This window comes from Colletotrichum spaethianum (assembly GCF_022836535.1).
Source record: "Colletotrichum spaethianum MAFF 239500 DNA, contig14, whole genome shotgun sequence".
NCBI lineage: Eukaryota > Fungi > Ascomycota > Sordariomycetes > Glomerellales > Glomerellaceae > Colletotrichum > Colletotrichum spaethianum.
This window is the reverse complement of record NW_026054784.1, coordinates 42,928-182,494: the sequence shown is the minus strand read 5'-3', so window position 1 is coordinate 182,494 and position 139,567 is coordinate 42,928. Positions and strand designations below refer to the sequence as shown.

At 45.3% G+C, this 139,567-nt stretch overlaps 32 protein-coding genes across 32 annotated transcripts; 12 read left to right on the top strand and 20 right to left on the bottom strand.

The window, feature by feature from the left end:
- Nucleotides 1-33,615: 33,615 nt before the first annotated feature.
- ColSpa_06062 (cytochrome P450 monooxygenase aclL) lies at nt 33,616-35,312 on the top strand (the record flags this gene model as incomplete). The annotated part of the gene is made up of 3 exons (XM_049272274.1): nt 33,616-33,696; nt 33,781-35,078; nt 35,153-35,312. 3 exons carry the CDS (start codon nt 33,616-33,618, stop codon nt 35,310-35,312), a joined length of 1,539 nt encoding a protein of 512 aa, XP_049128231.1.
- Nucleotides 35,313-36,854: 1,542 nt separating this feature from the next.
- On the bottom strand, nt 36,855-37,307 carry ColSpa_06061 (uncharacterized protein; the record flags this gene model as incomplete). The annotated part of the gene is made up of 3 exons (XM_049272273.1): nt 36,855-36,998; nt 37,058-37,196; nt 37,255-37,307. The coding sequence occupies 3 exons, from the start codon at nt 37,305-37,307 to the stop codon at nt 36,855-36,857; spliced, it is 336 nt and encodes a 111-aa protein (XP_049128230.1).
- A 1,349-nt stretch (nt 37,308-38,656) lies between these two features.
- ColSpa_06060 (uncharacterized protein) lies at nt 38,657-39,504 on the top strand (the record flags this gene model as incomplete). Its single annotated transcript, XM_049272272.1, has 2 exons — nt 38,657-38,821; nt 38,869-39,504. The coding sequence occupies 2 exons, from the start codon at nt 38,657-38,659 to the stop codon at nt 39,502-39,504; spliced, it is 801 nt and encodes a 266-aa protein (XP_049128229.1).
- Nucleotides 39,505-40,335: 831 nt separating this feature from the next.
- On the bottom strand, nt 40,336-41,144 carry ColSpa_06059 (uncharacterized protein; the record flags this gene model as incomplete). Its single annotated transcript, XM_049272271.1, has 3 exons — nt 40,336-40,437; nt 40,597-40,932; nt 40,983-41,144. 3 exons carry the CDS (start codon nt 41,142-41,144, stop codon nt 40,336-40,338), a joined length of 600 nt encoding a protein of 199 aa, XP_049128228.1.
- Nucleotides 41,145-42,036: 892 nt separating this feature from the next.
- On the bottom strand, nt 42,037-42,300 carry ColSpa_06058 (uncharacterized protein; the record flags this gene model as incomplete). The annotated part of the gene is made up of 1 exon (XM_049272270.1): nt 42,037-42,300. One exon carries the CDS (start codon nt 42,298-42,300, stop codon nt 42,037-42,039), a length of 264 nt encoding a protein of 87 aa, XP_049128227.1.
- A 5,047-nt stretch (nt 42,301-47,347) lies between these two features.
- ColSpa_06057 (quinone oxidoreductase PIG3) lies at nt 47,348-48,027 on the bottom strand (the record flags this gene model as incomplete). Its single annotated transcript, XM_049272269.1, has 2 exons — nt 47,348-47,896; nt 47,953-48,027. 2 exons carry the CDS (start codon nt 48,025-48,027, stop codon nt 47,348-47,350), a joined length of 624 nt encoding a protein of 207 aa, XP_049128226.1.
- A 743-nt stretch (nt 48,028-48,770) lies between these two features.
- Nucleotides 48,771-49,910, top strand: ColSpa_06056 (ketoreductase azaE; the record flags this gene model as incomplete). Its single annotated transcript, XM_049272268.1, has 3 exons — nt 48,771-48,792; nt 48,857-49,086; nt 49,140-49,910. The coding sequence occupies 3 exons, from the start codon at nt 48,771-48,773 to the stop codon at nt 49,908-49,910; spliced, it is 1,023 nt and encodes a 340-aa protein (XP_049128225.1).
- Nucleotides 49,911-49,959: 49 nt separating this feature from the next.
- On the bottom strand, nt 49,960-51,273 carry ColSpa_06055 (uncharacterized protein; the record flags this gene model as incomplete). Its single annotated transcript, XM_049272267.1, has 1 exon — nt 49,960-51,273. One exon carries the CDS (start codon nt 51,271-51,273, stop codon nt 49,960-49,962), a length of 1,314 nt encoding a protein of 437 aa, XP_049128224.1.
- A 919-nt stretch (nt 51,274-52,192) lies between these two features.
- ColSpa_06054 (NADPH dehydrogenase afvA) lies at nt 52,193-53,768 on the bottom strand (the record flags this gene model as incomplete). Its single annotated transcript, XM_049272266.1, has 6 exons — nt 52,193-52,705; nt 52,759-52,789; nt 52,844-52,916; nt 52,978-53,410; nt 53,468-53,542; nt 53,586-53,768. The coding sequence occupies 6 exons, from the start codon at nt 53,766-53,768 to the stop codon at nt 52,193-52,195; spliced, it is 1,308 nt and encodes a 435-aa protein (XP_049128223.1).
- Nucleotides 53,769-54,401: 633 nt separating this feature from the next.
- ColSpa_06053 (uncharacterized protein) lies at nt 54,402-55,973 on the bottom strand (the record flags this gene model as incomplete). Its single annotated transcript, XM_049272265.1, has 1 exon — nt 54,402-55,973. One exon carries the CDS (start codon nt 55,971-55,973, stop codon nt 54,402-54,404), a length of 1,572 nt encoding a protein of 523 aa, XP_049128222.1.
- A 1,391-nt stretch (nt 55,974-57,364) lies between these two features.
- On the top strand, nt 57,365-58,223 carry ColSpa_06052 (uncharacterized protein; the record flags this gene model as incomplete). The annotated part of the gene is given in 3 exon segments (XM_049272264.1): nt 57,365-57,417; nt 57,428-57,714; nt 57,853-58,223. Coding segments are annotated over 3 exon segments (711 nt in total).
- Nucleotides 58,224-64,105: 5,882 nt separating this feature from the next.
- ColSpa_06051 (aromatic peroxygenase) lies at nt 64,106-65,527 on the bottom strand (the record flags this gene model as incomplete). Its single annotated transcript, XM_049272263.1, has 3 exons — nt 64,106-64,663; nt 64,720-64,965; nt 65,018-65,527. 3 exons carry the CDS (start codon nt 65,525-65,527, stop codon nt 64,106-64,108), a joined length of 1,314 nt encoding a protein of 437 aa, XP_049128220.1.
- Nucleotides 65,528-75,744: 10,217 nt separating this feature from the next.
- Nucleotides 75,745-76,453, top strand: ColSpa_06050 (putative AIM2 family protein; the record flags this gene model as incomplete). Its single annotated transcript, XM_049272262.1, has 2 exons — nt 75,745-76,041; nt 76,136-76,453. The coding sequence occupies 2 exons, from the start codon at nt 75,745-75,747 to the stop codon at nt 76,451-76,453; spliced, it is 615 nt and encodes a 204-aa protein (XP_049128219.1).
- A 4,227-nt stretch (nt 76,454-80,680) lies between these two features.
- ColSpa_06049 (uncharacterized protein) lies at nt 80,681-81,118 on the bottom strand (the record flags this gene model as incomplete). Its single annotated transcript, XM_049272261.1, has 1 exon — nt 80,681-81,118. The coding sequence occupies one exon, from the start codon at nt 81,116-81,118 to the stop codon at nt 80,681-80,683; it is 438 nt and encodes a 145-aa protein (XP_049128218.1).
- Nucleotides 81,119-81,303: 185 nt separating this feature from the next.
- On the bottom strand, nt 81,304-82,603 carry ColSpa_06048 (uncharacterized protein; the record flags this gene model as incomplete). Its single annotated transcript, XM_049272260.1, has 2 exons — nt 81,304-81,984; nt 82,139-82,603. 2 exons carry the CDS (start codon nt 82,601-82,603, stop codon nt 81,304-81,306), a joined length of 1,146 nt encoding a protein of 381 aa, XP_049128217.1.
- Nucleotides 82,604-83,297: 694 nt separating this feature from the next.
- On the bottom strand, nt 83,298-85,475 carry ColSpa_06047 (putative glucan endo-1,3-beta-glucosidase eglC; the record flags this gene model as incomplete). Its single annotated transcript, XM_049272259.1, has 1 exon — nt 83,298-85,475. One exon carries the CDS (start codon nt 85,473-85,475, stop codon nt 83,298-83,300), a length of 2,178 nt encoding a protein of 725 aa, XP_049128216.1.
- A 7,115-nt stretch (nt 85,476-92,590) lies between these two features.
- On the bottom strand, nt 92,591-93,901 carry ColSpa_06046 (lactose permease; the record flags this gene model as incomplete). Its single annotated transcript, XM_049272258.1, has 4 exons — nt 92,591-92,725; nt 92,827-92,963; nt 93,027-93,742; nt 93,801-93,901. The coding sequence occupies 4 exons, from the start codon at nt 93,899-93,901 to the stop codon at nt 92,591-92,593; spliced, it is 1,089 nt and encodes a 362-aa protein (XP_049128215.1).
- A 349-nt stretch (nt 93,902-94,250) lies between these two features.
- ColSpa_06045 (uncharacterized protein) lies at nt 94,251-94,544 on the bottom strand (the record flags this gene model as incomplete). The annotated part of the gene is made up of 1 exon (XM_049272257.1): nt 94,251-94,544. The coding sequence occupies one exon, from the start codon at nt 94,542-94,544 to the stop codon at nt 94,251-94,253; it is 294 nt and encodes a 97-aa protein (XP_049128214.1).
- A 5,258-nt stretch (nt 94,545-99,802) lies between these two features.
- On the bottom strand, nt 99,803-100,942 carry ColSpa_06044 (ribosome-interacting GTPase 1; the record flags this gene model as incomplete). The annotated part of the gene is made up of 1 exon (XM_049272256.1): nt 99,803-100,942. The coding sequence occupies one exon, from the start codon at nt 100,940-100,942 to the stop codon at nt 99,803-99,805; it is 1,140 nt and encodes a 379-aa protein (XP_049128213.1).
- Nucleotides 100,943-106,469: 5,527 nt separating this feature from the next.
- Nucleotides 106,470-107,092, top strand: ColSpa_06043 (uncharacterized protein; the record flags this gene model as incomplete). The annotated part of the gene is made up of 2 exons (XM_049272255.1): nt 106,470-106,489; nt 106,576-107,092. The coding sequence occupies 2 exons, from the start codon at nt 106,470-106,472 to the stop codon at nt 107,090-107,092; spliced, it is 537 nt and encodes a 178-aa protein (XP_049128212.1).
- A 1,433-nt stretch (nt 107,093-108,525) lies between these two features.
- ColSpa_06042 (uncharacterized protein) lies at nt 108,526-109,648 on the top strand (the record flags this gene model as incomplete). Its single annotated transcript, XM_049272254.1, has 4 exons — nt 108,526-108,859; nt 109,114-109,187; nt 109,248-109,449; nt 109,602-109,648. The coding sequence occupies 4 exons, from the start codon at nt 108,526-108,528 to the stop codon at nt 109,646-109,648; spliced, it is 657 nt and encodes a 218-aa protein (XP_049128211.1).
- Nucleotides 109,649-110,296: 648 nt separating this feature from the next.
- Nucleotides 110,297-111,142, top strand: ColSpa_06041 (uncharacterized protein; the record flags this gene model as incomplete). The annotated part of the gene is given in 3 exon segments (XM_049272253.1): nt 110,297-110,417; nt 110,596-110,914; nt 110,929-111,142. The coding sequence occupies 3 exon segments, from the start codon at nt 110,297-110,299 to the stop codon at nt 111,140-111,142; spliced, it is 654 nt and encodes a 217-aa protein (XP_049128210.1).
- Nucleotides 111,143-111,481: 339 nt separating this feature from the next.
- Nucleotides 111,482-113,158, bottom strand: ColSpa_06040 (uncharacterized protein; the record flags this gene model as incomplete). Its single annotated transcript, XM_049272252.1, has 1 exon — nt 111,482-113,158. The coding sequence occupies one exon, from the start codon at nt 113,156-113,158 to the stop codon at nt 111,482-111,484; it is 1,677 nt and encodes a 558-aa protein (XP_049128209.1).
- A 2,532-nt stretch (nt 113,159-115,690) lies between these two features.
- ColSpa_06039 (uncharacterized protein) lies at nt 115,691-117,207 on the top strand (the record flags this gene model as incomplete). The annotated part of the gene is made up of 2 exons (XM_049272251.1): nt 115,691-116,721; nt 116,790-117,207. The coding sequence occupies 2 exons, from the start codon at nt 115,691-115,693 to the stop codon at nt 117,205-117,207; spliced, it is 1,449 nt and encodes a 482-aa protein (XP_049128208.1).
- Nucleotides 117,208-117,540: 333 nt separating this feature from the next.
- On the bottom strand, nt 117,541-118,533 carry ColSpa_06038 (putative carboxymethylenebutenolidase; the record flags this gene model as incomplete). The annotated part of the gene is made up of 1 exon (XM_049272250.1): nt 117,541-118,533. The coding sequence occupies one exon, from the start codon at nt 118,531-118,533 to the stop codon at nt 117,541-117,543; it is 993 nt and encodes a 330-aa protein (XP_049128207.1).
- Nucleotides 118,534-119,857: 1,324 nt separating this feature from the next.
- ColSpa_06037 (serine/threonine-protein kinase ark1) lies at nt 119,858-121,156 on the bottom strand (the record flags this gene model as incomplete). The annotated part of the gene is made up of 5 exons (XM_049272249.1): nt 119,858-120,015; nt 120,078-120,703; nt 120,758-120,853; nt 120,908-120,947; nt 121,006-121,156. The coding sequence occupies 5 exons, from the start codon at nt 121,154-121,156 to the stop codon at nt 119,858-119,860; spliced, it is 1,071 nt and encodes a 356-aa protein (XP_049128206.1).
- Nucleotides 121,157-122,299: 1,143 nt separating this feature from the next.
- Nucleotides 122,300-124,711, top strand: ColSpa_06036 (ubiquitin thioesterase OTU1; the record flags this gene model as incomplete). Its single annotated transcript, XM_049272248.1, has 3 exons — nt 122,300-122,347; nt 122,406-123,495; nt 123,546-124,711. The coding sequence occupies 3 exons, from the start codon at nt 122,300-122,302 to the stop codon at nt 124,709-124,711; spliced, it is 2,304 nt and encodes a 767-aa protein (XP_049128205.1).
- Nucleotides 124,712-125,478: 767 nt separating this feature from the next.
- ColSpa_06035 (uncharacterized protein) lies at nt 125,479-126,341 on the bottom strand (the record flags this gene model as incomplete). The annotated part of the gene is made up of 3 exons (XM_049272247.1): nt 125,479-125,709; nt 125,794-126,122; nt 126,203-126,341. 3 exons carry the CDS (start codon nt 126,339-126,341, stop codon nt 125,479-125,481), a joined length of 699 nt encoding a protein of 232 aa, XP_049128204.1.
- A 2,239-nt stretch (nt 126,342-128,580) lies between these two features.
- Nucleotides 128,581-129,583, top strand: ColSpa_06034 (uncharacterized protein; the record flags this gene model as incomplete). The annotated part of the gene is made up of 3 exons (XM_049272246.1): nt 128,581-128,965; nt 129,003-129,255; nt 129,409-129,583. The coding sequence occupies 3 exons, from the start codon at nt 128,581-128,583 to the stop codon at nt 129,581-129,583; spliced, it is 813 nt and encodes a 270-aa protein (XP_049128203.1).
- Nucleotides 129,584-130,328: 745 nt separating this feature from the next.
- On the top strand, nt 130,329-130,625 carry ColSpa_06033 (uncharacterized protein; the record flags this gene model as incomplete). The annotated part of the gene is made up of 1 exon (XM_049272245.1): nt 130,329-130,625. One exon carries the CDS (start codon nt 130,329-130,331, stop codon nt 130,623-130,625), a length of 297 nt encoding a protein of 98 aa, XP_049128202.1.
- A 1,629-nt stretch (nt 130,626-132,254) lies between these two features.
- On the bottom strand, nt 132,255-132,446 carry ColSpa_06032 (uncharacterized protein; the record flags this gene model as incomplete). Its single annotated transcript, XM_049272244.1, has 1 exon — nt 132,255-132,446. One exon carries the CDS (start codon nt 132,444-132,446, stop codon nt 132,255-132,257), a length of 192 nt encoding a protein of 63 aa, XP_049128201.1.
- Nucleotides 132,447-134,667: 2,221 nt separating this feature from the next.
- ColSpa_06031 (uncharacterized protein) lies at nt 134,668-136,431 on the bottom strand (the record flags this gene model as incomplete). Its single annotated transcript, XM_049272243.1, has 2 exons — nt 134,668-135,563; nt 135,618-136,431. 2 exons carry the CDS (start codon nt 136,429-136,431, stop codon nt 134,668-134,670), a joined length of 1,710 nt encoding a protein of 569 aa, XP_049128200.1.
- Between the last annotated feature and the right edge of the window lie 3,136 nt (nt 136,432-139,567).

Genomic DNA, 139,567 nt, shown 5'->3' with positions numbered 1-139,567 from the left:
AAAAGTAAAGGCTAAAAAGAAGCCTATAATAAGTACTTAAAAGCTAATTAAGCTTTTTACTATATAATTTTCTAAAAACATAATTATAGTAGTATCCTTATAAATAAGACTTTCTCTTACTAATCTATTTAAGAGAAAGAACTTTAACACCTTTAAAAAGGTAATATTTATATAAGTAGAATAAAAGTCAAGATATAAAAGTTATTATAGAGATTCTAATACTTTTACCTTTTCCTTATTAGCTATAATTCCTTATTCCTTAAAATAACCTTCTAGCCTTAATTAAGTTAAAAGTATACTCCTTAAGAAGTCTACTTTTAAAAACATTAAAGTTATAACTAATCCTATTATAAATAAACTTTTAAAAATAGTAATAGCCCTTATACTTACTATAAAAGCTAGTCTTAAAGCCTAGACTATCTTTAACAGTTAACCTATAGTTACATATAGTTATAACGTCTCTATATCTAGTCTTTTATAACTATATATACTACTAGTTTAATAACTATTCTCCTTTAATAAGCTAGGTTTTGTTCTAGGCTATCCTAATTAGTATTAGTATAATGTATATAACTAAAGAAGGTATTAGATATACCTATAACTTAAAAAAAATAAAGAAGCTAACCTAATTATATTAAACCATAATGTTTATAAGTATAAGGTACTTTAAGAATTAAACGTTAAAGTAAATAAAGTTCTTAATATTATTATCTAAGAAGCCTATAAAAACTACTAGCTTAACTAAGTTATTATCCTTACTTATATAATAAATAATACCTTATTCCTAAAAGCTATAAAAGTAATAAAACATATAATTAACTAGGGTATTAAATATCCCTTTTAACCTAAGATATAGTATTACCTATTACTATATACTTAAGACGCCTAGGTAAATCTTATTAAATATATCTTAGTATCCCTTAAAATATATACTAAAGTCTTTTTAACTTAAAAAGTAAAAGTAAATATAATTACTAGGTTATTAGATATAATACTATAACCTATTTTATATTACCTTAATTAGATAAGGCCTTATTTAGTACACTAAGGCTTTATTTTAAAAAATATATATTAAAAAGGAAGTACTTCTAGTACTAGCTCTTAGCTTAAGGAAATAAACATTAATGCTTATACCTAGACTCCTTAGCTAACATAACCTACCGGTCTAGTACACCTTAATTAGGCTTATTAGACTCTTAAAAGTTCAAGGTCCTCTTTTATTTAAACTATACTAGTAGATAAATATATTAGCTTTATATATAACCTAGGATATACTTATAAAGCTACTAAGAAGAGTTTTATCCTAGATTAGCTAAAAATAATAGACTAAGCTATATCTATTTAAGCTATTACTAAGAAATTTAAAAAGAATATTACTATTCCCTTTAAAGTTACACTTTAAGTCTAGCCTTAGCTTAACCAGAATATAATAGTAATAATATACTAGATACTAAATAGTAATAAGTATTTAGATATTTACCTAGAGGCTTCTTCTAACCTAATTAGAGAGGTAAAACCATATAAAAAATTAGAAGCCTATAAAGTAATTAATAGATATAACAGAGATATCTTAAATCTTATAAACAGAACTACTAAGGTTAGACTTATTAAGACGCTTAACTTAACTACTATTAAGTCTATTATTCTACACTTTATAATACCTTACTTTGTAATTAACATTAGAGTTAATAGTCTTTGCTTTAATTAGAATAATTTAATTAAAGGTATTATTAATAATAGTTTATAAATTAATATTATCTTAAGATTATATATAAATAAATATACTATTAAGCTTATAACTATATTACTTAAGATAAACGCTTTCAATTCTAATTTAAAGTATATATCCTTTAATAAAGTAGCTATTATACCTATTTAGGTTAAAGGCTATTATTTCTTAACTAGTATATTTATTACTAATAATAAAAGAATAAACAAACTACTTCTTTTAGAATTACTTTTTAGGTTCTATATATAGATAAACTATATCTATAGCCTTAATATAATTATGCTAATACTAATAATAAGGTAAACTTAGCTTTATATCTTAGTTATATTCTTAAAGTTTAGTAATTCTAAGAAATTCCTAGACTATTTACTAGACTAGGACAACTATATAAGAGCTCTTAAGGGCTATTTCCCTAATTAAACTAAGCTACATTAAGACCAGGAAAACTAGAGTCTAGTAATAATACTAGGACTATTACTAAAAAGCTTGAAATTCCTAGATATAAGTTATAAGAAGATAATAAAAAAGTAATCTAATTATTTAAAAAGAAGTCAGATTATCTAGTAAAAGTAGTATTAACTATACTTTTTGCTTTAGCTATAAAAGACGTTTATAAGACTATAGTAAAGGTTAAAAGGTATAATAATAAAAGATATTTTTATTATATTAAAAAGCCTAATCTATTTTATATTAATATAGATTATCTTAATTAGGCCTATTGCCTTAAGGTCTACTTTAACTAGTTATTAGTAACTATTAAAAAAATAAAAGCAAAAAGAATTAGAAAGTAAATAGTTAAGTAGTTTAATATAATTAACAAAAAGAAAACGCTGTTTCCCTTAGAGTAACTATATAGCTATACAGTAAAGCTAACAAAGTATTATTCCTAGTCTAATTAGACTAAGCAGAATATAAAAGTATTTACTATATATAAGAAAAAAGATAAAAAGATATATTTAGTTAATAACTAACTATTAAATAGATTAACCCCTAATAGTAATCCTCTTTAGAAAGTTAAGAACCTAGCTAAAGCTAAAAAAACAATATAACCTAATAAGAGACTATTTTAAGGCCTAATTAAGCCTAAGTATTTAAGTATTAAGCTATATTTATACCTTAAGCTAAACAGATTAGTAGCTATTATAAATATACTAGGTTATCTCTTACCTTATAAAAAGAACCTATTTCTCTAAGTCCTTCTAAACTATAAAAATGCTTTTACTTAGGACTTCTCTAAAAATAGTATACTTAACTTAAAAGTTACTCTCTTATAAGTAATTAGGACTATGCCTTATAAAGCCTAGTAAAAAAAAGGAATTCTAATACCTAAAGCACTTAAATTACAAGCTATAAACATTATTTAAGTATAAATTAATAAAAAGATCCTAAAAGAGAGTTATAAAGTAATATAAAACCTTTAGTTTCTTATAAAGAAATAAGATAATTCTTTATGCTTAATTAACTTAGCTACTTAAATAAATAAGGTTATAATTTGTAATACCTTTACTCCTTTAAAAGTAAAGAATTTCTTAAAAGACTTTAATATATACTAAATTCTTTTACTCCTAGACTTCTTCTTTAAATATAACTAAGTCCTTTTAGCTAAAGAAAGTAAAGATTTAATAACGTTTACTACACCCCTTAGACTTTTATATATATACACCTTACTACAAGGTAGTACTAATTCTATAGTATAGTTTATAAGAGTTATTACTTAGATACTTTATAACCTTATACTATATTATTACTAGGCTTTTTTTAATAATATTGTTATTAAAAGGCCTATAACTATATATAATAATAAAAAGCTCTTTGATTAGGCTAGCATTTAATACTATATCTATAAACATATTTACTATGTTAACATAGTGCTCTTCAATGTTAAGTTAACAGGCTATACAATAGTTAACAAGAAATCATAATAGCTTTAAAGAATAGCTATTATTATTAGCTATATCTATAGTTCTAAAGGTTACTACTCTAATTAAGTAAACATTATTAAGATTAAGGAATAAAAAGAATACAAAAATATTAGTAACGTTAAGTTATTTATAGGGATAACTAGGTTCTATAGATTATAGGTTAATAGATACTTAGAAATCACTTTACTTTTCTAAAAACTCCTTAAAAAGAACACTATATTTACCTAAGGGCTTAATTAAGTTAACGCTATAAATACCCTTAAGTCTAAACTAATAACTTTATCTATAATTATTTTATTATCTTATAGCCTAGAAGCTAGGTTAATAGTTATTAGTATAGATATAAGCCTATAAAATTAAAGTATAGTACTAAGTTAAATAATTAGTACTTAAAGGGCTATAGCAAGGTATGAAAGTAGTATTTAGAGAGGTACTAAGTTAAAATATAACTTTAAGAAACTAAAATTAAGAGTAGTTTTAATAACATTAAAGAAGCTCTGAAACTATATTTATAGTATTAGATTTTTATTAGAAACTAATATATAGGTCCTAGTTACTTAGCTTAACAGAAGGTCTTATAATCTTCTTAGTGTCTTAATTACTAGGTAAATTACTTAGATACATTTTTTTAACTTTAATGTTAAGTATATACTAAGAACAAAGAATATAACGTACCTGTATAGTGAGCGACGTAACAGAGTGAGCGACGCACTTCCTTATTGTATAGAAAACCCTTAGTTTTTAACTATTTTTTAAAAATCCATTTTAGCCTTAAAAGTAGAGGGTCTTTTTTATTAGTACCTGATAAGAGTTATATTATAGAAAATAAAACTATAGAAAATCTATCTCTACTTATTATACTAGATTATATAAGCTAGCTTATCGAGCTTTAAGATAAGAGATCTAAGTATAAGGCTCTATATATAATTTCTATAATATTATTTTCTATAATATAACTCTTATTGGTTACTAATAAAAAAGACTCTCTACTTTTTAAGCTAAAAATGGATTTTTAAAAAATAGTTAAAAACTAGGGGTTTTCTATGCGATAAGGAAGTGCATCGCTCACTCTGTTGCGTCGCTCACTATACAGGTACGTTAATAGTAGATATATTATTATAAAAAGCACTAGGGTTATCTAATATTAAAGAATGTAAAAGCCCTAATTAGGTTAAAGATTTCATTAATACTAACCTCTACTTTATTTAACTATATGAATCATTTAGAGGATCTAAATCTAGTATTTTAAAGACCTTTTACTTATATTAACTTCTTAAAGTATAGCTTTACCCTGATTAGTACTAAACTAACTAAATAAAACAAATTATCTTTTATTTAAAGATACTATTACACTTAAATAAAATATTATTATATACTTTTAAGAAGTTTAAAATAAAAGCCTAGTATTATTTTACTTAAGATAACTATTTATATTATTAACTAATAAAGAGATACCTAATCCCTAGACGCCTTATTAATAACCTAAAGATTTAAAAGAACCTAATCAAGAATACACACATTAAATCAGGACACTAGGAACGTAATACAACATTCTATTAGCTTTCTATATCCTATATCTAGAAAGATATATACTAGAGGGTATAAGCCTAGCTTATATTATACCCAGCCTATTAGAAGGCTTAATTAACCTGGATAAATAACTAGTATATTAGTATAGTCCTAAAAGAATTACTGTTTATAAAGATATCTATTAATATCTAGTGGATTAGTTCCTAAGCACTAATTAAAGGACGTTATAATATAACAAGTTAGCTTAAAGCAAGGAGAGTAAGGACTGTTACCTCTGATCAGGTTGTTAACTTTATCTAGAAAGACTTTTTCTACTATCATAATATCTATAAAGAGATAATTGTTAATGGTAAACTAGAAAACAAAAGGACTATAAACTACCTGAATAAAAAGTATAGTATTAGAAAAAGGGTTATATTAGTATATAACTTAAAAGTAAACAAGGTTAATAAATAAGGCTACAAACCTATTATATATATTATCTTAACCTAGTTAAACAAAAGAAAAAGAGATTAAGAAAAGATTATACCTACTATACTATTTATAGACTAAACAACAGTCTATACACTAATAAGCTATATATTTTTCTTCTTAACTATAGGATACAAAGTAATCATACCTATTAAAGAATTTACCTTAACTTAAAGAGTATTAGACTAAAAATAAGTTTATAACTTTAATTAGGAACTTATTACTAGGATATACTTCTTTAAATAACTTGAAATAAATAAGAAGACTATAGCTAAGAATATAGCTCTTATAAGACAGAAATCTATAGATTACTATAATATATACTATTAATATATAATATAGTTAAAAAAGCTTTAGCCTAGTAATTTAGTTCTTATCTTTAACAAAAAACATATAATTAATAAATTAAAAGCTAAAAAACTTATATATTATTAGTAAGGCCTTTTATAAGTCTACTTTATATCTAAGAACTTAGTATTATATTACCTAGAGACGCTTACTAGTAACCTTATTATAAAGGCTATATATGTTAAGAAACGTCTTAAGAGGTATATTAAGAATAATACTAGTTTCTAGGAATTAGAGGATTCTATATAGACTAAAGCTAAGCTTAAAGACAAAATAACCCTCTTCTTCCTAGCCTAGGACTACTAAAATAAACTTTAAGAAATAGATATAGCTCTTAGCCTTAATTAAAACAAAGATATTATATAAATATAATTAAGGCTTTAATAGTTATACCTTAAAAAAAAAAACAACATACTCTATAAAGAACTATAATATTAAAAGTTATTGTTTAGACTTGTAATTAATATTTAACCTAAGGACTTAGTAAAGAATATACAATATACTAACATAATACAACAAGCCTAATTAGGCTTACTATTATATCCTTTCATTTTTTATTATTATTATCTACATTATACTATTATTTTTATAATATTTTATATATATTTCTTTTTATAAAAAAGTTTATTAATTTAGAACCCTTATTATATTTATTAATAAACTTAGAGATAAGGTTATTTAGGAAAAGAAACGCCTAATTAGACCTAGAAATATCCTAGAATTACTTTAAATCCTAAGCCTAAACTACTAAGTTATTAGATAACCTTATATTCTTAGTCTAAATCCTTATTATTACCCTTTATCTTCTAGTTAATATTATCTTATACCTAAATAAAGCTATCTAAGATACTAGGTAACTTTCTCTTCTTCTTAGAAAGCCTCTTATACTAATCCTTAATAAGTTTTATAAGGTTAAACTAAAAGAACTATATAGAATTAATAGAAGAGATATTATTAAGAATACTTAAGGGGATACTGTTACTACTAGCTCTTTACTCTTTAGTGCTTTTTACTTAACTTATATATCTAAACTCTTAGTAAAAGTCTTTATTTTAATAGTAGTATTAGACTTAAGTCTTATAGTAAGGGTAATTAGAGTATATATTATTAAATTTATTAGGAAGAAAGATATATTCCTAGAAGAGGACAAAACAAGCAACTTGATTAGGCCTAGCCTAGATAGCCTACTAACCTTTTTTATAGTATTTATAAGAGATAGTATTATAACTACTAAGGCTATAGATAGCTAAGGCGACACTAGCCTATATATAACTAGTAAGCTTCTAAGCTAAGGATCTAAAAGTACTTTAATAACTAGTATAAATAAAAACGTAACGCTTAAATAAGCTAGTCTTAGTATAATCTTAAAGGACTTAAAGGATATTACCTCTTATAATAGTTTACTAAAAGGCTTAAGTAACTTTTTTATAAGTTTAATTATTTTAAATTTTATTAATAAACTAGATTTTATAGTAAAGACTATTAATTAAAGACTTAAGTTTTTATTATACTAAGAAAGTTATAATTTGTCTAATTAGAGCTATAAACCTTTAATAGAAAGTAAGAGATAACTTATTAAAGTATTAATAAGAGTTATAGCTAAGTAATTATTTTTAGTAAAAGGGTTATAAGTAAAGAACTATATGTTTTAAGTAGCTTTAGGTTTATGCTTAGGAGGTATAATGATATTTAATTAGGGCTATAGTAAGAAAATTAAGTTGATTTATTAAGTAGTTTTAAGTTATAGAAAAGATAAAGCTTAAGAAGTAATATGAAGTTATATAAAGAAAGAGAAGAAGTAATTTAAAGGAAGATTCTTAGCCTCTTTTTTTTATTCTATTAACTATAGCTTATTTCTTCTAATTTATTAATTAAAGAGAAAGAACTAAGAGAAAAGAAGTAATTTATTATTATAAATAAAAAACAGTTATTTACTTTTATAAATATTAAGTAGATAAACAATTATCTTTTTTACCTTCTTATATTTACCTTTTTTACTTTTTCTTTTTAATAACTTTAAATTACTTCTTTTTTTATAATAAGGTTAAGATTTATTAGAAATAAAGCTATAAAATAAGCCTAAGAAACCTATTAATAATAACTTTTACTTTTTTTTCTTTTATTACTACTATTAACTTTAGTTATATAATTTTAAGCTAACTAATAATTAATAATATATTATTCTTTTTTTCTTTTTATTTTCTTATTTTAATTAGACTTATCTATATATATCTATAACTTATTATATTTTTCTTTTAAGCTATTAATATTATCTAAAACGCTTTTACTATCTTAAATAGAACTAATAATATATAGGTTTTAAAGTACTATTAAACTCTCTTTAAGAAATACTATATTTAGAATCTTAGTAATAATTTCTCTAATTTAACTAAATAAACTATAAATACTATTAAGATACTATAGAAATCATAGTATATATATTCTAAAGACCTTAAGCTACTTAAAGGGTTTATAGACCTAGCTACTAAAAACCTTATTACTTTACTAAGACCTCTTAACTGTTTTAGTTTATCTAATTAAAGTAATAAACCTGCTCTTATATAGATTCTAAGTAATAATATATCTACTATAAGTATAATATATAATTACTAAAATAAAGGCTTTTTATAAGATAGTTCTTAAAGAAAATAGATAAATAATAAGTTAAAAACTTACTTCTTTAATATCTATAATATAGTTAAATATTTAGTTAAGTAGTCTTAAATAGCCTTTAATAATATTTAAAGTCTTATAGTATTTATTACTTAAGATACTAAGGTTAATTGCTTTGTTGTTAATAGCTCTCCTTAGAGCTATATGTTACGACCTAACAAGTATAACATAACCAGGGTTACCCTATAGGCGCCTAGCAGTTACAAGACAACGTTATATACAGGATAGCACAGGAACACGTTAATCCCCCTCTTAGAACAGAAGAACTAAGGAAAGTCACGTGAAGATAAGAAGAACTAACAACAGATAAGTAGTCTATAACCCAGGACTAATATGCTAAAGATTAGTCCTTATTAAGGACTAACTTCAAGAGATTAGTCCTAATAGGGTAACAATAGGATATAAGAATAATCGTTCTAACTAGACTAGATACCTTCAATAGCTCTTTAGTAATTAACTTTATAATTCACTCTCTTATAAATAACTCTTAGATTATCTTTCTATTATAAAGCTATAAAGCTATTTACGCTTAGATATACTTAACTAATTACTAGACACTAATAGACTAGTAAGATTACTAACAAGACTTACTTTACTATTACTAAGTATTAACTTTAGCTACCTATTAGTAGAAAATACTATTATTAGATATCTAACTATAATACTTTAATTACTTCTATTTAGTAAATTAACCTTAATACTTATTAAAATAATAAATATATTATCTAAGAATACCTTTATATTATTTAACTTAGGTTTAAAGAGAAAGACTCCTGTTACGCTAAAGAACCTAGATAATAAGATAAAGGACACTAAGAACTCTAATAATAAGTTAAGCTTTACTAAAAAGGTCTATACTAACCTATAATTATATATTTAAAAAGATGATACTAATATTACTTAAATATAAAATATATTTAACAAAGCTATAGCTAAACTAGAAGCTAAAATTATTAAAGCTAATACGCTTACTATAAAAGTTAAAACTTTATAAAAAGCTACTAATATTATCTTAACCCTATTAAAAGAATAGGAGAAACTTAAACTTAACTCCTCTATTACTTATAATAAGACTTCTAGAACATTAAAAGGATTCCTAATTCAGATCAGAACCTATTAGATATTCTATATAAGTAACTTCTAGATAGAAACAAAGAAAATTATCTATATAAGTATCTTCTTTAAAAGGCAAGTCTTCTCTTAGTTTAAGCCTTACCTAGAAGACTACTTAGATAATAAAACACTAAAACACTATAACCTAGAAACTTAGTAAATCTTTAGAAGCTTTATAAAATTTAAGTATACCTTAAAATCTTTGTTCTAGGATCTAGATAAAAAGTAATAAGCTAAATAAGATTTATTAAACCTTAAATAAACTAAGTTAACTATTAATTATACTATAAAATTCCAAAGAATCTGTGTATAACTTAACTATACTAATAATACTAAGATATTTATGTTTTACTAAGGACTTAAAAAAGATATAAAAGATAAGCTATCTAAGCTTAATTAACCTAATAACTTCCTATAATATATAAAAATTATAGTTAAAATTAATACTAGGCTATATAAATAGTAAAAAGAAAAAAAAGAAGTATATTACCCTTAACTAAATACTAGTAAAAAGTATATACTATAAAGACCTAAAAACTTATAGCTTAACTTATACTAGTAAAACAACTAATAACATAATAAGCTAAGTACCTCTTATAAGTAATATAATAGACCTATAAATATTAGTACTATAACCAGGAAGCCTTACTAGAACTACTAGGATCTAAAGGACTTTAAATACTATAACTATAAGAAACCTAGCTATATAACTAAAGACCAGAAGTAGCCTAAATGTCTTTAAAACTAACTTATACTTAAAGGCACTAAGAAAGCTAATATAATAAAAAAAGAAACTCTTTATAAATAAAGAAACTAAATTACTTACTTTAATAATAACTATTTAGTTTATTAAGAATAAAAAGAATAAGTAAAATAATACCTATAATAACCTAAACCTAGAACTATAGTAATCTCTTAATAAACTTAGAAAAAAAGCTACCTAGAACAAACTATAGTTTAGTAACTAAAGTAATAAAACTAATAACTAATTACTAAGCTTATTTAAGCTAAAAAAGCTATATAAAGCAAAAAAGATAACCCTTATATACTTAACACCTTAAAAGTTATTAAAGAATAACTTTAATTATATATATAAGCCTAAAAAAACTTCCAGAAGTAATAGGTACTTAAAAAAGACTTTAAGAATACTCTTAAAAAGAAAAGGAGCATTAAACCTAGAAAGCCTACTAAGATAATAGCTATAGGGTAGAAGTAACTATAATAACTTAGATTTTCTTCTCTAAGACTTAGGTTCAAAAAACCTATACCCTAGAAGTTAATTAAAGTACTTAGTAAAAAAATAAGCTCTAAAGAAGAACATAAAGAATCACTTAATAAGTTTAAACCCTTAAATAAGCTTAAAAAAAAAGCTACTAAATAACTTATAGATCTTAAAAGATTAAGCTAAACCTTTATATAATTAATATTTTATAAAAATATTAAAAAAAAAAACTAAAATAATTATATTTATACTATTCTTAGAAAAAAAAGAATTCTTTAATAAATTAAATACTAGATAAAAAGTCTTTTATAAAAGGAAAACATAGCTTTATAAGGCTAACTAAAGCCTAACTTATTATAACTTAAATAAACTAATAGTTATATAAGTAAATATTAACTTTAGTAATAACCTAATAATTAAAAAAGCTTAGCTTACTAAAAAGAACTACCTTAAATATTAACAGTAAGAATAACAGGGGGTTATTTATAAATAGTTATAAGGAAAAGTAGAGAAGAATAAAGGTAGACAGAAAAGGTATCTATATATTAACCGTTAAGGTTTTATTATATTATTTTTTTTTTATATAAAACTGTCTAAGTAGAAGGGATATCTCTTAGTTATATAGAAAGTCCCTTAGATACGTATAGTATCTAAGTGTATATCTAAGCGTATATCTAAGCGCCAAGAGGTACTTATAGTTTCTCGTATATATATATATATGCCCATATATGCCCATAGATAAGCATAAGCGCCGGCATATATAATGCTTAGAAGTATATGCGTTTATATACAGTAGACTATATTAGTTTACAATAGTTTATATTAGTATAGTTATATATAGTAATATATACTTTTATAGGTTATTTCTCAAGAAGAATCTAGAAAAAATAACTATATATTTATAGGACTTTTAGTTATAGAGTTATAAAGAGATTTATATATAAGAATTATAAGAATTTTACTTCTTAATTCTTAGTTTCCTCCTTAAGTTATATCTAAGTTATAAATATAACTTATTTTATATAAAAACTTATAAAAACCTTATATAAGGAAAATTATAAGAAAATTAGTTATAGTTATAGTTATAGTTAAAAACCTTTAAAGGAAAAAAAAAAATTTATAAAGAAAAAACCTTAGTATTTAAGCTATATTACTTTCTTTTTAGAAAGTATTTCTTTATTATCTATAGTTTCTTTAAGTAAAAACCCCTTTTTATTAAGATTTATAGTCTCTATAAAGTATTTAAATACTTCTTTATTAACAGATTTAGTAAATATATCTGATATATTATTCTTTATATAGATATAGTATAAAGAGACTTGATTATTATAGACAGCTTGTTTAGAAAAGTAATATTTTATATCTATATATTTAGATTTCTTATGAAGCTCTGGGTTTTCTGTTATACGTTGTACTACCTCATTATCTATTAAAATAATAGGCTTATTTAACGTTATATTTAACCCTAAGTTATTATATATATAAAAAAAAGAATTATATAGGTATATAGATTCCTTTATAGCTTCACATAAAGCCATATATTCAGCTTCACAAGTAGATAAAGCAATAGTCTTTTATTTTATACTATTCCAGCTTATTATATTATAGTACTTTAAAGTACTTATATATCCAGTAGTAAACATTCTATCGTCTAAGTCTCTAGCCTAATTAGAGTCTGAAAATATAACTAACTATAAATTAATATTATAGTTTTATATTAATCCTAGATTAAGATATTTATTTATATATCCCTATATTCTATTAAGCGTAATAAAATACTCTTTAAATAGGTTACTTATATAATAAGCATATATATTAACTGGATATATTATATCTAGCTTAGTCTTAAGACTTAAGAAGAGTAAAGATCTTATCTCTTATTAATATTAAGTTATTTCTTCTTTTGTTACTTACCTTGTATTTTTCCTAAGCTTAATAGCAGGATTTATAGGCGTATTATAAGAATAAGTATCCTTTTTATTATACTTTTCTAGTATTTTATTTATATATTTAGTTTAATAAATATATAAGATCTTATTTACTTTATCTATACACATTTCGTTCCCTAAAAACATATATAGAATTCCTAAGTCTTGTATCTATAAATCTTTATTTATATTATTATAGAAATATTCTATATCTTTATTTATAAAAGCTACTATTATTATATTGTTTATATAATAGGCTATTATAGCTCTTATATTATTATTATTAGCTATAATGATACCTTTATTATAAGGGGATTCTTTAAAGCCTAGTTTTATAATTATAGATCTTAACTACTTATATTAGAGTCTAAGGCTCTGTTTTAGACTATATAAGGCCTTTTTAAGCTTATAATATAAAGCTTTTTCTGTTATATTATCTATATATTCTAGGGTATTTATTTTATAGTTATAAGAGAAACCTGTAGGTAATTTTACTTATATTTCTTTATCTATATTAGTATAGCAAAAGGCATTAGAGATATTAAATTGCCTAAAAAACTAGCCTAGCTTTATTCCTATTATAAATATAGCTCTATAATTCTTAGGTTTATAGATAATACTAAAGGTTTCTAGATAATTAATACTTATATATTAATTAAAACCTTATACTACCTACCTAGCTTTATATTTTAACGGGTTATTATTTATATCCGTTTTTAATTTATATACTTATCTTTCTCCTAAGGGCTTAATTCCTTTAAGTAAAAGAAGTATTATCTAAGTATATATATTATATAAGTTATTAACCTTTAAAACTATTACTTAAATCTATTTATCTCTAGAAGTAGAGATTATAGCCTTTTTATAGGTAATAAGGTCTTTATCTATTGTTATAGTAAGAATATATATAGCTTTATTAAACCTATTTATCTTATTATTTTGATTATTTATAGTGGAAAGTATTAGTTTAATTATAGGGTAGTCTTTTATAGTATATAAAGCGCTTTTTTAGTCTGCTACCTATTTATAGTCTTTAAGCTTATTATTATCCTACTTAGGAATTTCTACTATTATCTTAGATTTATTATTATTATTATAATTATTACAATTATAATTATTATAATTATTACAGTTATAATTATTACAATTATTATTATTTGTTATATTATTATTATTTATTAGCTTTATATTTATACCTCTAGGATTTAAGTCTTTTCTTCTACTTTTATAGTTACATAGAAATATCTTATTATTACTACTATTTTCTTTATTATTTATATTTATATTATTATTATTAATAGTAAGAGGTATAAACTGATTTTCTAGAATAACTATATCTCTAGTCTAAAAGGAAGTTTTCTTTTAAAAATCATATACTTTATATATATTATTTTTATAGTTAAGTACTATCGCTTTTATAGCTTTATTATCTAGCTTCTTTATCTTAAGATCCTTATTCTTATAGTAATATATAGATCTAAAAGTTACTATATTATTAATATTAAGCTTTATATTATTACTTATTTTATAAAAGGTCTTATAGTTAAGAGCTTTATAAGGAGTTATATTATATAGATCTACTACTATTAAAGTAGCTTCTCCCTATAGATATAAAAGTAAATTTACCTGTAAAAGCATAGCTCTTATTTTATTAGTTATAGTCCTTATTACTCTTTCTACTATACCGTTAAGCTTATAAGTATAAGGTACTTTTATATTATGATTTATCCCTTTAATTATATAGGTATAGTTTATAATATTATTATTAAATTCTAGACCACTATCTATATTAAAGTCTTTTATCTTATTCTTATTTATATTATTCTTATTTATATATTCTAGAACAGTAGTATTAACTTCTTTTACTTCTTTAATTCTAAGTAGTTTTATAGATATAAGTCTAGATTTTTTTTCTAAGAAGATAATAAACCATTAATATTTATTATAAGTAAAAGGTGTTATAGGTCTATAGAGATCAGAAGAGACTTTTTCTATATATTTATAAACCTTATTATAGTTATTAGAATACTTATTAACTTTAGTAGTAAAGTTTACTTTTATACAAGTATTACAAGTATAGTCTTTTTCTATTATATTATTAGTTATATTTATATTATCTTTAAGTTATATTAAGACTTTTCTACTTATATATCCTAGTCTATTATACTACTTTTTATAGTTATTAATCTCTTTATTATATATAACCTTCTTATATTTATAAGGTTTTCTTCTTATATTTATAGTATTTATATATTCTTTATAGTTATTAAGATCCTTTTTATTTAAAACCTTTATATTTAGGTAATATAAACTGTCTTTTATTTCTCTTTTATAAAGGGTTCTTTTATTATTTATATTTATTAAAGATACTTTTATATCCTAGAAAAGGGAGGCTATCTTAAGTCTTTTTAGTCTGTTTTAACTTAGAAGATTAATACTTATTTTAGGTATATAATAATAGTCTTTAAGGATATATATATTATTATTATTAAAAAAAGAAATTACTATATCTTTTTATAAAGAGATTTTCTTTCTTCTTGTATCTTCTTAGTTAATATGCCTGTTTATATAGGTAGTCTTTATAAATAAAGATTTATTACTTATAATATTAATAGTAGTAGTAGTATCTAGGTAGAACGTAATATATTTATTATTCTTAGTTATATATATAGGTTTATTTATATTACCTATTTTATTATTAGTTATAGTTGTTATAGAAGAGGTTATATAACTTACATCTTTAAAATCTAAGTTTATTTTACTCTCTTCTTTTTATTAAGGGTTATTTATAACTATATTGTTTATAACTATAATATACGTATTTTCTGCGTCTGATTTATCTGATTCTTTTGAATCTTTTTCCTTTATTATAGCTTTTTTAGCTATTAAGGCCTTTTAGGCCCTATAGAGCTTATTTCTCTTTATATTAGTCCTTTGTTACTTTAAGATGTCTTCCTTAGTATTATTCTTATTTTTCTAGCCTTTAAGGGCCTTAATAGGATATAGGAAGTTATAGTCTTTAACTATATGGTTTTTTAACTTATAGTATATATAATAAACACCCTTTATCTTTTTCTAAGGCTTTTTAATTCCTTTTCTAAAAGTAGAAGTAGTATATAATACTATAAAAGAACCTTTTTTTTTTGCTTTATTTATAAGATTTATAAAAAGGGATTTTATAGTATAGGAATTTATATTTTTTCTAAGGGCTTAGGTTATATTAGTTATAAAACCTTTATAACTATTATTTAGACTATTTAATACTTAAGCTATAATAACTTGTTTTATTAAAGCTATATCTTTAGAAAATAGGTTATTTGTAAGCTCTTTTACTTTATTAAGGTATTTTTTTATAGATTTAAAGGATTCTAAGGAGGTATTAAAGAACTCTTTATAAGTAAGATATTTGTTAGTAAAACTAGTAGGTTTATATAGATCCTTTAGTTTCTTCTAGGCCTTATATTTTGTTATAGAGTCTTTTATAACCCTTAAAAGGGAATCTTTATAAAATAGCTTTATAAAAGCTAATACTTTTGTATTACTTTTTTGTTAAGAAGGTGTAATTAAAGGGGTTATAAGACTAGAGTTAATATCTTTACTAATAAGTAAAGCCTTAAATCTAGTTACTTAAATATTATGGTTAAGGCTACTAAAAAGGCATAGTATATAGATTTTTTCTATAGTATTGATTTGGTTTGAATTTGATTGGAATATAAGGATTTTAGTTGATTTTGGTTAATTAGTAAGAGATATTAGTATTCTGATAGTATTGTTGAATTTGTTTTAAAAAATAGGCTTTAAAAGTGGTTAGGTTATTATTAATAGTATAATGTTATGTGGTTACCTTAGGTTAAAGATATATATAGGCCTTTAATTAAAGAAGCTTTTACTAAACTATAAAGTAGTTAGTCTAGTGGTTTAGTTATCCTTTAGATTAACTAATTGAATTAGTAACTTAATTAGAGCTCTTAGGTTTAATTTTAGCTTAAGGTATATAGTCTTTGTTAGATATAGACTAGAAATAACCTTTAACTAGTAGGGTAGGATTATGATTTGCTTAGAGCTGTAGTGGCGTAAAATATAGCGATAGGTGTAGTGTTTACCTGGTAAGCTGGTCCTTTTATTCTGCTGAATATGGACTGCTAGGTGTAAGGTGTAGCTGCTTTAGAGCTATATTCCTTAAAATTCCTTTAGCTAATGTAGTATGTTTTTTAGTAAGGTTAAATTTTTGTTGTATAAAATAGAGGTATAAGTATAAGGTAAAGGTATAAGAGTTGTTTTTTTTACTGAGCTAGGCTTATAACTAGTAAGAATAATAGAAGGTTATTTATAAATAGTTATAAGGAAAAGTAGAGAAGAATAAAGGTAGATAGAAAAGGTATTTATATATTAACTGTTAAGGTTTTGTTATATTATTTTTTTTTTATATAAAACTGTCTAAGTAGAGGGGATATTTCTTAGTTATATAGAAAGTCTTTTAGATATGTATAGTATCTAAGTGTATATCTAAGCGTATATCTAAGTGCTAAGAGGTACTTATAGTTTCTTATATATATATATATATACCTATATATACCTATAGATAAGTATAAGCGCTAGTATATGTAATACTTAGAAGTATATACGTTTATATATAGTAGACTGTATTAGTTTATAGTAGTTTATATTAGTATAGTTATATATAGTAATATATACTTTTATAGGTTATTTTTCAAGAAGAATCTAGAAAAAATAACTATATATTTATAAGACTTTTAGTTATAGAGTTATAAAGAGATTTATATATAAGAATTATAAGAATTTTACTTCTTAATTCTTAGTTTAACCATAGTATAAAAAAAATAAAAATAATTAAGAAGTCTAGTTTTATAGAATAAATAATACTAGAATTAACAAAAAACCAGTAATATTTATCTTAGAGGAACCTATATTCAGAGACTATAAATACCTTAACTAAAAACATATATACTATACTAAAGTATTCTAGGCTAATTACATCTATAACAAATACTAGTTCTACCTCTAGGACAAAAAACTTAATAACTTCTTCTCTTAATAAAGAAAGCAGTAGCTAATCTTTATGATTTACCTCTACTACTAACTTAGTATATAAATAGTTAAGGAATTTAAAATAAGCTAATTATACATATAACTTAGCTTAGAATACTTAGTTTTATATTATAATAAACTAATTAAATACTAGTCTAAATATATATATAATAAATATATAATGTATTATATGGGTAAGGTAAAGGCCTAGAGAACTTAGATTAGGGAATAAATACCCCTTAAAGTAAAACTAGTGAATATAAAAGGGAAATTAAACCACTAATATTACTTAAAAAACTAGGGACATTAACTATACTAGGACAGTAGATAGTAATATTAAGGAAGTCCTTATATTTAGCTATAATAATAGATAACTTATACCTTGTTTTAAGTATCTATATTAAAGGATAGTTTACTTAGGTTATTATTAATAGTAGAGTATAAGTAAACTTGATATTACTTAGACTAGTGAATTAATGAGGAATCTTATAGAGATTCAAGGATGAATCCTATACCTTGTAAAATATAGAAGAAGAAATAGTTAAGTATAGTGGAGGTATTATTAATAGAGAAACTGTATAACTCTTTATAGTTACCTATGACCGTTAAGAACACCTAGTCTTTAATATAGCATAAATTAAAGACATAAATATTATCCTTAGAATCCTATAGCTATAATAATATAACCTAAGTATAGATTAAAGAATAGGCTAACTTTAATAAAGAAATTTAACTATAAGATAATATTATAAGCTATAACCTTTAAGTAAATTAAAGTAATATAAATATATTATATATATTAAAAGAATTAAACCTATAAAAAATAAATAATTTAAATAGTTTATTAATAATTAATAGGAAAAGGAATGTCTCTCCTTGATCCTAGAATAATACTATAAGTACACTAAACGTTTTACTAAGGAATTAGAAACCAGCTTACTTAAATATAGCTTATATAATTATAAGATTCTACTTAAAGAAAAAGTATACCTAAAGTTCTATAAAATCTATAGACTTAACAAAATAAAATATAAAGTATTTAATAAATACCTTAAAGAAAACCTATATAAAGGTTATATCTAACTATTAATATCTTTTATAGAATACCTAATATTATTTATACTAAAGAAGAATAGTAAACTATAACTCTATATAAATTACTAATAACTTAATAACATTATAATTAAGAACTATTATTTATTACTTCTTATCTTAGAACTACAAAACCAGCTATACTACACTAAATAGTTCATAGCTATTAACCTTAAAAGAGTCTATAACCTAATCAGAATAAAGAAAAGTAAGGAATAGAAGATGTGTTTCTGTACTAAGAAAAGTAACTTTAAGTATCTAGTTATACCTTTTAGACTTACTAATACACCTATTACCTTTTAAACAATAATTAACTATATCCTAAGAGAATTTCTAGATATAATCATTATTATTTACCTAGAAAATATACTTATTTACTCTTATACCCCTAAGAAACATAAAAAGCATATTTATACTATACTCTAATAACTATAGGAAGCTAAACTACTAATTAAACCTAAAAAGAGCATATTCTATAGTTAATAAATTAACTTCTTAAGATTTACTATTATACTAAAAGAGATCTGAATAAAAAACAGAAAATTTTTAGCTATTAAGGACTAGCTTTAACTTTAAAATATTAAGGATATTTAATCCTTTTTAGGATTTATTAACTTTTATTAATAATTCCTTAAAAGATATTCTAATAAAATTAACCCTTTTATTAAGCTTACTAGAAAAAATATACCCTTTAAATAGATTAAAGAATAAAAAAAAGCCTTTAAAAAAGTCAAGTAATAAGTTTATTTTAAACCAGTTCTAATTATTCTAGACCTAAGAAAACCTTTTAAACTAAAAACTAATACTTTAAATTATACTATTAATAAACAACTTAGTTAATATAATAATAATAAAAAGCTATACCTTTATACTTTCTTTTTTTAAAAGCTTAGTAAAACTAAGCTTAATTACTAAATCTATAATAAAAAACTTATAGTAATTATTAAAGCTTTCTAAAAATAAAAACCTTAGTTATCTAGAACTAAATATAAAGTTAAGGTCTATATTAACTATAAGAACTTTACTTACTTTATTACCTTTAAAGTCCTTAATAAATAACAGATCAGATAATCTAAATTCTTGTTAGAATTTAACTTTAGAATTATTTATATTAAAGGATTAAAGAATAAAAGAGCTAATGCCTTAAGCTAAAGACTAGACTATAAAACCCTAGTACTAAAAGAAACTTAAGTTATCCTTAAAAAGAACAAAAATAATAACCTTATTTTAATATAAAAACTTATTATAATTAGTATTTATATTAATGCTAGTATAACTAGTAGAATAATACCTAAACAAATCATAGAGATTTATAGTACTAAGGCTTATAAACACTAAAAAGTTACTAAGACATTTAAACAAATTTAATAATATTATAATATATAAGTTACTTAAATAAAAATAGCTTTAGTAATTAAAGATTATAATATATATAAGAAAAGCAAAAGTAGTCTATATAAACCATATAAATAATTATAACTACTACTAGTACTACTAAAAGCCTAGTACTTAATCTCCTTAGACTTTATTATTAAACTCTTTAAGTTAAAAGAACTACTTATAAAAACCTACTATAATAGTATATTAGTTATTATTAATTAACTTATAAAATATATATACTTTATCTTATACTTAGAATCAAATATAATAAAAGACCTAGTATATATGTTTTTAAAGTATATTATTAGTAATTATAAATTACTTAAAGAAATTATATCTAATAAAAACAAACTATTTATATTTAAGTTTTAGAAATCCTTGATTCTATAACTAGGAGCTAATTATAAGCTATTAACTGCTTTTTACCTATAAACTAATAAATAAACTAAATAAATTAACTAAATACTAAAATAATATCTATAATATTATGTTAACTATAACTAAGATAATTAGGTATTACTATTACTAATGGCCTAATTTACTATAATAGTACTATAAGAGAAAGTACCTTGAACTCCTTATTTTACTTGAATTATAGATTTAAGCCTATAGTATATAAAGAACCTTAATAAGGCCTTTAAGTACTAAAGGCTATAGTAAGTTATAATAAATTACAAGAAATCTAAGAAAATACTACTAAAGATCTTAAATTTATTAAAGCATAAATAAAAAAATATACTAATATATTAAGGATTAAAGGATTAACCTTTAAAAAAAAATAATATATATCTTTTATAATATAATATTAGAATAAAATAATTAAGTAATAAATTAAACTATAAAAAACTTAGACCTTTTAAAATTATTTAGAAAATCTTAAATATTAACTTTAAACTTAACTTATTAAATATAATAAAGATCTATTTAGTTTTTTATATTACTTTACTTAAACTAGTACTATAAAAATTAAATACTAACAACTATATTATTATAGAACTAAATAAACCAAAATATAAAATCAAATAAATTATTAATAAACAAAAAAAAGATAAAGAAATATAATATCTTATTAAATAAAAAGAATATAAATATAAAGATAACTTGTAAGAACTAATCAAGAACCTCTAGTACTCTTAATAGCTACTCTAAGACTATTACAACTCACAGATACTTTAAAACCAGACGCCTACACTAATAGCCCTAAGTCTAAGAACTCATTACCAAGCCCATACAAAGACTAATCCACATTATTAGGCACTTATATAAACTATAACTCCTTTACTATTCCCTGTTTATAAGTATCTAATACTAACTTAAAGGCATTAAACTTATTAATTTCTTATATACTACAACAAAAAGTTTCAGCTTAACGTTTATAAATAAGTTTCTAAGTTTTTTAAATCCTAAATAAATAACTAGCTATAATAGCTATCAAAAACTATAATCAAATAAGCTCTTTATAAAGCCTTAAAAGCTCTTTACTTACTACCTCCTTTTTTTTATTCTACTTTTTTTATTAAGTATTTAATTTTTATATTATAAATAAAAGTTAAATAAATAAAAACTATACCTAAATAAAGGATACTTATAAATAAAAGCTACTAAAATACTATTATAAGGCTTCTTAGCCTTAATATAACTTTAATAACAAAAAAAACCTTTACTAAAATAATAAGTAGTTTTTATATAAAAACAATAAGTATAAAGTATATTAGTAATAACAAAATAAGCTTTAATAAACTCTAAAAGTATAAAGTACTTATAATCTTTTATCTTTATCTTCTAAGATTTCACTTTTAGTTTTAATTTTTCTATATAACTTAATATAATATTAGTATTATAAATAAATAAAGAAGCAAATTTAATAACTCCTTAACCTAAGAAAAATAATCTACTTATAAGGTCTTAAGGGCAAGACCTTTAAAGAAAAGACCTAATATTATAACCTAATAAGTATAACATAACTAGGGTTACCTTATAGGCACTTAGTAGTTATAAGATAAAGTTATATATAAGATAACACAAGAACACATTAATTCTCCTCTTAGAACAAAAGAACTAAAGGAAATCATATAAAGATAAGAAAAACTAATAACAAATAAGTAGTCTATAACCTAAGACTAATATACCAAGGATTAGTCCTCATTAAAAACCAACTTCAAGAAATCAGTCCCAACAAAGCAATAATAGGATATAAAAACAATTATTCTAACTAGACTAAATACCTTCCATAGCTCTTCAACAATCAACTTCATAATTCACTCTCTTATAAGTAACTCTTAGATTATCCTTCTATTATAAAGCTATAAAGCTATCTACGCCTAGACATACCTAACTAATCACTAAACACTAACAGACCAGCAAGATTACTAACAAGACTTACCTTACTATTACTAAGTATTAACCTTAGCTACCTATTAGCAGAAAACACCACTGTCAGATATCTAACTATAATACTATAACACCTTTACTATAATAGCTAGACCTAATTAGAAGGACCGGATTTAAAAGGTAAACTACTTAGCGTTTATTACCTATTACATTAATTATTTCACTACCTTTTTTATTAACTAAGTTACTAGATAATCTTTCTAGTATAATAGTATATAGAGAGATAGAGATATAACCTTTTAGTACGCTATTAATGTAGACTATCTCTATAAGTTTTATTAAAGCGTTAATACTACCCTTAACCTGATTAAGGTAATCTATATAAAAGCAGGTATTATAATTAGCCCTTAATAGCTTAATAAGTAAACTTATAGAATATATGTAGTAGAATTTATTAGATGCTATATCTAAGATAACGTTACTAATATTACAAAGAGTCTAACTTAGATAAAGGTTTAGAACAATAGTAAAGGCAACATTATTAACTATATTAACTATTTTTAGCGTTAATAAGTTACTAAAGAGTTTAATAAACTAAGAAACTATAGTAAAAATAACCTTTATAACAAGCTAAGGCTTATACTAAATAGTTATAACAAGAGACTTTAACAAGAAGTATCTAATAAGCTTAATCAAACTAAAGAAAATACACTAGAATTCTTTAATACTTTTCCTAGGACTTTTAAGCTTATTAAAAAGATATCTTTTTTAGTACCTTAAAATAATAATTTTACTAGTCTTTTTAGTTTAATATATTTCCCCTTAGATACTAGTACGCTACAAAACCAGCCAGGCTTTTCTACTACGCTAGCCCTAGAAGGTAACATAATAAGGTTATCTCCTAAGCCTAATTAGGCTTAGGATATAGACAATAAAAAAGAGGTTAGTAATACTAAGTCTAAGGCTACTATAAAGCCTACGCTTTTACGTTACCTTTTTAACCTTAAGTAATTATCTATTATAGCTTTTATTATATATATAAAGACTAAAGGATAGTAAAATACTTATAAGAAAGCCTTGTTTAATATATAAGAGTAGTACTATAAGCTAAGGGAGTATAAAGTTAAGTTTATTACTAACTATACTAAGAATAAATATGTTAATATATTTAAGAACCTTTATAAGATAATAGTAGTATAGTAATACCCTTAGTAACTATTTTTATAACCTATAATTACACTTAGATAAAAGAGTTATAAGTAATATAATTAGAGATAAGAGTAGAATACTAAGTTTAAGGAGAAGCATCTTAAGGCTAAGAGAAAAGTAGCTTATAATAAGGTAAATAGCTTAAAATACTTTTTTTACTACTACTAAGAGAATATTATAGGTCTAATTAGAGAAGATATAATAAGAAGAATTAGTTTTTGTTTTTATATATCGTTTACTTTTATACTTTTATACTTTTCTCTTTTTAATATATTATATAAAGAAGAAAACTAAAAGACAATTAGAAAAAGGTAAGGTTTTATGTTTTTCTTTTTCTTTTTATTAGCTTATAGATATAATTATAGGCCTAATTAGACATAATTAAGCAGAACCCTTCTAAGTATAAAAAGGGACTTTAGTTAAATACTATTATAGAAATTAGGATCTAGGTATAAAAGTAGAGAAATAAGCTTAATATCTTTAAACAAGCACTTAGATAAATATAAACAAATTTATTATTTTAATATTTAAATAAGATATATAATAAATAACTATTACTTTATTTCCTTAGGCTTAACTAGACCTCTAAGGTCTAAGAGAGTATTCTTCTCCTCTAGAGATTATAATATATATATATATACTACTTAATAATAAGGGTAAATCTGAACAGACTATAAGACGTAAAGGATACACTTTTCTGGTTTACTTATAGCCCTAATCAGGCCAAGGAGGACCTAAAAAAAGTAGTATTTTATGGTCTAGGCGTTAAGGTAGTCACTTAGGGTAATTAGTTACTCTAGGTATACTTGTAATGATACTGGGACCTTGGTGTTTAGTATAGTTTGTGTGTTAACTACCTACTTACTAGCTTCCTTTATCTTATACAGTTTTAATAACTAATAGATAAAACTTTATAAACTATAAATATACTAAGTAATAAAACAATTATTTATATAGTTAAGACTTAGAGACTATATAATACTTAATTATAAACACCTTAGACACTAGATAATCTTCTAGGCAAAATGTATCTAGGACTATTATATTAAGCATATAACGTATAAGTATAAACATTAGTTCTTTTTAAGAAGATATAGTATTAACGCTATCCTTAAAGTATATATAGATAACTAGTTAAAACTATAAGAACTTAAATAGGTAAATAAGTATAATATAATAATATTTACTTTTAGCCTAGAATACTTTATAAAATATATTAACTAGATTATTATATAATAAAAAGACTATAAAATAGATAAGTATAGAATTCATTATATTTTTTAGGTATAGGCCTAGAGGTATAAGAAGTAAGAACTTAAGAAATAAAAGAAAAATAAAGAATAACTTAGTTTATTTTACTTATAGTATAAAGACTACTAATAGTTAAAAAACAACAAATACTAACTATAAAGGTATTATAGAAGGCCTTTAAAGAAAAATCCTTTTACTTTACTATAATAAGTAGTAAAGAACACTTAAAACTTAAAATCTAGATTAATAGATAGTCCTTAGCTATAATAATTAACTCTAGTATATAAAAAAACTTTATATTACTATAATAAATAAACTAATAAAAAATACTATAAAAAAAAAGAAAGATAACTATTAGCTAAGAACTATTAAAAGAGATAAGGTTAAGTATAGTAAAGGTATTATTAATTTAGAAACTATATAACTCCTTATAGTTACTTATAACTATTAAAAATAACTTATCTTTAATATAATAAAGATAAAAGACTATAATATTATTCTAGGAATTTTATAGCTATAGAAGTATAATCTGTAAATAGATTAAAGAATAGGCTAACTTTAATAGAAAATAAACTTAGCTATAGGTTAATATTATATACTATAACCTTTAAGTAAACTAAAATAATATAAATATATTGTTATTATAAAGAAAATTAGACTTATAAAAGATAAGCGATTTAAGTCCTTTATTAATAAATAACAAGAAAAAGAACAACTTTCTTTAATTTTAAAAGAATATTATAAATATAAAAAACTATTTATTAAAGAATTAGAAATAGGTTTATTAGAATATAGTATCTATAATTGTAAGATTCCCTTTAAGGAAAAAGAACACCTGAAGTTCTATAAAATCTATAGACTTAATAAAATAGAATAGGAGGTACTTAACAAGTATCTTAAGGAGAACCTTTAAAAAGGTTATATTTAACTATTAATATCCTTAATAGAATATCTTATCTTATTTATACCTAAGAATAATAATAAACTATGACTTTGTGTTAATTACTAATAACTTAATAATATTATAATTAAGAACTACTATTTATTACCTCTTATATTTAAATTATAAAACTTATTATATAATACTAAATAGTTTATAGCTCTTAATCTTAAAGGAGCTTATAACTTAATTAGAATAAAGAAAGGTAAGGAATAAAAAACATGTTTTTATATTTATAAAAGTAACTATAAGTACCTAGTAATACCTTTTAGACTTATAAATATACCTATGACCTTTCAGACTATAATTAACTATATCCTTAAAGAATTTATAGATATATTTATTATAGTTTATTTAAATAATATTCTTATTTTCTGTTAAAATTTTAAGGACTATAAAAAGTATATTTATTAAGTTCTTTAGAAGTTATAAGAAACTAAGCTTTTAGTAAAACTAAAGAAAAGTATATTTTATAACTAATAAGTTAACTTCTTAGGATTTACTATTATACTTAGTAAAATTTAAATAAAAAATAAAAAGATTATAGTAATAAAAGATTAGCTATAACTATAAAATATTAAAAATATATAATCCTTTTTAGGATTTATTAACTTCTATTAATAATTCTTTAAAGGATACTTAGGAAAAATTAACCTACTTATTAAGCTTACTAAAGAAAATATATTCTTTAAATAGACTAAGAAATAAGAAAAAGTATTTAAGGAAATTAAGTAGTAAGTTCTATTTAAACTAGTCTTAACTATTCTAGATCTAAGAAAACTATTTAAACTTAAAATAGATGTCTTAGATTATATTATTAGTAGATAACTTAGATAATAAGATAATAAAGAAAGGTTATACTTTAATGTATTCTTTTCTTAAAAACTTAATAGACCTAAACTAAACTACTAAATCTATAACAAAGAACTTATAGTAATTATTAAAGCATTTAAGGAATAAAAGCCTTAGCTATTAAGAACAAAATATAAAGTTAAAGTTTATATAGATTATAAAACCTTAGCTTACTTTATTACCTTAAAAGTCCTTAATAAATAATAAGTTTATTAGTCTAAATTTCTTTTTAAATTCAACTTTTAAATTATTTATATTAAAGGAACTAAGAATAAAAGAATAGATACTTTAAGTAAAAGACTAGACTATAAAACCTTAGTATTAGAAGAAATACTTATTATCTTAAAGCAGAATAATAAAAGAGACCTTATACTAGCCTAAAAACTCTTAATAATTGATTAATATACTAATACCAGTATAACTAGAAAAATAACGCTTAAATAGATTAAAGAAATCTATAGCGCTAAAGTATATAGATACTAAGGTGTAATAAAAACCTTTAGGCGAATTTAATAACACTATAATAAACAAGTTACTTAAGTAGAAGTAGTTAAAGCAATTAAAGACTATAATATGTATAAAAAGAGCAAAAATAGTTCTTATAAGCTATATAGATAATTGTAACTACTATTAACGCTACTAAAAGCCTAGTACTTAATTTCTTTAGACTTTATTATTAAACTCCTTAAGTTAAAAGAACTACTTATAAAAACCTATTATAATAGTATATTAGTTATTATTAATTAACTTATAAAATATATATACTTTATTTTATATTTAGAGTTAAGTATAATAAAAGATTTAGTATATATATTTTTAAAATATATTATTAGTAACTATAAATTACTTAAGGAAATTATGTCTAATACAGATAAACTATTTATATTTAAGTTTTAAAAATCTCTGATTTTATAACTAAGAGCTAATTATAAGCTATTAACTACTTTTTACTTATAAATTAATAAACAAATAGAACAAATTAACTAAATACTTAAATAGTATTTATAATATTATATTAACTATAACTAAGATAATTAAGTACTACTATTATTAATAGCTTAATTTGTTTATAATAGTACTATAAAAGAAAGTATACTAAACTTCTTATTCTATTTAAATTACAGATTTAAGCTTATAGTATATAAAGAACTTTAGTAAAAACTATAAGTAATAAAGGCTATAGTAGACTACAATAAATTACAAGAAATCTAAGAAAATATTACTAAAGACCTTAAATTTGTTAAGGTATAAATAAAGAAGTATATTAATATATTAAGGGTTAAGGGACTAACTTTTAAAGAGAAAAATAACGTATATCTTTTATAATATAATATTAAAATAAAATAACTATATAATAAATTAGATTATAAAAAACTTAGACTTTTTAAAATTATATAGAAAGTCTTAAATATTAACTTTAAACTTAATTTACTAGATATAATAAAAATCTACTTAGTTTTTATATTACTTTACTTAAACTAGTATTATAAAGATTAAATATTAATAATTATATTATTATAGAACTAAATAAACTAAAGTATAAAGTTAAATAAATTATTAATAAGTAAAAGAAAAACAGAAAAATATAATATTTAATTAAATAAAAAAAAATAGATATAAGAATAATTTATAGGAACTAGTTAAGAACTTTTAGTACTTTTAACAGCTACTCTAGGACTATTATAACTTATAGATACTTTAGAACTAGACGCTTATACTAATAGCCTTAAATCTAAGAACTTATTACTAAGTCTATACAAGGACTAGTTTATGTTATTAAGAACCTATATAAACTATAACTCTTTTATTATTTTCTGTTTATAAGTATCTAATATTAACTTTAAAGTATTAGACTTATTAACTTCTTATATACTATAATAAAAAGGTTTAGCTTAATACTTATAAATAAGTTTTTAAGTTTTTTAAGTTCTAGATAAGTAGCTAGCTATAATAGCTATTAAAGACTATAGTTAAGTAAGCTTTTTATAAAGCCTTAAAAGCTTTTTATTTATTAGTTTTTTTTTTTTTTTACTCTTTTTACTAAGTATTTAGTTTTTATACTATAAGTAAGGTTAAATAAAAAGAACTATACTAAATTAAAGGATATATATAAGTAGAAGCTATTAAAACTTTATTATAAGGCTTTTTAGTTTTAATATAAGTTTAGTAATAAAAAGAACTTTTACTAAAATAATAAGTAGTTTTTATATAGAAATAATAAGTATAAAGTATATTAGTAATAATAAAATAAGCTTTAATAAACTCTAGAAATATAAAATACTTATAATCTTTTATTTTTATCTTTTAAGATTTTGCTTTTAATTTTGATTTTTTTATATAACTTAATATAATGTTAGTATTATAAATAAATAAAAAAATAAGTTTAATAACTTTTTAACTTAAGAGGGATAATTTACTTATAAGGTCTTAGGGGTAAGACCTTTAAAGAGGAAACCTAATGTTATAACCTAACAAACATAATATAACTAGGGTTACCTTATAGGCGCCTAGTAGTTATAAGACAAGGTTATATATAAAATAGTATAAGAATATATTAATCCTTTTCTTAGAATAGAAGAACTAAGGAAAATTATATGAAAATAAGAAGGATTAATAATAAATAAGTAGTCTATAACCTAGGACTAATATACTAAGGATTAGTCCTTATTAAGGACTAACTCTAAGAGATTAGTCTTAATAAGACAATAATAAGATATAAGGATATTTACTTTAATTAGACTAGATACCTTTTATAGCTCTTTAGTAATCAACTTCGTAATTCACTTTACTATAAGTAACTCTTAGATTATCCTTCTATTATAAAGCTATACAAGCTATTTATACCTTAAACAACTAACTGATCACTAGCTAGCTATAACCTAGCCAGATTACTAACAAGACTTACCTTACTGTTACTAAGTATTAACCTTAGCTATCTATTAGTAGACACTACCACTGTCGGATATCTGACCGTAACAAGATGTTAATATTATTTAGCTTATAGCTAAGTAGCTAAGACTCTTAGGACCTTAAGATATTAACTATAGTACTAGATAGTATATAAAGTACTAGTTCTCTTAAAAAAAGAATCTAATAGTATTAAGGTAACTTATTAATAGTAATATATAAGATTATTAACTTCTAAGCTAAAGGTATTAGTAAGTTAATATATAAGTTTACTTTTATTAAGGCTAAGAAAAAAAAGTATTATATAGTAGTAGAGATATTAAGTAAACGCTGGAGAACTAAAAAGACCTGATTACGTCTTAGAGGGTCACTTAATATTGCTGAAGTAGAGGTATTATAAGTAGAAAAGGGTAGTGTTAATACTAGAGGAGAGAATAACCCCTAGAAGGAGGGTCGTATAGAAGGTGCTGAACTACGCGTGCGATGATGTGGTAATTGTGGAAAGCCTGGATATAACGTATGAATATGTGAAGTAGTTTGGGATAGTGATGAGGAAGAGGGTGATAAGTAGTTTTAATTAATTTTGTATGTTGTGGCTGAATTGACTTATATAAAAGGTAGAAGAGTAAAGGAAAGGTAGCGACTTACTATGAGTAGCGACTCGTTATACAGATACGTTATCACTTTTCTAGACAAGCTATCTATAATAATTAAGTCTCTTTATACTATATCTATACAAAGAATAATATAGCAGATACATTTACTAAATCTGTTAATAAAGAAGTATTTAAATACTTTATAGAGACTATAAATCTTAATAAAAAGGGGTTTTTACCTAAAGGAACTATAGATAATAAAGAAATACTTTCTAAAAAAAAAGTAATATAGCTTAAATACTAAGGTTTTCCCTTTATAAATTCTTTTTCCTTTAAAGGTTTTTAACTATAACTATAACTATAACTATTTTTCTTATAACTTTCTTTATAAAAGGTTTTTATAAGTTTTTATATAAAGTAAGTTATATTTATAACTTAGATATAACTTAAAGAGAAAACTAAGAATTAAGAAGTAAAATTCTTATAATTCTTATATATAAATCTCTTTATAACTCTATAACTAAATGTCCTATAAATATATAGTTATTTTTTCTAGATTCTTCTTGAAAAACAACCTATAAAAGTATATATTACTATATATAACTATACTAATTCAAACTACTATAAACTAATGCAGTCTACTATATATAAACGTATATACTTCTAAGCATTATATATACCGGCGCTTATGCCTATCTATAGGTATATATAGGCATATATATACATATACAAGAAACATATAAGTACCTCTTAGCGCTTAGATATACGCTTAGATATACGCTTAGATACTATACGTATCTAAGGGACTTTCTATATAACTAAGAGATATTTCCTCTACTTAGACAGTGTTTAATAACAATGAAGCATAACGATACCTTAACGGTTAATATATATATATACCTTTTCTGTTTACCTTATTCTTCTCTACTTTTCCTTGTGACTATTATAAATAACCCTCTGTTATTCTTACTATAATAAGTAAAATTAAAGCTTCTTAGTATAAAAGACTTTTTAGTATAACCTCTTAAGTATCTTTAAGGATTTCTTACTTTATATAAAGTATAAGATTACTTAGTAGCTTAGCTATAAAACCTAAGTCTTATTTCTTTATTTTTACTAATTTATAATTATATAAAGTAATTATATAAATTACTAAGTAACTACTAATTAGTATTAAATAGAGATTTTTTTTAAAAGAACTTATTTATATAATTATATTTAGGTTAAAAGTTAAAGTAAACTAAAAAGATATTTTTTATAATTATTTTTTTAACTATAAGACTTAGCTTTTATATATAAGATATATAATCTTATATGTCCTTAAGTTAATTTAGTATAAATATACTTTTAATCCCCTTAATAGATAACCGAGAGCTAAATATCCAGTCTATGCCCTCTGCCATGATGTGTGTCCTTGAGTTGTGCGTGTCGTACAACCAGCTGGTGCTGTTATTCCAACAAGTACCCTATTTTAGTGCAGCTAAGCACCCGTTTGATGTTTTTAGCTCTCGGCGCGGCGTATTCAGAGCTTATCATTGAAGTTACTCACACTTTCACTCGAAATAATTCAGTAGAGTGCTTTAAGCGTTGATCTTGCATTCGGTTTCCAGGGTTCTGTTGATAGTGGCTCAATCAAGAGGTAACGCCGATGTAATCGTGACTGAAGGCGGTGCACCGCTCTTGGTGTTGGCTGCTTCGACCAGACATGGAAAGATTGCGCGACTGTCCCTCGAGAAAGATGCTATGGTTGACGCAAAGAATGCCACATAGACGATGCCACAGGCATGGGATCCCCAAAACGGGACGCCAAAACTCTTCGCAGAAGCCCCTAGAGACGCCTTGGTAGATGGGAACAACAATTTGGATAGCCCGGCCCCCCCTCTTTCTGCAGCTGCAGTAGGGCTAATACTCCATGTTAGGCCACCCTTAGTCATAGTGCATTTGCTATGGTATTCAAGCGTTGATCAGGGGATGTGCAAGCCAAGAGTTTAGAAGAAATTGCGATGGCTGATAGGAATGGACGCGTAGAGATGGGTTTGACTGCTTGGGTGCCCCCAATGTTACAAGTCGCTATACGGAAGCTGATAACATGGCAAGGATGGTTTGATAACGAAGACAGGGCACAGGTCGGAAACAAGACCTAGCCGAGAACAACAAAGCCGAAGTTGGGGCAATAATTGAACACGGGTTAATAAGGTGGCCCAGTTCGCATTGTTTCGGCAATGGTACGTCAAAGGCATTATCCTTGGAAAGTAGTATCGGATCTCACAATACTATTCTCACCTAGTTTAGCGCCGTCTTGTTTCCTCAAACAACTTTTTCGACTACTCTCACTACACTTAAACTGTCTTTGTAGCGGTACAGAGTACTCAACAAGATTCAATCAATGCGATCTGAGCGACAGATGTTTTGTCATTAACTTTATTCCTGACCAATGCGCCCCAGTACACGTAGGCCCTCCTCGGACGAGACAGTCTTCAAGCTTGGAACTAATCGCCGGTTAGACTAGCCAGTAGGGAAGTGTCGAACAAGGCACGTGGAGTGGATGTCTGGGGTTATTCATTCTCTGGGACGACTCAAGACCCTAGTGAGCTGCGTGGGTACTAGTTATCCGATGGCGTCGCAAAAACGACGCCGCAATCATGAGTGGATAACGGTTCCTTGCATACCACGAATGACAGTAAGTTGGTACCGACGGGCCGTGGAGGTCAAGTGGGTCATCCGGGTCGGGGATTACGAAACAAGCTTTTGGGTGGATTACACGGGGCCACTAGGAGAACGTCGGCAGTGGGATGCCGTAACCAACAAGCCGTTCTTTCCGGAATAGTGCACACAGAACGAGTGTGAAGTAGGCTGCAAGCCACGAGCAATTCGATCTTCTCTCTTCGCATTGCCCTGACAAAGGCGTTCGAAGATTACCTCGCCTCCGCCCACATTGATGCCTTGAATGGGGAGCCGCACTATGATGTACAAGTAGATAAAGAGCGCCGACATCTGCCACATTCCTCCGAGATTGACAATCTTTATACATCAAGCTGCTAGACGGTCGTTTGACGTCCATAATTGGCGACAATGACGGGGAACGCGCAATTCCTGTTCCCTACACTGCCTCATTTAACAGTCGGTGTAGTGTTGCAATCCATTGTAGCTCTGGTGCGTACTTTCTCCAGATTCTTTCTTCCATGCCGAGGTAAAACCAAGGTTATCTCTGGTTGAATTGCACGCCAACAATGCCAGGGTCATCTCTACATCTTGGGCCGCTGCTTATATAACATATATTTCCATCCGCTTTCCACGTACCCAGGACCCAAGCTGTGGGCGACAAGTCGCATACCATGGACTTATCACAGCATTGGAGGACACCTACCGGATGAGGTTTACCAACTCCATAAGCAATATGGCCCCATAGTCCGCATTGCGCCAGACGAGCTGTCGTACACCTCCGGAACTGCCTGGAAGGCCATATATGGGGCCAGGAACCCTGAATTCTCGAAATGTCTCGACGGCCGCGGTGTCGCCGGGCCCACCTCGCAGCTCAAGGGACCGAACATCAACATGGTTGTCTCAGAGCCTGTGCGACACGGGCGTCTCCGTCGTGCCATCGCCCCGGCATTCAGCGAACGAGCATTGCGTGGACAAGAAGAATTTATCCAGCATCACAGTGACAAGCTTATCGGCCAGCTTCGTCGCGCGGTGAGGAACAAGCCCGATGAACCGCAGAATCTGACGCGATGGTACAGCCTTGCAGCCTTCGATATCATCTCTGACCTAGCGTTTGGCAAACCAGCTGGATGCCTCGACTCGTTCGACCAGCCGTGGATACAGGTATTAGGCAACCGAACTCGCTCGCTGGTATGGATGCAACTGGCGATGCACTACCAGGTTGAGTGGCTGTTAGACGCCTTCAGTCCGAAGGGGACCATGGAGGCGCGGAGGAAACACCGCCTTCTTACAGAAAGGAAGGTTGAAGAGCGGATTGCCAACCCTAACGGGAAAGACAGAAGGGACTTCATGAGCTACATCATCGAAAACGAGTCTGAACGATTGACGAACGAGGAGCTGAACCAAATGGCTTCCTCATTCATTGTCGCGGGGAGCGGAACTTCGGCTACCGCCATGAGCGGCATATCGTACTTCATTGGTCGCGACCGTACAAGATATAACCGTCTGGTGCAAGAAATACGTACGGCATTCGCAACTGAGAAAGAAATCACTCTTGAATCGACTGCGCGCCTGCCATATCTCCGGGCCGTCATAGAGGAGACGTTGCGGCTTTACCCCCCGAGCCCGAGTACGTTCCCACGTTGGGTACCGTTCCGGGAGGGCGTCGAGCTTGATGGTTGTTGGGTCCCCCATGGTACGGCAGTCGGAGTGCATCCATACTCAGCGCACCGCATGGAGGACAACTTTCGAGATGCACTCGAATTCGTGCCTGAGCGCTGGCTAGACCAGACTGGAGGCACCAAGTATGCGAGCGATGACAAGGCCGCTATGAAGCCATTCTCATTCGGAACGAGAGACTGCGTTGGGAAGAAGTACGTGCTCCTCTTATGTTAATATCTCTAACTCACAAAACCGAACGTGTTACTGATGCTAGCGGTTTGGCTAGTCTTGCATACGCAGAGATTCGCATCATCATGACGAAACTACTGTGGAACGTTGATTTCGAGCTCGTTAACCCTTCTGAAGCGTGGATCGAGAAACAATCGACATTTTTGATGTGGGAGAAGGGGCCTCTGTACGTAAAGTTGCGGCCTAGAATCATGTAGGCTTCTGCCTCAAGACTGGCGATTCCGCAGTTGAGTGCCAAGCCGTGGGTATAAATAGGGGCCGAGAAAGTGACCTAAATAGCTTCTTTAATCTAAGAAGATACAAACACAAATACATCTCATTTTGTTTCTACAGTGCCGGGTCATAAGTCTGGGAACACCAAAAAGGGTAATCTAATCAACAGCTATATGAGGAGACACAGGACTTCTGGTGGTGCATTGTAAAGCGACGCCAAGTTAATGAGCCCTCTTTGTAACTGTTGATTGGGTTATCCTTTTGGTGTGTCCAGACTTATGACCCGGCGCTCTACGTGGAATATTGTCATACCTAAGTGAAACAGGACAGGTCCCTTGACCTGACACCAGCGCACGCACCCGAATGTGGCCGAAATACTTTGTACGGATAGAGCCATCGGAAAAAAAAGGTTCTCGGCCCAAACTGACGCACTGCACCGATTACGCTGCTCTCAAAGGGGATGAGATAAGAGATCAAACTCTATTATTATACATACTTTGGTAGTAAATGGGTTTAGGCACAAAGCAATCAGGAACGGAACCAGGCCCCTGGCACGTTCCGGCTAGGTACATCCCAGCACCGCCACACTGGGTCTATCGTGGAGAACTGGGGCACATCCAACCACAGGTCAACCCGAGTCGTTCGCGAAAGCAAGCTTGGGGTGACCTAGTCAGTCGACGTGCCTCTTGAGGCTTGACCACAACATCTACGATTCAGCATCACAGTGGTTGGCGTATGGCGATCACAACTCTTCTCAGACTGTTATTTGTTTGAACGATGATCTTATTAATCTAAGGGAAATCCCACGAGGCTCAGTACGACAACGGAGCGTGACCGAACAGTAAGGTCTTACGATAAGCCAGCCTGCTAGTGGCTACCTTCCGAAAAGAGCTTCAATCTCTATTACAATAGTGTTCCCGAGAAGCCTGTTTCTTGCGCGCATAGTGGCGTGTGCGGGGGCACGTCCTTAATTATGGCGCAATATCACCGTACTATGTCAGTTTGGGGAAGTGACGAAAGCTGCTCGCGTCATGGTCGAGTAAGCGGGAGGCGATGCGTCGTTACCCAGATAGCCAATTCAACCCACGTGTTAAAATGGTAAATCTAATTCTTTGTATGAAGCGCGTCATACGTATGGGTGATGTAGGGTATTGCATGTCGACACAAGTGATAGTTTAGATCGATGGATAATTGAGATGCTCTAAAGCCTCAAACATCTGCATTTACAGTACACGATACAATCCTATAGGTATAGAAAAAGAAGAAAATCCACCAGCGCTAACACTTACGTAGAAATAATAGAACCTAGTTGCTTCCACCAACTTCTGGAAAGCGACACCCAATCAAAGAAGCCTTCCCCTGCGTCAAGACACTACGATCGGATGACAGGCCAGGGATGATGAGTGGAGTCTTATGATGTATCACTAGCCTTATGGACAGGCATGCCTGACTAGCAAGAAGGGAGGGTCTTGATGTCGCAAGTGCCGCGCCCAGGGCTCCCGTCATTCCCACCGGCATCGGGACGCTTAGCATTTGCCACGGACTTCGTTGGGATCAGCCGTGCAATGGCCCTTACCGTCTGCGCATGGGAAGCCCGAGACGGCAACCTCGCGGCAGGCGGCTTCCCACTCGTTACCAGCGATTTGGTCAGTTTGACTGCTCTTAATGCACTAAAGCAAAAGGGGTTAGAATTGTGCGCCGAGCTCTCATTTGGCAGGAGTCCACTCACAAGTCCAGAGGCCGCATCGTATGCGCTTTTTCCCCATTTGTAGTTCTTGTTGGAGTAGGTCTCGCAAGCTGAAGTAGTCATGCGCGAGTTGTCACTTTCGCTGTTGCGGCATTTACAGCTGTCGTGAAGGTTGGCAAAACTAGAAGATTGCGTTAATTACCATTCAGAAGAAGGGGGCTCACAAGGATAAGACTCACGCAAAAGAGAAGAGAAGGAAAATGGCAGTGATCTTGGCGATGAAAAGCTGCATGTTGGCGGTGGCTGTTGCCTGAGTTCGCAGGAATGACTATGATGGCGTTGTCAAAGAATGGAAGGATATCGTATCAGTGATGGGGTCGAAACCGATAAAGGAATGTGGGCGAGCGTAAGTGAGGCTGGACAGACATTGAGAGCACGCGGTGGAACTAACTCAGGTTTATATTTACGGTGACTAACATTGACTTGCACCATACTCTTCCCTGCCCTTTCAACCGATGCGGTCATCATCTCCAGACCACTGGTCGAGATCATCTCCCGTTGCCAGGTACTCCTCGCTCCCTTTATCCGCCATAGAATCCACAATAGAGGTTGGTCGTACGCGTGACTATTAGATTGTAACCTCCGGGCGGTGCACTCGCTTGCATGGATCTTTTGTCTCAGCTGTCATCAGCCTTAATTTGAGCCCGCACGGGGAGCGTCCTGGGACTCTTTCATAGCCCCTGAGCCTCGACGCCTTGATATCACTTAGAAAAATCCATAACTAAGTAGAGAATATTTATTTGCGTCCTACAAGGGCATTGTGAGTCCTGAGGAGGGGAAACGGATTGTTGTGGCGGTGTGGTGCCAAAGTAAAAAGGTAGGGGTAGCAGAACAGCTCCTATCAGGTTATCTTGGCCGCGTTCCGAAAGTCAATTGGGCTAGATGCAGCTCGGCCGCGACCTGAATCATCCACGTCCTTAGTTGGGAACTTATTCTTCCAATCTGAAAACGGATAGACCACGACGATTGGCTTATTCGTGTTCGTCCCATCCATCTCCCACCCGGTAGCCATCTAAAGACTCCACATCAGGCCGGCGATCGGCGTCCTACCAGCATTGAGTCAGCGCATTGTCGTACTAGAGCTGGGCCTATCCCCGCTATCTCAGCGCAACGTGATAGATGTTGGGCTCCAGTCTCGCGGGGGAAAAACGGCATTGTTATGTCACCCTGGACAGCTGGCCCGGTCACTTGGATAGTTGTAAAAGGGGTTATGCTTGGAGCTCGAATGTGCTCATGCTGGCAACATTAGCATATGTGGGAGAGTAAACGACCTATCCACCACGGAGATTGATAGATTGCGGGCTCGTATCAAGACGCAATAGCTATCACGTGGTCATTGGTCAACTGACATCAAGGTTGGAAACGGGGAGCTTGTTCATCATTACTGTTTGATTCTCTTGTCTCCCTTCTTTTATAAATATGTACACCTCCCATTCGTAGTGTCAGATCGTTGTCTCCAAGGCTAGTCCGTTCGTCATTATTCTTCTTGCAAAACAGTATCTTCTTATAAGCAAGGGTCCCTCAATCTTGCTTCGATAAGTCGCTCTTCTATACTTTGCGCACTCATCTCAATCCGTCGAGATGCGCTTCTCTATACTTGCCGCCGCGGGCCTCATCGGCGCTGCCACCGCCGCTCCAACTTCTAGTCCACCGGCCCTCAACTGGGACGATGTAGTCGTCGTGCTTAACGATGGGTCCACTCAGATCATGAAAGCTGCCCAGTACGACGCTATCGAATCTCGCGCCGTTCTTCCTCCCCTTCCTGCTGACCATGGCACCAATCTTTCCGACAGCCCGAGAGTATCACTCGCCGTGATGATTGCAAGACATCTACCGAGGCTCAGATCCTTTCTGACGAGGAGTTCCTCGCCCCAGATGTCGCCATCTCACCCGTCGTGAGTTCTAATGGCGCCATTCCCGACATCTCCGTCGCCAACGGCTACCAAGTCTCGAATACGGTCACGGTATCAGTTGGTGTTGATCTTACGGTTATCGAGAAAGTTCTTAGTTACTCTCTGTCCGTCAGCTATGCTCAGAGTTGGACCACCACAGAGACCAACACCCTTCGTTTTACTATGGGGGCAGGCCAGTATGGGCTCGTTGTCTCCCAACCTAGCGTTCGGCGTGTCACTGGGAACATGCTTACCGGCTGCACCGACAAATGGGATTCGAAGCCTTTCACCTCCGACACCTATACCAGCCAGTCCTACGGCAACCTTGCCTGGGTCAAGGGTGTCATCCGCCTCTGCAACAGCACCACCTACCCGTTCCCTACTGCCTCGGCGAGGGTGAGCACAGATAAATGGCTCCACCCCATGGCAGCAAGACAAATCACTGAGCACTTGGAAGCCGAAGCTCGCGAGCTGTTCTGGCAACTTTATGAAGGAACGGTGGCCCGCCAACCCAATAGGGACGTCTGGAACGCATAGGGCTCTTAGGGTCTATTTTGAGACTATCTGGAACACATCACGAAATTATGTCAAACATGTACACACTTGCTTTGTTATACCATGTATGCGTCGCGATTTCAATCTTATTTTCTTTGTTTTTGTCTCTTATTTCTGGAGCAGGAAACTGGGGTTTAGGCACTAAACTTGGATGACGATACACCAAAGCGATTGGATATCGATGTAAATCTTACCATTGGCCTAAGCGGTCACTTATGATATTGGACTATCTATATACCACGGGCATGGCAAGCTTGCTTAATGACATTAGTTTCCAACAGACCAATTTTTCCGGGTGATTGAGGTTTATGCGGAAGGAGTAGGCCTGGATCACATGGCGTGAATTCTTGTCCATAACAACTCCTGTGCCAGAAAGATTCAATGCGGCTCAGAGAGATTGCGGTTGTATTCTTCCGGGCCGGACTGAGTGTAACGATGGAGAAAGTGACTAGGTGAATCCATTCAGTTCCAATGTTAATTGAAATAAAATAAAACTGACGCCATAGTCACCAAGTGGAGACTCTGACTGATGGTCCATTTGAAAGCTGCGTAGTGTCATTTGTTACATCAATATAGCGGTGTACCTGTAAAGTTAATTTTAGGTTGAAAAATGAAACAAGTCATGTCCTTATACCCACTCGGAATAGTAGTCATGGACCTGGCCTCTAATGTGAAAGAAACGTATTAGAGTTTGCCACATTGGAGCTGAATTCGTTTCGCTTTCAGGAACATTTCACTGAATTATAAGGCTGCATGATTACTATGCTTTTAGCTACTGCGGATATTACCATGCGTCACAATTACACTTGTTCTCTATTGCTTCTCTCGCTCAGCCTTCAGCTTCTGGTCCTCCTCCTCGTTCTTGGGGACCTTCACAAACGCCGGTACAGTGACAGCATTCAACTTGCGCAAAGCCTGCGGATAAGTTAGCAATGTTTATCTGGAATCGAAACCGCCTACCCAGAAAGGCCGCCACAGTGAAATTCGACAGAACACAGCAACACCCGCCTGGCTGAGTAGCCAAACGAGCGTCTGGGCTGCGCTAAGGAATGACACCTCAAGAGAACTGCGTACCTGTGAAAAAACTCCGTCGGGAAGATTATTGTTCCACTTGTCGTTGACCTTGACGATTTTGCCATCTTCTCCGACCTCGATTTGCACGACGCTTTCCATGGTCTGTTCCGTTTTGACGCCCTTGACGGTGTAGCTGTTCTTTAGCTCAAGTTCAATCGGGTTACCAGCTGACGTGACAGTATGCGATTGAATCTTGATAGGGTTGAATAGTGCTGGTAGCCCGTACCACTGAGCAGCGTACTTGTCGTACCCCTCGGCGACGGTGATGTTGTCCTGAAAGGTAGCGTTCTTGGACCACAGCGACAGGTGCTTCAAAGTCGGATTACCCTCAAAGAGCTGTGGGAAGCATTAGCACATTTCCTTGGATGAAATGGGGTCATCCATACATCGAGAACGCTGCCGACCAAAACCTTCTGCTGCTGTGACAGGGAGATGCCAGACTTCTGGTTGATGCTGTTGTTCTTGATTCCGATAGACTCAAAGCTGGGTGCGTTTGAATCGGCGGTGGCCTGAGCCTTGGCCGTCTCAGATGGAGTGCCTGAAGCCATGTTTCTCTGAACTTGTTTTGCAAATGACTTAGTTTCTGGGTGAGTAGCGATTTGCTTTGCAATGTGTTTGGCGGTTGAGTGCATGAAGGCGATGGTGGGAGTGAAGCGAAGATGCTCAAGATAGAAAAAGACTTGTGAGCTGTTTTGTTGTAATCAGTGACTATGTTGTGTCGTAAGTTTCACAGACATGTCGTGCGCATATTCGTCGCGTCACTAGGCTGACGTGACACTCGGCGATGATGAGCGCTGACGTCATGACTTGGACTTGGAGAAGTGTTGAATGCATCTTTCCCAAAGCACATTCCTACCTGAGAAAGGGGAATTTTACTCAAGGAGGACTAAGCCACACACTGCATTCAGCCAACCATCCGATTGGTGTTCCTGCCGCGTTGTTACTTCCATGTGTCCCGCCGTCTCTGCGCCGGTTGCAATTCCGTGCCTGAACGGCAGCTGGCTCCGGACCCGCTTGACATGGTCCTTCATCGAAATCACGGCACTTGCTGAAGTTTTCATTCACTCCTCATGCATGGAATCGAATAGAGATGTTCTTTGGCACAATGCTTCCACTGTTTTGTTTGTTACAACCAGAATAGTATGATAGGGGTCGAAAACGTAATTACATGCAACCTCTATGAACCATGTGCAGCCTATTGCGCGGCTAGTGTCGTAATATGTCCATTGTTCAAGTCGTTATATATATTCGGAGCGTTATATACGTCCAATGTCGTATGTACAAGAGAGAGAAAAACCCAAAAGGTATCCGAACTCATCTCCCTCGTTAATCAATGCGCACCGCGACACACGGGCGAGGGTGTCGGAGAAGCCCTGCTCCAACCCTGTCGTAATTGTTCATTACTGTCAAAATGATGTTATAAGCCGAAATGAGACGGGCTTATTTGAAGTCGCCATAGCCATTGCAGCGAGACAGAGGAATGGACTCTTGCTTCTTGGCGCAGACGGTGATTGCGCCAGCAACCCAGTCAACACTCTCGTAGGAGCCTTCCTCATAGGTATTGGCGATCCAGGTGCCAGTCTGCTTCATGCTTTCAACACATCCCTGGAAGGCATGGCCGTAGCGGCGGTTGGTCCAAGGAGTAGAAACTACGATGCCGGTCATGCCCTCCTCAATTATGCCACGAATCAAACACCCTTGCATGGTAGTCTAGGTGCGGCCAAGGCTGACTCCGAGGCTGCCGCTGAAACGTTCCTTGATCATCTTGAGGTCGAGGCCAGCGCTGACGGTTATGGTGTTGGCAACTGAATAGGACTTCGTGATTAACCGCATCAGCAGATAGTGGCCCTTGAGCACATTACAATGTAAGAGCAGACCGAAATGCATGGGCCAAGAACTGTCTTTGGCTGCAGGTTATCAAACTCTTTTGGTTACCGGAACGAAATTGTCAGTACCTGAGCTCAGAGATACTGCTTGGTTAACAGAGAATCTTGGCGCGACTCTCTCAAGATCACGCAATAATTTGAGAGTCGATGGATGGGTTTTTTTAGCGATGGTATTGCCGAGAGCTTTGCACTAGACAGGGATCACCAGTCGAGATGGTGCACCATCTTGCTGGCATTCCCCAAGATCCCGCAGTTTGAGTTTCAAATAGTTGGATCATCTCAGGTAATCATCCTCTTAGAAGTCGCCTCAGGCGTCAGATCCTTGGTGTCTCCGTCATGGCTGGCCGTTGTAAAGTCAGGTACCTGGAGGTTGTTGTGGTGTGATTCGCTACGCAGGAGGAAAGATCAACGACAATCAATCTAATCAATGTAGTATCGAGAAGTTCGTCTCCATGCCTCTGCTTAGCTGGGTACATATTGGTCTTCATGACTCAGCTCAATTGTGGATCTATTCGCAGCAAGCCGACAGAGGCTACTTTTGCTGGTGCGAGATTGCCCCTAAGATACTAGGTATGCACCGTAGCTCTTGTTGACACATAGATGAGCTTAATGAGCCGAGTTGAGGTTGAAACTCATGTAGTGCTTGCAGCACTCAGACGTAGCAAGAAGCTCATGTTGATTGGAGTAGCTCGAGGTGGTCGGACAGCACTCTGATTAGCTTTAGCTGAACTGCACTCACGCCGCGGTATATTCCAGCTTAGACAACAACAGAAACATTCTCAATATGGTCTTGAAGAGGTGGGAAACCTAGCCATTTGGAGCCTTGGTTACATAGTAGTCATTATCCCATCCTGGCTGTACACGGAGGCGGGTTGCCGATCCTGATTATCCCCTCCAACCAATCCAAACCAAGACCAAAATTGAGACAAAGATGACATGAACGGGAGCCACCATATGATTGAAAACGATTCGAAAAGCAGTGGGCCAGCTTTTTCGACCCATAAAGCATCATCAATGATGGGGCAGCTAATAGGTGTGGGAGCTGCCGCGTCATATTCTATGTTATTGGCACGCCATCAACTCTTCCGTGCATATCGGTCCCCAGGTTGCGATGGCACATCTATAACCTTTGTTCAAGCAAGGCCAATGGCATCTCACCGAAAAAAGGTTCCAAGGAAACATCCGATTTTCATTGATCTCACAAAGGATAAGATCAATGAAGCAGGAAGTATTACCCATGTCTTTTAAGGCTGTCGTCCTTGCCATCTCCCGAGGTATGTCCCTGATGTATCAGAGTTAGCTAACGCAAAAGCGAGAGGCAGGGCTTTTGTTACAGTCGGAAGATCTCCGCTTATGACTTCTGATACCATGATGTGCTGAAGAACAGCGTGGGGCCTTGTTGTCAAACCGATTGCCGACTAGTGTTAGAAATCCGGGACCTGAATGCTTTCTTCTTCAACCCGAGGTCTCTATGGGCAATCATCCAGCAGTGATCTCTAAGCCTGGCTCCAACATTCACCTCTCCAATAAATGCGAAAAACGTTACTCTTAACACAAGATAGTCGCGCGCTTTCATTTGATATGCGAGTACTTTCCCTCAGCAGCTCGAGGATTATTTTGAATTACCCGTGAATCGATTTGGAAAGCTACAGCACATTTTCAGATCAGGTTGCCGTTACCAAACCTAGATACAGTATGAAGCCTCACATTCGTTAATGCTGATCATATATATGTCCAATATTCTACCACAATATCGACTGGAGATGGTTTGATCAGCATATCGCTCACCGTGATTAATACCCAAAAGATACTGTATCATCATCCCACACACATCAGAATCTCAACAATTGCGCCACGAGAAGCTGAGATGACGTATTGGTCAAAAAATTCTTTTTCACTTCATGTGGACCGGGGGATCAACACAAGTCAGTTCAATAGCCTCGTAGATATTCTCCGGTACTTTTGTGACATCGCCGTGTCATTTCATCCACGTTAGAGAGCCTTGGCAGAGACATATAGCAAGTACATCATCGCCGCATTATCAAGCACAGACTTTGTGCTTGATAGATACTCACTACCCAAGTTAGACACAATTAGTACTATGAACTGAGTTTACCATAAACCTATCAATAAAGCCAGCAAGTGGTTTTTCCTTTCCTATTGTGAATAATTTGATCCCCTCAATGGATAACCGAGGGCCGGGATCCAGTCTGTGCTCTCTGCCATGGTGTGTGTCCTTGAGTCGTGCGTGTCGTACAACCAGCTGGTGCTGTTATTCCGACATACGCCCAGATTAAATGGCTGTGGACATGATATTTATAATTCGAAGTATGACCGTGTCAGAGGCTGGAGTCGTACAGAGTAACGAGGTCGACAATAGGCACAGGTAAGGGTAGGTGTTGACTGTTATTCCAATCTGCCTTTACCCCTAGGTCCACCGCAGCTACTCCTTATATGCCCCCCAGGCCCCCCCCTTTTAGCCAAGCCCAGTTCCCCTGGCTATAACACTAATCCAGCGGCATTATTCTATCGCCTTTCTTTAACATTAGTCTTAATAGCTAGCCTTTATCGTCAAAGTCTATGTTAAACGCTTAGCTAGAACCCTTTTATACTTCTTTAACTATATGCTAGTGCAGCCCTAGCTACCCCGCCAACGACCCCACTAGTGCCGCGCCGGTGCCCCCCCTCTGGGCGCCTGACAGACCGTCACACCGAGAACGTAGATATGCTCTTAATAAAGCCTAGTTAACATCAGTTTCACATTTATTGTGCTTGGAGATTGGGTCTTTTCTGCCACTACTCACAGAATCATCAAGTTAGCTGCGGTCATGTTTCTGTCTTGGAGCAATACTTTCCCGTATAGCCTTTCCACGTTAGAACTTTCCTTCACCTGTCGAACAGCAAGTGAAGAGCACTTTTGGTCAATTGACAGTCTTTCCGCGGAATTTTCAACTGTGTCATTGTTCTTATTGATCATTGTCTTTCTCCTCAAGGTGATGATCGTTGCCACGCCTTGAAAAGACCTGAAAACGCCACAACAGCCGCCTTTTCGCTGAGGCTCACCATTGCACTATGACCAAGAGCGTCATCGAGTTTCTAATGGTCAAACATCGTCCCAAATAGCGGGTTTCCTGTTGTGTGGGGTTGTCATTTCCATAGCAGACAACAGAGCACACTTTGTCAGGTTATGAGGGAGATCTACCATCCATCCAATCCATGATGCCACCGACAATAGTGACATTGACAAACGCTATGTTCCTCAATAGAAACGATAGATAGTGGCGTTTTCTTTTCATGTGTGTTATGGGCTATATGAAATGCTATAGAACGGCCAAGATCTCGCCTCAGCCGTAATGGGCGGACAAGCCAATAACAAACCCTGGTACATCGTCATCAGCGAACATGCGAGCGTCAGCTCCCAAGAATTATTGACAACACCTGACTGGGTGCACCACAGAGCTCGGGCGTATCGGTTATGCACAGTTCTCAGCGAACCAATCGCATTCAGGAATTCTTCCAACCATCCTTTCATCTCCTATCAATTAGCCATCATATGACCCCAAAAGCGCTCACGATGTGATTTTACGCTCGTTTCCTCAGCGCCGCAAACAGCGCAGCAACCCAGCTTGCAGGTTTTCCAGAAGTAATTCGCCAAACTCTCGTGGGATTGGCGGCAAAACTGTCTCCGCACGAACTAGATTTACTGGACGTTCAGAACCGATTAACGATGACATCAAGCCTGGTATCGGTCGGGCGAGAGTTGCTCAGCCACAGAACGAGACTCTTAAACTGACTGCATTATGCTGCTTTTGGACTAGGTGTTGCCTTCTTAGAACATACTAAAGAATGCGGGGGAAGTTATGTTGACGACCGACAATCTTGATTGAGCATTTCACTGATTCTTGTTGGTTTGTGCACATTGACCTTTCACCCTAAGGATCACACTTCGAGGAGCCATTTGCTGCTCATAGATATCATAATGGGCTTTGTAAAACACTCAATCTGCTCCATTCCCATTTGTGTACTAACATTCCAAGCTCCGGGCACTGGGCGAGAAAGCCGACAAGTTCGCATTGTATGCTACCAACGCTGCCGGTATGTATTAGTCAATACTAGCTTCATCTGAACTTCTTATGGAATATTTGTTGACATATACTCCAGCCACGAGCCGCGCCTCCTACGCCGATGGAGTCGACTGTGTCACGACCGACGGCATCCCTCGCCCCTCCAAAGGCCAGCGTGAGCCCCCACCGCGCGAGTCGAAGATGACCTGGAAAGAAACACTAGAAGCAGAGAAAGTTGCATAGGAGAAGGAAGGTTCTCTTGTCAAGTGAACAGTCAATGGCATTTCAGCCCTCAATAATCGCACTCATGCGGATATGCGGCCGACAATATTCGTGGTGACCAACTATATACCCACATTGACGTCTTAGGCACACTCAAGTTCAAATGAAAGAATGCATCATACCATAAGCATCAGGGCGATTTAGATGGATTTGTAATTGATGGTTTACATCGAAAGCGCTGTGCGCGTGGCTGCGTCCAAATCCTCCAATGGAAGCCCTAGAAGATCGTTATGGGGCTCAAAATCCGCATCACCACTGGGATAGAATACCCGAGAATACATCATTTTGAGAAATCCATTTTGATATCCCTGCTGTAATTCGTCAACCCCAGCCTTGTAACGTTCCTTCGTTGCTTCGTATTGGATCTTCCAGGATTCATCTGTCGTTTGCGTCGTTCTCTCGACACTGTCCAGAATGTCCCGCTGACTTACCTTGAAGCTAGACAATAGCAGTGTCTTGTTGTGCCACTGAGAGATGGTCCTAGACCTGTCATCTTCGCCTTCGGGTAGTATCTTCTGGCTAAGCAAAGAGGCCACTGCGCGGCCACACTGCCTGCACCCATGTGGAGATGTTGATGGCTTTTCTTCCATCATCGTATAGGGTGACGACACGGTTTTTCAAATCGAAGCCGAAGGCGATGGGACCGGCGGTCAGACTCCATTCATACCAGAATCCGTTCATGAGCGTAATCGAAATCAGTCCGGCTTTCTGTACTTCGGCGATGTTTTGCAGGACTTGATTCGTGATCGGTATATCCCTTTGAATCGCTTCATTATGAGCATAGATGCTGTAAGCATTAGGCATCACGTAAGACACGCCTGCTTTGGCAGCGGCATTGAGCAGTTTCGTGTGCGTGTCCGGTGTAGTGCTCAGAGAAAGTGTGATAATCAAGAACTCTTGCCCTCTAAGCGCTGATATGAGGGAGTCTTGGTCATTGTAGTCAACTGAGGCTTTGACAATGCCATTATGAAACACACTGTTCTTGCCAGCACGAGTAATGGCGGTAATAGTGTGCTTTCCGGTCTTGAGAAGTTCCTGTGCAATGGCGTTTCCCATGTGACCTCCTGCCTATTCAGAGGACGTTTATTCGATGGGTTCAGTGTCCAGCAGTCAAGAGAACTTACTCCAACAATGGCTACTTTCTTAATGTAGTTGGAGAACATATGACATGCGTCTTTTACTAAGACTGGTAGCGCCATGACGAAATCGATGAAGTATCTGATGATGGACAGAGAAATCTGAACCAAGATGTGCCGTAGGTTTGAAACTGATAATGGATCAAAATTTATCTGGAGCTGATCTTCATGCGGTATAAGAAAAAGCTTATGGATCTGCAGACCGGTCTATGTTTGTGGGATAAGCATTCTATTTAATCCAAGGCACACCTGCAGTCGCTCCATTCTGCGTCATTTCCCTAATTAATGCGATTCTGCATCTTGTTTCCAGAATGAGAAGTCGCCATAGTCAGCTTCGGACTTAGTGGATATAGACCTTAACGTCGTCCGAGTAGTTGGCGATTCGAAGTTGCCATCAAGATGCTTTACTGTGTCAGCGTCGTATTTCTCCATAACTCGACTTGAAAGAGATAGATAATAGTCAATACCATTACCCAAGATGGCTAGCGTTCCGGTCTGCATCAGCCAGCCCCACACATTGCTCGCACTCGAAGCCTAGAGTATCGAATGCAGGATTGCAGATGAGCAACCTATTCTTGGATCAATTAGTGGGGATTGGCATCCATCTGGACCTGAGAAATTGACTCCTGTTGTCACTCTCACTGAATTGCCCCCCAATCTTAAACCTGCAGGCCACGATGGCCATTCCATGAATATAAAGCTAGAGTAGATCCCTAACATGCCCAGGACATCTTTTCAGCCAGTTCATTCTGGGCTTATGACTCAGTCTCTTCTTCCCAACGCGTTATGCATCAACGTTTCCTATCATGACCAAAGTCCTTGTCACAGGTTCATTCACCCTGACCTAATTCAATCTTTGTCTGAGGAAGTTAACCCTTTATATCAATTAAAGGTGGGACAGGCTTTGTCGCCAGCCACGTCATTGATGTTCTTTTGAAGCGAGGGCATACCGTCATCACTACTGTCCGTTCACAGGAAAAGGCCAAGGCGGTCAAGGAAGCGTATCGGGATGTATCCCGCGGCAATCTCGACATAGTTATTATTCCCAACATTGCTTCAGAGGGTGCTTTTTTTAAATTGGAATGTTATGAGATTGAGGCGGTGATCCACTTGGCAAGCCCAGTAAGGTACGCCCTGGTGCATTTAGATATGATGTTGCTGATCAAGTCTCTCAGTTTCATTACAACGCTACGGATCCCAAGAAAGACCTTATTGACCCCGCGGTTCTTGGCACGACTGGTGTTCTCAAGGCCATCAGAGAGTTATGTCCCAACGTCCAGCGTGTCGTTGTCACATCTTCGTTCGCAGCCATTTTGAACCCAGGCCTTGCATCGACGGGAGCTGAGAAGACACATTCTGAGGAAGACTGGAGCCCGTTGACCCTTGAGGACGCATACTCAAACGGCTTGAATGCTTATGTCGTATCCAAGCTTCTCGCCGAGAGAGCCGCCTGGGATTTCATGGCCACCGAGAAACCCAGCTATACCTTGTCAACCATTAACCCGCCCATGATATATGGGCCCATCATACAGCCGGTCAAGTCGCTCTCTGCAGTCAACACTTCCAACCAACTGCTCGCAGAGGTCATACTCGGAAAGTATAAGAACGGTCTACCACCGACGGCGCTTCCACTCTGGGTCGATGTGCGCGACGTTGCGCTCGCCCACGTCAAGGCAATGGAAACCGAAAGTGCTGCGGGAAAGCGTTTTTTCACCACCGCTGGTTTCTACAGCAACTACGAGCTGGCCAAAAATGTTTGGGAACACTTCCCTCAGCTGCGCAAGAACCTGCCGGTACCCAGTGACTTTGGAGGGGCGCCGAACCCAGTACTGAAGTCGTTCGGCTTTGACACATCTCGAACGAAGGAGGTATTAGGCCTGGAATGGACACCGTATGAGAAGACCATTGTGGACTCAGTCAAGTCTCTGGACGGACTGCAAAAGTGAGCGAGACGAACTAGCAAGCGTTGAGCCGCGACCTGCGACGGAAAGTATTTCAGGCAGCAATTGCATAGCTCCCTGTCATGGCGTAAACCGTCCAATAGTCCAGATCCGACCTTCTGTCCATAGCGTCCATGATGTCTTTGGCGGCTTTCAGGCCTCCGGATTCCCACATGAACTTGAAGCATCGTCGAACCCATTCTTTGACGAGCAAATCTTCAGAAACCTGATTGACGAGATACATAGGCGCGAGTAAAGTACTGCAGTGAAGCTGCTGCACCGGCGAGAAGGGTATGGAGTTGGTGAAGTGAACCCCTGGTAGTATGAACTGGGGCACCGAGGCGCATATTGGGTTGACAGATTCGCGGACTTTCTTGGAAAAGTCATTTTCTTTCGACCTAAGTTGATCTGGAATATTACTCCGAACTATGTTGTATAGAATGAGACGTAGTGTGTGAATGGCGTTGGAGACCTGCGTGATGTAATGCTCTTGGTGTACGTCGTAAGAATTTCCCAGCACTCGCGCGTCCGTGCCTGTGTAAATCGTCTTTGGTTGCCAATCTGATGGTCGAGCCCTATTCAGGTACTCGAACTGTTCGTCCAGATGCTTTGCTTTTACGAGTAGAAGATATGTAGAAATTTCGCCCCGGTTGACGCCGGCTTTGAGATTCACGACCTGCCCTAGTAGGCCCAAGAAAGACCACTTGATGCTCTTGACGCGATATCCGATGTTCCGGCGGACCTTGGCGAGCTCTGGAGGCACCCTTCCACCGACTGTTGCACAACTCACAGTTACTGCCGTGACAAGGCGCGCCGCAACTTGACAGCCAGTGGTGCTGGACACAATGCTGCCCTCGCGAGCTCCAAGAAGCGACAAGCCTCCTCTTGCATGACTTAGCCAGGAATGCGACGATTGAGGGTTCCGATGGACCAGTTTTTCGTACATATCCAACAGAAGTACAGACTGTAGTGCTTCTTCAGCCAGGTCGGCATCCAAATCCTGCAGGGTGTGACCGAGCCGTTGGATTGCTGCAACGTAACTTGCATTAGCGAAACGGCTCAGCTGCAGACTACCTGTTTGAGCGGCCATGAATGCTAGACTGACAGCCTCGACACTTGCGGATACATGGTCGCATGGCTTTGCTTCCCTGTAGTAATAGGCGACCTCACTCATACTGCGGGTGAAGCCGTGGATGTATGTTGTGAAGAACGCATGTCGAGCACGTGTGTCCCAATTCAGCTCGAACACGGTCGGTGAAGCTTTATGAAATACACCATGTCCACGCCGGGCGAACACTTTCTGTTCCACGGCACGCGACTCGTCGCGGATCTGAATGGCACTGGGGTCACGGTATCCATGGCATAGCATTCTGGCCCGGAGGCATTGCCCACAAGAGTCCCGCTGCAAGTCGCACTAATTCCGCCGACCGCGTTAGCAAAATACGCACGTTAAAGCTCGGGTCATAAGTGACTATTTGGGTAATCATGGGCTTAGCATACTCTGAGCTTCCGCGTTCGGCAGGGTAGGCAGGCCTGCGAAAGCCGACCTCGATTGACCATCAGTCAGAATTCTTGATTGTGAAAATGAGAGATCAGAGACGACGGCGCGTCATGCAATGACCCGGCAGGAGGATGGTGTACAATTCAGTGATGGTAATACTTTTCAGTCCAAATGCATTCAGCTAAAATATAAGGAGAAACATGATGAATCGCATAATCATCGAAATCGAGTGTAGTAAGCTTTTCGACAAGTGAAGTTCGGTGCGTGTTCTGCGTTGCTATCCCACAGATTTAGGTACCTTGCCAAATCAGGTTAGTGTTCCGTCGTCTCAACTTTAATTTATGGAGATCTGTTCGCAGAGGTTAGATGCTTCTGGTTACACCAGGAAACCAAAACACCCGTCCCCAACTCCGAAATCTCGGTTTCGGTTTCATGGAGCTTAGCATGACTAGATACACGGGAGTTATGGTCGAAGCATGAAAAGCTTGAACTTAGGGCCTCACATATAATGGCAGCTTTTCCCTGGAGTGCCTGACTGTGAGTTTCCAGACAGGTCGCGCCGTGCTGCCAAAGTGCAATCATAATGCTATTAACGATTTGGAATACATAACGACCATGAAATAGTTATCTGTGCGAAATATGCATCCAGAAAAGCCTTCCAGGCGACAGTGCATAGTTATTCAACAACAATATCTATCTACGCTTCTACTTGAATTTTCGTTTATCATGCTGTACCATCGACATCAGGGCGGAAGACATCGTTCGTGACCTTGACCCCGTTACTACTTCAAGGCTTTCCAATCAACTCAGGAATCTCAGTAGCCGGTTTGCCGCTCTTCTTTCCTCTACCTCCGAAACCCCAGCGGATCTGGTTAGGCATGTTGATCTGCACACCGAGCTCATCTGCCCAGCTAAACACCAGACCAGGGTTCTTCTGGAAGCCCCGACCAACGAACACAGCGTCAAGTCCATCCTTTTCCAGCAGATCATTCGCGAGCTTTGCACTGTTGATGGAACCGACGGCGCCGACTGCCATCTTGCTGCCGACGGCCTGCTTCACTTTGATGGCGAAGGGGGCCTGGTAGGCTGGTCCGACGTGCGGGTGTTGCCGTTCATGGTTTCCTCCGGTGCTCACGTCCAAAAAGTCAACTCCTCGCTCGGCGAGCAAGGGAGCAAGCTTGACGGTATCGTCGCCAGTCCAGGATTCGGGGATGTCCTTCTGCTCCTCCAACCAGTCGGTAGCGCTGATGCGGAGGAAGAGAGGCATGTCCTTGGGAATGATTGCGCGCGTTTCCTCGACCTACACTTTGGATTAGTGGCTGAACGACTTTGGAACGGATTTACAAGACTTACAATCTCCAAGGTAAGTCTTACTCGGTTCTCCCTGAGAACATTCGTTGTCAGTTGCGCTCAGTGCTAATATTGGGCTCCAACTTACCAGCTTCCACCATACTTGTCAGTACGGGTGTTGCTAACAGGCGAGAGGAACTCGTGCAGGAGGTAGCCGTGTGCTGGTTTTGGATATCAGTTCCCAGTCAATTGCAGCAACCCGGCCTGAAACTCTTTACTCACCGTTGTGGATCTCAATTGCGTCAAATCCGGCCTTCAGGGCCCTGCGGACAGAGTCGGCGAAAGCCGCCTTGAACTCCTCAATGTCCTGGATCGACATCTCCTTGGGGCTGGCGTGATGCTCATTCCAGGCAATGGCGCTAGGAGCATGCACATCATCCGGCCAGCCATTGAGATCTTTGCCAGCGACGCTGCCGGAGCTCAGCCACGGCGCGACGGTGCTGGCTTTGCGGCCGGCGTGAGCGAGCTGGATCAGGATCTTCTGGTTTTGGCTGTGGGCGAACTCGACGACCTTACGCAGGGGCTCGATCTGGCTGTCCTTCCAGAGACCAACGTCCTCGGGCGTGATTCTACCGCGAGGCTGAACTGCCGTGGCCTCGACGGAGGCGATTCCTGGGCCGCGCTGGATGATGCCTCCCATGTGGGTGTGATGCCACTGAAAGGGCAGGGTTAGCTTAATTCCGACACTGGGTTACTGATGCGGTAGATTTACCATGGTGTAATGGCCATCCTCGGCAGAGTATTGACACAACGGGCTCAACAAAATGCGGTTTTGAAGGACCTTGAGCTTGTTAGCGCTTGTTAAGGATTAGCCGTTGGCTATGACTTACCAAGCCTCGCAGCTTGAGCGGGCGGAAGAGTTTAGGAACATCCTTCTGACCCTCTGGCAACAGCGCGGTGCCCGCGGGCGGATCCTGCTTAGGCGTGAAGTAAGGGATACCCGGGGTAGGTTCATTGACGAGGCCATCCGGGGTATCGGGCTTCTCTTGGACGTTGTGGTGTGTGGTCGACATTGCGGGTGTTTAGAAAATACAGGACCGTTTAAAACAAAGTATACTCAGCAAAAGGAAGTAGTTGTGTGTTAATATAGAATATGACAAGGTTTCTATGCAAATGTCAGCTTTTAATTATTATAGGACTTCAAAGTCTGTGTCGCTGAACACCCCGCGTCCTAAAAACGGGGAAACGCAACCAATTAATAATTGCGCAACATCGTCACTGATTGATCATCCAGAGTTCCAAAGAGCTTACAAGTTCGGTGTAGACGTCATTGTTTGCTCTATTTTAATCACTTATTGGCTAGTGATTGGGGAAGGGCTCCATCGACTTCCACGCCACCGCTCTGCAGCTAACTTTCAAACACTGAAGCTTCTCAAAAGAGTGGGACCGGCTACTATGGATCCAGACCCGGCGGTTCTACCAGACCCATATGGAAGCAATTGGACTCAACTAGGACGGAAGATAGATTCCGCTAAGCTCACGTCTGAGACACAGAAAACCCTTCTTTGGAATTGAGTACCGGTCAGTTTCAAGCTCCCTAGCCTACCCAAGAGAAGGAGGTCCCCTTGGATGCACATGACTCTCCGTCTAGAACGCGTAGCAGCATTAGCAATTACAACCAAGCTCACGCCCTCAACACCAGCGGTTCATACCGTACCAGACATCATGAAGCCTGTCCCACTCAGCGGCCTTGTCTTCCACTCCAACCCCTCGACCTCACCTTTGAACTCGGCAGCCTCTTCCACGAGGTCCCACGTCCCATTTGCCTCGTTCTTCTTTAGTGACCGGAAAATGATGGTCTCCCCAGCATCCTCAAAGATGAACTCCCGGCGGCACAACCGCCTCCACTGCTCCGCTGGTGTGCCCTCCTTTGCGTTTTCCGCCTCCAGCTCCCGATTCTTCTGTAGCATGGCTAGGAATGCCATGCTATCCCACAGCCCTTCTCTTCTGGGGTATGTCTCGAGGATGCGCGTCGAGTTTTGCCTCACGAGCGGATCGCGGCACATCATAGCCACGATGGTGAGCTGCCACGCGAGCCCAAACTCCATCGAAAAGACGTGCGCAGCCGACTTGAACTCCTTCTGCTGCTCGCGAAGGAGTGTCTCGACTACATCATTGATCTCGCGACAGTATGGCGTCATAGAGTTGACTGTTGCTTCGTCGGCGTACTTGGGAAAGAAGCTGTAAACGAACATGACAAGGTAGTGCATCCTCAGGTGTAGGATCTTCAGGTACTCCTTCCTGTCGATATTAATGTCGGACAGAGTTCTGTTGTACAATGGCTCGAAGGATTGCCGCCATTGCTGCAGATTTGCGACAGACTTTTCGCAGTACGCCCCTAGCTCCGGTTGGTTTTGCATGAATTCGAGGATTCTCTCAACACCTTGCTCGTCCCTGACATCATCGAACTTGAGATCGTCAATAACGCTGAGAAGCAGCGGGCCCAGCTTGGCGATCCGTCGCTGACAGGCCTTCCACCATGTATGTGCTTCTTCGGCGTCATGAAACGCCTCTGGCATGTCCTTTCGCCCTTCTCCAGGATCTGTATACCGCTGGATCTGCATGCTGTAGGTTTCGATAGTGTGCCCGCGGGCTTTGAGGCCTTTGATAAGTTCATAGGCGGGGGAACGGCTCGACTTGACAGGACCGCTGAGGACGGTGCGACTCTGCACGTCGAGATGGTTGTACATATCCAAGACTTCGGTGATGAGTTCCCTGGGGTCAGGGGCGAGATTCCAAATCCGTTGTTCCGAATCTTCGCTTGTCAAGAGCTCTTGCAGCAGCATAAAGCCAAACTTGACGTGCTGAAGTGCCGAGTGTCGATTGCCGCGCAGGGCCTCAAAGGCCACGAACAGAATTGACAGCAGCACTGCCTCTTGGATACTAGCAGTTTGGAAGTCAGCTTGGCCCTGGAGGCGCAGTGCCTGGCAGTAGTGCACGACGGCATTCTGGTAGTGTGGGCTTTGCAGCAAATTGGCAATGTTTGTAAAATTCCTTGCGACGACGTAGGGGCCTTGGGCAGAAAACGCTCTGCTTATGGCGCCGATGCCGATAGCGGCGTGTCGCAGCGCGGGATTATGGCGGGTAAGCTGGGGCATTGTCGTTGTCCAGAGCTTTGTCCGCGAGAAGGATGCACCGCCAAGCGAGACGCTGATTAGATCATTCCAGTCGTTGAAATAGACGCTCTGCATGTCATCAGCGAAGTCAAGCGTGTTCATGTCGGGTTCCCTGATTAGCACAGGAGGACTGCCTCGACGGCATGGGCTTTCAGGGTTCAGTCTCTCGATCTGCCTGGGGACCTTGCCTCTTGTCTTGCGTGGCTTTACGGTATAACCATCACACACACCGCGGGTCTTGAGGCAGTTCATGCAATGGGGCTTGGCCTCATCGCATTTGATGTGCCGTTTCCTAATGGGGCAGTGATTAGACGGCGTCAATGAGTTTAGTCTGAGCAACTCACTTGCCTACCGAGGATGAGCGACGTCTAATAGATACAACAACAAGCGGGGACACTTACAGGTGACACAACCTGTCCTCACCTTAGGGGTACTGGTGCGGGTATGTCGAGGACGATGGGCGATAGGGGCCTTGCCGGTGCCGTTCTCGCTTTCGAGAGAACCCGCCAAACTGGGAGCGACCCCTGGCGACGCGGCGGAGGCTGTCGATGTCGACGCCGTATCTGCAGGGAGAGTGGGATCCATTTTTTGATTGTGATGGGGGAGTGTCCGAGGGCAACTCAATTGAGGTGTAGGAGGCTTTCGGCCGGCCGATGCGCTCCGTGGACCGATGACTGTTAGGCTCGGGCGCGGACTCGACCCATGCAGCTGCGCGCCGCCGATGAATTTGACTCAGCGAAGGGCCCGTTTGGGCAATCCTGCAGGTCTGCAGTTTGTTCGTCTGGACTCGAGAGGGTCCGGCTGCGATCCGACAGCGGTCGAAAATGTGATTGGGGTCAGTATGTATTGAAATGCGCGGGTTGTTTCTTGACAAACCGCGCCGTGACGTCTCCAGGCCAGGCAAGTCGATGGATGAAGCAGCGCGTTTGTCATCAATTTGACAGAGGAACTGGTTGTCGCACCCCCAAGTCAATTGAGCAGTGATCACGCGGTGCTGCCGACGATCCTGGATTATGTGATGAGGTGGTCTTGGTGCATATGGAAATTGTGCAACCTCTTCTTTATGCACAACCCGCTTTATTGCAAAATGATTATCCTTGCATCGCTGGGCAATGTTCGGGTTGGGTCAGTCAGCCTAGGTACGTACCGGTGCCGTGCTCCGTTTGCCCTGCCACAATTCCATCGAATTGCGCCATGTGCATGTCTTGTCCACCTATCCATGTTAAGATTAGCGTTGGCTTTCTGACTGCATCCGTCGTAAACCGGGCCAGCGAGCGGGCGTTGCTCCCCGCCCCGACCTCTGCTCGAGTTTCACCAAGTACCTACGATGTATCTCACGAAGTCTATATAACTCTTGGATCCCCGCATCTCCATCATCAACACTTCTTTTCTTTCCACGCAACGACCATCTCGCAAGTCGAGACCTCCCGCTCTCAATCTTTGAATTGCCAACTACTGGCCCCTAGGTAACGGGGCCGCTACACTCTGCAACAATGCCGGGCGCAACTGCAACAGCAAACTGCGCCGCGCGCGAGGCCGCCACAATGTTCTTCCAGCCTCAGCAACAGGCTGCCGCATTGGGCGCAAGATAGTTCCAATCTCCCCGATGAGGCCAGCTTAATACGCGATCTCCAGTATCAACACCAACAGCAACCGCTACCGCAGTTGTCGTCGGCCGCTGGCCTCCCGGGTACGGATTTTGGGCTCTTCGGTCCAGAATCCGTCAACGATCCGAGCCTCGCTTTTCTTGATCCGTCACCTTGGGACACTCTGCCGTGGACGTCGGCTGCTTCTGCGACGCCTCACGTCAGTGCCAGTCCCCTCGACAACTCGATAGGCCAATGTAAGTTGACCTGCCTTGGGTTCTCTGCCCCGGATGAGTCAAAACTCTCGGTTGCTAACTATATATCTCTAGCATTCCCATTCATAGACACCTCACCTCCCACCCTCTTCGACACATTCCCTGACACCTTCCTCACAGCCCAGCTGGATCCCACCTTCGGGTCCAGCGATAGCTCCAACTCCAACAGCCCCAACCAGCCTCCGCCCCTGGACATGTCAGTGTACGCCGCTGTCTCTTCGGGGGCTCAGCCACTCCATCGCTCCTCGCCCAACTCGGACGGCCGTGAGTCTGAGGCCGCGACGCCCTATGCCGACAAAGTCCTCCGCCGGCAACGAAACACCATTGCCGCGCGCAAGTACAGACAAAAGAAGGTCGACCGCATCGACGAACTCGAGAACCTGCTAAAGGAGATGACGCGCGAGAGAGACGACTTACGCATACGCCTCGCTCGGCAGGAGGCCGAGACGGAGGCTCTCAAGAGCATCATGCGGACGGAGACTAAGAAATAGCCGGGGATTAGCTTGAGTCTGGGATCTATTCTGTTTTCCAGAAATAAGTGTGGAGGAGAAGGCGTTTGGTGCTGGTCAGACGATGTCGGTTCTAAAGAGGACTCATGGGCTCGCACTCTCGACTACGAGAGAGCTGTGTGCTTATCTTCTTCCGATGCTGTCATCATGTAGCAGTCTTTGAATGAAATGGTTACCAATCACCTCCACTTGCCTTGCATTCAATGTGACGATGGATTGCTTTGCTGAAATCACCTCGTTTGAAGGAAAGATGTCCTTGATTTCCATTTGACACGAACTACTATATACTGGTGTTTGTTGTGGTTCTATCACTGGGACACACATCACGAACATCATGGTTCATACTCGACAACATATGGCTCATCAAATACTCCATATCCATTCCCCGCCAGGTTAGCCCCAACTACGTGACAAAGGAATCCCGAGCGACGGAGTTGTTTGCTGTGATTTTTTCCGCCAGTATGATAAAACCCGCTGGCATGAGTCAATATGACTACAGATGGCTCATCCGGCCAGCATACACTGCATATAACTCCAGACGAATCTCAGCGTGGTGACAGAAACTCAATATCGAGTCTGTCACCAACAAGCCAGACTGTCCCACCATCGCTGTCCCTCGGAAGAGCGTGGAGAGAGGGGCATTGGCGCGTGCACGACTTCCGGGGCCCAAGTCAAGCGCTGGGATCATCCTAGCAAGAGTCTCTCTCGACAGGCATTTAATCCCTGCTAGCGCGGATGAATCATCGTGAGCCACTCTTGGCGTCCAATCTGGATCTGACCACCAACAGCCAAGCCAGCCAGTCGCTGATCGCTTTGCCCGTTTACAGCGGAGAGTCTGCGGACACTCTGTCCACCGACAGTCCGACAGCTCTGGGTTACCAAATGAGGGAGCGGAAAAGAGAGAGGACTCCGACATCCATCTTGTTGCATTTATCGAATTAAGCGATTTTCTCGCTCCAACTAAATCTTGCAAAAACGATTTACGGGGATTGAAAATTTGCATAACTAAGCATAATCTAGCACAACAGTGGCCGTATCTGGCTCGAAATAGTCCCCATCCCCCTCTAGATTACGACGCATGTCAATGATAGAGGATAGAGCCTATTCCAGCACCTCAGCCCCGAACTGCCCTCATTTCTTCCTCTTTTGTCACTTTGAAAGGCTTTATCCGGACATCACCACCACCTTAGTATGTCAAACTTTGTGTTTAAAGCTCCAAATTGGCTGCATTCAACCCCTGCGTATGACTTTTAGGTGACTTGGAGAAATGTGATACCGTGGAAGCAGATGGCTACTGGAATTGACAGACTGGCTCATTGTTGTCCCAAGCAACTGGCAATCAATACCGGAAAAGAAAGTGTCGCGTGGATGTTCTACCGGTATTCCTTTTGCATGCCAATCTCCTCGAAGCTGCCTGAGTAGTCTCTCGCAAACCGATTCTTCCTCCAGTCCTTCGGTGTACGACATCGACAAACTCTATAAAGATGTCGTTCAAGGAGGAGGACCACCATCCAACGGGCACAATGCTAGCTCCAGCAACCTGGGCAAAGAAGAGGACTGAGAGCTGGTAGATGTATCCAACGTCGATAGAATTGTCCTTCTTGACAAAGATTTGTTCGATGTAGAGGACAACACGAATGTCAAAGTCTGTGAGGAACTCGTGCTGATAGTGTTGTCGACAATTCTTATAGACGAGCTTGAAGTGGTTCCAGTGCTCGAAGACAAGGACACAGTTGTGGAAGCTGTGGAGTCATTACCACGACAGTTGACAGCACTCTTGCGGGGGCAAGGGATGCTGCAAGTAATCGTGGTCCTGGTCCTGGAGAAGACGGGGGCACTTGTGCCAAGTTGGCTGCAGCAGCACGTCGCATTAACCAATGCAACGTAGAGAACAAGCTCGGTGCCTCTGCATCTGTTTGCGCAAGTTTTGGACTCGTTGACGCCGAGAAAGGCAAATGCGTCGACAAAACCGGTGCTGAAAGTTGGAGATGGCTGCTTCGTCGCAAGTGCACGGTAGCTGTTTATGCGTGAAGCCCGTTTGTATCTCAGACTCTCGTTCTTCCCCGGCGAACAATGAGCAAGAAAAGCTGTCGCGGGAAATATTCTGGAAGCGCAACAGAGATGCCAGGTAAGGTGTGGCCGGAAAATTGGAGAGATGACGCCATGATGTGTTGTGGGGGTTGATACTCTTACATCGAAATCGGAAGGAAGATGGGCACCTATAAACCCAATCACCCAGGTGTCTCTGCTAGGGATTTATAGTAATTGGGACGGACGGCAGCACCCGTCCGATTGTGTAACGACCGACAACTAAAGCGTTCTGCCTCTACTTGGATTACCTGCGGCAATTTGCACCTCATTCCTTCCACAAGACTCAGCCTCGGCCAGAGGACTAATCTTGTAAGACAATCCTGCGGGAAGCCGGTGAGACAAAACGGCTGCGCCAGTTGTACAGCCATATCGCCCCTAGAAAAACATTGCATGAAATTTCACCAATTAAAGACGCAAGAAACACTTGCGTATAGGTTGACTCGGGGGGGTTTGAGGAATGTGGAAGGCTGATCTCGATGATTATGTCTGTTAGGAGGTCAGGACGCATTCTCTCTTTAGCGCCCCTTGCATGCACTGGCAAAGTGGGACTGGCAAAGGCTGATCGGCCTGGGACTCAGACACGTCGACATCAGCTCACTAGGCTGCTGCGGGATAACATTGATGGAATGACCGTGATCTAATCGTCTTGCATCTGACCATGTGCCTATACCCATCCTTAGTGCTAATAACAGAACCATTCTCTAGAAGAATCGGCGTCTGGCCACAGCTGGATAACTCCTGCCCCAGCCGGTGTTCTAAACTCCCATGAGCGAACCCAGATGGATTATGAGATGAAGGGTTTTGTTGAGATTATGGTGTACATTGCGCGGTCATTGATAGCACTTGAAAATATTTATCGAGATATTATCAGGAGGTTTAAGCAAGTGTACTAAACTAGATTGGATCGTAAACGTGAGTCCCCATGTTATCCGGCGCGTTGCACTGTATGGGTGTTGTACCAGCAACAAAGTGAGATCGATAGGAAAACACCGTTGCTCGCCACACCGCGTTCCGCTTTGAGACGATTTGTTGTCCCGATGAATTTCGACGCTGTGCTATCATGATCATAGTCCTCACGCCGGTTATTGAATCAACAATATTGTTGACGTTTCTAGCACACGCTCGCCGCAGCAACTCTGTTCAAGTTCGAAATGGCAATGTTTCAGCTGCGCAAAACACACAAGGGGGTACTGGTGCTGGCTTATACTGGGTATGACGACATCTCGGGTACGTAGGCATTGGGTTGTGGGCTCCTGACATGTTGGCCGTAGTACTGTTTTGCAAATTGCACACTTTCTGGTTGTTGAAGCATGTCGTGTGGGTAAAGTTCTTTGTTTTCGTTCTGGAATTATATGTCCCGTTTCACGTTAAGAAAAAGAGCTGTCTTAGGCTTTCCGACCGGAAGCTTCACGGAGAACGGTATCCACGGGTCGTAGCAGGATCTGGGACTTCCAACCCTCCGGCTGCCCGGGGTTATCGGTGGAAATGGGTCATTCAGAAGAGTCATAGTGTGTATCAATTGTTCCAAAAGAGTACGGTGACGTCGGACGAAAGTGTATGCTAAACTAATATAAAGGAATCAACCTTTAGTCTGCGAAGCTACCGCCCTTCTCCTCTCGCTTTCTTCCGTCGTGAGTCTATCCTGCATCTCTACCAGGCACTTCCGGCACTTGCGGCGCTGGAATCTTTGTATATCTGGCCAGTGACACTTGTGGTAGATTTCTTTTGCTTCCTGTTCGTCTGCGTTAGTAAATGGACCATTCCCTTCTGTCCCATCACCAATTGTTACTCACATCTGTCCATCTCTGGTCGGACGGCATCCATTTCGGTTGCCACACTTGCCATTCACTCCCTTTAGAGTCACCTGGAACAGGGAACATCTCGAGTGATATCAAGCACTTGCACAGACCGTCAAAATACGCGGTAGCGGGTACAGGTCTCGCCGTGCGCCACTGCTCATCTTCAGGTACCTCCTCCTCCGGTCTTGAAATAAATGCGTCATAAGCAGTTAGCTCGCCTGCGATGGACAAAGTCAAAAGACATGCGAAGATGGGGCCCACACAAAGCAAATCAAGTTGTCGACTCACCTGTCTTGGTATCAAGCAACCACCACATCCCTAGTGTGTCTCCTCCCAGCGGCTGGGACAATGGAATTATGCCTTCGGGGATTCTTTGCTCTGGCATCGGCCAGAGTCCGACGAGATTGGGATCCTCGAGCTGGTAATCGTCGTCGGGTTCATTAAGAACATTTCGAAAATAGATGACGGTTTTGGTGGATGGAAATATGGGCTTGTTGCTGGCAACGTATGGCAAATGCCGGATCAGGTCAATCATTCTGTCGTTGAAGCCGAGGCGGCGCAGCTTCTCAAGGGGGATAATGTCGACGCCCCACCCTCCTTCCGGGGGTATTCGATATGCTCAGTTCTGAACGATACCATCTTAGAAAGAAGCTCATAGTATTGCTTGATTCTTGCGACAATAGCATCGCGGTCGTAGATTGAACCAGAGTTCTGTTCCGGCGGTATGGTTGCTTCAGCCGACATATCCACGATCTTGATATGGGTTCGTTGTCGACACCGGAGTCCAGGGCAGTCACTGCGAATGAGAATTGCCAAATTTCCAGTTGATTAGGTAATGCCTAACCCCGCAGCACATGCAGATACCGGGCTGTTTGCTTGGACTTGGCGGCAGCTTCTGATTGTGCTTTTGATTTCGGAGGGCTTATTTCCTCTTGCATCAAGAACCCATTCAACTTGCCTGGGATAAGAGCGGCCCAGCTACAGCTACAGGGATGCCTGCGAACAAGCTCCGGGCCTCGACTTGCCGCTTGTTTTGCAAGCGATGCAAGGGTCGATCAATAGAATTCACGCAAGAGTGGCAAGTCGGATTGTTCCAAAGCCAATGAAGCACCGCACGAGATTTTACGTGGCTGTTGGCATTTCAGAATTGGACTTGATGATCTCATGAATGAAAGGCACACATTTACAAAGGGACCTCGATGTTATCTGGGTTGCTTGACCCAGGCGATTATCTTTTGTAGAAGTTGTAGGATGATATCTAGCTACAGCTGTAATGATGGATCTCGCAGCGTTTGACGCCTCAGCGGCCACCTCCAAAGCATAGATTAGAGATGCGGCCATCTCAATTCCATCACTTTCCGACGAGCTGCTGGCTTACGGCCATGATGAAGCAGCTGATGCTGCTCAGAGTGATGGTGTGCTCAAGTAGCGCCGGCTGCTAGGAGAACTGTGGCGGTCGAGTGGAGCGCGGTGTTGGCAATGTAAGGACAACGGGTAGTTGACGGCAAGTCAAGCAACCCAGCAGCAATCAGACAATATTTCTCGTCTGACATGAACAGACTCTGTAGGGCTGATACTTATATAGAGTCCGAAAAACAGGGCGAGGAGTGGACGGCGATATTATACGAAGAAAGGTGGTATTAATGGTACCGACATACTGTTGATACTGACAAAAGACTGACCTCAAATGCTTTTGGTTGCAGTTCTTGGGTAGGAAGGCTAGAGTGTGTGATATTGGCAAGGATTGTAAAACAAGCGACATTCTGCGCCGTAACATCAGGTGTATGCACATTCTAGAGGCAGTTTGTTTAACACACATTGTATTAATGTAGAATATAAGACTATGTCAACAATCATCACTCAAATGCAATTGATCATTACGCTATCATCCTTCCAATAACACGGATCATGCACACACCCAACCAACAAGTCGGCTTATATACTGTGATCGAAAAGTAGTACAATTATAGGTGTTTAGCATGCCGGGGTCACCGGAGCTGTCGAAAAGTAGGTCTTGTAGTAGACGTTATCCCCAACATTCTTTGCAACGCTGGGAGGGGTGTTGAGAGGGCCTCCCTTGTTGTTTGCGTTGGGGAAGAGGAGGCTGGGTGCGTTGGGTGAGAGAACACTGGTTGGGCAACCAAGCGCGGTGTTGCCGAGGTATGGGTCAAGCTTGGAGAGGGCCCATGCAGAGGCAGCAGCAACCTCCTCGGTGGTGCCGGCGACGAAGAGAGGAACAACGGAGTTGATCCCCTGGTATAAATCGCAGAGAAATGTTGTGGCATTGAGGTTACCAGTGCCAAGCTGAGCCACAGCGGGTACAACAATGTTGCGAGGATAGATCGCGACAAAAGCATCTAATAGAGTCTGCACTGCACCATAGGGCGTGGCGCGACGGTACCAGTTTGCCGGCCAAGTCTCAGGAACGTACTGAAAGTCGCCGGTATTGCCGTCGTACTTGGCTCCAATAATAGAAGAGATTGACTCGTAGTTAGCGACACCACCAAGTCCATATGTACCGTTGCTGAAGAACTAAGAAATAGACAATCAGTATTGGTTACAAGTCGAACGAAAGAATTGTCACGTACTTGTGGGTAGAATGCAAAAGCGCCAAGTGAAACAATCAACGGGAAGGGGAAGTAGTAGAGGTAAGGGTTGTTCTTTTGGGAGAACATGGAGAATTGCTGGTATTGAGTGCCCATGTTGGTCATGTCAAACTGCTTGGTTCCACTCTTCGCAACGATATCGACGTTCTGTTTAAAAAGGCGTGATGAAAGATGATGGTTGTCACCGCACCCGTTATAGAAGTCCTCACGGTTAGGGGAAATATCGGCCTAGTAGGGTTTGTTAGGTGATGTCTTGGCTCGTTGAAAAGTTCAAGCTAACCTCGACCGTGGAGTGTCTGTTCAAACCTCCAACGCCTCCTGGGCCAGACCCCAGATACACAGATTCTGTGGTAATGTTTCCATTACCAAGTATGGCGAAGACACCCAAGATTGTCGACAAATCGGGTCCCATGTTGAAGCCACGGGCAGTGGCTTCGATGACTTGGCCCAGGTTGACGTGGCCATTGCGAGGAAGGTAGCCATGGTTTGCAAGCAGGTTCAGACCCGGGCATGGTCCTCTGCTGTCGCCGGGGCCAGGAGCCTTGAACTCGTAACCAGGTTCCGGACGTTTGTCGTTAGGATTGAGAGCACCTTGGGCGACGGCTCCAAGAAGGCCGCTGATAGTGTTTGTGAGCGAACCAACAAGATTCGAGATGAGCTGAGGTTCTGGGTTTGCCTCCGGCTCTGGGCTGCGCTTGAGAAAGTTCTCAAGGTCCTCTTTCGTGGCCATAGATGGGAAGGCTGCCGCCGAAGCGGCGAACGAAGCCATAAGAGCTCCTTGGAATTTCATGTTGCTGGTACCGTAGATATCGATGAACGGTTGTGAGTAGTGTTCTGGAGTAGTTAATGAGAGTGATTGAAAGAAAGGTATCGGGCGGCTGTGTCAACATACATATATACCCCTACGGCTCCAACGAACAACAGTCTCGGTTAGCGACATCATAAGAACTGAATCCAATGGATCGAGATTACAACATCGGGAGCTTGCTAAGGCCAATGAGGTCAGTGGCATGCGTTTAGTGTCAACGAGTTCAACAGTAGGGCTCTGGTCATCCCCGACGACACCAGCAGTGACTTGGTGATGCGGAATGGTGCGATTCCGAGAGTAGCGGCCCTAGCCCGCGGGCATGGCGTCGTTATGGTGTCAATGCCACAGAGCTTACCCCGGACTTGAGCGGCTTTAACGACCGCTATCCCACGGACGCATCCCTGGGAAGGAAAAAAGGGCCTTACGATACTGAAATGCCTAGGTTGTTGACGTACAAGAATAAACAAAGTACTCAAAGTCTGACCGGAACGAACTCCGCTTTGAATCGCCTTTCCCCGAAGTGCCTTAACGTTCGACAACCGCATCGGGTGGCGCGTTCCCGTCGGCAACGCTATAAGCTAATGCTGCTTGGATGACGTCTGCTCTGCGTGAAAGTTAATTCTAAGCGGGTCTTTTTGCTGTAAGGGGTTGGCTCCCTAGATGCTTGATCTGAGCCTCGGCGATTAAAAATCTCACCAGAGCTAACACACGCATCATCTAAGCTCAATGTATTTGTCGAGCCTCTACATCGGGTAACGTTTCAACGGCTAAGGGATTAACTAGAGGGAGATCTACATCGGTGGTCCTTCACTAGCTGTTAGCACAGACCGCAACAGCAAAAAGCATTGAGTTTAACCACGCTGCAATGCAGATCTTTACTCACATTTTCACTAGCTGAACTCTCTCAACTACTTTCATGACCAATTCTGCTCTCGTCATTGGTGGACTAAGTTGGACCATGCGACAGACCTTTGATCACAGAATCCCCAGTCACGTTTTCCAATAAAAAGTTTCATCATCCCTTTGAGGACAACAAACCAAGCCGCCCTTGACTAGCGCGACCTATGCTGAACTTCGCCTCCATGGAGAGGTGTAGTAACGATGGCTCGATATCCATATTCGGCCTAAAAGATCCGAATAACTACGTAACTATTTACGTATCGTTACCTAACAGTCTACATTGTTGAGAACAGATAGGAGGCAACTGCCTGCGGTATGGAGGGGCTGAGACGCACGTCTTTACTCCGGAATACCTCACGCTTGTGAGCGAGTCGCTGTGAATGAAACTGGCCATGCGTACAGGTGATTTGTAGTTGTAAGTTTGCGCGGCAAGCTCTTTCGTCCAGTTTTATAACATTGAGCGGTGGATCAAGCCGCAGCTACCCTAGGCCACACGGGATGAGTTTGTGCATTGAAGAGGTTTGACGACGAAACATCAGCTGCTATGACGATCAACGGAGGTCTGTGGCCAACATTCGACAACATAAGCCCATGCAGCCTAGTCCAACGATTTACTTCGGCCCTTTTCTCTGTGCTTTCTGCGACTGACTTGATATTACATTTTAGGTGTGTCTTCTGCGCACGCACTTTGAACCGGCGCTTTATACGACGACTTTTGTCCGCAAAGATGCAAGGGATTTCGATGTTGCTCCAGTGCGGAAAGTCTAGCCGACTGGATCATATCACAAGACTTCACTCAAAATCCCCTCAGCTTCATCAAAACAGCACCTAGCGCATTCAAATGTAAGCGATGGAGTGGCCATCGATGTCAGCGTGGAATAGGTGTCCATTTGCAAACACCAAAGGTGTGAAGTTCGATTTCTACTTACGCGTGAAGGTTCAAGGACCGATATCTCGATTCAAACGCTCGGCTGCAACCCCATCCAAACAGTTTTACCCGCCATAGCGAAGTTAAGAAACCAATTCTAGTATCAAGATGTACCAAGGAAATCCATTCCACCCAATGTTGAGTCGATGTTTCCATCACTAACCAAGTAAAACTGCACCAACAGCTCCATTGTACGTCGTGTCTCAAAGAATAGTATTGTTCCAGTGGCTTTTGAGCTCCCCGTGTTAATCGGGGCTTTCTCAGATAGTAAATTTAACTAGCATTGGCCACAAACGGTTATCCTCAAGCCACATAAGCAGACAATCAAAAGTGGCTTTATAACGTTGGTTCCAGAGTGCAGCTAGCCATCGTTTCCAGCTTACCACGGCCCTTGCCATACGCATGCGCTTTGAGACATGTTCACATTTCCCCTTGCGTTGTCTGCACTCACTCGGCAGCACTATCGCTCAGCACCTGAATGTCTGGTTTTGCGTGATTCACCCTTCGCATTCCACGGCTTCTGAGTGGCTTGTTGACCAGACTACGCTCGGCTATGCCGCAATGCGAGACATGCGTGCTGATTTTCCGATTAAGGATAACCTATGATTGGTTTGAATTACGCAGATGATATCCTGTGCTGACAACCATCATACATGTAACCGCCAACTCGTTTGCAGCATAACGCTGATTTGGATTGCAAAGGGGTTGCTTGCTGAGCAACCTGATTTGAAAGGGATTTAATCAAGTTTAAGCATAGGAGATTTGCTTACGTACAACTGGCTATGCAAGCCCTAATGAAACTTCTCTGTCTGTGCCTCTCTTCTGATCACGCAGTTCCCACAGAAGTCATAGACTGGACAACCACCGTGAGGATGCGTGCTCGAGGCTTGAGAGAGATTTCTGTTGTTGCATCCTTTCTTATCTCAGCACCGCCCGAGACATGGCATTACAGCTGTGTCATAGAGCCGTCTCGATTTGAAGAGAAAATTGGACCAGCGCTGGCCATTTTGGCCCAAATCGAGCTGATCAATGGATTTGCTCAGTGACTACATCGCTTAGTGGAAGAAAGTCCCACTGCCTTGAGAGACATCCTGGAGAACGAGACCATTCCCCGAAGCCGCCTCTTTCAACGGCCTTCTCGAGATTCTAAAAGTCCTTGGCGTTACTTCCCACAAACCTAATAATCATTACATCTGCGAACGCCTCCATTCATGACAATATTACGATGACCAAAACTTAATTAATCATTTGCTATTTCCTCTATACTCAGCTTGTAACGCAGATAGATCGAACGAGCAAGCCCACGACCTGCCATTCCGTGGAATCTGCATTCAGAGGTTCTTCGGCTCCTCATTGTCTAGGCAAAAGGTTGAGCTGGGCAAGGCTTGCCGCTTTTGCTTACCTTCTATAATAACCTAGTTGAGGGCAGGGAAAGGCCAGGTGTCAACGGTGAATTCTAGACTGGTTGTTACGCAGCTGTTTTGTCTGTTTGTAAACACTTAAGGCAAAGAAGACAAAAACCCATCTAGTAAAGCTACGCTGGCTGGCAGGGTCTTTGCAGGGTCTGGCCTTCAGCCTAGGTCACGTAATGTTCTCGCTACCTCCATGGTCTCTACTAACTTTTCAAAAAAGCTCCCCAAGTAAATGTTTTTCGTTCTAGTTACTGTCGTAAGAATATCTTGTCTAAGAAGTGTAAAGAAACGATAAATTCCACGCTTTCACACTACAGCCAATCTCCTTCTAGATGCAGCCTATCACCTTCTTTTTGACGGCGCAAGATGTCAGCGCAAGTCCATGGTTCGTATTTAAATCCCGGTGGCGTATTAGTGTTCCTGAAAACTTGACCATTGCGTAGACTTTCAAGACATTTGGCGAACTGTTCTATTGCGTACTCCTCCGGGTCATGATGGCCGATCCATTTTCCTGGGCCGCTCTGTAACAGGATATTGGGATTCTTTATAACCTCGTCCCAGTTTGTTGTGTGGTGGGTTTGACGATGCAGAGTGCCCATGAGCTGAGCACAAGAGGTTCGTTCAAAGCTATATGTACGGTACCACATCAGCCTTATTGATACCCTCAAACCGGCTCATGAGTCGAGTGTGCGCGGAATGCTTTGGGCACCACCTCAAGGAAAGAAACAACAGCTCTAAGGCGCTTACCGGAGTGTGTTGTAAATATCAAGGGACTCTTTTAACGAGGCTTTTGAGTCAATTCCCAAGCGCACAGAGGCTGCGAACGTTATCGCGTCTTCCATGGCTTGCGTGGCTCCGTTGGCAGAGGTGGGCAAAAAAGGATGCGCGCTATCTCCACACTGAGCGATTCGACCTTTGGCAGAAACCCAGTTTGGTTCAGGGTCGCGAAATAAAAGAAGCCAGTCATTCACCGTTCCGTCTGGCGTATTCCGTATAAGGGACATTAGGTCTGGGGACCAGTCTGGATGATCCTTCAAAAGCTGCGCTGCAACAACCTGGCTATCGACAGTTGTACTCCAGGACTCAGTGGATGTATTCTCGTTTTCCTTCAAGAGATATTGGGTTACCACAATCCATCATCGATATTTATTCTGAGACTTACTGGATGGTGTACGGACCAACAGATCGTGTCCTTGTTCGCAAAAACGAGCCCATGCGATCCTGGCCCGTTGAACCACTTCAAATATGGCTTCCCTTCTCGAAGCGCGAACTGTTTCTTAAGATTAGGGTCTTTTTGAAAGACCAAAGCCGCAGGAACAGATGTGCGGTAGACAGCGGAACCACTGCTCACGGCATTTGGTTTCTTCCCAGAAGTGAGCCGCCATGAAGCCGAGTGAATCCCGTCGCACGCAGCCACAATGTCTGCTGATATGCGGTCGCCGTTCGAAAGTTCTACGCCTCCGCAGTCGTCATTCTCGAAGTAATTGACAATCTTCTGGTTGAAGTAAATCGGAATCTTCTGCCGTACCACTGCTTCCTCTAGCATACCCATAAGATCACGTCTCACCAAAGGTCGCCCTGTGGTTTCTTTGAGAGGGTTCGGTCCCAAGACTGACTGACCAGTGTGTCGATTGTAGTAGGCGTCACACTTGCATGACTGTTCCTGGTAGCGGGACCTTAGCTGGGGCCAATGCTCGAAGACCCGAGTCGCACTGTCGCCCACAACCACGAAATCTCCTGTTAATCACTTTAGACTAGACTCGCACCAAGTGGCTAATCGTTCAACTGAGAACATAAGCACGACTAAATATAGTGTTGGGACGTACCTGCAGACTCAACCTTTGAGCGTCTCTCTAGAATAACAGGAGAAACGCCGAGGCGCTTGCTTTCGAGAGCTAACAACATACCGGCCACTCCTGCTCCTATTATGAGAATATTGAGCTCGGTTGGTGGGCGCTGATCAAGTGGCTCTTGAATTTCCATGGTCAAAGCTGTCAGGAGTTGGTGTGAATTTGAAAAGATGCGTCTTCACCGATGTTTATCTAAAAGACAATCAAGCACACGTCTGTACATTTATACTAATGTCCTCACATTGAAGAGGGCCATATTAGCTTCTGTGTAATCATCCGTCCGTGCCGGCCAACCGCTCCAAATCACCAGCAGAAGAGCTCCGTGTAATGATTAAGCGGACACGGAACAACAACTTTCATCCGTGTGGGATAAAAGCAGGGATGATTTCGGAACATCATTTTACGCCAATTCCTCCGATGTTGTTGCGGGGCTAATAGGTAACATTGAACAGCCGATAGATCAGCTTGTATTGGTTGGCGCACTTTCGCATAGATGTTGCTGAACTGCATTGGAGAAACGCTGTGGAATAAATAGTTAGCAGAGTACGATGTTCATGCCGTCGTGCTCAATTTTTTTCTTTACTTCGCTTCCTCCAACGGTCGGTTGTAAACTTGCGCTGAAAAAGCCATTACTCTTGTATCCCAAATGACATCTGCATTTTCGCTATCTCTGCGCACTCCTGCGCCCAGCAGGTCGGACCCAGATTGGAAAGCAGTGAACGAACTATTGCAACTAAACCATGAGAAATACAACGTCTATTTCCAGGAGGTTCACCACAATTTGCTGCACGTATGTATTGTCTTGGTCAAGCAAAATCCACTCTCCGAGTCGACTCGGTTTCTCATTGCTTGCATAGAACCACTTGGCTCATCATGCCCTTACATTGTACTCTCTTGGGGGCACCGCCGAAACCATTATAGACAGTTTCGTCAAGCAAGAAGACTATCAAAAAGAAATAAGACCGGCGAATGTTGAGATCGTTAATGCACTGTCCGACTTTGCGACCTTACAGCGTCATCTCGGTGACCCAGACAAGTATGCCGATTACCTCGCGTATTTCACACGAGAAATGGAGAAGGAGGGATATGAGAAGTCTGTAAACCGCTTCCTGTTCTCTTCGGATAGCCGCGCCACAGAGATTTTCTCTAGAATGGTCACTGGTTTGTTTCCAGCTCCTCCTTTTGGCATTGCTTTCGGGGGCCGGCAATACTAATCCTTGAGGAAGGATTCATCCACCCCCTTATCCACACAGGATTCGGTATCGAATTTGATCTACCTATTCTCGTTCTCGAGGGCCTGGCCATGGCCTGCACGCAAAATGATGACGACGTTGCATCCATCATGCTTGAGATTGAGGAGTCCGCCTCCTGTCGACAAGATCACCTGTGTTTTGTAGAAACATTAGACCTCTGTGTTACTGACAAAGAGTTACTTGCTGCTCTAAAGATCAACCCTCTTCATATAATGGACAACCAGGGGCTCCTTGGTGGGCCTAGACAGAAGGTCATCGACTACGCCAGCCGCTATACCGTTTTGGAGCACGAAATCGAGTTGAGGTCTGCAGAACTCTGCAATGGAACATGTATGTGCATACCCAACGGATGAAGGATTAGTATATCGCTAACGCCGTTTTACATAGCTTATGTCCTGGCCGGCGCGCAACGACTCGGTAAAGAACCGAAAATGGACTTTTTCCTTTTGCATGCGACAAACTGCTCCATCCTGGTAGACTCTATCATTCATAAAGACTGGATCGGCCTGCAAGGCAAGGCTCGTCTTCTCTCCTGGTTCGGTCGCTACAGCATCATGTTATACATTGCAATGGGCTGTCCCAAGCTCGATTTGACTCCTATTCTTACTCACAGACCGCGAGAGGAACGTAGTGGATGGAAATATGTCATTGACCGCAGTCTGAACTACAAAGATGATGGTCATGGGTGCAAGATCATTCGCGCCCTCATCCATGCCCAACACGTTACCCGCCACTTTGGAGATCGGAAAGAATTTCGAATGAAAGAGATGTATTTCGAAAAGGTAGCTACAGCTGTTGTGGATAGCTGGCTTCCTAACGACAAAGTTTCTCGCGCAGGGCATGATCAACTCGAGGCATGGATTAGGTTCGCAGGGTTTGACGCAGCCTGGGACCACGTGCCAAATGTCAAACAGGATGTTGGGCAATTGTAGATTCCCCTAAATCGATTTATCAAGTTTTATCCATATCACAATCAAGATAGCTCAGTTCGGATTTAAAATAAGATCAATGAGCACCTTCAATTTGCTAGGTTGTAACAAACCTAAGTTGAAATTTGTAAGGTTATGGTCCGGAGACGCTTAAATTGAGGATGAACAGCCAATCAAATAAACTGCTAAGGCGGGGAAAGCTTTTTGAAACTCATGTCTCTCCATCTCTACCCGGACCAACCTTTACTTGCGCTTGCGCAGGTTTAAGTCAAGGTGCTAGAAAGTAGGCGTAACTAGATACCCCGAAACCTCCCAGAGGGCACTGGCCAATTACTCCGACGGCGCCGGGGGTGTGACAATTAATAGCGAAAGCCTACACAATGTGTCCGCACCAAAGTAGACCGAAGTGCTGCTACTAGATACGCCGTTGATGTAAACGAGTTTTTCCCGATGAAACAAACCTAGATAAAGAGATTAGAGCGAGTCCGCGATCGAAACGCCTTAAACCCTGGGACCTGTCGAATTGGGTTCTTGAGTAATCAGTCTTACTCACATACATATATAAAACACCACGGGGAAGCGTGTCATGGCCATACGCATACGCTGCATCTTCATCACAGTGCAGATTCGAAAAAATGTCGCAAAACATCCCGGCCAACGCGCCCTCCTGGGACGTGTTTAATCTCAGCGGCCTCGTCGCGGTCATCACCGGAGGTGGATCAGGTGAGAGTGACCCCAAGTGTTGGAAACCTACAAATTTTTAAACCTTGGCTCCAGGTTTGGGTTTGATGTTCGCCAAAGCACTAGAAGCAAATGGAGCCTCCAAAGTTTATATAATCGGTCGCAACTGGCAGAAACTAGAAGCTGCGGCAAAACAGGCAGTAAGAATATATGTCCCACTCAGTTCTGGCATAGCCCGCTCATACATACACCTTTCTAGAAGAATGGCAGGATCGTGGCCTTGCCCGGGGATGTCACCTCGAAGCAGTCTCTCAAGGAATGTGTCGACTACATAGCTTCAAGAGAAGGGTACATCAATCTTCTCGTTCTTTGTGCTGGTCGTCCCGGCCCGGGAATGGGCGATGATAAGTCCGGGCTGAAGACCTTGGAAGATCATCAGAGCTATTTGATGTCTCAGGATATGAGTGAATGGACCGACACGTATCACGTCAATGTCACTGCATCCTACTACACTGCTATTTCTTTTCTACTTCTTCTGGATGCTGGGAACAAGAAACGCAACTATCCATCCCAAAGTCAAGTCATCAGCATGTCAAGCGTTGGCGCATACTGTAGGGGATTGAACGGGTCCTTTGCGTACGCGGTTTCTAAGACTGGAATTCGGCAGCTCACGCAAAGCTTGGCAACTCACTTCGCGCCCTGGCAAATTCGCTTTAATGCCCTTGCGCTTGGCGGTAAGTTCATCTGACGGGATTTTTCCGTGTGCAGAGTTTTTCTAATGTGAAAAAAGGCTTCCGCTCTGAACTCACCGAACAGATGGCTCTTTTCAAAATGGACGACCCAAAAGCCGAGGACGATGGCTCTGTTCCAGTTACTCGGTCTACAGTCTTAAGATGTGGCCGAGAGGCTGAGGCGGCCGGGGTTATATTATACTTGGCTTCATTGGCGGGAGGATATACGAATGGGTCAGTCTTGTTATCGGATGGTGGTTGCGCCTCCGTGATGCCCAGCACTTATGGCTAAGGTGCAAATATGTGATGTCACCGCGACAATGACATTTAGTGATGGTTGTGCCAACGTAATATAGAAATCTTCGACTCCATTTGAATCATTCTGTGAGCGTAGAGACGGTACCTTCTCCGAGCTAGATCATCCTATGTTCCCTAAGACCCTAAGACACCGGCAAGAGGCTATAATTTTGCGTTAATGTTGAATGGATTCTCTCTTCTTGAGAGAACCCGTGTGTACGATCGTACCCGGGTTAAAAGTTAGGGTGAACCAAAGATGTATTTTCCGTGATTATCTTCCTAACTACAAGACTTGGCTTTCGTACACGAGATATATGATCTCGTACATCCCTGAGTCAGTGCGGCATGAATATACTTTGATCCCCTCAATGGATAACCGAGGGCCGAATATCCAGTCTGTGCCCTCTGCCATGGTGTGTGTCCTTGAGTCGTGCGTGTCGTACAACCAGCTGGTGCTGTTATTCCAACAGTTAACTTATTTAAACATTTTCGTTAATGTGAAAACAGATTGCAAAGAAAATTGGCGCACTCAGACAGCCGTAAAAAACGATATTTCAAAGTTTTTAAGGTTATACGACATCATTCCAATGCAAGAGTGCTAGGCCCGATCACAGTGTGGAGTATCATGTTGTATCATGCGTATAGTCCACGGCACATTTCTTTCTCGGATCGCCCTAAAATCATTCTTTTTTAAAGTTAAATTAGGTATGTAACGTCACTAAAGCTGTAGTCGGGCTATTGTTTTACTGCCGAGATGCCAGCAAGTTGTCGGAGGTCAGTAGACTCCGGGTCAACTCTGGGGCATCTAATTACCCCGACACGATGTAAACTGTCATGCACCAATCTTCTCTCCCAGAACATCCTTGCCCTAGCAGTTGATGTTTACTGATGAGACCAGGCCACACTTTCTACGAATACTTAAACTCGGCTTTCTTGTGCATCGCCAGACACGTACAGATGGCCATTGCCAAGTGCACAGGTACACAGCGGACGAAAAGATGTCATCTTATTCACTTGCTTGTTGCTCGATACCCCCTGTTGTCTCAAAGGGGTACAACGGGAAGGGAACTTACGAAACCATCGCAGGATTGAAGACATGTAAGCCTGCCACCCAAGGACACGATGGAGAAGCGGCCAACCTTGGACTTGAATATCAACTGACACTATGGCACAGACGTGACTGGCCCACCATCCGCAAGACTTGCAATTCTTGTTGTGATGGACATTTTTGGCTTTTTCCCTCAAACTATCCAAGGAGCTGACATTTTGGCTCTTGGAGACAAAAACAATTCCTATCGCGTTTTTGTCCCGGACTTTTTTGAGGGCAAAGCCGCCGATATTTCTTGGTATCCGCCAACCACTGAAAAGCATGGAGAGGCTTTGGCCAACTTCTTCAGCAATACTGGAAACCCTGCCAAAGCTGTTCATCGTGTCCCTGAAATCGTTGAGGGTATAAAGAAGAGTAGTAATTCCATCGAGAATTTGTTTGCTCTTGGGATGTGCTGGGGAGGCAAGGTATGTAGCTGATGCAGGGCCTTTCTTGTCACTTATGAAGTCCTAGGTAACTTTGAAACTTTTTCTCTCATGTTCTAATCAATCATCTCTACAGGTCATAACACTTTGCAGCGGCGAGAACTCTCCCTTTAAGGCCGTCGCCCAAGCGCACCCTGCTATGTTGGACCCGGAGGAAGCTAAATCGGTAACGGTACCGATGTGCGTCCTAGCGTCCAAGGATGAAGACTCTGCAGCGGTATCCGATTTCGAAGCCAATTTGAAAGTCCAAAAACACGTTCAGACTTTTGAGGACCAGATCCATGGATGGATGGCAGCACGAGCGGACCTGGAAGACCCGAAAGTGAGCGAGCGATATCGACAAGGCTACCAGACTGTTTTAGAATTCTTTGGTCGCCAGCTGTACGTATTGTAACTATGTATCACGGGTATTCTGAATAATAACAACGGGCTTTCAGAATTAGCCATGAGCAAGTAACAGAGCCCACATACTTGGTGGCCTTGTGGTCACTGAAGTCACCTGCGGCAGGGTCCAAATTGATGGAAATCGTCAACTCCATTCCAGAAAGAGCCAGAAAGAATGGCAAGAGGTACATCACTGAGGCTCGTGCAGGAAGTACCAGGGCGCCATTTCCAGGCCGCTCATCAAAGGCGCAAGGTCAGTCTTTTGGCCCCCAAAAAGAGTGCCAGACCCAAAGCGTTCACTTTTCTCTTTGCCGTATGATTTCACTTTTATTATCAATTACCAATGTCCAATTCTTCTCACTGTGAGCTTGTCTGACACAGGTCAATAGGGTTTAATTTCAACATGTTCCTAACATTCAAATCAGTAGCTGATGTGTCTTACTGGGCGTCACAAGATCCTCTTCACATAGAGTTGGTTGCGCTCATGAAAGATGAGACGTTGAAGGATGCCATCGTTACAGTATTTACAGATAAGGATGCCAAAACCCGTGCACCGAAGGATGTTGGTGATCCAATGTGGCAGGGCCAGTGGACATCCTAAATCAGAGCTTCAGATACGTTGGGTATCCAAAATGACAGAAAGCTGATGATCTGGAAAATAGACATGATGTCCAGATCGAGCTGTAGCTGCGTATTGCTGAACTCACCTCATCTCTCCAATTTGACGGGGTTTTGAAAGCGCAGAAAACCTCTAGTGGCCGATGCATAACAGAACTCCGGAAAGCAACACTCGGATAAACCCTTCATACTCTCAGCTCTGCTACATTTGAATCTCGACTTCTGGCCCAGCCCGTAACCAGTCTACGTCGAGAAAGGATCCTGGACTGGGTATCCATGGGACTGTAAATCCCTCTCCTAATAAACCTTCCATGAGGCCAGCACCATCGTAGGTGTCAGAGTCGGTGTCTAGGCTGTGTCTAGGCGCCCCTGGACGCGCTTTGAGCGGGGCCGCATGGGACTGCTGCTGTGGAGCCGAAATGGTGGACAAAAGCTGGAAGATGGCGTTGAGACTAAGCTTTCTCCATGAGCGCCCACGTAGCTCCTCGAGTGATCCTTGAGAGCATCGTCAATATGCACCTCTGATTGCAGTAAAGGATGTTGAACTTACTCATGAGAGCGCCAACAATGCCCCAAGATTGAGACGATTGGTGCAGGTAGCACATCAATAAGTCAACTGAGTCCAGCACAGTATGTTTTTCCCCAACAAGAACAGGACTAGGATTCATCAGTTCGAAAATCAGGATGCAGGTTGCCATCCAAGGTATTGGAAGCATGATTGGATCGGCCTTGCCATCTGGTGGCCATAGTCGATATGCAGCTGCAACCTTGAGTGCATGTGATAGGCAGAACTTCCATTTGACTTGCTGAGAGTCGCGGTTATGAAAACCCTCAGCGTTTCCGCCAAGTTCAATATTCAGGGGAGGAAAATAGGACATGGCCCCAAGTCTGTGCACTGTTGTATTAGCGAGTTTTTAGTTGTGGGAACTCCCACGAATAACGAGAATGGTGAAATCGAAAACCACTCCGGATTGGGAACCCACATGTTAATCATATTCAAGACCTCCAAGCGCTTGCAATGCTCTTCTCCAGCTCTTTCATTCTCATGAATGCAAGGAGAGAAGAACCAGGAAGGTAGGGCTGCAAAAAGTGATGCCCACTTCTGCCGAATCCGAACTAGAACCGAATCTAGATTGCACCGAGGATTCTCATCACACAATCGTCGAACAGCGATCATGTCCCGCGCCAGGGCTATCACATAAATAAGAACAGCCTGTATCTTCGACTCGGGTGAGGTGCTGTCCTGTAGTGAGCTCCAAATTGCCTCCAAATTATCTTCTAAGGAAACTCTCTTGTGCGTTGGTGAGATCATTCTGGTGGTATGTGTGATGACCGTAATGGGTAGACAGGTAGCTATGCTCAACTGCTCAATGTTGGAGGGCACATTTGATATCAAGCTTGAAAATGTGTCCAAGGTGAATATTCCCCACCACAAGCACCGATGCTCTTCTTTCTCAAGTTCGTCAGCTTGAGTGTGTACGTGTACTGTCGCCTTTGCGTTGTCCAGCTGATGCAGGCGGCACATGTACGCCGCTCTTACTGCTTTGGAACACTGATCGGCAGCTGTCCGTGAAGGAAGATGGGTGAAGTCGTGATATGCCAGGAGATAGGCTGCTTTGACCTCGGCTATGGAGGCTATGTGATTGTCCCCGGTGACAAGATCAAGCTCCAACCTAGCTTTAGTTGCAAAGTATCGTCCTAGAAGCAAACGGCTACCGTTGGCAAGGCCAAGTATCTCAGGCGACTGCGTGAAACGGGCAGAGAGAGAGAATAAAGCGTAGAGAAGGAACCTCGGCAATTGCCCGGCGTTGTAATCGGAGTACAATATCTCTTTGCAGAGTGCTGGAACCGGCAACGTTACATGAGTAAAGTAAAGTGAGAGACTAGTGAGATTTGATGAGCTGGTTTTCAAAGCAGGCACGTAGCCAAGAAATGTACTCACAGGTGAGACTCCATGGCCGGAGTAGTCGATATTTCGAGTGAGGTGGAGGTGAGGTGAGGTAGAGCAGGAGTGTGGCTTTGGTCGGATTCCGTCTCCAGACACCTCTTGCTAAAATTTTCAGTCCATCTGAGGGCATTCGAAACCGGCTGACATTCAGCAGTGTCAGTAATTAACCCGCCCTCTGCAACAGACAGGCCGGGAAAATATTCAGAAGTGGCCCTATCCTCAGTCTCAGATAGTGTATCTTGTCGACCATCACTTGTAGAACCATTCGATAGAGCGCCTTCGACAGCTGTCTTGGGGGCTAGAAGCCCTTCAATTAGGTCTGTAGCCGGTAAGCATCAAATCGCGAACTTGGACCTCGTGTGAAGCCAACGAATATTGTACCTAAACGGCGCTGAACCTCAAGGGTCTTAGCTTGTCTCGACCCTTGACGGGGCCCAGGTTTTCTCCGGGGACGGGAGTAAGAACACTCCCAGCCATGACCGATGCAAGCGGCACATACAGGCTTTCCCGTGTCGCCTAGCAATCGAAGATTCAGTTTGCTGTCATGAAAGCTAATATGGAGCATGAGATTACACACATTTTGTCTTTCGTCTGTTATTGCCACATGTCAATCGGTGTCAACGCAGTGCGAAGAAAATTCGTCGATGGCTCACCTTTTGCACATATCGCATGAACCCATTCTGGCGGTCGTGTTCCTACCGCCGGGTTGTGGAGACGCACGATCGCCATCAACCATACTGCCTTAATTCAGATAGTGCACTGAAAGACTATACAGGGTATTGAGTTCATAAGAGGGGGGGCGGAAGCGAAAGACCGGAAATCATTTGGTAACTGTTGCTGCAGGATCTGTAAAACCTGAGAACGAGATGCTCAGGTGTTCAGTCATTTGCCACTTACATCTCTCGGGATTCGGATGCCGCGGATCGCGTGAAAGCCTCGAAATGAAACCAAACTGGCCGGACACCCTCTTCATCCCGAGTTACCCGAAGTAGCGGGGTTCCGTCTCACACTAACTCCCTCGGCAACACGGGTATTATCATCTCCGTTCTTCTCCGTCATACTGCCGCTTCATTCGTTAACTACTAATAACTTCGTTTGAGAAATACAGCACAGCTCTCTGGGCTAATGTCGAATACATACTCCGTACCTGGGACAAATTTCGCCATCCAAGTAGGCGAAATCCGATGGCACGTGCGTTTGGAACTTAGCAAAAGGCCAGCCAGCAAACGAGGGAAATTTCCTAGAGACATAGACCAAAATAGTAACAATAAGGATTTCTTGTCAGTTGACGTACTTTGCCATCATTCACCCTGTTTTCTCGCCTCACCCTAAGCAAGCCATTTCTGCCCTGGCTTACGAGATTCACAGGCTTCCACAGCTACTTCCGCGCGCACTGCGCACAAGGTGAACCCCAAATTATACTCCCTCGCGGACCAAATTAAGTCAACCACGATTGGGCCCCAAAGTGCAAATCCCGATCCGCATGACCTTCGCAGACTGCACCTCGGGCCCGTGACTCCTCGAAATGCTCCAATCCTTCTATGCCTCCACGGACGATAGCTCTGCTTTGAACACGCAACAAAACCCCGTTACCGACATCCGACACACCTCACCGCGCTCACAGTCTGGTTCGGCTTCCGCAACCTCCAGAGCACAGTAATATCCACCCTCCTAGACATCATCAGCTGTCTTTCCCTCTCCCAAAACATCGCCGGATCCCTCACAACCGCAACCGTCTCTAACCTCCATGTCTTGGGCCCCAATCCGGGCCTCGACACCCCCTGGTCCACCCTCCGCAGCAACATGCTCGAGTTCAACCGCCTCTGCGGCCCTGTGACCGGCCCCGCACACACATCTCATATGCGCGTTAAGCCCGATTCCTCTCCGCTCGGACCCGAAAGTCCACCTCCCCGGCCAGGTCGTGACATTGTCGTCCTTCCGGGCCCACCGCCAACCCTGGAGCCATGGACCTGGCGCCGCTATCCTCCGAGCGGACCGCTTCTTGCGCGCAGACCCGGGAATCGGGAGCGTGAGGTTCATCAGCTGGGGATTGACGGGCCCCCGCCTGTGCCCCGGGCTGTGGTTCGCGCAAGAGGCGATCTGCGTCATGGTCAAGGCCGTGCTGCACGAGTATGAGCTTAGTGTGATGTAGTCAGCTCATGGGACTTCCAACTTCCTCATTGATACATAGGAAATAGTCATAGACCTCAAGCGGTGAGATACCCAATATGAAAGGTCACTGCATCACAAGACAGCAGGCAACCAATGGTCATAACGCCCATCATCCCACAACCTCACCCCTCACAAACCTCATAGACAAAGACCGCGCTCCTCCCCTCCTCCGGCGCAAAGTACAACCTCACCCGGCCCCCGACAAGCGCAACGTCCATGGGGTTCTTCGTCATCAACACCCCGCTTCCTCCCTCCCCGCGTTCGCCGCTCCTCGCCCCCGTTCTCTCCATAAACGGTACCTCCCAGATAGGCACCATCCCCTCCGCATCCACAATCGCCAGTCCGCCAACCTCGACTCCGGCCGCTAAAGTCGCGATCCCGGAACACAGCATCAGCGACCGCCCATCGACGCGGCCTAGCGACTTGCAGTCCTGGTAATCGATCCAGTAGGACGGGTTGACAATCTCCTTCTCGGGCGCATCGAACGCCTCGCTCCCGGCATCACCGCCCTCCGTAGCGCCGCCAAGTCGAACCTGCTCGTTTCCCCTCGCACGAACTTCAGGCCCTGCCCCCTTGCCTAAAATCCACCGCCTCGCCATCCTCCCGCCCCAATTCAGCGTCGTCAACGTCCCCGTCTCAACATCATGCACGATGCCGCCCTGGTGGTCGCTCACGCGGAATACCTTCTCCACCGTCAGCTCGACGGGGTCGATCCTGACCACCGTCCCCGTCGTGTTCGGCCTGTACTGCGAGAGCGTGGCCCAGATGTGCCGGCCATCGTAATCGAGCCCGCCGTTATGGTACTAGGAACTCGTCAGCTTCCCATTTTGTCCTCGAACAGATCCTGCATCAAAACAGGTGCGGTGAGCCGCAAAGACCGGGATAAAAACTCGCCTCCAGGTCCCCCTCCTTCGAAACAACCCAATCCCCAAGCCGCCTCCCCGTCCCATCAAACACCACAAGATGCGCAAACCCCGCCCCGGCACTCCGGTCCGTCCCGTCAACCCACTTCCCGCCGGGAAACTTCTCCGTAGGGACGGTATACTCCCCCGCCGACACCCAGAACCTCTCCTCCTCATCGCCCGCACCGCCCGACCCCCCCGCCAACCTCACAATCCCCTCGGGCTCCCACAAATCCCCCTTCAACTCAACCCTCTTGACAAACCTCAACCAACTCCCGCTCCCCGGTCCTCCGCCGCCGCTGATGCCAGACCGCGTAAGCCCCATCAGCTGCCTCACAATCTCCTCCCCGTCACGCGCGGGGCCAGGCGGCGGAAGTGGCACCGGCGCCAACGGGATCGCCGGATCGGGCCTCGTGATGTTCCGCTTGCCTTCTGCCATAGCCGCCCTGTTTCCGGCAACGAATGTGCCGAGGGAAAAGATGAATGCGGTAGCGACGACCTGGGTCGGCGCGAGTCTCATCTCCCGTAACTGTTCCCGCGTGGCGTGGACGAGAGAGCAAGCGGTGTTCTGGAGTGGAGAGTTCAATCGTCCCGTCCGTGCATCCAAACACTCGGTTCTTGTAGTGGCAGTTCCGTGGAAAAGGAGCGTGTTTTTGGCTGCTGGTCAAGATGGAATGTAGTTGCGAGAAGTGAAGCGTCCGGAGACGTCGGAAGGGCCAATGTCGTTGGCTCCTCCCCGCCCCGGCCCGCATCGTCCGTGTCCCCACACGCATTACGCACGCCGAGCGTCCAGCCACCTGCACCACATGCATCGGACGGGGTTGCACAGATTCTTTTGGCAGAACCGATGCTTTTTACTTCATGCAGAATTGGCAGCGCGCCACAAGTCTCAACGGTCCCAAATGCACATCTCCGTGCCGGATCTAGGTGTCAGGTAACTATTCTATTGATCTTGTTCGGTCAAATACTAACGACACTGTGGAATCACCCGCCTGAGCCATTACCGACGTTATATACGGTATCAAACATCATAAACATGATGCCGGCGGCAATCAGACCAGGCATGCTTTGAGTCCTCAACTCCAAGATTACTCCGTCATGTACACTGCTGCAAGTGGCCAAAGTTGCCAAGCAGCAGACGAGAGGCCGGTCTGCCGTCATCCCTCGTCCATCCGTAAGAAAGGAAAACAATTCATCAACACGACGTCGCTGCTTTAGATGGTCTTGCCACCACAGTCCGGAATTTTGACGCCGGACTTGACATTGCGGTCAACGTCCATCAGGCCCCACTGATCCTCCCATTCTTTGCCCTTCTCGTTGAACTTGATCTTCCATGGCTCGTCGAAGGCCGAGAACCAGAAGTAATTTGTGCCGTTGGCCAGGGCGGGGCACACCCACCCTTCTAGTAAGGTGTTTAGCTCGTCGATACCAGCAACCGAGGCGTTGGGACAGTCGGTGACCGCGGTGGTACCGCAATTCGTGCCGCCCTTGGTAGGCCAGCCGACCTCGGCAATGATGTTCTTCTTCTTGTCGGTCTTGAAGAAGCTGCCGGCTTGATTCTCCCAGAAAGCATACGTCCACATGGCCGCGTCCTTGGCGTTGGTTCCGGAGAAGAAGGGGTGGATGTTGGCCATGATGTAGTCGCTCTTCGCTGCGAGCGAAGGCGTCCAATCGTCGCCGAGATCAGATGTGGCGACCGGCAAGCTCATCCCCTTACTGGTCAAATTCGTCCGCACCTCAGCAAGTAGGGTCCCCAGTGCTGCCTCAGTCATCTCCTCTCGAAACAAGATCTCGTTGGCAACGATGACGCCCTCAAAATACTTGTCGCCATACTCGTCGAGAATGTCCCACATCTGCTCAAGTTGTCGCGCGTTTGTCGTCTTATTACCGTCCTGCCAAACACCCATCCAGATCTTAACCGTGTCCTCCATTTTCAGTTGCTTAATTGAGTGGATAAGCATCTGAGTCTGGTTGCAGTCCGTTCCGTACAGACGAATCGTATTGGTGAGCTGGCTGAGCACCGCGACATCGCGCGTGACGTTGTTCTGCGACGGCGGGTCGTGAAGGCAATCGGGATACTGAGTGTTGAGAGGCGTGTAGTCCATTCCGGGAAACACCTTGTGAAGTTCCTTGTTGTTCATGAGTGCCTTGATCTCTGAGCTGTTGATGTCCAGGTCGCCGTTTGAGTTCTTGTCGTCGTTCGCTGATTGACCTTGTTGGCTTGAGCTGCCGTCACGGCTATTCCTCGTAACTAAGCCACCCACAGTACCACCAACGATGGCACCAGCAATGATGAGGACGACGCCAATAATGATGCAGATCTTCCACTTCCTTCGTCCCTTGTTTTGGCTTCTGATCCATTCAGACTTTTCTTGGCCTCCAAGATCGATGGCACTACCGTTTTGGTAGCCCGTGTTTGGGTCTTTAGGGTCGTAGTATCCACTGACATCTCGGTTTGCCATGAGGCCGGCAGCGGCACCTCCTGCCGCCGCTGCGCCAGCCTTGCTTCTACCTGTACGATCGCTGTTGGAGAGGCTGAGCATCGAGTTTCGCCCGCTCCTGCTCTTCCCATATTCCAAACCGTCATCGCCGTCGTCTGCAATGGAGTTGGGGTCTACAACACCGAGGTGGCCGGGGTGTCTCTGGTAGTACGGGTTATCGTTGTAATAGTCGTTGTAGCCGTAGGGGCTTGGGGCCGGCGATAGCCTGGCCGGAGACGCGGCCGCACCTCCGAGGGCGGTCAAACTCGAGTGAGAGTCGCGGTCCGGGAGACTGTTTTGGTATGGGCGCGGAGCGTCGGTCATTTCATAGGCGTCCCCCCGTGGTTGGCTGTACGCCTGTGGCGGAGCGTTGGGCTGCGGCAACTGTCCTCGTGCTTGAGGTGGCACCTGGCCGACGTTTCTCATAGCCTCGACCCCGCTCTCTCTCGCGTTGCGCTCAGCGACCGTATAGGCGATGCCGGCCATGCCTCCCGATGCCGTGTCACTGAAGTTGTCTGCGCCGGGGGTGATGTTGGGATTGAGATTGCTCTGTTGCGGAGCGTAGGGGTCGGAACCCCATTCACGGTGAGGCGGGACCTGCGGACTGGGTTCAATGGGTGAAACAGCCTGGTGAGCGCCGTAGCCAGCAGCAGCAGCACCTCCGACAGCTCCCACAGCAGCTGGTGGTGGGCCCTGGCGGTTGTTCCTCCGCTCGGCTCTCATGCGACTGAAGTTTGGGTCATCGGGATACGGTTGCAATCGCACGTCCTGTTCGGGGTAGTAGGCTTGAGGCGAGCCATTATGGTACTGATGGTCCTGATAATGTTCAGGAGGGTTGGGTGTATGCGACCGATAAGAATGGTCCAGAGGCTCACGCTCGGCGTTGCCGTCGTCGAAGTCGTATCGAGGCATGTTTCGGGTAGTAGGTGGGATCAAAGTGAACGTTTCGCAACCCTCGTGGGTTGAATAGTTGACTGACCGACAGCCAACAAGGCCTTCTCCGGCTGAGGGTGAGCGAAGATCGTGAAGAAGACGAGAAACGTTGAAGAGACCAAAGTCGAACCGGGATGATGGGCGGCTATTGCGAGCGTCGAGAAAAGGAATGCGGATTCAATATCAGATGTCTCGGAGCGACGGCTGTTTAATTGTGAGCGCGTTGTTCTAACATGCAGACGCTTTGTGTTCATATCCATTCGGACATTCCAGCGACTGCAGGCATGCAACGAGTGGGAGATCAGATGGAACAGAGGAAAGGTGCGGAAGCAAAGGCAAAAAAACAAATTCACTGACCTCCGTGCACAGCAGGTCGCCCAGTAACTTCAAGTACAAGGGCGACAGGCAGACGACAAAAGCTAGGTGCTTCCGACTAGTACGAGTCTCGGGGAGTCTGACTGCGGTGGAGCGCCAGGTCGCGAGATCGTATGTGTCTGCTCGTGTAGGTGAATGAACGACGTGCAGCCGAGGCGAGTGGGCGTGCAGCAGTCGCCAATGTGAAGGTGACGCACTCTTTCGGGCGCAGCAAGATGCTGTCTTGGAGCCCCTATTGCAATGAAGCGTTGCGAAAGCGGTTCGGAGGCCAGAGAGGAGAGGGAGAAAGTCGTACGAAGCCGGTTCAGCCAGGTATGGAGGTGGTGGTGAGCAAGACGGGCGCAAGCCACCAAGTGAGCCTAGGCGCGAAATAGGCGGACTGAGTATTTTGGGGTGTTTCGCCCGCAGCAGCGCCTGGTCCCCAAGTTCGTATTTTGATCTCCCGTGCGGCTCCCTCGTCTGGTTTGTTGCGCTCGCTCGTATTCCGACCCTTTTCTATTGGCGTCGAGGCGAGACCTTGGGTAGTGTTCGCCCGCGGGGTACGGAGTGGGAGCCCAGTGATCGTCGTTTGATCAAGTGCCCTGTGGGGTTCTGCTGTGAGAGAGGGCTTGAGAGGGAAGTCGGGGCAGGTCAGTTTGGGGAAAGGGACCTCGTGGAGACAAGAAATCGAAAAGCGAGGAATCCTCGAAAACAAGAGAAGAGGGAATTGGAATTGGGAGGTGTGGTGGTGTGATGTGGTGAGGTAAGGTTGGACGTTGGAGGGTGGCTTGGATCTTGGTTCTATGGGGGTTGGCTTGGCCTTTGGGGTCGATGAAAAGCGACCGTTTCTTGGATATGCTGCTAGGGGGCTGTACTGGTTCTTGGGCTGCTTGCTGCTTGGTTGCTGCTCGGGTTCGTCGGTCGATCGCAGACGGGAGTAGAGTTGGAACCAACAGATGCGGCGGACAGAACGGGGACACGAGTCGCAAAGGCAAATGCAACCTCCGGACACGATGCGGCAGAGAGGGGACACGCAGCGAAAGCAGCCAGATGCGGATTTGGAAGCAGCAAGCAGGAGAGCCGCCGAGGAGGGCACCGAGAATCAGGAACAGCGGCGCTAGCAGAGAGGCGAAGTACGGGCGTGTATGAGACAAATTGGAGGGACCCGGGGACACGGAGGCAAGCACTGGACGGCAAGGCAAGCAAGCATAATGTGGGCGGGAAAGCAGGAAAGCAGGAAGGGAGACCGTTGTTTCCCATCCCATCCCATCCCTTCCACCCTTCCTCTCGGTGGCAGGTGCGGTTGCAGTTGCGGTCGGTTACTGCCCGTTCAGGCACATGGCGGAGGAGCAGCGCAGGTGCGGACGGGGGTTGCCGCCTCTTTCTTTTCCCATCCGGTTCTGCTTTGTCTGTTCCGTGGCCAAAAAAATGTCAACAGAAGCCACCAGCACTAACGTGTACGTAGCGTGTTCCACTACCGCTGAGTGGTATCCGTACTGCCGGGGAAACGCCCAATGGCATGAGGCGCGAAGCACCATCGGCCAATCTTTGGCTTCCCAATTCCACTCTCACCCCGTTCTCCGTTGCCACTGCCGCCCTCCAAATACGAAGGAAAGAAGGCGGGTGCCGCAGTGACCACCAGACAACAATGACCACGACACCGGTATCCTGGAACGACAACAGTCCAGCCTTGTACCTCCACACGGGAATCTGGGGGAGGAGGTACCTTGCCGTGCGTGCCTTCCTTGGCTGACCACATGCCATGGGTGCCCTGGTCCCGCCGTTCCTGCCCTGTGCTGGTCTGCCGAGTGCCGTCCTTCGGAGTGGGCCAACGCTTCTTCTCGACCTTTAAAAATACACTAACCGACAGAGAGAGAGAGAGAAAGAGCGAGTCGTGGTGGACCTGCAGTTGGGGACCGCAGGGGAGGAACTTTCGGAGGAAAAAAGAGGCACGGAGAATGGCGACCGGGGAGGGAGAAGCATAACCTCCAAGGGTAAAAAGCAAGGCAGGAAGGATGATGGGGCAAGGCCCCATGCCAAGCAGGATTCATCCTTCTGCAGACGTCAGTCGCTTTCTTTCGCTCGCATGCCAAGATAGCTGGCGACCGACTTCCACCGAACCGTTGAAGGTCAGTGAGGTGTCATTCGGTGAACGGGTGGGTGAGCGAGCAAGACACTGTGTGCGTTGGAGGAAGCGGCTGTGCAGAGACAATTGGGTAGATCCCCGAAAAGAAGGCTTTCGACCTTCTCTGGGGGGGGGCACATTGTTGTACACTACTATGCATTGTTTCTCGTCCGGTGTTTGTCCGTGTTTGCATGCATTTCCAACGCCTTCTCCCTTGTGGACCGCACTCCACGTTGGGAATTCGTCGAGACGCGAGACCCCGTCTCTGTGAGACGACCCATCGTGAGTGAGACTTTGGCCGAGTGAGTGAGTGAGTGAGTGAGTGAGTGTGGCAGGCAATGGTTCCCGGCTCATTGTTTCTTTGGTGGGCTGACTACCCTGTCGTGGTTGCAATGTTCCATTACCTTTTGTCGCCCCCGCCTCCCCTGGACGTCTTGCTGGGCCGGCCCTGTGACCGATGGCGCCTGCCCCCGTTGCCCGTGTGTTTTTCTGGTGGGTCCCCTGGGCCGGCCGTGGTTGGCTGAGCGACGGAAGCGCCTGCCCCTCCCGGGCCTCTTCTTTTTAAGTGTAACTGCGCCGCAATTCGCACGAAACCAGCCATTTTCAGACCTCGTCCCCCAGCTCCAGTTGCGGTGCGCCTTTTGTCATTCGCTGCCATTGTCTCTTCCCCCCCTTGCTGGCCCCGTCCCCTGACGATCCCGCACCCACAGCCAGCCTGGGAATGTCGACACATCTCGAATCCCATTGCTCCGTCATCACTCATCGCCCTGTCGCTATCGTTTTCGCTGTCACCCAACCTCCTTTTGCCCGTCGCCGACGTTTGTGGCCAGTAATGATGGTGCTGCTGGTGCTGCTGTAGCTGCTGGTCGCGCACCGAGTGACGATTCGGCGAACAGACGTTGAAAATCATTACCGGCGTCGACACCGCTCCGGCGTTCGCCCCGTTGGCCAGGCAGGGCCATGACAGCCTCCTAGTTTTCCATCCGTGCTATCGACTCGGGGAATTGAAACCATGCGGCCAGTGACGGAGATCGTCAGGCCTAACGAGCCAGACAGAAACAAGCGTGCGACTGTCTATCATTCCATGGTGCCGCCCATCCGCGAAATTTCCATCAATTTACCATGCAGCCACCCCAAAACCGCCATCTGCCGCCATTGACTTTTTTTCCCTCCCAAATGACATTGACGTCGACGGCCTGCGATCGGCGCCCTTCAAAAAATGCCATCTGATGCCCCTTCATCCGCTGCCCCTTTCCCATAAACCGCGCTCGGCTCAGTAGCCGACGCCTCGCAAATAAGAAACATCAGGGCCCCTTTCGTCTCGAATCCGCCAGGGAGCATCCCCCCTTCGTCTCGCCGTCCTGTCGTCTCATACCGCCGTCCCGCCTGCGAACGCCCCTCACCAAAACCACCAAACGTGAGGCACGCTGAGGAGCCTTCCGCCTTGCCCTGCAGCGTCGACCCATGTCGGCGCATGACATCACCAGATTGCTTGAACCAGCCTAAAACAGGATCCTCTCTTCCGGACCTCTCAGCCTCCCCTCTGCTCTTGAGAGCCTGCTTTGCCATCAACCACCACCACCTACACCCTTCAACGGCGCTCAACTGTCCTTTTCCAGCGATGGGTGCTACGCCAGTAATCTACAGCCCTGCGCAATCTCCCGCCAGAGTCTAAAGGCAGCCACAGCCCACGACCATCGCTGACTGACGCTTCAGCTCCGACGCCACACGTCTGTCGTCCGCTCCTGTCATCACCACACTTCGCCTTCGGGCCGCATGCGACTCCAGCTTTGCCCCGCCTTGTCAATGAATGTCGCCCTTTTTTGACACCATCCATCGCTCGCGCCGCATTTGTGTCGGCGGCAGCTAATCCTTCTCCGACAGCCCTTCCCTAATGATGCTTTCTTTCGTATTGGCGAGTCAGACAACTCCCTCAGTTAAGGCGATCCGAACATGCAGCTCTCGGTGGATGGCCTTGTCTTCCAGCCCAGCTGACTACCCATAAATAGATCGGCTCTCCAAAAAAATCCAACAAAATAAAAAGCCTAATCATCGACACTGCCCACATATTTCCACTCACCATTCCACATACACTATTGCTTCTGTTAAGTCTAAGGTGAATAAGCTACAGTCGGCTCTGCCACTTTTGGTGGGCTCTTGACCCAGCCGTGGTTACTCAGCCCCGTTGGCGTCTCCGTAAACTGGTTGAAAAGGGTCGATTGCCACAATACATAGTATCACGAGCTTGTCGGACATGTCGTCCCCAGTGAAAATCGCAACCGGTTCAACCAAGCCTGCTACGTATCGTGCACCGTGCTGCGCCTTTTGATTCAGCACAAGGGCTTAGGCGGGCGGCGTTGCACTTTTCGGACTTGGTTGACATTCGCGAAGCTCAACGTTGCGGGCTCGGTCCAGAGTGCTTCCGCAGTCCTGGTCTCGGTATTCAAGCCTGAGAGGGCTTTTCTGTGACCAACCCAACTCGGCGTTCATCGAGCAAACTTCCAGAGGGTTACAAAGGGAATGACTTAGGCAGGTGTCCCGGTCGAAAGTAAGATTGATACTCCCTGGTCTGTATAGTTCAAGCGAATTGCGTGCAGGCATTTCGACGGCGACAACCTGAAATCAAAACCTCACAAGAATCAGGTCTACACTAATGATAATCGCACTGCGGGCTTCATTATGGTCAGACCCGAGACGAGCTTGCAATACAATTAAGAGCCTTCGGGTAAGCCAAGTAGTGAACTCTTTAATTCAATGACGGGGGTTTACATTCTCGTGCCAGTCATGCATTCGAGAAAGTCCAAGCATCAGGATTTGGCCAAGCCAAAGGCCAACTCCAAGAGCAAACAAGGAATTACGAGTGCGTCTCGATTCTCGTTCTTCGCCTCACGCGTCGTGTGTTCATCCCTGAATACACCACGACCGCTGGATGAGAGAGTAGAGGCATCATGGCATGCCCCGTGGCTTGGCAGATTCATAGGATGGATTGCTCAAAGAAGATTCCCTAAAACAGTGCAAGTATACTTCGTCGGGTTGAATCAAGATTCCGAACCCGTTCCTATCCTGTAGCCGTCCGCTTTGCGGGAGTTGACCCAAAGTCGTCCCAACACAAGCCCAATCTGCACCCCTCACATAATCGTCCCGAGGCCCTTCATCCGCAATAGCAGAGTCACACGAAGCGAAACGGTATAGAGCGCTCCTCCGGGGTGGCCGGGTCCGAGCCTTGCCTTTCCCAGCGCATGTCTCGCCCAGGGAAGTCTCGTCGTCCGTTCGCAGCGCTGCGGCTACAGACCCCCGATCACCAGTTGGAGTCCCGATGAGGCGGGCAGGCGGCGCAGCGCGGGATTTTCAGGGTCCCACGCGGGAGTCGTATGCAGGGTCCTTCCGTCGGGTTGCCGAACTCGGCGCGCACAAAGACGACGGTTGGTTCTGCGCCGCATCGCTCACGATCCCGGCGCGTTGGGCCAGCTGCCGCATTCGGCGTGCCAAGGCGGCGTTGCGTCGAGGGCTTGGCGCGTCTCGGTACCGCTTTTGAAATTTTACGGACGTCCAGAAGGGAATGGGTTGGGCAGGGCTGCGTGGGTGCATTTCGGTTTCTGTTGGTGCTGAGGTTGTGATTCCTAGACCCTCTGGCCGGGCGGAGGTAATGTCGTCAGGACTTTCTTTAGAAATGCTCTCGCTAAGATGCCTTTTAATCTTTTGGTGTGTCCAGGTAATGGATGACATGTAAATGAAATGAAATGGGAAAAAACGACCAAAATGCTAAGAGCCCCGGGTCAAGAGTAATTGTATACTAAACATGTTCTTTCGAAGTCAGGGATGGCGTGAGGTTGAATCAGCATCAGATAATTCATCCGTGATGTTCTTCGATGCCGTACTATGATGCTTAACCTTGCTCCCAAATTACAGATGAACCTTTTACAAGCAGCTGGTGCTAATAGGTGTCTGTCGAGGTATTCGGTGGGAAAAAACGGTCTGCCTTATAACCAAACTCAATGCTAGCAGAAGGTTCCCTAAAGAAAATGATCAAAAAAAACAACTAGAACAAAAGTCAAAAAGAATGAACCTCCAACTTCGTGTAATTGTTTTGCTCTGGATCGCTATCTGCTCAACAACAAAATCCGGAGGCCAAAGCATCCGTTGTCAGATCAAGACTTCAAAGTGCAACTACGGATCTTCACCCAGATAACGGGCCTGAAGGAGATTTCCAAAACAAAACATGTCGTTGATTGAAATTACTGACGGGCCATGTTGGACTTTGACAGCAAAACTTCACCACAGATAGTAGAAGCTACCGTTACCGGCAAGGTTTGAATCAGCATCACAGTGATCACGCATTTGGTGCAATCATAATGGATGTTAATTATTATTAACCAGGCTTGTTCCCTCACTCCTGGCTACTCTCCGTATTCCAAACTGGGCCGCCTTCAGTGGCCCACATCCGAACAGAGGATAAAACTGCAAGGGACAAAGAACGACGGTCCTCCTGAGAGATATTAAAAATTTTGCTGGGGCTCCTTGGGCCCGGAACTCAAACGAATGTCGGAAACTGACAACACACAACGCTGCATAGGCGAAAGAAGGACCGAGCGCGATGGTCTCGACGTAAAACGTCTTAAATTGCGCTGACTCTGGGCGCGGCCTCGTCGACGTGGAGGATGTTGGCGTCCGCGTCAACTTCGTAGAGTTTCTTGGCCGTGGAAGCTTTGACGGGGTTGGGGGCGGCGAAGATGATATCGAGCTCCTCAAGCTACAACACGGGTGTGGATCAGCGAAAACGTTCCTCAGTTTCTCTTACCCACAGAGACGCGGGGATTGACTTGTGGACGAAATGAGAGGGATTCCACTTACGGTGCGGTTCTTGGTCTCGGGAACCAGGAAGTAAAGGATACCCGCCTGAATAAAGCACCAAACGCAGAAGACAATATAGGTTCTCCATTGAATGTCCTTCAGAGCGACGGGAACACCAAGCTGGTTAGAGAGAAGGGCTGGAAATACGTGGTTAGCAAACCCGGAGAAATATCACTCGTAGAGTAAAAGAGAGCGCCTACCAAAATTGGTAAAGAGGCCACTGAAAGCCATGCCCTTGGCACGGATCTCGTAACTAAGGACCTCAACAGGGTAGAGCGCCTGCATGGGGGTCCAACCAGCGGAGTAGCAAATCTGGAAGATGTAGACCCACGCCAGCATGGCGCGGGACACGTTCGGGTCAATGGCGGCCTGGGCCGCCTTGTCGTCCTTGTCGACAATGTTGGCAATGGACGCAGGGACAATGACGCCGATCCAGCACAGGCCGCACACGATGTTGACGACGATGAGCATGGGACGACGGCCGACTCCGTCGACGATGGAGGCGCCCGCAGCCGCAAAGACAATCTGAATCGCGTTCATGCCCATCTGGACGTTCATCTGCGTCGCTTCGCCCCGGATGCCGGCCGTATCAAGAAAAGCGCTGAGGAAGTACGAGACGATACCGTTACCCGCCCACTGGCCAAAGCACGAGACAAGGCAGTTGCAGGTGAGCCGGTAGAAGGAGGCCCTGTTGCGGAACAGCGCGCGGTAATCCCACCATTTCTTGTCGGAGCCCTCCAGCTCGAGGAACTCTTCGTACTCGTTGAGTTGCAGCTTGACCCACTCGCTCTCAGCGTTGCCCTGTGCGTGAAGTCTGCTCAGCACGTTCTTGGCCTCCTGGCGCTTGTTGTTGGTATACAACCAACGAGGAGACTCCGGCAGGAACAGGACTGCGAGACAGATGATGCCGGGGAACCTGTAGTCGTGTCAGTCCAAGAAAACACCCCGTTTCTTTAAAGGCAGATGGCACGTACATAGCCTGGAGACCGACAGGAACCGCCCAGCTCGTGTGTCCACCGTAATCGAGGCTGCCACGAGCAGCGCTGCTAGCAACAAGAGCACCGACGGGCCACATGACGTTGTAGAGACCACCGCAGATGCCGCGGTGGGCGGGGTGGGCGACCTCAACGACGTAGATGGGGCCGGCGGCAGCAGCGATCTGGACACCGAAGCCGAGAAAGAAACGTCCGGCCATGAACTGGTTGACGCTGTTGGTGTTGATGCAGGTGATCTGGATGATGACGCCGACGACGATGATGAAGGCACCGATGAACATGCCGATGCGACGGCCCCAGGTATCGATGGCGGGACCGACGAAGGGAATAGATACGACACTGCCGATCTGGTACATGGCGGTCACGATACCTGGTCGAGGCGATCGAGTTAGTATACTTGACTAGGGGTAGTGGGGAGTTGGGATGTGTCTACGTACCGGCCTCGATGCCCTTGTTTTCGACACCGAAGAAGTTCTTGAAGTCTTTATTGGAGAGCAGAGTTCCGAAGAGCGAGCCATCGTAACCGTTGGCGGTGGAGCAGCAGAAGGCGACGATGATGGCGGGGATGATGATGGGGTTACCGAACCACTTGGGAGGCTCCTTCAGCATCGCCTGCTGGAAGGCCTCATCACCAACTGCGGCCTTGGTTGCGACAACGGCATGTTGCTTCGCCTCGTGCACGCTGATATCCTTCTCGTCGTGGACGCTGTGGGTCGTGGCCATCTTGATGTGTTCTCCCCTGAGGTCAAGGCGAAAGAAGGCTGAGCAATCTGATGAGGAAACTAGAAACTGATAGGAGAACAAGCAATTTTGGGAGGCGGAACAATCGTCGATTTTATGATTATCCCTTCAAGCTTGTAGAAGTCATCCAGAGATGGCTCCGGATCGCGTCGACCTCGAGGCCGAACCCAAAATGGACGCAGGAACATCCCCAGGACCCGGAATGGCGGGTAGCCGGCCCTGCACCTGGAGGTTTCAGCAATCGCCAAGAACAAACGCAGTCCTCACTGTGCCATGCATATTTCTCCAGACCACCCACGGCGCGCCACACACCCTCATGCTTGCTCTGTCGGTCGGGATGAAAAGTTGGGGTTCCGGTGGGTAGGTGTAAACCTCATCTGGGGACGACACTGGAAGTAGATATTAGGTGTGGCGGCAGCAGAGACTGCAACGACGCTTCATTGTACGCCCAAGAACCGGCTCGCCCACTTGGTGTCTGCACCACAATCCAAGTTAATTACATGGAAACACTATTATGTTTGGCCAAGGGTTTCGGTGTGTGATATTCAGCACGGCCAAGGAAGCGTGTGCACACCTTTGGTAGGGATCTGTATGCCATGCTGGGCTGTGGTCACACATCCGGTCTCACCAAACACATTGCGGGATTCGCATCCCCGGATTCGCGCCCCGGATTTGCGGGGTGCGTTGCCTGACAGTCACGCTCCCCGTGTTTCTGGCGGGTCCCGGCCTGTGTGCCGCCGGCCGTGGATGGCCACCGAGGACATTTGGCTCTAACGCGAAGCTGTTCTCTCCAACCCCTGGCCGAGACAGCTGTCGACTCGCCCATGGTGGCGTTAAGACAAGAACATTACTCAGGCGTGAGGTCCCCAGGCCAGGGCCCAGAGCCACCTCTGGAAAAAACGCTTTAAGCTTCATTGCGGGACGATGGCCGGGTCTGTGCCAAACCGATCATCTTTCCCGGGCCGCCGTTCCAGGTTAGCAAATCGCAGGAATCCAGGCGCGGGGAGGCCCTCGGGGGGCGTACACTGATCGGGCGTAAGGCGCAGCGCCGAATTTATTTTCAGTGTAAGCGCAGGGCCGCCATTGGGGAGTCTCGCTCCCGAGCTGGATGCGGCAAAGGCGCAGGCTCGGAGCTTGTGACCGTAGGCGAGCCACCAACGAAATGCACCCCAGAAGTTTGCCAAGGTTAGCCGAGATCTTTGGGACGGGGCGGTAGCAGGGCTCGAATCTTGGTCCTTTCTTGGCAAGGTCCAACGCGCATAAAGCTGCAGACGAAGTTTGCTTGCAAAGCACGAAGTGTATGTGAGGTAGCCATCAAAGGGCATGTACAGCTGGGCGGACACTAGGCCCGAAAGTCGGGGTAATCGCATGGGTGCTTTCATCCCTTGCGCAAACGTAGCCAATCAAGCTAGCCCTGGAGCGAGGAATGCTCCAGCTTGGCGTAGGGTAAACACAACCACTCAAAACCCAGAGAGTACGAGGCAGGCAGACAGGAAAGGGGGCATGTGGACGATCCTAGGTGTTGGCTCAATGCTCGGCTTTTGGTGCCTACACCGGCATCTGGGTCCGAGTGACCACCGTACCAACTGGGTTTTGGCAGGCATGGGCGCCAGTGCCGCCGGGTTTGCTTTGATCTGTCCAGTCCTGGTCTATGCCAATCACATAAGTCTCTTTACCAGGAGGAAGAAACCCGAGGTCCCGGATCACATGGTCCGCGAGGTAGCTTATTGTTCAACGGCACGAGTTATTGTGCACGGCCATGAGGATATTGAGCTTTGGGCAGTCGTGTAATTCACGATGAGAGAATGTCCGTGCTTCGTACTACGCGAGGTTCAGTCTTCGTGCAGCTTCGTCCAAATAGGACGGCGTGCATTCTTACTACCAACTAGGAAGAGAGGAGGAATAGGATTAAGCGTTTGTTGGCAAGCTTCTCGACCAAATCTACGTAGCTAACCCGCTCGATTTTGGCGTAGTCTATGAGGACGACGGGGGGGCCTCAAGTATGTATTTTATTGGGTTTATGCGGTTCGAAACATAAATATTCATCAGACTTAGTTCGCCCAACTCTTTGGCCACAATTGTACTGCTACTTCAGTCATTGTATGCAAGGGTTTTCTATTTCCTTTCCTGTTTTTCAGAGATGGTAAGATAGATGTAAAGTTTCCTTGCAAGGGAAGAATATCAAACCAAGGGAACAGAAACAAAGAAGCAGATGACTTGTACTGGAGAACCATCCACATAACAGCGAAATCCGGCACACTAACAGTGTCGTTGTTTTGCATGCCCGTGCTTGTTATTGAACTGAGTTGGGCGATTTTGTGTTTAGAAAAGTCACAATATCTAAAACATTATTAAGAGTACAAAGAGATTTGTCTCAATTTCTGATCTTCTCAGTGGGGCCGTTGGTGCGGAAGCTGCCGCGGCCGCTGCCCATGCCAGACATGTTTTGTTTTGATGGCTACCCGCTCACTTTCCATTTCCATCGCCGATGACAAGAGAGATTTGGCACCGAATTAAGGTTTCCTGACTTTCGGAAGCAGTATTATCAACCTCATCAGTAAGCCTCGCTCGATACTTGGCTAGTTTCCTCGCGGTAGGTATCGGCTGACGCCGTACCATCAACAATTGCCTCGTTTCATTTCTGGGAAGACAGGTTTTGACCTTGATTATTCTGGATATTTCTCGACAATCTTTACTCAGTCTTCGGTTGCCAGTGTTAGCTCCATGTTCAAGTCCTAAGGCACGGCAGGGCAATCACTGGGTTCGCAGTAGGAGCAATCCGATTTATATGTGTATGTGAGGTTACATCAAACTAGAATTGAAGTATCCTGAGAATAGCAACATTTTCAATCCTCGTTTTAGATCATGGTGGCCCCATACTGTATCACTGCTAGTCATGATGCAGAATAAATCTGATAAGTGGCGAATAAAATGCAAATGTTCTTAGGAGAACGTCTTGAGTCACTTTCGACCAAGGTTTTGCTCGATCATTTCATCGGTTCATTCGAATTACCTATTGATCTCAAGCTGTACTGATGATAACGTATTCAACAAAAGTCATACAGGTGTCCCTGCAGCTACCACACCGCGGCCAAAACCTATTCAACAAAACCTTACCATCTTACCTGCAGCACTACTTGTACAACTATTAAAAAGAAGCGATACTATGACATCAAAAATCCATTATATGCTCGCTCTTCGATTTTTATGATCTCTGTACGCCCTTGTAGAGCATTGAACACTCTCTTCATGTTCTCAACACTCTTAGAAGTCAAACCTAACTCGCTCAAGTTGTAAAACACAACTAATTTTGAGCACATTATCGCAGCCTTAAAGTTATACATAACTGAAGTAGAGTGTACCTGGCGACTCTCCAATGTTTCAACAGCTTTGAACGGCTACGAGGACTCTGAATCGTTTATATCACAGTCGTAGCATGATTATTTACAATTTCTTTCTCGGCCGTTGCCGCTTATCATAGTAGCATAACTCCTAGACGATTGAATCTAGCTCAGGGACACGGAAAGATTGCAATTGAATCCTGTTTGAACTATTGTGTGGCATGTAACCCCTGTTGAATACTCATTTGCCGGATCCATACTATTACTTATAAACCAAGTCTTTGCAACAAGGATTTGCTGCACATTGTCGCATTCCGGATCTCCATCCTTTTTCAAGCTGGAGCGTGAGCCTCCTGTAAAGCCCCTTGGCCCCTTTCCTTCTGGAGCGGCTTTGGGTGAAACGTTACACACTCATAATCAGCAGTCAACTCAATGGCCCACTAAGAAGCATCTGTGACTACAGTTGGATGTTTCATTACGATCCCAGGCGGCATATCACCGCGAAGAAGCCAGTATAGATTCGCCAATCGCCACCGCCTTGTCTATCGCTTGGTTTTAGAGCGTTCATGACTCAGAACAACATAAGACTGCTTGCCTAAGACATAGGTGATAAGGCATTTGCAGTCATGAGCAAAAGAGTTGATACCTACGGCACAAGCCGGAACCGACTTTCTGCACCATTTCTGTGGGTTTGATCAACGCGTGCCAAGGGCTGATCATCAGTTGGCTTGAGACAAACAATTGCATCTTCACTGTATAACATATGTGGCAATTCTTTGTGCGCATTCTGTTGCATAAACTATATCGAAGCTTATGTCTGCTGATCTACCGTTTGAAAAACAAGGGATGATTGTTCAACCTAGTTTTAGGCTCGAATATGCATCTTGCAGAGCCTTGTAGCCCACAGAGTAAAGTACTATTGCCACCAAGTGTATAGACTAACAGCATGAAAACAACCACGGGCTTCGCAAAGCCAGGACTAAACTGTTTGACATTCAGAGCTTCACGTAATGGACAGCGGAAATGACGATGCGTCACATCAGGTCAATTGCGTGCCAAGCCACATACATAGCCATTTCGTCAAATAATCTGAGTAGAACATGCTTAATGACAACCAAGCTTTGAACTTGAGAGCAATAGCTTTGCCGAGCTCCGGTGGCTTGCGCTAAAAATGACCAGATGGTTGAAGCTCAGCGTCTGGATTCTCGGCCATAAGTATTCGGCGGCCGAGACAACCGGCTCCAGCACGCAAACAGCAGACATCGAAGCTTTTCCAGCTGCTGAGTAAACACAATGTAAACCTATGAGGCGAATGCTGGAAGAAAAGCTCCAGACCGTCGTCGAGTGCCTTCAGCTGTTTAGTGCCATGACGTTCGACGACGCAAACGCACTCTGGTCTCAGCTGCTTGCAGCTTTCTGCAACCCTTCCGAATCTGAATAGTAAGTTCAAAGAAATCGCTAAGAGGAGCCAACAGTCGGGTAAGATAGGCGCACAGGCTAGCGGCAATCTAGATCTCCCGAATGTGAGACATCCAGAGACTTCGCTGCATTTGTCTCGGATAGAGAAACTAGGGACCGGGCCGTCGACGAGGCGAACAGACCGAAAGATATAAAATCATTAACATGTCTGTTTGCCTTGGGAAAGAGGAAATCTATCAGCACCATCCGCATTGCTTGAGCACCGGAGAAGTAACGGGACCATCACTTCGAAGGCTTGCATCCCAAATCAAGCACTCTGGCCTAAGTTTCACACACCTTGGTCAGCAGCCTCAATCAACCGCCCAAAATGCGCTCACAAGGCATTGTCGTGGCCCTGGCCTCAGTGACGGCAACCACTGCGCTGACAATTCCGCTTCTGAACCAACCCATCGTGCTTCTCAACAGCACGTCAGTTGTGTTTCAGCCTATTACGATTTCACCCCCGCCAATAGGATTTCCAGCAGTCGTTATCCCGGCTCTATCGGTTCCCTCGATTTCTCTCCCAGCCATCTCGATTCCGTCTATCTCTGTCCCGTCTCGGGCGACGGCGTCTACTACGAAGGCCTCTTCGGCTGCCTCCTCAAACTCAGTCCAGTCTAACGCCCTTCCGTCTCTATCGCTTCCGTCTATATCGGTACCATCGATTGCGCTGCCATCGCTCTCGGTACCATCTGTGTCGGTTCCTTCAATCGCACTGCCGACTCTCTCACTGCCGTCTCTCTCACTGCCGTCCCTTTCGGTCCCATCTGTGGCACTTCCGGCTCTCTCGGTACCATCTTTGTCGGCTCCTTCAATCGCACTGCCGTCTCTCTCACTGCCGTCCCTTTCAGTACCATCAATTGCGCTGCCGTCGCTCTCGGTACCATCTGTGTCGGTTCCTTCAATCGCACTGCCGTCCCTTTCGGTCCCGTCTCTCTCACTGCCGTCCCTTTCGGTACCATCGATTGCGCTGCCGTCGCTCTCTATTCCGTCTCTCTCGCTGCCATCCCTTTCGGTCCCATCTGTGGCACTTCCGGCTCTCTCGGTACCATCTGTGTCGGCTCCTTCAATCGCACTGCCGACTCTCTCACTGCCGACTCTCTCACTGCCGTCTCTCTCACTGCCGTCCCTCTCAGTACCATCGATTGCCCTTCCGGCTCTATCGATCCCATCTGTGGCAGCGCCGTCTCTCTCGGCCCCGTCTATTGCGGTCCCGTCTCTCTCACTGCCGTCTCTCTCGCTGCCATCCCTTTCGGTCCCATCTGTGGCACTTCCGTCCCTTTCGGTACCATCGATTGCGCTGCCGTCGCTCTCTATTCCGTCTCTCTCGCTGCCATCCCTTTCGGTCCCCTCGATTGCTCTTCCGGCACTCTCGGTACCATCTGTGTCAGCTCCTTCAATCGCACTGCCGACTCTCTCACTACCGTCTCTCTCCCTGCCGTCCCTCTCAGTACCATCGATTGCCCTTCCGGCTCTCTCACTCCCGTCTCTCTCGGTACCATCAATTGCGCTGCCGTCCCTCTCGATCCCGTCTGTGGCAGCTCCGTCTGTTGCTATTCCATCTCTCTCGCTTCCGTCCATCGCACTGCCATCTCTTTCGATCCCATCCGTGGCTGCTCCTTCAATTGCAATCCCGTCTTTGGCGGTTCCTTCTAACATACTTCAATCCCTCCAGCTTCCCTCTCTCTCAGTCCCTTCAATTGCCATCCCCTCGGTCAACATTCCTTCGCTTAGCCTTCCTTCAATCCCAATCCCATCCCTCTCTGTCCCAGCTCTCTCGATCCCTTCTGTAGCGGCTCCATCTATTGCACTTCCCTCTCTCTCGCTCCCATCCATTGCAATTCCCTCCCTCTCAATCCCTTCCGTTACCCTTCCGTCCCTTGCCCTGCCATCTTTTGCGGTTCCTTCTAACATACTTCAACCCCCCTCAGTGCCATCTGGGACAGTTCCTTCTGATGCGGCACCGCCTGTTTTGATCCCCTCTGGGGCGGTTCCATCTCTTGCACTTCCCTCGCTCTCACTCCCATCGATCGCCCTGCCATCTCTTTCAATCCCCTCTGTGGCGGTCCCGTCACTCTCGGTTCCGTCTATTGCACTTCCGGCTCTATCGATCCCATCTATCGCATTGCCATCTCTTTCGATCCCGTCCGTGGCAGTGCCGTCTTTCTCAGTCCCGTCTCTAGCGGTGCCATCAATTGGACTGCCGTCTCTCTCGGTTCCGTCTGTGGCGCTGCCATCTCTTTCGGTCCCGTCCGTGGCGCTTCCGTCTATTGCGGTTCCTTCTAACATACTTCAATCCCTTTCTATCCCATCGATTGCGCTGCCGTCTCTCTCAATTCCGTCCGTGGACCTGCCATCTCTTTCAATCCCCTCTGTGGCAGCCCCGTCTTTCTCGGCCCCGTCCATCGCACTCCCAGCTCTATCGATCCCGTCTATTGCGCTACCGTCACTCTCGATCCCCTCTGTGGCAGCGCCGTCTCTCTCGGCCCCAGCCCTGTCGATCCCGTCCATCGCACTGCCATCTCTTTCGATCCCCTCTGTGGCAGTGCCGTCTCTCTCGGTCCCGTCCCTGTCGGTCCCATCGATTGCGCTGCCGTCTCTCTCACTCCCATCTGTGGCACTCCCGTCTCTGGCAGTTCCTTCTAACATACTCCAATCCCTCTCTGTCCCATCGGTTGCACTGCCGTCACTGTCGATTCCGTCTGTGGCGCTGCCCTCTGTCTCGGTCCCGTCTATTTCACTTCCGGCTCTGTCGATCCCCTCTGTGGGAGTCCCGTCACTCTCGATTCCGTCTGTGGCCCTGCCATCTCTATCGATCCCGTCTATTGCGGTTCCGTCTCTCTCAGTTCCATCTGTGGCGCTGCCGTCTTTCGCAGTTCCTTCTAACATACTGCAATCCCTCTCTGTCCCATCGGTTGCACTGCCGTCACTGTCGATTCCGTCTGTGGCGCTGCCCTCTGTCTCGGTCCCGTCTATTTCACTTCCGGCTCTGTCGATCCCCTCTGTGGGAGTCCCGTCACTCTCGATTCCGTCTGTGGCCCTGCCATCTCTATCGATCCCGTCTATTGCGGTTCCGTCTCTCTCAGTTCCATCTGTGGCGCTGCCGTCTTTCGCAGTTCCTTCTAACATACTGCAATCCCTCTCGATTCCGTCTGTAGCACTGCCCTCTGTCTCGGTTCCGTCGATCGCACTGCCGTCTCTCTCAATTCCGGCTCTCTCGATCCCCTCTGTGGCAGTTCCTTCAATTGCACTGCCATCGCTTTCGATCCCATCGGTAGCGGTTCCGTCCATTGCGCTTCCATCCCTCTCACTTCCACCCCTGGCGATTCCTTCTAACATATTTCAACTTCCCTCGGGACAATCTGGAGCAGCTCCTTCTGGATCTTCTGGACCGCGTCCGTCAAACGGGTTTCCGTCTCTCGCGATCCCACCTCTGGCGATCCCGTCTATTGGACTACCGTCTCTTTCGATCCCGTCAGTGGCAGTTCCTTCGATCACATTGCCAGCCCTCTCGGTTCCATCTTTGGCGATCCCGTCTATTACACTGCCGTCCTTCGCGGTTCCTTCTAACATTCTCCAATCCCTCTCAATCCCGTCCATCGCACTGCCGTCTCTTTCGATCCCGACTCTCTCGATCCCATCCGTGGCGGTTCCTTCAGTTGGAATTCCTTCTATTGCTATCCCGTCTTTGGCAGTTCCTTCCAACATACTCCAATCTGTGTCAATCCCGTCGGTAGCAGTTCCATCGATTGCAATTCCCTCGGTCCCGTCACTCTCGCTCCCGGCCCTGTCGATCCCATCCGTAGCAGTTCCTTCAATCACGCTGCCGGCTTTCTCGATCCCATCACTCTCAATCCCGTCTATCGCACTGCCATCTCTCTCACTCCCGGATCTCTCGATCCCATCAGTGGCAGTTCCATCGGTTGCAGTTCCCTCAATCGATACTCCTTCAGTCCCGTCACTCTCGCTGCCGGCCCTATCGATACCGTCTTTGGCGGTCCCATCTATCGCACTGCCGTCTCTCTCGGTCCCATCACTCTCGATCCCGTCCCTGGCGGTTCCCTCTGACATTCTTCAATCTCTTTCGATCCCCTCTGTGGCGATCCCGTCGGTTACACTCCCGGCCCTGTCGATCCCATCGGTAGCGGTCCCGTCTGTTGCCCTTCCGTCTCTTTCGCTCCCGGATCTCTCGCTCCCGTCCCTGGCGATTCCCTCCAACATACTTCAATCCCTTTCAATCCCATCTGTGGCGATCCCATCAGTTACACTCCCGGCCCTGTCAATTCCATCCGTGGCACTTCCATCTGTTGCGATTCCATCTATCTCGGTCCCATCTATCGGCCTTCCGGATCTCTCACTCCCGTCTCTCTCAGTACCATCTCTGGCGATCCCGTCACTCTCGCTCCCGCCTTTCTCAATCCCGTCTCTGGCGGTTCCTTCTAACGTACTTCAACCCCCCTCGGTACCATCTGAAGCGCTCCCCTCGAATGGATTCCCATCTCTCGCGATCCCGTCGCTCTCACTCCCGGCTCTGTCGATCCCGTCCGTGGCAGTTCCTTCAGTTGCACTGCCATCGCTCTCGGTTCCGTCTGTTGCCCTTCCGGCTCTTTCGATTCCGTCCGTAGCAGTCCCGTCCATCGCACTGCCGACTCTCGCGATCCCATCTCTTTCGTTCCCAGCCTTGTCGGTCCCATCCGTCGCAGTTCCGTCTATTGCGATTCCGTCTCTCTCATTCCCGGCTCTTTCAATCCCCTCCGTGGCACTGCCGTCCTTCGCCGTTCCTTCTAACATACTCCAATCCATCTCGATCCCGTCTCTTGCGATTCCGTCCCTCTCACTCCCGGCTCTGTCGATCCCGTCTGTGGCGGTCCCATCCATCGCGCTTCCGACTCTGCCGTCACTCTCACTCCCGGCCCTGTCGATCCCGTCTTTGGCGGTCCCATCCAATGTACTCCAGCCCCCCTCGGTACCGTCTGGAGCGCTTCCCTCAAATGGATTCCCATCTCTCGCGATTCCGTCCCTCTCACTCCCGGCTCTGTCGATCCCGTCTGTGGCGATCCCGTCTATCGCGCTTCCGACTCTGCCGTCACTCTCACTCCCGGCTCTGTCGATCCCGTCCGTGGCAGTTCCTTCAGTTGCACTGCCATCGCTCTCGGTTCCGTCTGTTGCCCTTCCGGCTCTTTCGGTTCCGTCCGTGGCGGTCCCGTCTATCGCAATTCCAACTCCCGCGATCCCATCACTCTCGGTCCCGGCCCTGTCGGTCCCGTCCTTGGCACTGCCGTCCTTCGCGGTTCCTTCTAACGTTCTCCAATCTCTTTCAATCCCGTCCATCGCACTGCCGTCTCTTTCGATCCCGGCTCTCTCGATCCCATCCGTGGCACTCCCTTCAATTGCGCTGCCTTCACTCTCAGTTCCGTCTGTGGCGGTCCCGTCCATCGCACTTCCGACTCTTTCGATCCCATCCGTGGCACTGCCGTCTTTGGCAGTTCCATCTAATGTACTCCAATCCCTCTCTATTCCGTCCGTAGCGATCCCGTCTATCGCGCTTCCGACACTGCCGTCACTCTCACTCCCGGCTCTGTCGATCCCATCCGTGGCACTCCCTTCAATTGCGCTGCCTTCACTTTCGGCTCCGTCTATCGGCCTTCCGGATCTCTCACTCCCGTCTCTCTCAGTACCATCTCTGGCGATCCCGTCACTCTCGCTCCCGCCTTTCTCAATCCCATCTCTGGCGGTTCCTTCTAATGTACTCCAGCCCCCCTCGGTACCGTCTGGAGCGCTTCCCTCAAATGGATTCCCATCTCTTGCGATCCCGTCCCTCTCACTCCCGGCTCTGTCAATCCCGTCTGTGGCGATCCCGTCTATCGCGCTTCCGACTCTGCCGTCACTCTCACTCCCGGCTCTGTCGATCCCATCCGTGGCACTCCCTTCAATTGCACTGCCTTCACTTTCGGCTCCGTCTATTGCCCTTCCGGCTCTCTCGATTCCGTCTGTGGCGATCCCGTCCATCGCGCTTCCGACTCTGCCGTCACTCTCACTCCCGGCCCTGTCGATCCCGTCTTTGGCGGTCCCATCCAATGTACTCCAGCCCCCTCGGTGCCATCTGGAGTGGTTCCCTCAAACGGATTCCCATCTCTTGCGATCCCATCTCTCTCGGTCCCAGCGTTTTCTATCCCATCTGTAGCGGTCCCGTCCATTGCACTGCCCTCTCTTTCGATCCCGGCGCTCTCGATCCCATCCGTGGCACTCCCTTCAATCGCGCTTCCGACTCTTTCGGTTCCGTCCGTGGCACTGCCCGAAATCAGCATTCCTCCAGTGTCGATCCCGTCTATCGCCATTCCTTCAATCCCTTCAATCAACGTCCCATCGCTTTCTCTTCCATCGCTGGCGGTTCCTTCAATTAATATCCCTTCTATTGCTCTCCCGTCTGTGGCGGTTCCTTCCAACATTCTTCAGTCTCTCTCGATCCCCTCTGTGGCGATTCCTACGCTTCCATCGATTGCTATTCCTTCAATCAGGATTCCCTCGGTCTCTCTGCCCGGAGCTCCCTCAATCACGGCACCCGCGGTGCCCTCAGTCAAGATTCCCTCACTTTCTATCCCATCGCTAGCGGTTCCTTCTAATATCCTTCAATCTCTTTCGCTCCCGTCTGTAGCGATTCCTACACTTCCATCGATTGCTATTCCCTCAGTCAAGATTCCCTCGCTTTCTATTCCATCGCTGGCGGTTCCTTCCAACATTCTTCAATCTCTCTCGATCCCCTCTGTGGCGATCCCTACGCTTCAATCAATTGTTATTCCTTCAATCAGGATTCCCTCGGTCTCTCTGCCCGGAGCTCCCTCAATCACGGCACCCGCGGTGCCCTCAGTCAAGATTCCCTCACTTTCTATCCCATCGCTAGCGGTTCCTTCTAATATCCTTCAATCTCTTTCGCTCCCGTCTGTAGCGGTTCCTACGCTTCCTTCCGTGGCGCTTCCATCAATCAAGGTTCCCTCAGTGGCGATTCCGTCAGTCGCCATCCCGTCCCTCAGCGTCCCCTCTGTGGCGGTTCCTACGATTCCCGCGATCACCATCCCCCAGATTTCCATCGGTCCCGACTCGCTTCCGAATGTCTACATTTCCGGAACCGTAACACGCATTGGTGGCATCCCGACCCTGACGGGTCTGCCCTCGCCTACTGGTACCTCGGCCGCACTCTCCCCGCTCCTGAGCAGCCTTGGCAGCATCAGCACAGCGTTGACGACGATCAACAACAACATCAACAAGGTTATCACGCCCAACATCAACATCCTCGACTTGTCAGTGCTCACTCAGATCGGCTCCATTGTCGCCAGCCTTGGCGTCGGTGGTCCTCTGTATCCCGCCATCAACAACGCCTTGGCCCAGGCTCAGAAGTTGGGCACCACTCTCTCGCCTGCCGATTCTACCCTCCTCATCCAGAGGCTTAACAACGAGGTCGTCCAGAGCTACGGTGCGCTCCTGCAGGCACTCGACACCAGAAAGTCACAGCTTGGCCAGGTTCCCACCAACGGTCTCTTGGCTGGTCTGGTGGGCGCCACCAACCTTCTCCGAGGGATTTTCAACAACCTGAACTTGAGTCTGACGAGGCAATTGGCTCTCAACCAAGCGCTGGTCAAGGTGCTTGACCCTACCCTCCAGGCGCCGGGCAAGGCGGTCACCGATGCGATACAGAATTTGCTGAAGATCAGCCTCGACCTCTACTCGGTTTAGAAGCAACACAATGCAGGTTTCATAGGTTATTACAACGATTCCCCACCAGGAAAAGGGGGGGGGGGTTGGGTTTAAAGAAACGTAGGAAATTGGCCAAGACTGAAAGATACTACGGCCACATTAGAAAAAGCAAATAGGCAGCACACCAGCCTAATGATTAATACCTAATAATAAAAATGATTCTTTTTCCATCAATAACAACTCTCTGCACATGCCCTCCTCAGCCTGTGCCATGTCACTGTATTCGTGCTTGGTGTGAGTCAGTGCATGACGAGGCAAGGTTACTCACGGATATGAGAAGCCGTTAGCCGCTTTTAGGAGCCTAACAGTGACACACAACAGCGAGAAAAGCCACAGGCTGCTACGGCTCCATTCGTGTGGACATTGAAGGCCAATAATAGGGGTTCACCCTGTCTATTCGTCCACCTCGTGTCTTGCAGGATCCTAAGAGCACTCAGCCAGGCATACTGTAGGTATCTAGTAACTGCCGGTCGCATTCAAACCACGCCGACCTTAGTTCCACCAAATTCGCCGGAATGATCCCCGGGTCGGTGGGTGAAGAGGGGCGCCAAGGCTTGTCGACTTGTGGATCGGATCAGCCTACGGCATGGTCTCTGAGACGCCTCGTCCCCATAGTGCAAAGCGTTCCAGATTCGACCCCATGGCCCCAAACCGCCCGAACCCCTAGAAGCCGAACTCCCATCAGGTATCGGTATCATGACGAGGCTTGACGAGAACGAAGGACTCGGGACCCATTGGCTCTGGTGATGGTGATGGTGATGGTGATGGTTCCCGGCTCCGACTCCAAATCTCGTCATGCTCACGGCCAGCAATGCCGACTCTGGATTCATCATGACTTGTGGATGCACCATGACTCAAATTGGCGTTCTTCAACGAACTTAGCCCCCTTTTCCCCGTCCTTTGCACCGCACCGCACAGCAGAGTGTTGTGCAAAAGCCTCTGTAGCTCATCCCAACGTGCGTTTCAAACGCGCCCCGCCTGTGCTCAATACCACAGACGATGTGAAACCCGCCAACTTAAGACGTATCAGAGACTCTGTTTGGCCGCGTAGGGATGACGGCGACAGGGATCGTCGCCACATGGCCCATGTACAGTTTCCGCTTCCGGTAGGCGGCCGTCTACTTGTCGCAGGTCCAAGTGTCCCCCTTGCGATCGAGTCTGAAGATGCCATCCATCACCTTTGGCTTGTGGGGGTTTGTCGAGAGGCGTGTGCGTATGTGCCGTCGAGGAGACGAACCCGATTTCACCCTCTCACCGGCGAACAAAACCAGGACGGTCCCAGATCGTGCTTTTCTCCTGCATCCATTTTGACTTTGGCGATCGTGAAGTGTACGATTCTAAACCTCAGATTTTCCCAACTAGCATCTCTCCGCTTCGGAGCTTTATTGGACCTTATATTATTGAGTTCTACGATGCCGCCTCCTAAGAATACGCATTACTCGACTGTCGCGCACAATGACCAGTACGATGACTCGACGACAGAAGTCGACGAGTCCCTCATGGGCGACGAGAAGCAGTGGCACTCGATCGACCTGAGCGGGAAGCAGAACAACAATTGCGATACCTGGAAACGCGTCAAGGGGACGCTGCGGAGGTACCGATGGCTCATCGACACGCTGCTGCTCCTCACCAATATTGGGCTGTCGCTGGGCCTGTCGTTGCTCATGTACTACCAATTCGAAGACGCAAAGTTTCCCGCCAGCGTACGGCAGATTGGCGGTGATTTCAGTGGCGCCGGGCCGCAGTGTAAGTTGGATCGTCAAAAAATTGATTCGGGCCGGAGACCGTGTGCGGGTTTGCTGACGATCGGTGACAGTTCCGATCAAGATCCAAAAGTTTGATGCCGACTACAAATATGTGCCGCCGAATGCGACAGAGTTTCTCTCCAATACCACGCTGGATGCTTGGCGATCTCTACTACCCGGTACAAACCAACCCGTCCCGCAACCGTCTTTTCGACAGGGAAAAAAGGCCGTTCGTTGCTAATCAAGTTTCTGCAGCCGGCGCGGGATGGAAGTCTGAAGCCGACGGGCCGTTCTTCACCACCACCATGACGCACCAGCTTCACTGCATAGTGAGTGTTTTCGTCTGTTTTCTACCGTTTAGCGTCGGGGTTCTAACAAATGGGCCGCAGTACATGATGGGAATGATCTACTCGGGCCTTACCACCAACAAGGTCGATAAGCTCACCGCCGACTACAACACCCACTTCTTCCACTGCATAGACTATCTAAGACAAGCCGTCATGTGCTCGGCGGACTTGGCGCTCGAGCCGCATCTCTCCACAGACGCCGACGACAACGGCCCCGGCGACGGCAGCTGGAACGGCATGCACGGTGAGATGTCTCGCAGACCCCGGCAACGCAGCGTGTACTAATCAACGTTTCCCGTGTAGTTTGCAAAGACTACAGCCAAGTAATTAAATACATAGACCGTAAGTAACGACTCCAAGGCTCTGCAATCGGCACGAATGCTAACAGTCCACCAGGCCAAATCACCGAAGGAGTTCGCACCGTTTTGCCGATTGACGATTAAACGTACATCGGTCCCGTTAGAATCGTCTTTTTTTAGCGTTCATGTATCATGATAGAATATGAAAAATGTCTCATTCCTCACCTGGACTTTGTTTCCTCTCAGCGACGGGATACTATCCTCGGGCCAAGCCAACAAAAACGCCATTTGTTCCACAGAGCTAACCACCAACAGACCGCGCAGCAGCTGAGGCAAAATGTGCCAATTACGGCCAGCAAACATCACACACCAAGACGCGATGGTCCTCGCCAAGCCTGCACCCGATCCCTGAATCTGCGCCGACCTCATATAACACGATCCTCCGTCCTCGATGCGATTGGGCTGCGCCGCACAAGGAACCCGCCGACCCGCCTCGGCGGCTAACGACCCGATGCACTTGTCGCGCCGGTCTCCATGCAAACGCGAAAATCACCACCCCCCCCCCCCCCCGAAAGGAACAGAATCCCACGGCAGCAAATTGGTTGGGCAAAAAGGACCTGGGTTGTGAAACGTAACAGACGTCTGCCTCTTCTACAGCCTGACATAAACCTCGCTCTGATGCCGTCCACACCGCCTCTCCTTTCACTCCTTCTCCCCCTTTCGCATCTCGCACCCCGCGCCCGCGGCCGAAGTGAACCACTCGCAATTTCTGCGCCCAGCAGTACCGTCAAGATGCGCCTCCTCTGCGCCCTCGTGACATGCCTCCTCCTCACACTCCGCGGCGCACGCGCCGAGAACCGCTTCCGCCGCCCGCCGGGTCCCGGCCCCGCCGGCGACTTCCGGGATAACCCTCGTACGCCCTCGGGAGCCAGCTGGACCTCCAATGGGAGACGGACTTTGAGTCGATCGATCTGCTTATATGGCAAGAGGCGGACTACAGCTCGGAGCCGACATACGCCACCATCGTCTGTGAGTTGAATCCATGGCCCGCACCTTGACTCCCCGCTGATGCAAATCCCCCCTTTTCTCAGCAAAAACAAGGTCGCTAGGCATGCTCTGGACCGTCAGCTACAACGGCTTTCCCTCGCATTTCGACGCGACAAAGAGCCCCGTCTACTTCATCCAGATGTTCAAGTCGGGCGATACCGTGGGCAACATCACATCGCACTACTTCAACATCACCGAATCCGCAGCCGCCTCCGCGTCTTCGACATCGGCCACGGCCTCGTCGACTTCCAGTGTATCGGTCGGGTCTACGGCGAGTGCAAGCCCGAGCGCGTCCTCGGCTGCGGAGTCCACGGACAAGGGCGTCTCGACTGGAGCTGTCGCTGGCATCGCGGTCGGCGCGGCGTTGGGGGGATTAGCCGTTGCCGGGTTGGCGGGGTGGATCTTCTGGAGACGCTGGCGGAAGAGGAACGCGGATGGCTCTCGGGGGCGCACGAGGCCGTGGGCTCGGACGAGAAGGAGTATTATAGCGGGCCGGTGGACAGCCAGGCTCGCTATGAGGTGGATGGTGGGCCGGCATTGTTTGAAATGCCGGGGGAGATTCAGGTTGGGCATAATCGAAACACGCCGTGAGGGACTCCAACGGGTGTTCCTCACTAACGAGTTAGAGAGATGGATGTGTTTCTTAGACCGATCCTTTTTACAGTGAGGTTCGCGTGGTAAAAAGTGATTCGACTTGTCAAAGGACAATACGGCAGCCCACCTCATGGCCTTGCAACGCGACGTTGTTGGGCCGCGAGGGGGCGGATGCCCATGAAATTAGCATAAGCTGACATGGCTGAGAGAATCTGTCCCATCTTTCCCCCTTGAGTCGAATGAATACTGGACAACCGAGAAGGCAGCCAAAAGAAGACAGACTCCAAGCCCGGTATTTTGATACAGTAACACCCGTAATGTCTGTTTAATAGTAACTTAAATCTCAGAACCCAGTCTCCGGAGTGGAATCATGCTTCCCATCTCTTCCAAAGAAACATCCTCTAGAGATGCGTCCGTCCACTGCCCTGAATTCTTTACCTGCTTTGAACGCGCCTTCCAGCTTATCAACCGCAACAGCTCCTCCAGGTTTTCGGCAGCATATTGCTGCGGGTGCTGTTCGCCAAGCAACGTCTCTCCCGTTCTGCCCCCTCCAGGCTGGAGCTTTAGCGTAAAGCTCATCGAAAACTGGTACAAGAGAAGGATGAGGCTTAATACCGGTGGTATGAGCAACAGGAGTATCTCCGAGTTATCGCTCCCTAGCCGCGTGATCTTAACAGTAACCCGTGCCGGCCCCCCTTTCTCCCTGAATGCGTCGGCGCTCACGCTACCGTTCATGGGAATTCGAGACACTGCCATCGCCGCTGAGACCCCCAGGACGTCCTCAAGCGCGTTTCTGCTGTTGTTAAACGCATACGGTGGCCCGCGATTGGTGCCGGCTAGGCCAAGGAGGGTCTGCATGTAACCATCAAGAGATTGCCGCTCATTAAGGAAGTAATCGCTCGCAGTGAGAACCGTTGCGAGCCGGACGGTGCTAGTACTTGGCGAGACTGGCGTACAGATTTCTCCGCCTGATACATAGTAGGCCACGTTGAATTCTTTTCCTTTGCCCTGTCCAATAGCTTGTGTGTCCAGTGTTACCATCCTGTATTCGAAAACGTCGGTTGGATCTACGGAACACGTTACGGCGTATGTGGAACTGCCACCGAGTCCGGCCTCAACGTCCGGGTCGTTGACTGCCTGTGCAATGTACGAGGCAAAAGGGGTGTCTCCTGCAGGGTCTGTATATCCACCTATAACAATATTTGTAGCAAACTGGGCTTTATAATTCCTGAAACTCGCGCTAGCCATGCCGCTGTCTCTAGAGAAGTTTCTGGAATACCCCGATATTGACGCACTTTGCGAGCCATCTTCAAGCGTTAGAACAAACTCGCTGTGAGTTTTGACAGTAATGCTGCCGCCCTTTTCGCACCGGACTGGATTAGTCCTCATGACGGGAACGCATTGTTCCGTTTTGATGAGTGAAACACTGTACTTGTTAGAAACCGCCTTGATCGCCGTTCCGTTGAGAATAGAAATTGGTGTCCCCATGGCCGTTGGGGCAACAGCTGTCCCAGCATCTATGTAGGCGTAGTGTTCGGGATCCACTGTGTTGATTTGGGGGGCCAGAATCAAGGCCTTGGTTGATGGGCAGTAGGCGCTGCTTATATCCGAATAGATGGTAGTGCCATTAGGAAAGGGCCAGAAGTACCGCTTGAAATCCACGCGTGTTGAGTTTGGGTAAAATCCGACACATGGATGATTCTCTGCTGAGATGTAAGGCATAACTTTTCCATCTGGTATCTCGGGGGAAAATGGTACAATGACTGTTGTCGTCGTCGGGGTTAAGGAGGACACAATCGAGGTGGTAATGAGTCCGCAGATTAAGAACTGCAGCTCGATTCGGTAGCTCTTGATTTTTTCACCCAAAGAACCAACCCGCATGATGCCTCGCCACTGATTGTTGAGCACACCAATATGGCTGAGCTTTTCTCCGGAAGAATCGCGGCCGAGTTCCCTCAGGGGGGCTTCCAAGCTTCGGATTAGACCGTGCTGTAGACGGCCACTGACGAACATCGTGAAGAGTGTCGCACTGGCAGTAATGGCAATTGTCAGATATCGTAGGTCATCTGGGGCCATTGGTCCAGATTCAGTGAGTAAGGGGGATGTGAAATGAACCGCAATCAACAGAATGATGATACCGAGCAGACCGACCAAGGCCACCACATCCGCGAGGATCTGGTGTTTCCGAGGTGCCATCTGATTTGATTACTCTGATTCAGATGCAACGATGAAAGAACAATGAAAGACATTCCATACTGCTGAACATGACGTCTGCATTAGTTATAAAAAGGTCGAATCACTGTTGCCCCGAAACCCAAAAGGATTCCTTGTTGCATATGATAAGGGTTGGTCAGGTGGAGAAAAGTCCGCACAAGCTGCAGGCTGTGGACTATTGATACATCTAGCCTTTAAGCTGCATAAGGCATACAGACATCACGCAGACCCTTTCTAATCGGACTGGGGTCTGTCAAGCAAACAGGAATATGTATTGAGACAAGGCACTCTCCGTGACAGTATTGCAAGCCGGCCGAAATGTTACAGGACTGTACAACGGTCCTAGACACGTGGATATGCAACTAGCTATGGCGACTACTATGAGTCTTCTAAGATGAGAAATAGAGGGGAAGACTAGGAATCTTCGCCGTGTTTCTGGCTTGATCAGAGCCATGCCACACTGACTACCAAATTGTCGGCAGCCTGGTTTCCATGGTGGGCCTAGTCAGGGTTGTCCCGCAGGCAGCACGTTGCGCGTTCCTGGGTGCGATGTTCGGGCAAGGCCTGATACAGACTCACCACATTACACTGTGGCCGCAAAAGCCGGAGGTGGGGGGAGAAAAGGGACTTACTGCATCCTGAGAGGTGTGGATCTATGAAGACTTTGCTCAGCTTCATGCCTGTTGTCAGCCGATAACGTGGCAGCAGCAATCAGGGGTAGGTTGGTCTATTGACCGCGGGGCAAAAGAATATCTAGCATATGCTTGGAACGATGTGGGTGTTTTGGACATGTTGGGCGGACATACGCAGAAAGTCTGTCTGTTTATAGCTCGGCGCCACAGGGAATAAGACTACCTGCAAGGTTGGAATACATGCGGAGCAATTATAAACAAAGATAGAGTAATTAGCATTGTAAAAAGGAGAATAAGGTTCTCGCCTTCAAGGAGGTTCGAAGTGGAGAGGCTACAAATGCCTACTGAGTTGAATCTGAGATGCGCTTGGACACCATGCCAGGCTATCACGACTGTACGTTTCGTTGGTTCAGAACAGAAGGGCTTCGCAGCCGCAAATGGGCGGATGAAGCAAGTTCAGGTTGATGCCCAGGCTTGTAAGCTACAACCACTGCAGGTCTCATTGGTCTAGAACAAGAGGACTTCGCATGATTCGAGCTGATTCCCCAGTGACCTCAGGCTTGCCCGATGACGCGCGCCAGCCTTGTTGCGACACTGCCATTATACCCACCCTTTGCATTTTTAACGTCTTTTTGGAGCCGGTGGCATACCACACGTACCAAGCAAGAGCGTCTGTGTTCATCAAGGGGGGCTCGACCCGTTGTTCTGATGTCCTAACTCAGCAGGGGTCAAGAATTGATCTCCACCTCCATGCATACAGCCCTCGGCGGCTAGGCAGGCTGTCTCTCACATCAGCATATGTAAGACTGAATTTTGAGATGGTGCCCTTCGCCTCGGTCTACATCGTGCGTAAAGCCGCAAGGCTGCAGGCCGCAACGGAAGAGTTTTGATGATTGCAGGAACATCTTGACCGTGACTGTACCCCCTTCATAGAGGCTGGTCCTAGACAAACAACCATTCCGCAGTACGTCTGGTAGGCAACAATCCCCATACCGGACCTGGGAAGCCGAAAATGGAAGCGATCCCGACAATTCTGGACTAAGACGGTCTAGGGCCATGGACCGAACTTGCAGATTTAAAGTGCCAAGGAAATGCACCTTATCTCGGCCACATATTATCCTTAACCCACTCTGTTCAACTTTCGACCTGGCGTGATTTTGCCCCAGTCGATTATACAGTTATACGCTGACGAAGCCAAAGCCTGAGTGAATCATGCCTAAGACTTTCTATCCATGAGGAAACCCAAGGAGAACAAGGGGTTCGACAGTATGACAAGTATATACATCTGCAGGTGCTACCTATACTTTCCTTCGAAATCGCCTCTTGAGTGGCTAAATTCATACGCTAGAATGTACAACTAAACAAATGCTCTGAACAGGTTCACAAGTACCTCTGGATACAAGAATATCTCTGTTTGTATACCCATAATTAGGAATATCCTACTGCCCATCTCGGACCCGCGTACAAGCGCTAATAAAATGGCCCCACGTGGTGTCGCTTGTGGTGGGCAAGCTTTTCAGGGCAGCATGTTGCTGACTTCTTGTTCTTTGCTGCTGTCTCCATCAGGGAACAACAACTTGCGACAGTCGCTCCGAACTTCAGGACAATACGTTTAATATCCGCCCGTACTCGTCCCAACATCACAAGCAGCAAACCCCACAGTAGCCATCTCACCACGCTGTATCCAGTAACGGTGGCGATGTCAGTACCTCGAATGCTCCCATTGACAGCGCTCCGCCCAAGACAGCTACTACCGGCCCTTTGCATTGTGCTCACAGTCTGCCTCCTCTTCTTCTTCTTCCAACGCGAGTCCGAATACACCGTTGTTGCCAGTGTCGTCAATGACAGCAATGCCATCAACAGTACCAACGCCGACAAAGGCACACCCCCAGCTATCGAAACCACGGAGCCGGTGCTAACGGAGCCGGTGCTAACGGAGCCGGCATTAACGGAGCCGGCACCGATGAAGCCGAAGTACAAACCGCAGCCGACATGGATCCCTCCGCCCGTCAAAGATCCTTTCCCCCTCCTCTCGCTGACGAACCCGCCACCGGTCCCGTCATGGAATCAGCCCAAGAACCCCAACATCTACCACGTGTACGGCTTGCCCGTCGCACCGCCGCTGCTCATCGGCTTCACGCGCAGCTGGCCAATGCTGCTGCAGACAGTTGTAGGGTACATTACAGCTGGGTGGCCGGCGGAGCAGATCTTCGTAGTGGAGAACACTGGCGTGCACGATGCGAATGCCAGAGGACGGCTATCGCTACAGAACCCTTTTTACCTGAACTATACACAACTAGAAATGCTGAACGTTACCATCGTGCGTACGCCTGTGCTGCTAAGCTTTGCACAGCTCCAAAACTACTTTGTTTCTGTGGCAAAGGAAAAGTTGTGGCCGTACTACTTCTGGAGCCACATGGACTCATTCGTGCTATCGTACGAAGAAGGAATGGAGGGGATCTCGGGCCCGGTTGGTACCCCTGAATATCAGACGATTTACGATCTCGCTATAAAGGAGCTGAACTATACGATACACTCCAACCAAAAGTGGGGAGCAAGGTTCTTTGCGTACGATCACTTTACTTTAGTGAATCCTAGCGCCTATGATGAAGTTGGTGGGTTCGATACTTTTATCCCGTACTACATGACGGACTGCGACATGCATTGGAGGCTTGAAGAGGCAGGCTGGAGCATTAAAGAGGCAAAGGCGGGCATTGTTGAGGATGTCGCGTCAGTCCTGGACGACTTGCGAGTATTATATCGGGAAAACGACGTACCTGAAGGACTTGGCTTCACAGACCCAAATCCACCGCCGCCGAATGCCCCCCCGAGGAGACCGAAAAACGCAGTGTCCGTCAGCTCAGCACGGGTGGAACCACCACCAGCGCAGATAACAAGGCCTCGGACTCTGCGAAAGAGACGATGACCGTCGCCGAAGCTCTTAAGTCTTTTAAGAAGCTTTATCAAATCAGCCACGATATGTTGCTTCACAAACAAGGAGATCGTGGGCGGAACACGTGGCAACTGGGGCAGAGGGGAGGAGACCCCCGCGAGCCATATTACTACGACGCTCTTGGGTTCCAGGTTGGAATAGATGTCATGACAGAAGCCGGGAGAGAAGCGTTCCGCAGAAAATGGGGGCACCAGGGATGTGATTTTGGAGCAGCTGGCCTCAAACCTGGCGATGCTTGGAAAGTCGAAAAGGACTGGGAGTAATGGTTCAACCGATGCCAGAGATTCGGGTATTGAGGAATTGATTCTAACGTACTAATAGTGGTCGCTACAAAGCCTTGCAACAGTATTCATAAAAATAGTAGCGTGTGAAATAGCCATATCTGTATATTTAGACGAAGTTGTGCTGGTTGCTGAGCCAGTGCGTCCTAGGTAAGCTCCCTGAAATCATATTCAGAGCCAGATAACATCCCCTTCGTCTCTCACTGTAGATTCGCCATCTTCATCAGCCTACGCCACATAACGGGACAAAGCAGATGAAGCACTTACACAACATCCACACGGATAAGTCACCCTCACACACTCGTCCCACCGGCCTCACTCCAACCAAGCCTTCAGCAGTCCGCTAAGCCCGTCCTTCATCCACCCATCGTCGATCTTCGCATTATGATCGAACCCATGCTCCCCCTCTCTCACCTCCAGCCGGAACTCCAACTCCGGATCTAACTCCCTCACAACCTCCCCAAACTTCACATTACCTTTCGCAGGCACCACGCTGTCCTGCTCGCCCTGCCAAACAAATACCCCGCCCCTTGGGAACCGAGCCCCGTCCCTGAGCCTCTCCAGCGGGAACAGGTGCCGCTTCTCGAGAGGAAACAGCTTGGAAAAGACACCGTACTGAATGGCGGCAAGCATCAACGTGCCTCTCTCCAGCCGCGGGTCCTCCGAGATGATGGCGGGAAGCTCGCCCTTGCGCATCTTGTCGTAGTGCTCGTCCACCACGGCCCGCGGCAGCGTGAACCCGAGCGTCGGCCCCGCGGGGCCCTTCATGAAGTGCTCGTCCGCGATGTCGATGCACGGGTACGCGGCCGTCACCGCCCGGATCTTGTCAGCGTGCGATAGGCCCGCCATGATACTGAGATAGCCGCCCGCGGAGTCGCCGGCGGCCAGGATCCGTCCCGTGTCGACCTTCACCTGACCGCTGGTCTCCTTCTCCACGAAGGCCGGCAACTCGCGTTGCACCCACGTCCAGTGGTCCTCGATGTCCTCCAGTAACTCGTCTATAGACGCCTCCGGCACGAGGCGGTAGTTTGGTGTGACAATCACGGCATTGTGGCGCGCCGCGAGCTCCATGTGCCATGGCTGGAAGAAGCCCGGGTACAGGCTCGAAGCGGCGATGAAACCGCCACCGTGGTAGCGGAGGATCACGGGGCATGACTTGGTGGTCGCTGGCGGGGAAGAGGAGGTTAGGTGTTTGGGGATCAGAACATCGGTCTTGATGGGGTTGTCTGTCACGATCTTGTATGTGGTTGTCAGGATAGTGAAGTCGGCGAACCGAGAGAAGTCGCCCGGGTCTGGGAGGGAGGCCATGATTTCTGAAGAAGACTGAGACGGGTTGACTTGGTGAACGATGAGTTTGTTGTGTTGAATGAGCCTGAGCGGTTGACTTTTATAGACTGGTACTTAGACTCCAATGGGTCATGGAGTGTTGAGTTTCCTATGTCTCCATATGTTTCTCAGATTTATTGATTACGGAACACTGGGACGGCCTTTCACTTAGTAATTGGCCGACCCGCCCGGAATCAATATGGTCATATTCTCCGCATATATCCCCGTCTTCAAACCCCCGAGACTCCGTTAACATGCGACGACTTGCTGTAGTGCACATCCGAAAGCTTGCAGTAGCTTAAGCGCTGCGCCTTAGAACCCGACTGTTTAAGCTCGGGGTCTAAGCGGGGTTTGACAGACGCATGGTGTGTTTGCTGGGTTTTGGACCCGGGCGAGGGGGAACCACTCTAGGAACGCGAATCCCATGTTTGAGTTCATAGGCTTGGCCTCAAAGCGTAGATCGCGGGATCCACCTCATGTCCGCATTGCCGTTGTGCTTCCCCTGTCAGGTGATTCCGTGTCGCGTTACGACGATCCTCACAAGTCTTGGTCTCTTGGCCGACGCGCTGCAGCCGGGTAGACACGTCCCCATGGTCCCTTATTCCAGGGTAGCTTGAGTCAGAGAGGAGGAAAGTGACCAAAACGGCTTCGGAACCGCAGGAGCAACCGAATGTCCGTCTCGCCGGTGACTCGCATTCTGAAGGCTCAATTGAGTTTCCATGTTGGATTGATAAAACGCCGGTGCCAAGGCTCTGTTCATCGAGGGCGGGCAAGTATATTTGGATGAGGCTTCATGGCTGTGTACGTCTTCGTCGTAAACGTGCAGATCGATAGACTGTTGGTTCACACAACAGCACATACCCGGCATTGATATCTGAAATTTGGTAATGTATATTCTGATAGGGACCGCCACTGGTGGCAACCATCTAGCCTAATTTCATTACGTTTGCGCTCCTAGTAAGCACCTCAAGTTCTACGTAGTGCGCTCACGTACATCGCTGCTCCATGCAAACCCCTTCTAGGCAAGCCCGTCCCCTCAAGGGCAGCGATCGTCAGTCCTTCACTCCGTCTTATGCTGACGACGATCGCTTTGAGCGGGCAATCCACTCTCCGTGACGGGCTTGCCCGTTGCCGTGGCAAAGAATCGATCCATCAATTGATGAGCGATTGCCGGCGTTTCGGAGAGTGAGTTGTTGCTGAGGTGCGAAGCCCCGTCAAAGTGCGAGCCTGACGAGACTCGACTGCTCGTGGGAGTGTAAGCGTCGCTTCCTGCGTAGCGTGACACAATGCTGGACGACGTGCTTCTCTAATCCACATTACGTTCGGCATTGGGGGCACCGCCGCGCCACAGGCCGTAGAACCCGTCGCAGTTCTTCCACATCTTGATCGTGCCATCTTCGGAGCCGGTTCCGTAAAGCTTGCCGTCGGGGGAAAAGGCGATAGACCAGATGGGCCGTGGTGGCCCTTGAGGGTTTCTATGTGCGTGTTAGTCAACGTCGTGCGCACACGCATCCTCGACAACTCACCAATCTCGCCGCCGTCATCCCAGCGGCAGACGCGCGCCCAGGTGCCGGGCTCCTCTCCCATGACAATCTTGCGTCCCTTGAGATCCAGACCGACACTGGCGACACCGTGCTTCAGCTCGATACGCTTGAGCTCGTCCGAAGCTTGGGGGCCTCCCCAGAAGTACACCCACTTCCCGGCGGCCACGGCAAGGACAGGAAGGCCACCACCAATATCACCGGGAGAGGTGAACTCGGGTGCCAGCGAGACAAGCTCGCAAGACTTGATCTCGCCATCGAGGACCTCCTGGCGGATGACGTTGCGCGTGGGGAGATCGAACCATCTGAGGGTGTTGTCGGAGGCAGTTACGATCGTGTTAGGATCCTTGGTCCAGGCGATGAACTTGATGGATCCGGTGTGGGTGCCCTCGCCAATCTCGAAGCCGGCCGAAGCAGGGACAGTGATGGGGGTTCCGGCAGGAGAGTTCGGGTCGGGGGCAAAGTCGCTCAAGTCGAAAACGCGCAACTTCTTCTCCATCCCTCCAGTCGCAATGAGCTCGGAGTTGTCGGGCGGGTAGGCAACGGCGCGGACGATGTGGTTGTGCTGGAGGGTGTAGAGAACCTCTCCGCTGTGGGTGTCCCAGACCTTGCTACGGCTCATCAGCTGTTGTTCGGGGATAGGTGGAACATCCGACGGAGCTTACGCGGTGAAGTCGGCAGAGGCAGTAGCAGCATTGGAGGCATCGGGGCTCAATCTGGCCTGCCAGACAGCACCCTTGTGGCCGATGAAGGTTCCGATCCTGGAGATGTCGCGTCAGTGATGCGCCTCGTTCAGTTGGGAAGACGGTGCATACCAGTCGCCGGTGATGCCATCGCGCAACATAGGGTTGCCGTCTGTGACAGGGTTAGCAAGATCCCGGTTGCAGCGCAGGTTCCTTCATCGCAAGCTCACCCTTGCAGGCCGAGATCATGTAGTATTGCTCTCCCTTCTCGAGGCCAGAGAAGCAGATGTGAGGCACAGGTCGAGAATGACCGTGGCAGGTCAGGGGGACATATTGACGCGAGGTCTCGGCGGCGGGAGTGACGGGGGCGGGTGAAGCCATGTCGACGTCGGTTTTGGTGTCGGTCGTGGTTGGTGGTCGGGGAAAGGGATTGGGTGTCGCGGTGGTCGCAAGCGCAACGTGCGCGCTGTGGAGGGGTATCAAGCTGTCGGCGGTAGCAGTTGGGATGAGGTGCCGATTGAGATAAACGAGATGAACAGGTTTAAAGAGAGACAGTCAAATACAGCCGTAACGTCGTGAATGTTCGTGGAGGAGGCGATGGGATCGTGAGAAAGCTCCTCGTCGGGGCAACAGCAGCAACACAGCAGAAGGCAAAGCAGAAGCAAAGCACAAAGAAAGGGAAAATGGGAAAGGCTGCGAGAGGATGCGAAGCAACGAGAAAGCAGCGCAGAGGAAATAAGAGTGGGGTGGTTTCCGACTCGGAGCCAGGCCGATGCACCTTGTCGCAGCTTGCTGTCCAGTCACAGGACTCGAAGCGTGTCTCTTGATGCCCAAGGGGGTTTAGTGAGTGGTGTCCCTTTTTCTTTAGTTCGGTTCTGGGAGGAGAGAATTCGATGGACCCCTGAAACCGGTCCTGGTCCTGCCACGAGAAATCAGAAATGACCCCGCGCTGCTGCTGGCTGCTGGCTGCTTGCTGCTGGAGGTACTTTGCTGCTCGGTATTCGTCGCGGATTCGGTCCCTGAGCTGAGGTGGAGATGCAATGTGGCTTGAAAGAAAAAGGGGAGAACCAGGGGGTGGAGAAGTTGTCTGTGACGGACGTGATTGGATAGAATGGGGCCGGGGGTATTTGCTTTGGTCAGCAGATGGACAGCTGTGGCTGGTGCCCTTTCCGCTTGGCCCGTCCCGGGAGAGGGAAGTCAATGGAAGCAGGAAGGCGGCGGTGCGGGTACCTCCTCACAGGCCCGGGTTGGCAGGGATGCAGCTGATTGCCCCGGGGACCACTGTCCAAAGAGTGAGGTGCGATGCCACCCCGCCTGGTTGTCCGCGGTGCCCCCCTTGTGGCGCAGTGGAGCTTCAGCGTTCCCGCTTCCATCGTCATCGTCTAGCTACCTACCGCCAGTACCACCACCTAAACAACACTGGCCGTCGCCTCCGTGGATTACCAAACCGAGGTGTGAGCTGCTCTACACCTCGCCCTCTTTCGACTTCTCCTCTTCTTTCTCAGACCAACCCACCCGAAAGCCATGGCAGACTTCAAGCTATCCGCCCAGCTGGCTGGCCACGACTCAGATGTAAGTACACGAAGCTTCAGTGCTCTGTTTCACAACTGATCCGTCATGCAATCCACAGGTCAAGGCCGTCAGCTTCCCAAACCCCCAAACCGTCTTGTCCGCCTCGCGAGATGGCAGCGTTCGAGTGTGGCGTCAAACCTCTGATTCTCCTCCGACCTTCGAAGCTACCGTCTCGAGTCAAACTTCCGAATTCGTCAACTCCGTCACATACCTCCCACCTTCCGAAGCATACCCGGATGGACTGATTGCCTCCGGCGGCAAAGACACCATCGTCGAGGTCAAGCAGCCCCAAGCGGCTCCGAGCGACAATGCCGAGCGCTTGTTGATCGGGCACTCCCAGAACGTCTGCTGCCTTGATGTGTCGCCCAAGGGAAACTACATCGTGTCGGGTGGATGGGATGCTCAGGCCATCGTATGGAGTACCAGTACATGGGAGCCCGAGATTCGCCTCAGCGGCCACGACAAGAGCGTGTGGGCTGTGCTGGCGCTTGACGAGGAGACAGTTCTCACGGGCTGCGCCGACACGAATATTCGCATTTACAAGCTGAACTCTGCCGTCGCCGGTGACGCCGAGCCCCAGTCCACCATCTACACCCCCGAGGTCGTTCGCGCTCTCGCCAAGGTTCCCAAGGGCCACCCGAGTGGAGCTGATATCGCCAGCGCTAGCAACGATGGCATCATCCGCCTGTGGAAGCTGAATGGACAACAGGTTGGCGAGCTCATCGGCCACGAGAACTTCATCTACGCACTGGCGAGCTTGCCTTCGGGCGAATTGGTCAGCTCCGGGGAGGACCGCACTGTGCGGATATGGAAGGGCAATGAGTGTGTTCAGACCATTACACATCCCGCCATCTCAGTGTGGACAGTGGCGGCGAACCAGGAGACGGGAGACATTGTGACGGGTGCAAGTGACGGCGTTGCACGCATCTTCACTCGCAGCTCTGAGCGGGCAGCAAGCGCCGAGGCCATCTCCGCATTCGAGGAGTCAGTAAAGGCCTCAGCGATCCCTCAGCAACAATTACCCGACATCAACAAGGAGAAGCTTCCAGGCCCCGAGTTCCTCCAGTCCCGATCGGGAACTAAGGAGGGCCAGGTGCAGATGATCAATGAGGGCAACGGCTTGATTACCGCCCACCAATGGTCTCAAAGTATGTTTAATGCCATGATTCGTCTACGGGGTTTTGCTAACAGTACGTAGGCCAACAGCAGTGGATCAACATCGGCACTGTTGTCGACTCAGCAGGAAGTAGCGGAAAGAAGACGGAGTACAATGGCAAGTCATATGACTTTGTCTTTGACGTTGACATCGAAGATGGCAAGCCGCCTCTGAAGCTGCCGTTCAACCTGTCGCAAAACCCCTACGACGCTGCGACCAAGTTCCTCAATGACAATGAGCTTCCCCTGAGCTATTTGGACAATGTCGCGAGCTTCATCACCCAAAACACTCAAGGCGCGACGCTTGGGCAGTCTGCGCCAGCGGGAGCCGACCCATACGGCACGGAGTCGAGATACCGTCCTGGTGAGTCCGAGCCAGCGGCCCCGAAGCTTTTGCCTCATACCGAGTACCTCTTCATCACGGCGGGCAAGTATGATGCGATGGTCAACAAGATCCTGGCCGTCAACGCGAACATGATCTCCTCTGGTCGCAAAGACGCCGCTCTGAACCCCGCCGAGCAAAGCACCCTAAAGGCTGTCAAGCAGGCCGTCGAGACTTCCAAGCCTGTTAGCCAGGAAGGCATTGACCTAGCAGTCAAGATCGTCACGCACTGGCCCTACTCTGACCGTCTCGCTGGCCTGGATCTCCTGCGATGCGTCGCCCCGGCACCGCTCGCCGCCGACCTGGCGGCCCCGGGGGCATCGTTCCTCAAGATTGCCTCGATCAGCGCGTTGGAAGCCACGGACGGCGCTGCACCCAACGAGAACTCCGCCATGATGGCTCTGCGCACGTTCGCCAACATCTTCAGCTCACCCAAGGGTCGGGCGTTGGCGGCAAAGGAGGCCGACCTCGCCGCGACGGTTCTAGAGCGGGTGCTCGGCATCTCTGGCGGCGCGCCAATCGGGCAGTTCAACCGCAATGTTCTCATCGCCGCAACCACCACTCTCATTAACTACGCCGTGCTTGCCTCCAAGGAGAAGACGGCACCGCAATCCAAGCGTTTCATCACGGCCCTCGGCAAAATCCTCTCCGCGCAGACCGACCCTGAGGTTGTCTACCGGGCGCTTGTTGCGTTGGGGACGTACGCATCTAGCAACAAGGTCGAGGTGAAGTCGCTGGGAGGCGAGGGCTGGGTCAAGACTGCTATCGACAAGGTGTCGGAAGCACGGGTGAAGCATGTGGGCCAGGAGGCTCTTCAGCATCTGTGATGAGACGGGGTGTGATGTGATGCACGGTAATGAAGCATGACTTATGGAGTCTCGGAAAGTGATGGCCACGTGACGGTCGCAGATGTCCGCGCTTGCTGAAGCTGCGGCGAAACGAGGGCGGGCGGCCAAGGAGCGTCTTTGATGCAGCACCTTATTTTGACTGCATGCCAATAGCTAGTCATTTTTAGACCGTGATGGAGCGTCATTAGACAGCTCTGAAATCCGTGCCACTGTCCTGTTTCGTGCGTGGTATTGAGTTCGCAGGTGGTTCTGTAAGCCGTGCTCGTTGCCGAGGTTGAGCTGTCGCCATGTGTTTGAACGAGTGAAGATCTCGATAGCAAAAGGCAAGACTTGTCGAGCCATTGCGTGCTGCAGCTCATTCACATTCGACAGATGCACAAGTACTCCAGGACGTATGGCAGATTTTGGAAATATTTGATTTCAACTCGCATTGAGCGAACACTATGGTTGGGTTCTTGAAACCCCAGTGTATGGGAGGATCCCATTATTAATGATCCCTCCCTCTTCAGTCCCGGACCACGATCCGACTAGAGAGTTTGATATAGAAAAAGCTAGGTGACAGAGAAAAGTCGCCCGTCAGAAAAAGAGCTTGTCCCTTCCAGAAAACGCCATCTTTATGCCCAAAGATATACAAAGATATTTCCCCTCCCGAGGTATAATAATTCAAACCAAAAGTCCACTCTCCCTCATCGCATCGTTCACACAGGGGGGCCGCCTGGCCATCTCACCCAGTCGAAACGACGCGCTTACAGCATCGCCCAGAGCGCGCCGACGACGAGCGGAGCCCAGCTGGCGACGGCCCACGCGGGTTGCGGCCTCGCGGCGGCCGAGGTGCCTGTGACGAAGTTGGCGCCGGACTCCTGCGTCGTGATGGTGTAGACGTCGGCGAAGCCAATGTCGGTCGAGTTGAAGCAGTTTGTCTCGTTGACCTTGGCGATCTTGGGGTCGCCGGGCTCGGCGAACTCAATGTCGACGCACTGGGTCTTTGTTAGCCATTGTTTGCAGAGAACAGCCTAGAGAGGCAGGGCGAGGAGCAGGAAAGGGGAAAAGATGAAACCTACCGAAAACAGTGAGGCGCCGTGCACGGCGAGCTCGACAATCTGGATCGTGGCCTTGTCGCCGGCCTTGACCGTCGTGTTGACGGGCAGCGGCACCTGCGGGAGGCAGACGGTGCCCGGGTAGGGGTTCTTGCTGGGGCCGAGGATCTGGAAGACGGGGACCATGGGGAAGGACATGTTGGCGGGGCCACCGTCGGGGCCGTCGGTGCCGAAGCCCATGTTTATGTACATGAAGGCCTGGGCGTGGCCCTGGAACCAGCCCGGCTGGAACGAGATGGCGCCGCCCGTCGTGGGCCAGTAGGTGCGGTTTGTCGTGAGGGTCATGCCGCCGCCTGAGGGGGCTGTTAGCAGGCTGTCGCGATGATGGTGATGGCGGATGATGAGAGGTGAAGAGAGAGAGGGTTAAACGTACATGGGTAGTTCCATTGCATGCCGTACGGGAAGGTCGAGTTGGTGACGAGGTTGTTGCCGCGCCAGCCCGGGTAGGAGATGACGGTGTGGGCGTAGGCCGTCGCCGCGAGGACGAGGGCTGTTAGTGTTGAGAAGAGCATCTTGGCGGTTGTGTGTGTATGTGTGTGTAATCTGTGTCGAAAGTCGACGATGTGTGATTCCGGCCAAGGGCAAACCGCCTCTTTTCCTGTCTTCTCCTTCTCACTTGGATGCCGTAGCTCGGCTTTTGGTCTTGGTTTCACAGCCCGTACGTCTTGCTGACTTTCGTCTTGCAACCCCGCTTAATTTTACCCGTCGAGGTGGTTGGTCGTGAGCGTGTAATCCTGGGATGCCTCCGAGGCAGTCTCTCAGTCGGTAAATGTTCCGTCTGTTGATTGTCGAACACAAGAAACTCTTGGTCTCGGCGCAAGAAAGATCGCAGCGTTGTGAAGAATCGGAAACCTCAAAAAGAAACAAAATCGACACTACCTAGACAAGAGGGAAAGGAGAGGGAGAAGAAGGCCATCACAGACGGGACGACAGACGGGGTGTTATTTGGCTGAATGGGGGCGTGGTGGTGGCCGTGCACAAGGTGGCCGGCCGAACGATCCAGCCGCCGGGGGCCATGCGATCACTCTCCCACTGCATCGTGCACTTGCAGCTGTCCAATCGAGGACCGATGTTCCCTCTTTTCCGGACCTTGGAGGGCGAGCCGGGGTGGGCCGTGATGGTGTGAATGCCAAATGGCATGGCACACACCGGAGGGCGGAGGGAAAAGGGCACAGCAATGGGCGGATGGGATTCGATTGTTGGACGCCAGGCGCCCGCCTGCACCCCCAAACCCTGTTCCTGCTCTGTTCTCTCCCCCAGGCGTGTGCCACCACGGAAGCAAACAAAACTGCTTGGTCGGCAGCAGCAGGCTAGCTTCGTCGATGGACGATTGCTCTTCCCGCTTGTTCCCCCCCTGCTGCTCCTTTGGCTGCACACGGGACGACGCACCAATGGCGGACGGGAGCGCCAGGGCGAGGCGCTGCGGGATGGAAGTGGCAGGGGACGCCGTCTCTCGCGCGGGGTTCGAAAGCCAATGGGACGCCGCATCACCTCAGTGGCAGAGGGCATCTCGACGATGAGTGGTGGAGGGCGGGAGGCGGCGGGCAGGGATGCGACGGCGTGTAAGCGCCGGGCCTTGTGCACTTGGGCTGCAGGATGCAACCTGCCACCGCTGCCACCACACGGACAGTCGTCTTTGGAGCTTGGGATTGGGTCTAGCCGTCAGTCGACGCTCTCCAACCAGACGGCGAGCCCACGGTGTGCCGGGACATGGGAGCTGCAAGGTGTGAGATGTCTGTCTTCTGTACACGTTTGGCTGTGCTGCTGGACCGTGGGGGATGGAGAAGAAATCAAGGCCGGGGCCGCATTTCGGGGGTCGTTCCGGGCGGAGCGTGCGCTCTCTCTGCTGGATTTCTGGTCGACAACCGACCTCGTTGGACCCTCGCGTCGTGCGATTCCCTCTCGCAATGATTCCATTTTGCCGCACGACGTGTGTCGCAGAGAGTGTGATGGCATGGACGCGTCGGCCGTTCTCACGTTGACAAGCGCTTGCGGGACGTAATAGCCGGCAGAGGGGATAAGGATCCGTGGTGAATGCCGAAGGGCGGTAAGCTGACGGCGTAACGTCGTCTACTCGGACATGGACAATTTCAGCGAAGCAGAAGCAGGCTTTCCAAACAACGCCGATTGAGGATCAGGTCAGCAGCGACACAGGACCCCGGGTTTTCAGTGTATTGCCTTGCCACCCACAGACGATGCGGTCGAGTCGTTGGTGTCCCAATCGGACGGTTCTTTGTCCCATGCTCATGGCCCGAAGGAATCTATCTGGATTGGGTCCATCGTTGAAGACCGACAGCAGTGGCACGTTGTATCTCATCGTGCAGCTTCGACATCGAACATCGAACTCATTGGCTTCTGGAGGAGGCGAAGGATATTTTGAGACGCAACTCACCGAAAGACTAGATTGGCGATCGGGCTTCTGGAGTGAGAGATCGTCGTCGGCATTGGTGATTCTATTCCGGGCTCTCGAGGCTCTCCAACCACGCTTATGGGAGGGAGCAAAGCTACATGAGATTTTAGGCGTGCGACCCTCCATCTTGCGGTGTCTTTCTTACCTTGGGCTGTGTAGGTACAGCGAGACTTTGTGGATCATCCAGCGTTACTCCAAGCGGGATCTCACCGCCTTCTTGGTATGGCCACAGCCCCACTAAGCAGGCGGTGGCCGGATTCTGCCGGCCAAAAAGTTCATCCCACCAAGGCGGCCTCCCACCAACCAACACCACACCCCGCGAAATCCAGTGCATGCCCGTCATGGCCGCGGCCGAGCAGCCCGAGAACGAGAAGCCGCAGCAGGAGGAATGGATCCACGTCAAGTCAAAGTCGCGCTTCCGGCGGAACGCCCCCAAGCCCCCGGCCAAGGTCCCCGGGTCGGCCTTGAGGCCCGATGAACCCCGCACCCTCAAGTCCGTCGCCGACATCACGGCCGAGTACGAGACTTTCAAAACCCGCTGGCGCGACACCGCTTGTCATACGAGGCTCAAGGAGCTCGTAAAGACGAATGCCGAGAAGCATCAGACGGTCCGCAAGGCGGTGTGTCTCGGCGTCGGCACGTTCGACCCGGAGGATGGCGGATGGGACGCGAAGAGGCGGAGTTACATCCAGCTCGATGGGTTCCTGACCATCGTGGAGGTCCTGTGTATGTCTAGTTATCGCAGTTGCCTCGTAGCTCCCAGCTCACCGAATGCTAGCCGAGTTGTATAAAGAGTCAATTCCGTGTTCGTTTCAGGAACCCCGCTTCACCCCCAATGACACCGAGTTCCTCACAAACCTGGGCCACCAGGTCGTCGAGTCGCCCGCCGCGTTCGAGGCCGTCGACGAAGACACGCTGGTGTTTGCTGTACACATGTATCGCCCCATATACGAATCGACGTTGGAGAAGGCGTCGCCTGCTATGTTTGTCGGCACAGGCTGGGATGTGTGGGATGAGTATGTTTCTCCATTGATGTCTATGAATGATTGCTGACAACAAAAAAGGTTTGCTACGATGAAAGAAGGAGACTTCAAGTGCATGAGCGATATGCATGCCTCTCATAAGCATTTCTCGTTTCCCCAGGATGGGACCTATACTACGTTTTCCAGCACCTGTCTCTATTGGCGACCGAAGCTTGAGTCTGCGGCCCCTAAGGAGGATCAGTCTGCCAAAGAGTCTTCGACGCGGGCTTCTGAAAAGGCCGAGGAAAAGCCTCCAGTAGAAGCATCTGAGGAAGCATCGGAGTACAAGTCCGAACCAAAGTTGGAACAAACCCCCAGCTGAGTTTACATGTTGCGACTAAGTAACCATATAAGGAATGGCGTACATATCAATTCGGTTGAACTTCGATCTACCTGGCGAAGGCTTACGGCAGCACCTTTCATATGGCTCTCCAATGGTTATAAAAGGTGGCTCACTGCATTGGCACCTTCGCTGGGGATGGCTGGAAGTATGCGGCCTTTGTGAGCCAAACTCTGCCATGTATGTACTTCGAGAATGGGGGTTTTGATAAGAATATGAACGATCAAGTTGGGAGACCGGAGCCACGCTCCGTTGAACCGTGTCTGGCACAGGTATAATAGCAGAAAGGCAAAGACTAGATACCCTCAATTGAACTAGGAAGTTTTCGCGACAGACTTCAGTCTCAAAAGAAGAAAGTTTTAAAGCATCCCATCAGTGTCAAGGCTCTGGACAGGCAACAACCGTAGTGTGCCCACCGGTTCGCCCGTGAAAAGCCTACAAACCATAGACAACAGGGCAATGCATATGCGACCCAAGCCACAGCCATGTGTGACAGCGCAGACGAGTAGGCGCACTCATCTACATGACATGAGTAGGCTGGCCACTCACATCGTTCATTGGCCCTTCACAACCATGAAAAGCAAGACGTTTCGCTGGCCGATGACCGCCAGCTCCGCAGTCGCGGCATTCGAATAAACGTGTAAAAGTCCCGCACCTACACGCTACCAGCCTTACCTTCTCTGCGAATTTCACGTTGAGGCCCCTCGACTTTACTATATCGTCCGCAATGTCCGGGTTCGAGACCCTCGGCGCGACTGCTGCCATCGCGCAGCTTTCCGAGCTCTGCCTTAAGTGCGGCCAGACGACAGTACGAATAATCCGCTCCTATCGTGACGCGCCCAAGGAGATCACCCAACTGGCGCAAAAAGTCGATCAACTCAAGTTCCGCATTGGACAGGTCCAGAAGATAGGTCGCGATCTTTCAGACCTGGAGCTGGACGATGTGTTTCCCGAAATCCACAGAGACATCTACTCGAACAGCTCGAAACGCATCATCAGGCGCTTCTGGAGATTCAGGGCTTAGCCACCGGCGTAGAAGGGCAGACGAAGGGTCAAAAGCTAGAGTGGGCTGTTGTCGGCAAGAGGAAGACTAACCGCATCATGCGAGACCTTGCGGAAATACACCAAACTCTTGATCAGTTTCTCGAAATCATTCCAATGTCAATCACCCATTCAAGCCTCCATTTGGGTGAGAGCCTATCTTGCTGACTAGGAATTGCAGACGTCTTGCGACAATCCAGCAAACGTCTCTCGCAGCGCTGCGAGTCGCCAATGCAGCCCTTCTTCCGGCATTGTTGGAGCATACACGAGAACTTCAATCTTCAATAAACGCCGCTAGCGACAGACAGACTCTGTACTGGAGAGAAACACGAACCGTATGACATTAAGTGTCCGCACTAATTGATATGCGTCCTTGACTGATTTGCGGAAGGAAATTGTCCGCTGCCTTGAATCGGCGACTAAAGCATCGCAGATTATGCCTGGTCCGGAAACTTCGAAAACCTCGACCCAGGATACCGATGCCCGAGAGAATCGAACAGCCGTTCATCCCCCACAAATGACAAGCATTGAGGGCAGCACAAAGCTTAAGTCCGTTCATGACTACATTGATACCATCAATGATCTCTTTGATTTCCAATCAAACCCGACAATTCACCATGCACAATGGAAGTTTCAAAAAGTACTCAACAAGAGTTCAGGCAGCCCACCAACCATGCCACAAATGCCCAGATACAGCGGGAGTGCTACTGTCCAGATCACACCATACTCGCGAGATATTCGTGCTTCATTAAGATTACGCTTCTTCTTGTTCAACGAGAGAATACTACGCTTTGAGCTGGGCGTTCGTCAATTCACCAGGGCTTGGACTAGCATCTCTTTCATCAATTCCAGGTTTGACATAGTGAATGTGCGGCCTCTAAATCCCCGGATTTTCAAGTATTGTAGAGAATTGGACTTGAATGGAGTTAAAATGATGCTCGACCAAGGCCTCGCAAGTATCCATGACGTGGATGATTCTATCAACAGCGGCCTTCTGGAGGCAAGTATTTAGTTGTTGTTGTCTCTCGGATACAGGCTAACTATCGTCAGCACATCATGATGAGCAACATCCTTGACCCTGGCTACTCTCCCACACGGCCCACCAACGCGAAAGCAAAACTGAAGCTGATACAGTACCTCATGCATCAAGGTTGCACTGTTCATGTTCCCCTTGTTGATGAAAACAACTACGAAAATTTGTATATGTGAGTGGCATCCTATTTGACAGCATGAAGAAGTTACGAACGCACTCAACACAACAGACTTGGTCTTGGTCATTACCCTGCCATCTTCAAAGCATTGGAAAGCGGCTACACGGACATTGTGAGATTTGTGTTGCAACGAAATACGACATTTGAAACATTTGAGGGAAAATTTTACCCCACTGATCATCTATACTCAAAATCACAGAAAGAGTTTCATGAGCAAATCAACCTTCTTCGCTCCATAGGATACACCAGCTGGCACCCAGAAGTTACATCAATGCTTTGGAGCTCCGCCGACGCTCTTAGTGGCGCCGTCAACATCTGCAGTGTAGCAGATATTATCTATGCTGCTGAAATTCTCAACCTAAGGCAAACAAGTTTCCGGCTGCACAATGCCTGGAGGGTGCTTACGGCACGAGGTGGCGTTGACGTTGCTGTAGCACTGCAGCGATACGGTATTGGCCAGGCATCAGGTCCTCGTTGGCCATTAAACCGCTCAGGAGCTGAAGATACAGACCTTGCACAATGGTTTCTTTTGAGTGATGAGAGCGGGCAAATCTCATGCCCACGCCCATTTGAGCTACTGAGTAGTTGGCCATTATTTTGGTCCTCGAGTCACGTCGTCGAAAGTATTGATTGGATGTTCTCCCCAACAGTAGCACTATTGACACATCTTCTCCTCCACGGTGCAGCGTACTGGGACGGGCCTTTCCTTACTGATGTCTTTGAGTGTTATGATTGCTTGGAGCAAGCAAGAATGTGGAGCTACTTCTGGAGGGACCAACATCGTCTCTGGAGACCCACGGAACTATCCAAAGCAGAAATGGAACTTTTCGACCAAACAAGGAACCCGAGATTTCAAATACAATGGACAAACAACGGTAACATAAAAAAGTCTGATAGCAACGGACTTGTCTCCTGTGAGCCCAAAGGTGTGGGGTTCGTTCACAAAGTCGCCGCTACTTCTGAGAATATAAACGCAATTGATCCAGGAGGCGGACTTAACACCATAGAACCGGGAGATGACCAATGGAATCTTCGCGCAAGTCACCATCCAAAGAGGAAGACAACTAATAAAGAGGCATTATACGAAAAGTCGCAATGGGATTCATCCTTCTTCGCACACATCATACCTACGGACGAAGGCCGCCGACACTTGTCACGGTTTCCCATGGTCAAAGCACTTTGCTGCGCTCTTCAGCTTGCTGGCTACCGAGCAGAGATGGAAGACGAGGGCGACATCTGGTTTGAAAACGAAGATGGCGATCAATATTTCGATGCTGTGGAACACCCTTCGGAGCACAACAAGCAAGGTCCGCTGGGAGGAAAGTGTGAGATATGCCGGGACCCTTCGAAGTTTGGTTTGGGACGGATCATCAAAAAACATGAGGATGATTTGGAAAACTGGCGGCATGAAAGGCAAATCTTTGTAGATAGGGGTCTTTTACAGCCACTATGAAGAAGGGGCGCGGTTTCGTGGAGCACGCAAAACTTTCGGCGTTGTTGGCAGTTGATCCTCGAGGCTTCTGAGTTACACATATTGTACTCCTCTTATGTGTTCAATCTTCCATCGGTTTCTTGTCTTTAAAGACAGCTCGCTTAGTCTGGAAGTCCCAAACCTAACTTCATTTTTCAACAGGACACCCATTTGAATTTTATCGCTGCCATCGCCATGAATACCCTCTGCTACTCTGATTTATCGTTATCGGAAGATACTATGTTCTCGTTGTCTGGTTCGTATACAGAGTCTCCGAATTCAAACACCCCAAGATCCACCCGATATGAAGTCAAAATTCTAATGATCTGTCTGGACACATTGCCCCTTTCTCTAGCCGCCATGTCTTTCAATCGACAGGCCAGTCTCTCACTTCGTTCAGGACCATGTCGTCGACCTTTTTGGGCAGCCCTTTCAACTGCTCCGCCTCATCCAAGAATTCTCACGCCCACCAGCCGGCCTGCTGCGGCGGTACATTCGCGGTAGTGGGTCGATCAGATATAGCGTCAGGACTTTTCGATGGCCCGGCTTGCTTGGATCCTTCAACCGAGTGGAGGACCCCATATGCTGCAAAACATTAGGATAAACCAACATCAATCCTTCGCGCATGGTGACGGATTCAATCTCTTGAATACTGGGATCTCTGTGAGTGATGCCAAACACCTGTGTGTTAGTTCAGGCATGATGGTCCTCGTAAGACATCCTGAGTAGGGACTGACAGAGGCGGATCGGCGCTGAATTTTGGAGAAAGAGAGATGTCAAGATGATTCCAATACCAAAATAAAGCAAGAACATATATATTCAAAAGTAAATCTGATATAGTTATTCAAGAATCTCACTAATATTCTTAGGGTTAATGAAGGTTTCAAGATATTACAGCACAGCCAACGTTTTGCGTCATGAATCAAGAAACTTTCAGAGATTCCCGGGGCACGGGAATAAATTCTACGCCGTCTGAGAATCACTTGGGAAACTAATTTTAATTCGTACAAGCAAGGCAGAAAGAGTTGAGCTTGGTGTACTAACACCAAGCTAACACACAGCGCATAGGTGGGTGTTGGGCGCGGAAAAGCTGAGCTAATCGAATGAATGATCAACCAGAGCTCTGAGCATAAGCTAAACGCGGATATCATTCTGTATCGTTCTTCTTGCATGTTGCCAGCAGTCCAGATATTTTGCGACTTTTGTACTCTGTTCCATCAGCACGAAATTGTGTTTTAGGAGGAAATTCCCAACAAGTGCCGGGATGAGGGATTGCATTATTACTATCCAGGTATTTGTACTGAGGGACTCCGAGAACTCCACGCCTCTGAGATTTAGATATCTTATCCAAGAGATAGGTTTTGTAACTCTAGGCGACGGAGTTCAACTACGTCGTTTTCAGAGGGGCCCTCAAGGACACTATCGCCCTCGATTAGATAACCTTGAGGGGCCACGATTTCTGCCTTCGTTCCGGAAGGTAAAGTTGCCTTGATACACAAGACTCCAAGCGCCTCGTCCAGATTGACCTCGACTTCAAGTTGACCTTGTGGAGTCTCAATATGGTAGTGAGCATAGTTGATGCCACACAGCACCGGGGCCACTTCTATGTACCTCCATCCCGGTTCTAGTGGCTTGACGCCGACGACATATTGCGGCAGTAGAAAGACTGGCCATGAAGACCACGCATGCATCAGCGAAGTATCATGTCCAAATGGCTTGCCTTCGGCAGTCATTGCCTCCCAGTGACCTCCCGAATAGTTAGGGTTGGAGGTGTCCGCCATCGGACCCCAGACGTTCTTGATCAGTTGGATGGCTTCTGGGCCCCTCTGGCGCGCAAACAGTGCCTCGGCGGCAAACCCTGTGGCGTAGGGACTGACGACCCCCGTTTGATCCCAATGTTGCAGACCACGGAATGCAACGGGCATCGACTCCGGACTACAAGTCAAGTGAGAGAGACATTTATCAGAGTTCTCGACCACGTCAAGAGTGACGGCATAACCATTGGTGTCTTGACATATTCCGTCAGGAGGCAAAGCTATGCCCATACGAACGCTTCCTTTCTTTGAGTCCCATAAATGCGCCAAGATGTTCTTCTTCAGAATTTCCATCTTAGCAGATATTTGAATCTTGCGATAGCCGTTGGATGTCATTGCCCGTACAGCGTTCATGGCATCATAGTATGCCAGATTCATCGTGCCAGATGCGCCAAAGACCGGCCCACCCAGAGGATACCAATGCACTACGTTCTGTTAATCGTATTCAGAAGGCTCTAAAGACAGAATATTCGACTCACTGGACATGTTTGGTGGCACTTCGATCAGACCCGAAGGCATCTCATGTGACTCAGCAAAATAGAGCAACCTTTCAGCCGCTGGTAGGCACCCAAGAATCTCATCATCTCCCGAGTGAAGCCAGTAATCCTTGATAGCGACAACAAGCAGTAAAGCATAAGTCATGGAGTAGAAGGCGTATGTGGGTGGTGGTTCGTTCCCCCGATGAACTGGCGCCTGAATGGGACACAGGTTGCCAAGATAACCTTCGCTGGTCTGGTGACTGACCAAGAGCTCGATACTGCCCGAAACAGCTTCCATGTCCAGGCCAGAGTATGCAACTCCACGGCCAGAAACAAACAAATCGCCGCCAAAGGTGGCTCGATCTCGTTTGGCGCCATCAATCATGCAGGCTACCGTATTCGTTCCGACCTGAAAGTCTGCCAAAGTCCTGTTTTTGTTGCCTGAGAGCAAGTCGTTTTCGTATAAAACGTTACCGCTGGCATCTTTGACCAGAAGGTTTCGGTAAAGAGAAAGCCATCCTTCAGGACCGCCAAATGCAATGGAGCCGGTGTTGATGCCTGAACCGCCAAGAAGTGGTCGAACTTGAACATCCATAATCGTCGCAATCTCCCAGTCGTTGAGCGTCACGGTGATGCGATTGCCGCTGGTGATCGTAGTGACGCTGATCCAGTCATTCCTGTTCATAATACCCTGGGTTGACCAGGTGCCAAAAGACTTGACTGGAAAGACTGCCGAAGTGTGTGCAAGGCCCTCGTAGGCACGAAGCTCCTCTGCTTCAACATCCAGACAAAAGATCACACCGTTGGTAACCATGTGAACGCCCCAGCTGGCTCCGCGTTGTTCGACAAGAACTTGGAATGTCGATTCTGTATCGCCCCATCTAGTACCTTGTCGACATGGAGCCCAGTGTTGGCCAAGTACTCTCGTTCCTTGGTCGGTGACTTCCCAAGCCGGTGCTGTTTCTCCTCTGGTAACTGTACACATGTCGAGAGTGTTGACGCCGTCATTCCAGACGCGGTTGAGAGTCTCATCGGAGCAGTGAAAAAACGCTTTTGGTGTAAGTGAAGGTCGGATAGGTTCCATGCCGATTTTGCTGAAGACAATGGAAGCGTTGGCGGACATTAAAACCAGTTTCAAATATCGTTGTGACCGTTGGGCAAGGGTAGATTGGATGTTTTGTGGTGACGCTGATGGAGTAACCGTCATGGAGACGCTGCGATAACAGTCCATGGCATTGGAGAAGAGAAAAAAAGGCCCGTCGCCTTCAACATTTTGTTAGTTAGGCTATAAAAGCCGGCATCTAGACTATCCAATGTTTGGTACCTTCTTCACTATTGATGCCATCGGCCGTTTCGCTGTATAAGACTTTTACATGGATCGGTCCGCTCCCATGTGCACGATCAACTACGAAAGTTGGGATTCCGCCGACGCATCGACCATAGTCAAAGACAATGGTTGCTTTCGCAGTGGATTCTGAAGGTCCGTTGGTAAGGGTGAAAGCACTTGAATGAGCGTCGCGCTCAGCGCCATACGAAGCCGAAACGACTCTTGACGGCTCGAGCAAGCCAGGACTTGACGTATGCATCTTCTTCCAGATAGGAACATAAAATGAAAGTGTCAAGTCAAGAAATTTCTCTCCAAGACTCCAGCCGTCTTGTAAGTGACGCGAGTGGCTCTAGCTTTGAAGAAGCTCGCCGAAGCACGCAACGGTGACCCATGTCATCCCGACCGTTTCGGAAATACCGGGGTTTCAGGCAAGCTAGCCTCGATCCGAACGCACGTCCACCCATATCCGTGGGGACGGGTGGACGAAACGCTTAAAAGGGGAGAGACGCCCCCACCCCGATCTAATTCCTTCAACGGGCTGCTCCGTCCACTTTCTCTCAGCCGTCCACTCTCAATCGGCCGCCCACCTGCAATCGGCCGTCCGTCTCACAAGAATCGTGGGACATCTAGGATGCGTGGAGCTCACCGATTGGTTTCCGGGATGACTTCGACGGGCGAGGCTAGCCAGGCTCTCCACACTTGCACCACTTGTTCTCGGTCATTTACTCGTATAGAAAACTTGAAACGTCATCAAAAGACTCGTGGGTTTATAAATTCCCGAGAACTAAACGAAGATCCCGAACTGATGCGAGCGAGCTTAATTCAATTCAGACCAGACCAGACTGCCCCATCGCTGCACACTTTGTCGCAAGGAGTTTTCTCGAAGCGATTTACTCAATAAACACCGACGGCTCCACCGTCAAAGCAGCCATGAGGACTATGCCTCTTTGGAGATACCCCAAAAAAGGGATTTCTCTTTCATCCTCGAAGATCCTAGCTCGTCGTCTCAGGGCTTGCCGGAGAAGGGTGAGCGCCGGGTGAGCTGGAGTTCTCGCCGTGCTGCTGCGGCTCCAGCCATATCTACGGCTACATGGTGTCCGCCGCCAGCGGCCGATGCTCAAAACCTGACTTACTTGCAGAATGGAGGGCCAACTTCCGGCACCAATGCCACAAGTGCAAACCAACACAACGCCGCGACGACTTCCTTTACGGATATCCTGGACACAGACGTGGATTTCTCTACCTTTTTTCAACCATCGGTGGACGACCTTTGGCTTGACACACGCCAGTGGTTCACTCCAGACTTTTACAATGCCATGAGAGAAAAATCAAACATGAACGATCCTCTTCTTTTTCATGATGACTCTCATTTGTTCTCAGACCAACGGGCTTGGTTCGGACACGAGCTCAACATCCATGAACATGGACAAGACACTTCCGTTTGTGTGTCAGATAAGGGGACAACGGCGCCTCCGGAGGCAACAGGCAATACAGATGTCGCAGACGCCGTTTCGAGGTTTTCATCTCCCCCGAATGTCCCCTCGCATGAAGACGCAATAGCTTTCGCGTGGGACCCATCGTCCAAAGCAATCCATCATACGCAACACATTTCGATCAGCGAGAGACATCCGCTTTTCCTTCGCCACAAACCTCGATTTGACATGAAAGAGTCGACTTGGCTTTCCATACAAGAGTTCTTGAAGCCTCGGACTCCAAATGCAGAGGACCTGATTTTACCATCGCTAACCGTCGCCAATATTTTTCTCGGACTTTTCTTCGAAGAGTTTTTTGAGCAGAGTCCAGTCTTACACTTGCCTACTCTCCGAGTCGACTCCCTACCGCCATCTTTGATTTCAGCCATGGTCATTATTGGAGCTACTTACAGCAACGTTCGACACACTCGACGCTTTTCCACCCTGGTGCTCGACCGAGCCCGTCAAAACCTTCAACAAAGCATGGAAGCAGACAGGAGCCTGACCAGAGATCCTCGCGTCATATACGCTTATGCGCTGCTGGTCTATGTGGGGCTTTGGTGTGGAAACAAGGGAGCTTATGAGGCTGCTGAGGCCTCGCGAGGGGTTCTGGTGGCAAATGTCCGACGGCTTTCCGCGCCAAAGTCCAGGTCCCACAGTGGTAATGCAAAGAGCGTTGAAAACCAATGGGAGGCTTGGATAGACTCGGAATTCTATTGCCGTCTGAGATGGTATGTGTTCATGATCGATTCGCAGTTTCCTGCCATCTTGAACATGAGAAGCATGATGTCGCTGGCTGAGGTCAGTAGATGGGAGTGCCCGAGCGACGAAAAGCATTGGTCGGCTCCAGATGCGAAAACCTGGGCAGGCCTTCAAAATGGCGCGTCGCACCCTTCGGCAGTATTGTTCTCTGTGGCCTACCGGGCTCTGTTAAAGTCCGATGGAAGCAGCCGGCTCACTCCGTCGTCTTCATCATTAAGCTCAACATTCAGCCGTTGGACCATTTTCTTGGTTCTAAGCTCCTTGGCTAGCCAAGCGGCTGATTGGTCGCATGATTGGTCGATGGATCCGACGGACACTTCTGACTTACCCGACGAAATCCCCTCTCAACATCGCCCTTCAGAAGTAAGCGAAGAATCTTTCCGGATAGA